Raw genomic sequence first — 144179 nt, 5'->3', positions numbered from 1 at the left:
ACTTGAAACAGGTCAACTCCTCACCATATTTCCCAAAGTGCTTATTTTTGCACTTCTCGCACCATTTTGTTTCAGGTCCTCCTCCTCCAAACTTCTTGGTACTAGACTTCTAGAATCTACTTTTCTTTTTGGATCTTGAAGATCCCTCAAACGTCCTCTCCTCTCCTACTTCAGCTCTCTCCAGACCATTCACCCTCAACTGGGTCTCAACGTTCTCAGTTGCGAAGATGGCGGCTTTCAAAGTGGTTGCTTCTTTGACCATTGGACCAAAGTTCGCTGGCAATCCATTAGCAAACTTGTTGTCCTTGGAGAGTTCAGTTGGAACCAAGTAAGGAACAAGCTTCATTTTCTCCGTAAAACTTGCACCATACTCGTTGACGCTCATTTTTCCCTTATTCAGGTTCTGGAATTCGTTATTGATCTCTAGGAGATCCTGCTCAGAGCAATATTTCATTTTTATTTGTACCAAAAAGTCTTCCCAAGACAACTTGCTAGCTTCTCCCTTGAGCATGGTATCAGCCAGTAACTTCCACCAGCTTAATACTTCTGTCTGACCGTGAGAGCGGTCTTCTGCTTGTCACTACAGTTATACTTTCAAGCACTATCTCCATCATGGAGATCCAATCCATGACTCTCACCGATGTTGGGCTTCCATAAAGACTTAGCGGCTTGGATGTCATGAAATCTTTGTACTTGCATCCACATCCGTCATCTCCTTCAATTGGCTGGTTCCTTCTAATCACACACAGCTCATCTTGACTAGCAGTCCGACTATAGTTTCCCTCCTCAGATTGTTCTTCATCCATATTAGGTTGCACAACAAGTATAGTAGGTTCATACCAATTATTACGCAAAATTTGCCTCATCTCCTCCCTTTTTTCGGCCATCATAGCCTACATCATTGCTTAGACTCTTGTCATCATAATTGGTTCTTGTGCAGACATTGCCCTTGGTGCATGCTCGACTGCATAAGGCTTAGGGTGCTGATTACCGTTTTCTAATCCACTTCGAGTTCTCATCATGTCGATCTATACACCAAAGTAGGCGTTCAGTGTACGGTGAGAGAATTAAGATAACGAAAGCTTTATTTACGACAGACGTATAAATCTTCTTATCAGTCTGAAAAGTTATATTTCAGTTCTAATATCGTAATTAAACATTTAGAACCCTGAACACATAAAATTTCCTTATCCGGTCGACAATAGACCATAGATCCGATCAAATAATTGCATCCCAAAGCATATAAGGCATCTTATAGCTATAATATAAATCATTTAGCACATAAAAGTAATTTAGGCATCTTCCCTAAATAAGCTAGTGCTCATGTCTATTCAGGCATGATTCCTAAATCTAGCAGACACTCATCTCACAATCATCACTTCGCATTCTAAGTTTAAGTCTAGAAATCCTTAAATATTCATAGTTCATTTAAATTAATGCTCTGATATCAACCGTGACATCCCCAATTTCACGGTCACAAAAGAATAATATTACAGAATTTGTTCCCAAAACATGATAATGATATTATCAAAGCATTTTCGAAGAAATATAGTTTATTTATATTTAAAACGTTTAGATGTCATCGTTAATACAGTATATAAGCATAAACGGAAATAATAACAAACATTTATCATTCTACTGGCCTATAATCCTTAAATTTCTCATCAAATCATCACAACTGTGCTTTCGTGCCATTACCTTTAATACAAGAAACTAAGTGGGTCAAGCTTGGTAGCATGGTGAGCACATAGGGTTTTTAACCCGCAATAATTAAATTCTTTTAATTATATATTTTCATTAAATCATTCAAACTGATTACCTATTCCCGGTATCCTCACTTTCTGTCTATAAGCATCTAGTTCACAGGATATATTCTAATGATCATCTTCGGGATAAAAAATAATGCATAGGGGATTCCTTAACAATATATGTCAATAAGGAAACCATGGGGGAATGGAGTATGAACACCCTAAAATTTAAGGTTGTGTCCTTAAATTAATAAAATAAATAAATGAAAAATGATTTATAGAGTTAACTTATCAAGAGATAATCATATCTTAGTTGATATGAAAATTCGAAGTTTAGAAGGGAAAATAATAACATTTTAGAAGTTAAAGGGGCAAAAGTGTCAAATTAACAAAGTAAGTTAACCAAAAGGGTTGACTTAGTTAGTGTAAAGGATTAAAAAAGTTATAATGGGGAAGTGCTTAGTATGCCAAAACTTAAGTTAAAATTATAAATAAGGAAGTTTGGTGGGTTTTGGCCAATATAAGTAAACTTGAGGGGCCAAATATGAACAAGTGAGAAATAAGATGAACACTCCCTTCTTTCTCTTCCAGTTACGTATTAAGCATGCTAGAGAGCTTCAAATGGAGATTTTATTCTCCTTTCCATCTAGGGTTCGATCAAAGTGAAGAATGAAACAATCAAACAAAGGAGAGAAGCAATCAAGGTTTGAAAGGTAAAAATCTTCTCATCCTTTAGCATAGAATTCGAATTTTTAAAGTGGGTCTAGCCCACAATGTCAAAATTAATATGATTCCTTGATTAGGGTTTGGTTTTTGAACCTCCCTTGATTTGTTTTCATGATCCCAACCTCAATCTAATCATCCCATTGATGGATTTAAGGATTTGGGTGAATACCCACATGAACCCTAGAAAACCCAAATTGAGAATATGGAAATTGATAATGAAATGGGATTACATTTTATGACCTAGATGATATTTGATAGCAACAAATCCAATTACAATGCTCAAATTCATCAACGATGGTAGAACCAAGCATAAAGATGGGTTTTAGATTGTTATGTGAGAAATTATGATGAATACAAGGAAATTCTTGGAATGTTAGCATTTGATGAGTATATGATACTCATAATCATGAGTTGATACTAAAAATATGATTTGAATGCAAGAACATGAAGGATTGAATGATTTATAGTCAAATTTATGGAGTAATTGGCCATAAGGGCATTTTGGGAAATCTATTGATAATTACATAATGATTGGCATATAAGAAGTGAATGATATTCATGAACATGAATAGACACTCAATAGATGATAGTGAAACATAAACATGAAGGAATGTTAGCAAAAATGCATCTCTAGTGATTGTTATGACCCAAGGGCAATTTTGGAACATGGAATGGAATTGTGAATTCCATAGTTAGATTGGGCATTTTCAATGAAATTTATGGGGGTTTTATGTTCTTGACAACACTTATTTGAGTGTTCAATAAGTTGGGAACAAGCATTGTGAGCTTGGAATGTTCAATTGAAAAATGGACTAGTTTATCCTTCTTCTAAACACTTGAGGATCATCATAATCTTAAGGTTTCAATGAACACATAATGGATCAAGTGGAGTGTTTTAAGATGATAAAGCACCTCCTAAACATGTGTAAGAACCTATACAAATGTTACAAAGTGATTTGGAAAAGGGTATTCAAGAACTATGCAAAGTATTTTTTTTGAGAAAAAATGAGTTTTGTGTGTACAGACAAGGAAACACGACCAGTGTTAATTCAGGCTTAATTGACACGACCCATGTAGCCCCCTAACTTGGATATTTTCTTGTTTTCTTCATAACTTTTACATACAGACTTGGATTTACACGGTTTTTGACTACATTCATACTTTTGCATGAGTACTGATTGGAAACAATAAAATTTAGTAATGGAATATATGGTGTAGGTAGTGTTTGAAGAGGATTGATCTAGGTAAAGGAACTAGAAGAGCATTATCTAACATACGTGCGACTTACGTGAGGTTGGCATTTTCCCACTTCGGGGTACATGGAAAAATGATTTTTGATAATGAAACACTAATGTTTGATATATGAAATGTTTTGAAATGAAAATGTCAAATGTTTTTGGAAAGGATATTTGGAAAGAATGCCTTGAAGGATAGAATATTTTTGAAAGAAAAGATCGTTTTGGAAGATCAAATGTTTTGAAAATGTGTTTGAAATGTTTTGAAATATAGATACTTCAATTTTGAAATGAGTTTTTGATACTAATATATGAAACGTGTAAAGTATGGAAAGTAATGACAAGAAATTGAAAGTAATGAAAAGGAATGGAAAGTAATGAAAGGAAATGTAAAGTAATGAAATGAAAACTAACCGGCCCATGATACCTCGTAAGAGGCACTTGAGGAATCTATCGGGGTGGCGCCTCCCCTTCGCAAGATATGTAACGCCCGTAGATCCAAGTGAGTCAATTTATAAACGATAAGCATCAAAACATATTTTTTTATGGAAGATTATTTAGAAGGATTAATCTTAACTAAGTTGTAGTATATGTTACAAGGATGCGTACATATAAAGAACGCCGAAATCCGAGTTATAACGAAGAAGTTATGACCTGTCGAAGTTTCGAGATAGAACCGGCACGACACAGTGCGACGTAAATAGTGAATTTACGTTAGAGCGATATTTGGCCTTAGCGATCTAAATGAAAGTCGTAGAATACGTTAAACCGAGATTGTCCATAAAAAGAACGTCTAATTCTGAATTCGTATGAGGAAGTTATGATTTTTCTAAGTTTCAGCTTAGCAGTATGCAGCCTGAAGTTCGAATATGACATCGAGTGATTTCTAGCCGAAATGATCTAAACGAGAATCGAAGATCTCATCGATAGTAGCCCAACGGTGAAAAGACGGACGGAAACGGATGTCTGATGAAGAAGATATGATTTTCTAACAGAGTTTTCCTGTCCCGGCCTGCTAAAATAATATAATAAAAGTTAAAGTCAAAATTAGCCGACGGAGTCTAAACGAGAGTCGTAGAGCATATCTCACCTACGCGTACATATAAAGAACGTCAAAAATGGAGCTCGTATGCGAGAGATATGAATTTCAGAAGTGCAGAACGCAAACTTCGAGGCTGTGTCAGAGCTCACGAGGTGAGCCCAGTGCTCACGACGCGAGCACAGTCTGGACACCCTCCAGAGCAAGTGGACGAATGACGAACGCAGTGACCTACTGAGCTCACGATGTGAGCACTAGAATCTCATGGCGTGAGCACATAAATTCAGCCCTATAAATAGAAGTTGAAGGGCAGCTGGCCATAGTTTCTAATTCATTCACACTCTTACTCCCGATACCCTATCTAGCCCTTTTGAAGCACCCCCGAAGCCCAAGTATCATCCCGAGACCCGAAGCGAGTCCCGAAGCCCTGAAGATCCCGAGAAGAAAGAGTTCCCGAGCCGAAACTCTGCCTGCGAGAAGCCCGAACTTTGAAGATATTCCAGTTTCACCGAAGAATATTACTCTTAGAGCCATAGTACTATCTGAATCATCTTCTGATCAAGTGAGTGTATAGTCTCTTTCATAAACACGATTTTAATACAAGTATTGTTTAAATGTATTAAGTATATGTTTTGTGTGAGTGTGTAGTCATTTACTTCTAACACATAATTATGAAGTATTTGCTATGAAATACATGCTATGTGTTTATATATTGTTGTTTATTGGAGATGAGTGTGGAATGGATGTTTTATATAGTTTTTAAATGAGTTAAACTGTATATGTATTTTATATCTACAAATATGTTGGGTAGAACATGGGTAGATGAGATAGTTGGTGTGTGATAAAAGAAGAGTTGGATAATGAGATAAAATGTGATATAGATCTTGAGATGAGGGTGACAAGTGAAAAATGAGTAAAACCTTTACCCAAACGATGGCCCCCTTCATTCATTAGAGTAGGGATGACAACCACAGACTATTCTAGACAGTCATGTGGAACACTAGCAAGCTCGCAACTTGTAGGTGTTGTGAATGATGTGTTCACCGGTGTACTCTAAAAACCCATTGATATGTATTGCTAGAGGAGTCTTGGAACCAATACTATCAATAAACGAGATAAACTTGTTATTAATCCGGGAGTATGGATTAAGACAAAGTTAATTGTCCCTAGTCCGGGAGTATGGATTGGGCACAATTTTAGATCCAGGGAGTATGTGTGACATCCCCAAAATCTCGGCCAGAAAAGACCGTTTTTCATTTATGCTTTTAAAATATTTTCAGAGTAAATCCTTTTGATTTGAAAGAGTTGCGGAATTTGTTCCCAAAAACAAAACATGATAAAACAATGTTTACCAAAGCATTTCATAAAAGAAATGTATTTTTCATTATATAATCAAAACTCGGGGTGTCATGTTCCGATACAGACCAATAAGCATAAACGATAGCATTACAAGTCATTCAACAAATATATACATATACAGACTTGTAAACAAAACAACTTGATGGTTCATCCATCTTATGCCCTTGCGCCACTTCCTGTAATACAAATAAAACTGAGTGGGTCAGGCTTGGGAGCCTGGTGAGCATATAGGGTTTTCAACCCACAATAAATAATTATATTTAATTTCCACCAACCAACAATAACCCAATTACCCATTCCCGTTATTCTCACTTTATGTCCCTAAAACAACTAACACAAGGGACCTAGTCTAAGAATATTTCATCGGGGCGACAACACATGCTTCGAGGGTACCTCAGCAATATAAGTCAAATAAGGCAACCATGAGGGGGATGGAGTACAGCGAATGAACACCCAAGTTCATTAACACCTACAGGTGGCGAACCTGCTAATGTTTCCACATGACTGTCTAGAAAAGTATGTGGTCGTCATCTAAACTCCGCTAGATGACTAATCAAACAACAACGAGGCCTCTCATCTGTTTATTACACACCAACTATCTACCCATGTTCTACCCAACATATTAGTAGATAAAAATATACATTTTTATACATAGATAAAAACCTGTATAGCATGCTTTGATCAACACATATTTCACATAACAGATGAGGCACACACACACACATAACACATATTTCATAGTGAATAACTCAGATCTATGAGATAGAAGAGAGTGAATATACATTCACACATAAAACAACAAAATATATACACATAGCACGTATTTTATACAAAATACTTTATAATAATGTGTTGGAAGAAGGTAACTACACACTCACTTGATCAGAAGATGATCCGACAACACTACGGCTTATAGAAGCAGCGTCTCACCGTAGATCTGGAAGATCTTCACAAAAACCAGGCTCCTCGCGGGCAGGGCTTCGGCTTGGGAATAACACTCTTCGGGATTCTCGGGGCTTCAGATCTCGCTTCGGGGCTTGGGAATAATACCGGGGCTTCGGGGTACAATCGGCATGCAAAACGAGGCAAAGGGCTAGAGAGAAGGAAGAAATTTTGAATGAGAAATGAGCTGCCTTCGGATCCCCTTTTATAGTGTTGGACCCTCGCACGTACGCGGGGCGTACGAGGCTACGCGGGGCGTACGCCTCGAGGGTCGTCAGCGCTTACGTCATCAGCCCTCATACGTCATTGCATATGACTTCGGAATACTCGAGTGCCCTTCGCTGTACGCGGCGCGTACTTCGGATAGACCGCCTAACCCTTCTTCGGATAATATCGGAGGATAAATAAAAATAAATATTAAATATTTATTAAACTTCAAAAATTCATATCTCCTTCATACGAACTCCGTTTTCGACGTTCTTTATATCCACGCAAAGGTGAGACTACGCTCTACAACTTTCGTTTAGACTCCGTCGGCTCATTTTGACTTTTATTTTTATTAGTTATTTTTAGGAGGCTCGGACAGGAAAACTTCGTTATAAAATCATAACTTCTTCGTCCGACGTCCGTTCTCACCTATCTTTTCATCGTTTCGCTACTAACAACGAGATCTTCGATTCTCATTTAGATTGTTTCGGCTAAAAACCGCTCGATCTCAAATCGAGTATTCGGGCTGCATACTGCCACGTCGAAACTTCAGAAAATCATAACTTCCTCATACGAAGTCAGATTTGGGCGTTCCTTTTATGCACGCTCTCGGTTTAACAAAATCTACGACTTTCGTTTAGATCGCTAAGGCTAAATATCGCTCTATCTTAAATTCATATTTTACGTCACTCGGCGTCGTGCCGGTTCTGTCGCGAAACTTCGACAGGTCATAACTTCTTCGTTATAACTCGGATTTTGGCATTCCTTATATCTCCGGAATCCTTGTTTCAACCACTACAACTTTATGCAAAGATATCGGGCATATCTAATACTTTAATTTTGACGCTTATTTTATTCTTAATTTATTAAATTATAATAATTAAGAACACACACATAAATCACATAATTCACATAATTCACAAATAATACATTTTTTATTATTTCAAATTGGGGTTACAACGGTTAACCTAGACTATTACATTGCTAAAAATGGCAAGCCCAGAAACACGGGCGTTACAGTATGGATCAGATGGAGATGTTAGTTTTAGATCCGGGAGTATGGATCAAGTGGAGAAGTTAGTTTAGATCCGTGAGTAAGGATCAGGTAAAGAGGAAAATTTTTGATACGAGAGTTTAGATCGTGTCATTGTGAGGATCGATGGGGTGGGATAAGAGTTGTTTTTATATGGTGAAATTGTATAAGTTTGTGAGTTCTAATATGTACATATATGATATAACATTGTGGGTTGAAAACCCTATATGCTCACCAGGCTCTTAATCCTGACCCACTCAGTTTTCTATGTATTACAGGTAATGGCACAAGAGTATAAGTTGGTGGACTTGATGAGAGATTTTGGATAATAGACCAGTAGTTATAAATAATTGTTGTAAGGTCGAATTGTACTATTTATGCTTTTGGTATGTATCGGAACATGACATCCCGAGGTTTTATTATTAATGAAAAGTACATTCTCTTTGAGAAATGTTTTGATAAAGTTTTATCATATTTTGTTTGGGAACAAATTCCGCAACTGTTTTCTTTAAAAGATTACTTTGATTTTAAAACAAAGCATAAACAAATCGGTCTTTTCTGGCCGTGAAATTTCAGGATGTCACAAGATAGATGTCCTAATGGAAATGATGTCGTGGTGGATTGATTTGTTCTTTCCACCTTGGTCTACACTTGAGAGTGGTTACTTTATTGTACGTAGACCCTAAGTATAAAAAATGGCAACGGTTTAATACCAGAATTAGCCTTAATGATAAAATAAAATGGAATATGGAAATATGTCTTTTGAAATAAAATGATAAGATATGAAATGATATTTATGATGCGTACGAAACGAGTTTTCCTTGAAAATGCTTGAAACTGATTTATGGTATAAAGCTATGTTTTGCAAAGATTAAACGGTTTTGATGAAAAAGTGATAAATGTTTTGGGTCACGAACCCACGTAGCTCACAAGACATTTTTGTCTTACGTGTCTCTTTTTAATGCCATGTATTCCAGGTTGAAATTAAGGAGAAAAATGATAAATGGAAGTTAGAAGATTAAGAGATAGAGAATGGAGTGGAACATGTTAAGTTCCTTATTTAATGTTATTGATGTAATTTGTATTTGCTGGCTATGGTTGTATGATGCTTAATTGTAACACCCAAGGTTTTAATTGTAATTATTTTTGTGGGACCGGTTTTTATGTTAAATGCGAGTTAATATGCAAATGTTTTTATAACCATAGCATTTGAAAAAGTTTTGAAAAATTTGGGGTGTTACAGAGTACACCTGGTGAACACTTAGTTCAAAAACACCTACAGGTTGTGAGGCTTCTAGTGTTCCATTGGACTGTCTAGAATAGTATGTGGTCGTCATCTATAATCTGCTAGACAATTAGATCATCTTTAAAGTCAAGGCCTTTCATCATCTGTTTCATCTTTCATCTCTCATCATATATATCATCTTTTATCTTCCTAACATATTTATAGGTATAAAAATAAATATACAATTTGAATCAAGTAAAACATGTGTAAATTGTTCATCTAGCATAGATATTAGGAACACAGATAATATGCACATATAGCATGTAATAATCTGAAATACTTCGTATTTATGTGTAAGATGAAAGTAACTATGCATTCATTTGTTAAAGTGATGACTCAAAATTCAGACAGTGTTTCGCTTCTAGCAATTGACTTTTCCTTTGATGTAACCTAGTATCATTATTAATAAGTCTTAGTCTACTATTTTATGAGACTGAAAATAGTCTAGACCTATCAATTATTCCAATGAATATTGATAACGCTATCAAATAAGGATCATTCAGGTAGGACAGTTGAAAAGCAGGACTATTTCGGCATAAAGTCTTTCTGAAATCCAACAAGCAAGCCAACGTGACCATTCTAGACACATCTCCTGTAAGTAGATCAATCAAGATTATAAATTGGAATTATTGATAGTTCTTATTTATAAATTCATAACAATGACTATGAATTTAGATATAAATCACATTGAAATAAGATAGAGTGTAATTTAACTTATAGGAATTTCTAGCGAAAAGTAGAGAACTTTACTGGTACAATTCCAACTCATGAACTTCTATTTGTTGGGTATTTGATGCCTAGAGCCTTGCTAAACACCCTTAAGGACTAGAAGGACTTGGACTCAAGAAGAAAGAAGTCTTGGAGCAAATTGATTTGCAAGATGTTAGTAAATGAGGTATTTTCGCAACTTATTTATTGGCTGCCAGGAAGGAGTATGCCCAGCATAATTTCGAGTTATGCCCAGCGTACTTTAGTGCGACGCCCAGCGTAGTGGCGTGGGCAGCAAGCATATACGTATGTAGATTTTAAATCTTCAAAAATTCATAACTTTCGCATACAAGCTCCATTTTTAACGTTCTTTATATTCACGCGTAGCTACGACAAGATCTACAACTTTCTTTTATACTTTGTCGGCTAATTATGACTTTATTTTTTAAAGTTATATTTTTAGCAGACTTGGACTATTAAAGTCCGTTAAAAATTTATAACTTTCCCGTCTGACATCCATTCTCGAATGTCTTTATACCGACGGACTCCTATTAACAAGATCTTTGATTCTCGTTTAGATTGTTTCAACTAAAAGTCGACCGATCTAAAATTCAATTTCTATTTATGAGTTATATACTATTACGCTGAATCTTAGAAGGGTGTCAGTAGGTGGAGATTGGGTGGGTTATTAGGTATTAGTTTATAATTTTCTTTTCATTTTTGGTTTTATTTTAATTATATAATAGTAAAGAAAAGAAAAAGATTAGAAAAGGATAAATTTGTCATTTAAGGAATTTTTAAAGTTTTTAAAATGCTTTTGACCAATATGGTAATTTTTCACCTGACCATATGACCATTCTTGCAACTTTGTCATTATTAAATAACTTTTCTACCCTTTTATAATATTATAGTTTTTTGTATTAAATTTTATTTAATAAAATTATCAAACTAAAAAGCCAAACAAATAAATCCTACCTAACTTTCTCCTTACAACTTCATGTTCCCTTCTCTTTGACCTCCTAACAACACAACATGATAGTCGGGCTTCCTTCCCTTTCTAATATGAACTACCACCCCATCTCTCATTCCTTTCCCAATCCATTTTTCTAATCAGAAAAGAAAGTAAGTGGTTCTAAAATTAAATATATTTATGATCAAACATGGAGATCATTAACATTGGTTTGATTGACGTCAATACACTAAATCAAAACCCGAATCACAACCTTAAATCGAATCAAAATCAAATCCAAAAAATCTAATATAAAAAGATTCTTTTAACCTCAAACCAAATTTAACAAAAGCTAGAAACTATAGGGGTTGTTTCTAAAAATTACTAGTAAAGACAAATAAAAATCTCTAGCAAACATCACTCTTCTACCCAAACCCTTACATCTTGTTCTCAAGTTTATTTAGGGATCGGAATGGAAGGGAATTTAAGGGAATTAGGTGTGAAATATGTTTTTAAGTTTCTTTTACGGATGGAAGAATATGGAATGGAAAGGGAAGGAAAAGACAAATGGCTATATTTTCATCGGCCAATAGGTAAGTGCGGGCTAAGAGAGGAAGGAGAAATGAAGCATGAATAGACCAAATTGCCATCCACCTTCTTAGAAGTTCATCGAGTCTTTTTCCAACAATACTGTAGGGGCATAATTGTTAAATTCTCTTCGATTCCTTTTCATTCCACTATAACTCAAGAACATAATTTCTTGTTATTTTCTTCCTTTCCCTTCCCTCTCCTCCCTTCCTTTCCCGTAAAATAAAATCTCAAGACCAAGGCGATGTACTTTCTCTTCTTCCCATCTCTCCGGCGTCATCTCCAACTTTGTCTACCCCAACCTTTATTACCAGCCACCACGTCTATCTCCATCACTGGTTATAACCTCTACCTCCTTCTTCTTCCTCTTTTTCTCCTATATTACCACTTAGTTGATAATCCTCTTTTCGCGGCCACACTCCATATGTAGTTCCGGAAAGACGTACTACCACTAACCATCCTAGTTTTCTCTTTCTATTTTTCTTTTTTGTGAACTAGTCATGAAAAACATCGACATTCCTCTATTTACCACAACATACATAATATTTCTCTCTCTCCCTCTCCCTCTCACTCTCCCTTCCTCCCTTTACCTGATCTCTAATGACCACCAATAGATTTTGTTTAAGTTTTGTGCTAACTGCTTTGGTTTAAATTTTGTGGATTGATTGGTCAATTTCTTAAGTTTAAGGTTTAATATTGATTTTTTTTTAATTTGTGGTAATTGCTTAGATTTTAATCTTTTTACAATTTGGAACATTTTTAGTAACTACTTTGGTCTTAATGTCATGGTGTACAATGGGAGGGAAACGTTACAGTATAATGGTTAGCTAGAGATCGGTGATAGAGGGGAACGAGAGAGTTAATAGAATGGTTGGCTAAAGATTGGTGATAAAGGGGAAACGAGAGATATAATTGAATGGTTGGATAAAGATTGGTGATAAAGGGGAACGAGAGAGATAATAGAGTGAGAGAGAGGTGGGGATAGATGTTATAAAAAATTAAATAGAAAATTAGAAAAAAAAATGAAATGGCAAAACATGAATAAGACAAAATTTGGGTAAAATGGTTATTTTATAGACATTTAATGGAGGTGGCTTAACTGTAATCGACTAAGGAACCAACGATGATGGATACCAAACCATAATGACCAACGACACTAATTAACTAAAGAGAAAATGACAAATTGAATTAATTTCGTTACCCTTTTCAAAGATTTAAGCAAGAGTTAATTGCTAGACCAAAATAATCTTGATTTTTGGATATACATCTATGAAAGTATCTTAAACGACACCTTTTGAGGATTTTTGTAGATAACATCTACAAAAATTCCAATCATCTGCGAAAAAGTAGGTCCTAAAACTAGATTGGAAAAAAAAAAGTTTATTTGCGCAAATCGATGTTCAGGTGTGAAAGTTACAAAAAAAATCATATTTTTAAAGTTTTATTTTAGAAAGAACAATTTGCTGAAATCATTCTTATGGTTTGGTTAAATTTGCGTGTTTGGTCCCTAACTTTTGTTTTGCACTCGGATCGTTCCTATTGTTTTATTTGGTTGCGTTTTTGTTCCTCACAAACATAAAAAGACTGTATTACCCTTGGTCATTTCTTTTTTGATTTATTTTCTATTTTTTTAATATTAACCTTTTAAAGATTATTATTAAAAATAGAAAATATGGGTCCCTCACCCCCATTATCTTTTCCCCCTCCCCCGTCATCACCCATCTCCCTCGGTTGCCATTCCCATCCTCTCATTTCTCACTGGAAGCCAAAACCACCAACAATGCATCACCGAGAAACCACCAAGAAATATCACTGGAAGACACCTGGAAACCACCGATCTGCATCATCAATCCATTTTCTTCATCTTTCCGCCCCCATCTACTCCATCCTCGCTCTTCCCTCTTCGCCATCTACCTGAATAGATGAAGCATTGTGTCCACCAAAATCCTCCAACCACCACCATTTTCTTCACTGAGTTTCGTTCCCATTTAACCCCATTCTTCTGGAAAACCATATTTGATTTCTAGGATTTTGTAGCACCTGGTTCCTGGTATGTACTCCTTGTGATTAATACCTTTAATTTAGTGCATTTTTGCCTTGGACTCGGCGAGTTGAAGGACCAACTCGCCGAGTAGGAACGGGATAAGGTGCAGGGTTTGAACTTTGGACTCGGCGAGTCGGTCCCTGGACTCGGCGAGTAGACCCTGTTTGGACAAAAACCCTAATTCGGGTGTTTTCACCCTATTTAAACGCTCTAACTTGGCTTCCTTTGTCCCTAACCCTTCCAGAGAGCTGTAGAAAGAAATCCTAGCCCCCATATTGTTCTTGAGAGTGATTTTGGACTTTGTGGAGAAGGTTTGGAGCTTAGAAGAAGGAGGAGGAGGTTGAAGTGTGCAAGGAGGGGAGGTAGATCCGGAATCTACACTGTGAGAAGCTTCCATTCAGGTAGAAAAGTTCTTACCTTGATCACTAGTGCATTAGATCCCCTTTTTGTCCCAAATTAGTTGTTTTCAAGCTCTAAGTTCTGAAAGGACTTCAGATTGGGATCTTATGGACATCTTAGAAGTATAAAGTCTCTGTGGTTGGAGTTATTGAGGTCCCTATTGAGTGTATGACCTCTTAAAGAGCTTGGATTTGCCTTCTTGAGCTTATAGGGCCATGCATGCACGTAAAGTTTGCAACTTTACGTGATAAGAATGCCCTAGGAGCATAGATCTATGGTTTAGAAGCGTTGCATGTCTCGGATTTGGTCTGTACGGGAAGTGGGTCGAAGGGACTCGGCGAGTCCCAAAGTGGAACTCGGCGAGTTCTATGAAGATGGTCTTAGACTCGGCGAGTTGGATGAACAACTCGGCGAGTCCTATGAAGATTGCCTGAAACTCGACGAGTTGTTCTTCAAACTCGGCGAGTCATATGAACTTTCTCTGAGTAAGAGGGGTTTAAGTGTTGAAGGTCCAACCCTTCGTATCTGCACGTGGAATTAGCAATTTAACATGTAGAAATAGTCCCAGAACCCCAAATCCTCTTAAGGGATGCTCTGGTAAGGATTTGGAAGCGAGTAGGAAATCTGCTCGTGGGACTCGGCGAGTTGTTCTTGGACTCGGCGAGTCGTATCACGAGTCGATTCTATAGTCCAGAGTAGTGAGTTAAGGGTGACTCAGTGAGTGGGAAGAGGGACTTGGCGAGTAGGACCGGGTTAGTAGGAGAAAGACTCGGCGAGTCTGTGCCACGACTCGGCGAGTCCAGTCAACTGGGAGTTGACTTTGACCAAGGAGTTGACCTTGGACCAGGGATGGGTCAGTCAATTGACCTAAGGGTATTTATGAGTGGCTAATCTATGTTTATGGATTTGTAGCCAGAGGATTACCGGTGCAGCAGCCAGACGTCTAGCAGTCAGACCTTCGGTAGCTACTTTTCGAGGTGAGTTTCCTTCTAGTAGTAACGGGTCTAAGGCACCAAGGCCGGCCCGTATAGACGATATGTTAGTGTCGGAGTGTGGGCAGAGCCCGTATCTCATGGTTGAGTTTGATTATGATATATGCCAGTATGATATAATTGTTTATACTCGTTGTCTGTGTGATACTTGTATGTTATGGTTTAGCAGCTGAGTGTGGGCGAGACCTGTATCTCTCTAATAGTGGAGTGTGGGCGAGGCCCGGATCTCCCAGATAGCAGAGTGTGGGCGAGGCCCGTATCTCTCAGATAAGGGAGTGTGGGCGAGGCCCGTATCTCCCAGATAGCGGAGTGTGGGCGAGGCCCGTATCTCCCAGCTAGCGGAGTGTAGGCGAGGCCCGTATCTTCATGAGTGTGGGCGAGGCCCGTATCTCCTAGTTGTTCATTGTATGTTTGTATGGTATGAGGTAGTATGGGGGAAATCACTAAGCTTCGTGCTTACGGTTTACAGTTTTGTTTTCAGGTACCTCTTCTTCAAGGGGGAAGGAGCTGGTGCGGTAGCGACACATCATACACGCACCTTGTTTTCCACACCATGAGTCATTCTGGGATTTTGTACTCTGATAGTTGATTGTTTCCATGTTTCGGTTTTCAGACACGATGTATGTTATGAAATGGTTTGACCAGACAGTGTTTTTAATTACAGTCGTTTTCTAAAGTATTGATTTAAAAAGAAAATTTTTGGACGTGAAATTTGGGTCGTTACAAGTTGGTATCAGTGCCCTGGTTTGAGGGATTCGGACACACCTTCGGGGGTGTCTGAACTCTAATTGAGTGATTAAAAGATTTTAAAGAAGAAAATATTTTCTAAAAAGCTAAGCAAAGAGATTTAAGAAGGAACGAAGTGTGTGATGTGCGCGACCGGCCGAGCTCAAGTAAGTATTCCCCAAAGTACCCATACAAGCTTATGTTATGTTTATCAGTTTTAGTAGAACAGCATGCTAGAATAGGACTAAGGATCTAGGAGTGATGCCTTATGTGCCTGCTTTATGTGCTTCAGTGTATGAAAAACTGCATGCTAGAATCGAGTAAACAGTAGTAGGATAGCCTGTTTAGGTTATGTCTGATAGTATGAGTTTAGCATTGTATGCTAGTTCAGCTTTCCTCTATGAGGACGGATTTGCTTGAGATTGTTCCCTTTTGTCTTAATGTTGCTTGCTTTGTGCTTCGTGGGACTCTGAGTGATGGGAGTTGGACATTAGGTGAATACGTCACGTCACATGTGATCAGAGTTGAATAATCTTAGAGTGCTGGATTTGGCCCTATTGCGCAGCTCTTGTATGAGTCTAACCGTTGTAGATCCGAGTCTGTTACTCGAAGGATTATCTGAGCCTCACCACATGTGATGGTATTCAGGTAATGACTAATTGGCATTACAATGAGGCCTTCAGCAGCTGAGGACCGGGTAGGGTGGAGTTAGAGATTTTCCTGGGGCAAGCCTAGGATGAGTATAGCAGTGATCAGCGGTAGTGAAAGGGACCTGGTGGAGTCAAGGCAGTCCTTGGAGAAAGTACGGATAGATGTGGAAGGTAGTATGGGCCCGTACTACTGAAAGCAGAGGATCCGTACCCAAACCGAGGAAGGCCAAGATAAGACCAGGGAACTTGTAGTAGGTGTGATCCCCCCCAGAGATATCAGTATTGCTAATGGTTATTATTTATGTGTTTCAGAATGGTGGTACTACGCTCGAGGCCAGCAGTTAGCAATACAGGAGAGGGATCGGGTTCAGGATCAGGTTCCGAGCCAGTAGATGAGGGGCTACGTGAGTTCATCGCGTCAGAGATCACCAGAGGCATCCTTAAGTCGACCCCCATTATCTTCAGGTCGATCAAGGAATGGATATTGGAGTTGATGGAGGATCGCCTCAGGGCATTCAGGAGCGACATAGCATCTGGCCAGTTGAGATCTCGCACACTGTCCTTCAAGGACTTCAGGGGCAGTGGTGCGCCGGATTTCCATGGGGCGAAGGACCCCATTGCTGCCAGACGATGGATTGCGGACATTGAGTCCGTACAGTTGACCAGATTCTGCCCTGAGGGGTCGAAGGTGAGATATGCAACATGGTGTTAGAGAGATCGAGCTAGGGATTGGTGGGAGTCCGTTGGTGACTCGTTGGGAGCCTCGGCTGTCGAGGCTATGACCTGGTCGGACTTCGTGACCAGGTTCAAGGTAGAGTTTGCACCAGCTGTCGAGCTGCAACAGCTGGCCAGGGAGTTCCTAGATATGATATAGACGACGGAGACTGTGGCAGAGATCATCGCCAAGTTCCGGGAGAGGGCGTTGTTGGTGCCCCGGTACGCGGGTGATGAGGATATGAGGAGGACCCGCTATCATGACATGCTACGAGCTGATATTCGGGAGCATGTCAGTTTTTCAGCTTGACCTACCCTGGACTCTATGATTGCCAGGGCGAGGGAAAGAGAGATTGATTTGGAGCACATTCGAAAGAGAACGGCAGAGACGGGTCAGGTGGTTGGGGATTCGGGGAAGAAGCCCAAGGGATCAGATGGTAGGCCGAAAGGCCAAGGAGGGCCGGGTCGCTGCGGGAAATGCGGCAGGTCGCATGAGGGAGCATGTAGATTGGCATCATCAGGCTGCTATAAGTGCGGCAAGGCGGGGCACTTTAGCAGGGATTGTACTGCCCCTGTCTCGGTTGTTCAGGCCTCTGAGTTGCTGTGTTTCCACTGCAACCAGAGGGGCCACAAGAGGGCCAATTGCCCCCAGTTGACAGCAGCATCAGCACCGGTTAAGGCGCCAACTCCAGCTACCCTGCGGATTACAGATGGCCGACAAGGCAAGGCAGAGGCTCCAGTGGTGAGGAGCCGGCGTTTCAGCTGACTACAGAGGAGGCACGCGCCGCACCCGATGTGGTGAGGGGTATGATTCTTTCCCTCTATCTTATTTTTTATGATGTTATGATATTGATATGTGCTCTGTGTATATGCGTTAGGATCGTTCCATGTGAACGGTATTCCTGTTCAGGTGTTGCTTGACTCGAGTGCCACCAGATCATTTGTGTCCCCTACGCTTAGCAAGAGGTTTACTGAGTCTTCGGGCATGTTGGATTGCCCTTTAGATGTATAGATTGTCGATGATCGATCGGTGCGAGCGTCAGCAGTATTAAGGGATTGTGTCCTAAGGTTATTTGTGGAGCGCTATTTGGTGGATTTGGTTCCCATCCCTTTGCGGGGGAACAAGGTGATTATAGGCATGGATTGGTTGAGCCCTAATGGGGCGGTGATAGATTGCGCACAACAGTTAGTGGGGATCAGGACCCCAAGTGGGGGAGAGTTGGTGATCCACGGCGAGAGGCCACAGCGTGGACCTGCAGTATGTTCAGCAGCGAGAGCTAGGCGCTACCTTCAACAGGGTTGCGTGGGATATGTCGCGTATGTTATGGATACCCGAGAGACGGGTAAGGCGACGGTGAGCGAGGTTCCAGTGGTGCGAGACTACGCTGATGTGTTCCCGAAGGAGATTCCTGGAATAACTCCGGAGCATCAGGTTGAGTTCAGGATCGACCTAGTTCCTGGTGCGGCTCCGATAGCCAAGGCACCCTATCGGTTGGCTCCTCCCGAGATGCAGGAGTTGTCTACGCAGATGAAGGACCTGCTAGACAAGGGATTTATTCGATCGAGCAGTTCACCCTGGGGAGCCCCGATCCTGTTTGTGAAGAAGAAGGACGGGTCGCATCGGATATGTATAGATTACCGGGAGCTGAATAAGGTGACGGGGAAGAACCGTTACCCACTTCCAAGGATTGATGACCACTTTGATTAGTTACAGGGAGCATCTTGGTTCTCCAAGATCGATTTGCGTTCAGGTTATCATCCGATGAGGGTCGGAGAGGAGGATGTACAGAAGACCGCGTTTCAGACGCACTATGGCCATTATGAGTTTGTGGTGATGCCGTTTGGGCTCACCAATGCCCCTGCCGCATTCATGGACCTCATGAACCGCGTGTGCAGACCGATGCTGGACCGGTCTGTAATAGTTTTCATTGATGACATCTTGGTTTATTCCAAGACGCAAGAGGAATACGAAGGGGATCTGCGAGAGGTGTTGAAGACCCTAAGGAGGTAGAGCTTATATGCTAAGTTCTCCAAGTGTGAGTTCTAGTTGCGCGAGGTGCAGTTTCTTGGGCACCTTGTCAACCAGGACGGGATTTCTGTGGATCCGGCCAAGGTGGAGGCCGTGATGAGGTGGGAGGTTCCGAAGTCTCCATCTGAGATTCGGAGTTTCCTGGGATTAGCGGGCTACTATCGAAGATTCATTCAAGACTTCTCCAAGATAGTCGTACCCCTGACACGGTTGACTAAGAAAGTCGTGGTCTTTCGATAGGGGCCTGAGCAGCAGGCAGCATTCGAGGTTCTGAGACAGAGATTGTGCGAGGCGCTAATCTTAGCCCTGCCAGAGGGCGTAGAGGATTTTGTGGTATATTGTGACGCGTCCATTTCACGGTTGGGCGCGGTACTGATGCAGAGAGGTCATGTCATTGCTTACGCTTCGAGGCAGCTGAAGCCTCACGAGGCAAACTACCCGACGCACGATTTAGAGTTGGGGGCGGTGGTCTTCGCCTTCAAGATTTGGCGACATTACCTCTATGGGGTTCGGTGTACCATTTACACGAACCACAAGAGTTTGAGGTACCTCATGGATCAGCCAAATCTGAACATGTGGCAGCGTCGGTGGCTCGATGTGGTGAAGGATTATGATTGTGAGATCCTTTACCACCCGGTGAAGGCCAATGTGGTGTCCGATGCGCTTAGCCGTAAGGCGATGCCGATCAGGGATATTTGCATGCAGATGACAGTGGTGACTCCGCTTTTGTAGCGGATTCGGGAGGCCCAGCAGGAGGCCATGAAGGAGGAACATCGGAAGAGTGAGCGCATAGTGGGACAGGTTTCCTCCTTCGACTATGATAGTAGGGGATTATTGACATTACACCGCAGGGTGTGGGTCCTGTACCTCGGAGGCGTGCGCCAGGTCTTGATGGAGGAGGCGCACAAATCTCGATTCTCCATTCATCCCGGGGCGACGAAGATGTATAGGGATCTTCGTCTGGACTACTGGTGGCCCTGCATGAAGCGGGATGTGGCGTGGTACGTCGAGCGGTGTTTGACCTGCAGGAAGATCAAGGTCGAGCATCAGAGACCGCACGGCAAGATGCAGCCATTAGATATCCCGTTGTGGAAATGGGAGGATATTACGATGGATTTTATCAAAAAGCTTCCCCGGACGGCGCGAGGAGTAGATTCGATTTGGGTCATCGTGGATCGGTTGACCAAGAGCGCCCATTTGATTCCGATTCAGGAGAGTATCTTGGCCGAAAAGTTGGCCAATATCTATATCAGGGAGGTAGTGGCGCGGCACGGGGTGCCAGTGTTAGTGATATCAGATCGAGACGTGTGGTTCACTTCCAGGTTTTGGAAGAAGTTTCATGATGAGTTGGGCACTCGTCTGCATTTTAGCACTGCTTTTCACCCGCAGACGGATGGTCAGAGCGAGCGGACCATCCAAACGTTAGAGGATATGTTGCAGGCATGTGTTCTGGATTATGGAGGTAGTTGGGATACCTACCTTCCGTTGGCGGAGTTATCATATAATAATAGCTATCATGCAAGCATCGACCGTCCTCCCTTCAAGATGTTGTATGGGAGGAGGTGCAGGATCCTGATATGTTGGGGAGAGGTTGGCCAGAGGGTCATGGGAAGCACCGAAGTGGTGCTTCAGACGACAAAGAAGATTCAGCAGGTCCGGAGTAGGCTTCAGACTGCCCAGAGTCGGCAGAAAAGTTATGCCGACAAGCGCCGTTCAGACTTGGAATTCCAAGTCGGGGATATGGTTCTCCTGAAGGTGTCACCGTGGAAAGGCGTCATCCGATTCAGGAAGCGAGACAAGTTGGGCCCAAGATTCATTGGGTCATTCAGGGTTGTAGCCCGGGTGGGTAAGGTGGCGTATAGGTTGGATCTGCCAGCCGAACTTAGCCAGATCCACAGCACTTTCCACGTCTCTCAATTACGGAAGTGTTTAGTAGACGACTCGGCAGTGGTGCCTTTGGAGGATATTCAAGTCGATGACAGCCTGAATTACATCGAGTGGCCTGTGGCCATCCTCGACAGGAAGTCGAAGGATCTAAGGAACAAGAGGGTGGAACTCGTGAAGGTGCAATGGCAGCACCGGAAGGGATCGGAGTGGACTTGGGAGCCGGTGGAAGAGATGATGGAGCACTACCCCGAGCTGTTTCAGGATCGACCAGCAGACTTCGAGGACGAAGTCTAAAATAAGAGGGGGAGATTTGTAACACCTGGTTCCTGGTACGTACTCCTTGTGATTAATATTTTAATTTAGTGCATTTTTGCCTTGGACTCGGCGAGTTGAAGGACCAACTCGCTTAGTAGGAGCGGGATAAGGCGCGGGGTTTGAACTTTGGACTCGGCGAGTAGACCCTGTTTGGACAAAAACCCTAATACGGGTGTTTGCACCCTATTTAAACGCTCTAACTTGGCTTCCTTTGTCCCTAACCCTTCCAGAGAGCTGTAGAAAGAAACCCTAGCCCCCATATTGTTCTTGAGAGTGATTTTGGACTTTGTAGAGAAGGTTTGGAGCTTAGAAGAAGGAGGAGGAGGTTGAAGTGTGCAAGGAGGGGAGGTAGATCTGGAATCTACACTGTGAGAAGCTTCCATTCAGGTAGAAAAGTTCTTACCTTGATCACTAGTTCATTAGATCCCCTTTTTGTCCCAAATTAGTGGTTTTCAAGCCCTAAAACCTCAAACTCCATGTTTTTATGCTCTAAGTTCTGAAAGGACTTCAGATTGGGATCTTATGGACATCTTAGAAGTATAAAGTCTCTGTGGTTGGAGTTATTGAGGTCCCTATTGAGTGTATAACCTCTTATAGAGCTTGGATTTGCCTTCTTGAGCTTATAGGGCCATGCATGCACGTAAAGTTTGCAAATTTACGTGATAAGCATGCCCTATGAGCATAGATCTATGGTTTAGAAGCGTTGCATGTCTCAGATTTGGTCTGAATGGGAAGTGGGTCGAAGGGACTCGGTGAGTTCTATGAAGATGGTCTTAGACTCGGCGAGTTGGATGAACAACTCGGCGAGTCCTATGAAGATTGCCTGGAACTCGACGAGTTGTTTTTCAAACTCGGCGAGTCATATGAACTTTCTCTGAGTAAGAGGGGTTTAAGTGTTGAAGGTCCAACCCTTCGTATCTGGACGTGGAATTAGCAATTTAACGTGTAGCAATAGTCCTAGAACCCCAAATCCTCTTAAGGGATGCTCTGGTAAGGATTTGGAAGCGAGTAGGAAATCTGCTCGTGGGACTCGGCGAGTTGTTCTTGGACTCGGCGAGTCAGATCACGAGTCGGTTCTATAGTCCCGAGTAATGAGTTAAGGGTGACTCAATGAGTGGGAAGAGGGACTGGCGAGTAGGACCGGGTTAGTAGGAGAAGGACTCGGCGAGTCTGTGCCACGACTCGGCTAGTCCAGTCAACTGGAAGTTGAATTTGACCAAGGAGTTGACCTTGGACCAGGGATGGGTCAGTCAATTGACCTAAGGGTATTTATGAGTGGCTAATCTATGTTTATGGATTTGTAGCCGGAGGATTACCGGTGCAGCAGTCAGACTTTCGGTAGCTACTTTTCGAGGTGAGTTTCCTTCTAGTAGTAACATGTCTAAGGCACCAAGGACGGCCCGTATAGACGATATGTTAGTGTCGGAGTGTGGGCAGAGCTCGTATCTCATGGTTAAGTTTGATTATGATATATGCCAGTATGATATAATTGTTTATACTCGTTGTCTGTGTGATACTTGTATGTTATGGTTTAGCAGCTGAGTGTGGGCGAGACCCGTATCTCTCTGATAGTGGAGTGTGGGCGAGGCCCGGATCTCCCAGATAGTAGAGTGTGGGCGAGGCCCGTATCTCTCAGATAAGGGAGTGTGGGCGAGGCCCGTATCTCCCAGATAGCGGAGTGTGGGCGAGGCCCGTATCTCCCAGCTAGCGGAGTGTGGGCGAGGCCTGTATCTTCATGAGTATGGGCGAGGCCCGTATCTCCTAGTTGTTCATTGTATGTTTGTATGGTATGAGGTATTATGGGGGAACTCACTAAGCTTCGTGCTTACAGTTTACAGTTTTGTTTTCAGGTACCTCTTCTTCAAGGGGGAAGGAGCTGGCGCGGTAGCGGCACATCATACACGCACCTTGTTTTCCGCACCATGAGTCATTCTGGGATTTTGTACTCTGATAGTTGATTGTTTCCATGTTTTGGTTTCAGACACGATGTATGTTATGAAATGGTTTGACCAGACAGTGTTTTTAATTACAATCGTTTTCTAAAGTATTGATTTAAAAAGAAAATTTTTGGACGTGAAATTTGGGTCGTTACAGATTTCATCAGTTTTTCTTTCATTGTCAATTTAAGATTAGGTTCTGTTTTGGGTTTTGATTCCATATCTAGATTTCATTTCAATTTAGGTTCTGATTTTGGGATATTGGTATTTGAATTTGGTTAGGTTTTTTATTTCAGAATTTGATCTTCTTATGGTTTTGATTTATGTGTTCAAGTTTGATTTTCATGATTTGATGTTGGGGTGTGAGTTAATGAAACTGATTATTTGATCTGTATTAGAGCTAAAATCGGTGGATGCTAGTGATGTTGGAATCGCTTGGTGGTGGTTACTGGTGGTGGATGGTGGCTTTCAATGGCTAGTGGTGGTTTTTAGTGGCCTATGGTGGTTGTCGGTGGCTTGTGGTGGTTGTGATGCAAGTGGGAGTATGAGTGGGTCCCCACATGTCCATAAATCACTTAATTATTTTTCTTTAATTAAAAAATGAAAAAAAAATACAAAGGGTAATATAGTCTTTTCAACTTGGGGGACGGACAAATATAGTGTTTTCAAGTCTGTGAGGGATGAAAAACGCAATCAAATAAAACAATAGGGACAGTCCGAGTGCAAAATAAAAGTTAGGGACAAAACACGCAAATTTAACCAAACCATAATGACGATTTCAGTAATTTGTTTTTTTAGAAAGGTTAAAAAAACCATTGTCACAATGAAAGAAAGCGTGATTATATAGTTTTGACCTATGAAACTAACCAAAAAAAAATCTCACAATTTACAATTTACAGAGATTTCTTAGATCTATGGATTTTATAGAGGTTGGAAATCCATTTTTTGTTAGTTTCATAGATGAAACAACAATATTAAACTTTTTTGTGGAAATTGTTTTTGAAAACTTCTAAAACAAAAACTTCAAAAAGATGATTTTTTTTTATTTAAAAGAATTACGTAGGTATAATCTGGATTTTCGAAAACAAAATCTAGGAATATCCTCAAACGATGTTGTTTCAGAGATTTTGTAGATAATACATGCGGAAATCATGGCATCCTATAGCTAATATTTGTTTAAATCTTGGAAATTGAATAATATAATTAACTTGATGTGTCTTTTTCCCATTTCCTTTTTAAATAAGAAAACTATAGATCAAATCTATAGATTAATGTCAACCTTGTAAACCAAAACTGCAACTTACACTAAAAGAAATTAGAGTATTTTAAACGAAAGATTGAATATCGTCAAAAATTAGAGTATTTCATGTGTGTCCAGAAAACGCAACATTTATATGTGTGTTGTAAAAAATTTCAATGTCTTTTAAAAGAAAGTATAATAATTGAAATTTTAAATGAAAGTATAATAATTAAAAATATTATATGTGTTTTTTTAACAGTAAATTTAATTTACCTCTAAACTACTCTTTAATTTTATCTATGTCAACGACAGGACTTTAACATTCGACCTCAAGAAGAGAAATCAGCATTTTATGTGTATGATGTCAACAATTTTTAACATATTAAATGTTTTTACTCAGGGGCGGACCTTAATGGAGCCTGGGGTCCCGCGCCACTGCTCCATTTCTGGTCCGTAATATAAAAAAAATGTTTTTTTTTATTAGGTGCACCGATTTAAAATACGAGTGACACCCCTACTAAAATTTTCTGCATCTGTCGCTAGTCTTACTATTTGAATCAGTTTGTCAACATGATTTCAGTCCATATTTTAATTAATCAACTAAGATATTAGTGTTGTTGGTCTATAATATATTTATTTTATACGAACTTATTAATTGACGTTCTTCTGCAACTAAATATTGTTTATTAAAAGAAGATCAATGTATGAGGACACATATATAACTTTCATGACGATAAAAATCTAAAAGAATCTCAACTTGTTTTTATATTTAATCACTGCGAAACTTCGTTTACATTACATTGTCATATTTTATTATATGCTTACATCATTAATTATGTTTTACTTTTTAAATAAAGTTGTGGTTTTTATTTTTATTAAACAATATTTCTGTTTCATTTATTAATTTTATTTTACCGTAAAATACAACATACAAAACTATGGGATTTTCGGGAGAAACTTGGGACTAGTGGTTGAGTGATCCAATGCCTGCTGGCTGCTCCATTAAAATACTAAACCTGGGAGCTGGGAAAATTGGTCAACTGCCACCTATATATGGCTGAGCCGCCCAATAACTGCGACAATAAAAATTTAATCAGGAATCGTATTTTGGCGGTAAATCTCCAAACTATTTTCCTTCTTAATTTGGATTAATTAGATATAGCAGTTATTGAGCAAGCCAATAATCTCAATAGTTAAGAGTGCCATGGAGTTAACTAACGTGGACCCTCAAGTTCTACTGAATCACATCACAGCTAGCAGGCTTAGGGATGGTCGACATTCTTCTTTTAGAGAGTCTTGAGAACCTGCATAATAGTAAAACAGTCTTATTTATTATCCACTACTTCGACACCACCACAATGACAACGTAGTTACATACTTACATATAGATTTACTTTTGAGTTATTCAGCATATTGGGACCTCTCGTACTAATATATAATCATAATTTTTTTGAACTTTAGGTAAATAAATAACAAGCCATGTCTGCTGATTCTAACATCAAAAACATTTCTCTGACCTTACACAACCTTATAGTTATCTTTTGTTTTTTTTGGGCTATATATATTAATAAAACAGTCAACAACCCCAAGTAAATGAGTATTTTCCTCACAAATACCAATGTATTGCTCATTGCTGACGTAAACTATTTTCCACGTGAATATTGATGGGTTGCCTGTTATCGACGTAAACTAAATCATGCATATTGGAATCATAGTTTCTACTCATTAAAGGATCGTAAGGGTCTATTTTCATCTATTTAAGGGTTTGGAGATCATATTTTTAGGTTTGTCTGGTTATTGCAACGTAGGTGTTGGGGTTCTTCAAATTGTAGGCCAATTATTAGATATCGTTGTATTTCAGCATGTATATCGTATAGAATCTTTCAAATATTGTAAAGATATTGTAGATTATATTGCTTAATTTGAAGGCACTTTCAAATTGTATTTATTCAGAGGATAATGAAATCAAAGGCACGATTCCAAAACCTATTCTATTATGGTATCAGAGCTCCAATCGATCTTCTCATAACCCTATTTTTTTCATTGCCGGCAACCCCTCTCTTCTGATCTCTACCATCCACGTCTTCTCTCAATGGCTCTCCACCCTGCTCTCACTATTACCAACATTCACAACTTCATTCCTATCAAACTCGAGATGGAAAACAGCTCCTACACCACCTGGTCCGAACTCTTTAAGATTCATTGTAGGGCTTTTGAAGTCATTGACTTCATCATCCCCCCTACGCCTGCTACCTCATCTTCTAAAAAAAATTAAAAAAAAATTAAAAAAAAAAAAAAAACACCGGCTGATCTTCAACTTCATTCCCGCCTCGATGCCCTAGTACCTCAGTGGATCTATAGCGCCATCTCCCACGACCTTCTTCACACCATTCTTACTACTGACTCCACTGCTGCCAAAGCCTGGGCAGCCCTTGCAAACATCTACCAAGACAACAAAAATTCTCGGGCTGTTTATTTGGAACAGAAGCTGACCACCACCTGCCTTGACAGCTTCTCTGATGTTACATCCTATTTGTCAAGCCATAAAATTACTTGCGGATCAACTTGTTAATGTGGGAGCTCCAGTCTCTAATAAACGCCTTGTCTTACAAATCATTGCATGTCTCTCTGAGCAATACGATGGGATTTCCATGTTGATTCAACAATCTAATCCTCTTCCAGATTTCTATGATGTCCGATCCAAACTTATTATAGAGGAAACCTGAAAGTCCAACCAAGCATCCCATACGGATTTAATCTCCACTACTAACCCGGGAACCCCACCTTCTCCTCAACCTCGGTTTGATAGTGGCAGGGGCCATGGCAACTTCCACAATCGGGGACGTGGACGTGGTAAAGGATGAGACAACAATAGGCGAGGTCGTGGCTCGCAACATCAATACCAACATCAAGGGTCGTTTTCTCAAACTCGTGGACCTTCTTCTCCTTGGAACAGCTGGCAGCAACAACAATATTTCCAAGACAATTCTTGGTCGGTCCCTTCCTCACAGCCACCATATAGACAGCGCCCTCAATGGGTTGTCCCACCTTGCCCTCACCCGACGATGCCACAAGCTACACCACCAAGGACATCAGCCCCTCAAGCATACGCTGGTATTCTTGGTCCTCGTCCCCCTTCTTCTTATGACAACTACAGTGTTGGTCACACTCCTACAGATATCGAGCAAGCTCTACACACCATGTCCCTCAACCCACCGGAAAACAACTGGTACATGGATACCAGTGCCACATCCCACATGACAAACAATGCAAGTACTATCTCGTCTTATTTTAACAATAATACATTAAATGATATCACGGTTGGTGACGGTTCTAGAATACCCATACACAGATCCGGCCATACCATCTTAAAACCCCTTTTTCCACCTCTTAAACTTAACAACATTCTTCACTCTCCTCGTCTCATCAAAAATTTATTATTAGTTCATCGATTCACAACCAATAACTAAGTTTCCATTAAATTTGATGCTTTTGGTTTTCTTGTGAAGGATTACTGGACGTGGACACCTATACTTCGATGTAATAGCACTGGAGATCTGTACCCGCTTCTTCCCTTTTCAATTCAAGTTGTCACTCCTTTTGCTTTTTCAGTCATCTCTCAACAAGTTTGGCACCAACGCGTAAGGCACCCGGGACCAGATTTACTTCGTCGTTTAAACAGAAATAATGTTATCACTTGTCAAACTACTTCTAAATTTCCTCGTTGTCACTCATGTATTTTTGGCAAACAAATAAAAATGCCATTTTATGATTCTATGTCATCTACTCACTTACCATTTGACATCATTCACAGTGATTTATGGACATCACTCATACCATCTAGTGGGGGACACAAATATTACATGTTATTATTAGATGATTACACTATTTTTTGTGGACTTACCCCCTAATCCACAAGTCTGATGTATACAACATCTTTACCCAATTCTCCACCTATATATCAACTCAATTTGAAAGCAAAATCAAAACTTTTCAATGTGATAATGGAACCGATACAACAACGTTCAGTTTTACAATTTTTGCAAACAAAATGGAATGATGTTTCGTGGGAAAGCGGAAAGAAAAATTCGATCTATTAACATCATTCGAACCCTTCTATCTCACTCCTTCGTCCCTCCCTCGTTTTGGCATCATGCCCTTCAAATGGCTACCTATCTTTTTAACATACTTCCCGCCAAAACCAAACAATATTTAAGTCCTACCTCCATCTTATATGGTAAACACCCACCTACGCACTTTCGGATGTCTTTGTTTCCCGCTCAACCCATCTTCATCCATTCATAAACTCAAAAATCGGTCATCCCCATGTGTTTTCCTTGGTTACCCTTCAAACCACCGGGGGTACAAATGCTACAATCTCGCTATTCATAAAATGATAATTTCTCATCACGTTGTGTTTGACGAAAATATTTTTCCTTTTAAATCATCCTCTACTCCCACCCCGTCCTACTCTTTTCTTCAAACCGACCCACACCTATTTTTATGGTCCTCCGCTGCCCCAACAGCCCCTAACACCACTCCTCCATCAGCCGAAACAGATCAGGTTGCCACCTCTCTTCCTCCCTTGCTTCATACTTACTCTCGTCGCCCAAAAATCACCACTCAAACACCTCAAACTAGTGATCAACAGCCTCTATCTCGCCTATTTCTCCCATCACTGAAACAACCCCCAACCCACCTCCGCCACCTCCTACCCGGACTATTCATACCCGTTCCATGTCCGACATTACTAAACCAATCCAGCCACTCAACCTTCACACCAACACTTATCCCAAACCCATTCCAAAAATCATGTTGCTGCCCTCTCTAGCCCGGCCTGGAACAAAGCCATGCGTGATGAATTTAATGCAATTATTGCTAATGAGACTTGGGAACTTGTACCTCGTCAACCTAATATGAATGTGATCTAATGTATGTGGGTTTTTAAGCACAAATTAACTTCCGACGGTCACCTTGAGCGGTACAAGGCCCGTCTTGTTTGTGATGGCAGGTCTCAACAGGTTGGTGTTGACTGTGGCGACACTTTTAGTCCGGTCGTTAAACTGGATACTATGCGGATTGTACTCACTTTAGCCTTGGCTCATTCTTGGTTTATCCATCAACTAGACGTCAAAAAAGCTTTTCTTCATGGCACACTTGCAGAAACTGTTTACATGCATTAACCTTATGGCTTTCGAGATCCGTCCTATCTGAATCATGTGTGTCATCTACGGAAGTCTTTATATGGTCTAAAACAATCCCCTCGGGCAATGTATCAACGTTTTACTGACTTTGTGTCTTCTATGGGTTTCAATTATAGCCAGTGTGCTCACTCATTATTTATTTACCGCAAAGGCGATGACATGGATTTTATTCTTCTATACGTTGATGACATCCTCCTCATCACATCATCTGACATTCTTCGTTCAACCTCATGCAACAACTATCTGATGAATTTGCAGTGAAAGATCTTGGTCGCTTGAGTCATTTTCTCGGCATCTCCATCACTCACACTCCAACCGACCTATTTCTCTCTCAACAAAAATACGCTTTGGATATCCTTGAACGAGTCGGCCTCTTATCATGCAAGTCAGCCCTCACTCCTATTGACGTTAATGGTAAACTAAGTGAAAACGATGGAGAACTCATGGACAACCCTACATTATATCGCAGCCTGGCGGGGGCCCTCGAACACTTAACCTTCACCAGACCATACATAACCTATGTTGTTCAACAGGTTTTCATGTTCATGCATGCACCATCTCCATTGGTCTTCACATGAAAAAACTTAGCACCATGTCTCTCATTGGCTACACGGACGCAGATTGGGCTGGTTGTCCAGACACACGAAGATCCACATCAGGCTATTATCTATACTTTGGAGATAACCTCGTATCATGGGCATCTAAAAGGCAAACCACCATATCCAGGTCTAGTGCGGAAGCCGAGTACCGGGGGGTAGCTAACATTGTCTCCGAGTTGTGTTGGGTTCGTAATCTACTTCTCGAACTCCATCACCCTCCGCTTAAAGCCTCTATTATTTACTGTGACAACGTTAGCGCTATCTATTTGTCCAGCAACCCAATTCAACACCAGCGGACCAAACATGTTGAAATTGACATACATTTTGTTCGGGAGAAAGTCCGCCAAGGACAAGTTCGACTTCTTCACGTTTCCTCTCGGTTCCAAATCGCCGATATCTTTACGAAGGGGCTGCTACGTGTTCTGTTCGAGGATTTTAGGTCCAGTCTTAACCTTCGATCTATTCCAGCTATGACTACGGGGGCGTATTAGATATCATTGTATTTCAGCATGTATATCCTATAGAATCTTTCAAATATTGTAAAGATATTGTAGATTATATTGCCTAATTTGAAGGCACTCTCAAATTGTATTTATTCAGAGGATAATGAAATCAAAGGCACGATTCCAAAACCTATTCTATTACCAATCACTCTGATCTCGATTCGATTTTTTTTTTTTGTATATGAGCACATGAGTGTTTCATTCACCTATTCGATTATCATTGTTTATGCTTCACCTGTTCACCATATTTTCCATCATTACTCCATGTGTTTAAGATATAAGAGAAAGAATTGTTTATTTATAAAGAGTTAATGGATAATTATTTTGATCAATTAGGGATATATTTATATACGAGAGGCATTTTATTCTAAGTAGATGGTATTTCAAGAGGTTTTGTATGTTGTAGGCTAGGTGATATTATGGGACGTGTTAATGAACTTTTTTTTAGGTCTTGTACTTATCATTATACCACTTATATAAGGTCTTACAGGTTGTTTGTCCGTTGATGATGTATAATTTTATACAGGTTCTTAAAGTAATCAACTTACATACTAGGAGATTATGATAAAGAAATTATTGAAGATAAAGATTGTTTTACGATATGAGATCAAAGTAGTTTTATTTCAAGTAGAAAGATACTTAATGAAGAACGTTTATGGCACCAAATTGGTTGAAACTTGTGTTATATGATGGACAAGTTGTAGACATTTTATCTATTGTTCATGGTATGATTATAGAAATTCCATAGTTCTATAGATATCTTGAGATTGGGTAGAGGTCATGATGAAACTTTTGATAAAAGTATTAGAAAAATAATTTTAGGGTTGTATCTGGAAAGTGAAACGCTACAATTTCTACCCAATATCAGTCTTGTTAATCCTTTAAACCCGATTTCTCTCTGCTATGTTATGTTTTAAAAAAGATTTTAATGGCAGAAAAAATTTGTCTTAACAATATATTTGAGTCCCCTAACACTACAAAAAACCTAGCCTTTAGCGGCGACAAATTTCAGTATCTCTATATTTGATCATCTCCACTCTATCATGGTATTCACGAGTTCAACTTAATAAGGGAGAGGAAAACAAGTGATTGAAAGTGGAAAGAAAGTAAAAGAAATTGGTGTTATCGAACAAAAAAAAATCATTTTTTTTTCTTCTTACTTTCTTTTCTTTTCTTTGTTAAGCCCACGAACTAAGTGTAAGATTTAGCATTTGAAGAAATCCTTCGATATCTAAAGAAAACAAAAGGAGATCATTGGTGAATAGAGACTCGTGTTTCAATTAAAATGTAAGAATTACTTGAATTATCAAAAGTATGTCTCTTGTAGTGAAAAGTCATTGCTAATTTCATAAAATTAGATGAAAAGTGATCTCATTCCACTAAAGATTCCTAAAGTACAAAAAACCATTTCAAATAATACCAAGGTCAAAATATAATAAAGCTTTAAAGTTTAAACATGATTAATGAGTAATAAGACACTATTAAATAAAAATGTTTTAACTTTTGTTGGATTGTCATACCAACAAATATATACGGGGACAAAAATAAAATTTAATTGTTGTGAAGTACTCCTATATCCAAAAGATATTATAGCTAGCTAAAGTAAAGATCGAATACTCAAGGACATAGATTAATTGTATGATATATTTTTGAGCTAGTAAACATTTTTGAATAAACAATAAAAATAAAGGGGAAGGGGTGTTATGTGAAAAAAAAAAAAAACAAAATAAAATAATATCATAAAATAAAGTAAAGAGTAGTATTTGGAAAAATAACTATAGAAAATAATGTCGGTTCCATGTTCTTATTCGATTATAATGTGATTGATTATCAACTAATTGTGAAATTCATTTATTATATGGGTTAATTTAAAAAAAAATAAATATAAAAGTCAAAATATTTGAGAACTTTGAGTTATAAGAAAATAAAAAATAATGAATTATTATAATGTTATCTTTTAAATTTAAACAAATAATTTAAATAAAGAAAAGAAACTAATGAACTTTAATTTTAGGAATTTTGAAATTAAAATGTAAGTTTATTAATGAAATTGATATTCATTTATTACTATATTTATTGTAATTATTACATTAAAATATTATGTGAAATTTAATAAAATAGAAATTCATAGAATGATATGTGGAAAAAAAAAACTAATTTAATATAATCACAAAATGACATTTGACAAATTAAATAAAAGATTAACAGGTGACAAAAAACTTTCATTTATTAGAAAGGATTTTGTTATGATTCAATTATAATGTGATTGATTATGAATTTTCATTTGAATAGTTGAATCTAAGTTGATACTAAGTACCATTAAGCTCTAATATTATTTTATTTGTCAAATTAGTATTTAGTTAAAGCTCTTTAACTAAACCTAACTTTACTAATTTAATCAAAACAAACTCTTAGATTTTAATTGAAAATTTACATTAAGTTTACTACAATATTCCAAAAAAAATCCAATACTTAGCATAAGCTTGGAGTGTAAACAGATATGATTTCAAGTGTACAACGAGGTTAAATCCTAAAAAAGAACTAATTTAATGTTTGTTAATAGTGTTAATTCATAAAAACAATTATAAATTCCATAAATCAAGTAATGTTACTAGAAATGACCTAATTCAAGTGGTCGTTCATGAAAAAAATAAATTTAAGCACATTAATTCAAACAAAACTTAAATAACTAATTAAAAATGATTTAAAAAATCAATCCAACAAAATATATCACACATAGTTGAACATCAAACTAAAAAGCAAAAGAATTGGTGTTTTTAGTTGTTCATGGATAAAATCGAATCAAGACTTAGTATGAATCAACAAGTGTTTTGCATGATTGAATTGCTAAAAAAATAACAAAAAGTTTCTTTTAAATGAGTTATTTGATGATCTTTTACACCAAATATGATTTATGTACGATCAAAATAGAGATGTGCATCAATAATGACATAAGGGGGTATTTATAGGCTTGGAAACTTTATATACGAAACGACTCAAGGCATAAAAATGACTTGATTGAGTGAGTGTAGAGTGTATCCTGATGGGAGAAAATTGTTCTCGACAACCGTTGCATATCAAATCATTATAACCAAAAGAAAAAAAAGACCACAACAAGCAAGATTACAACTTGAATTTGATACATAGTTAGAGTTGCATAGGTGAAGGCGGTGTAGCCATCGACAAATTTTTGTTTTCGATGGTTATGGTTAAGTTCATTTTGTCTCCGATGAACATGATGTTAGTCTTATTAGATTCTCATTATGGATCCCAACTTTGATTGAATAATGTGTTTGCCCTAGCCTCATTCGGGGCAGAACTATAATGATGAGGATGATGGTTGTAAAATTGTCAATGTCATCCCTAAGACGTTGTGTGGGTTAATTTTAAAAGTTTCCTACATCAGTCTCTAGTCGGTAATGGTCATCCATGATGGATGTGATCACAGTCTTTGCTTGGACATTAGGCATAGGGTTTTGTGTGTTTGTGTATGTGTGTGTGTGTCTATATATATATATATATATATATATATATATATATATATATATATATATATATATATATAGGAGTAGGATCAAATGAGAACACCCAAAAGGTTGAGAACGCGAGAACAGATCTGAACCATTTAAAAAACTAAATCTAAGGTTATTATTGAATGGACCATTTATGTAAAATTTTAAAAGTTACAGGTATTAAAATGTAACTTCAAATGGTGATAAGGGTATTATAGTAATTGGACCTTTACCGCCGTTATTTAATTCCTATAATTCCTCAATCACTCGCCTATTTCCTTCTATTTCCCATCTCTCTCTGTAAACCTAGGTACGCCTCCACCGTACATCATCGATCCACCAAAAAAGGGAAAAGAATGGTGAGACATATTGGAATCGATGAAGCCAAAACGGGGGAAAGGGAAATAGGATCTCTGAATTGCTTTTGATCAAAAGGAGAGGATTCATGAACGGAGAGGGGGAGGAAACGACAACAAGGGGTGTTTGGAGGGAAGCTAAGCTCATCCTCGATTGCGTTGGACCTTTTCGCCTTTACGATGAGCCCGTCGTCGCTGCCTGTGTTGAAGCGGGGTGCGATTACCTGGATATTTCAGGTGAACCGGAGTTCATGGAGAGGATGGAAGCCGTGTACCATGAGAAGGCGATGGAGAAAGGTAGTTTGGTGATCTCGGCTTGTGGGTTTGATTCGATTCCGGTAGAAATAGGGTTGATGTTCAATTAGGCAGTGGGTTTCGCCGGCAGCTCCCAATCGGGTTGAAGCCTACCTGTCCCTTGAATCGGATAAAAATATAGCAGGTAAGTTTGCGACTTTTGAGTCAGCAGTCTTTGTTAATTTCTTTTCTAGAAACTGATTTCATAGTTATGTAAAATCTTTTTTTGTTGATTTCATACACATACGATGTATTCACGTTCGATATATATACTCAAGAAGAATAACTCTCAACGCGATAAGCACCCAAAACCCAACAAAGCTAAAACACAGCCATGAATGTAGAAGAAGAAGTTGAAAAACTCAAAGTAGAGATCCAAAGACTCGGCAGTAAGCAAGACGATGGCTCTTACAAGGTAATTTTCTTTTCCCCTCACCTAATTCATGAATTATGTTTGTGAAATTTAGATTTCATTTACACAATTCCACTAATTATTGGAACAAAATGAATTTCTAATTTCAATTACACATAAATCTTATTACCCGGTGTGTAAGTTACTGAAGCTACATTAGTTTTGTCTGTTCCAACTGTGACAAATAAAAGATGAATTCTTTGATTTGAGAAATTGGGCCGGTGATGATTTTTAATGTTTGTCGAAGTTGTATCGTTGAAAAAGAAGAGTTTGCAAATGTTACATATAAAAGATGAATTATAATTACTTCTTCAAGGTATTCATGATAATGTTGAAATTGTTCTCAAACCCACTCCCACTCCCACAACAGCAGTATAAAAGATAAAATCATCATTTTATCTTTTAACTGTTCATGATTAGGACTATCTTTTTTAGATATAGAGATCAAGAGGTAAGTTTTGAGTTTCAATCATTAATGATTATAACATTTCATTAATGCTTATAACATTTGTTGTAGGTTTTGGATGCTCTGCAGAAGAGAAAAGCACCAATTTCACAAACAGACAATTTTTGAAGAAGCGGAATGTTGATTGTTAATTGTATTTATTTCTTTATTTGACGGTGTGTAGAGGAAATCGAGATGCTTCTACAAAACGGAATGTTGGAGTGTTAATATACAACCAAACAATACAAAGTGGAGAAGATCTTGACTTATTCATTTATGATTATATAATAGTAGTTAATTATTTTTATTCTAATTTTTGTTTATGTTGTATTCATATGTGATTATAGAAAAAAAAGATATGTATTACATTGTAATTTTTTGTGTTATTATTTAAGGATAGATATACAATCTATATATATATATATATATATATATATATATATATATATATATATATATATATATATATATATATATATTCGATATGTTTTATTTATTTATGATTATAGTTGTATTGTAAATTTTCTCTATAAATTGTCTTATATTCGTTTATCATTATAACTTAATTCATCTATTCATTTACGATTACAACGGATTCATATATGATTACAAATATGTTTTATTTTTGTATGATTACAAATATTCGGTTGAAATGCTTAATTCATCAATCTTTCCGAAATACTAGTAAATTTTTTTTTTAAAAAAACGTTTTTTAATCATGGTAAAATCAATCTTTTTGATATACCGGTAAAAAAATAAAAATAAAACGTTTTTTAATCATGGTAAAAAGTTTTTTTTTTGTAATCTATTTGATTAAAAATAGATTAAATTCATTTATGGTATTTGGGTAAAATATCAATCAGTTAGACAATATCTCATGATTGTTAGAATTAATTAATTATCCATATTTAATTATATTGTAAAAATCCTTTTGCGCCTCTATGAAATGATTGGTCTACAATTGTTCTTGCGTTCTCAACTTTTTAGGTGTTCTCATTTGATTCTCTCCATATATATATATATATATATATATATATATATATATATATATATATATATATATATATATATATATATAGAGAGAGAGAGAGAGAGAGAGAGAGAGAGAGAAAAGAAGAAGAAGAAGATGAAGATGATAAAGAGGAGGAGGTTTATTTATTTTTCTTTTTCTAAATTTAAATTTGTTATAAAAAATGAAAAGTAAATTTACATGGTTGTGAACCAAGTATGCAATACATTAAAACCATATGGATTATTCGGGTGAAAAGAGAAAAGTAGAAATTGAACATTTGACTTTTATAAAATACATGGATCATTTATGTAATTTACCATTTATGTGCGTCAGAGCATGTTAGATATTTGAACGTGTTAGTTAAAAGATTCACCTAACATCACTAACAAAAAAGGACAAATACAAATATTAAATGTGTTGGTTGTAAATTTTGCCGGTTTATGATATATTGAATCGGCAAATTACAACTAGGTGATGAAAGTTTTTATTGTGCTTTTTGGGTCTTTAAACAGTAAGTTTTGTTTTAACGCTATCATGACGGTTTTTTTTCCATAGCGTCAAAATGTCGTCGATGTAGACTTTTTATTTACCTTCAATTATTTTAAAACCTCAAAAAGAATTATATTTATCTAATATTATAGTGTACTCTAAAATCTGTTAAATATTTTATTCAATTCAAGAAAGGATGATCGGAGGTTTACAATCCATTTAAAAACAATCAAAGTTGATGAAGGTTTCCAACAAAATCCAAGGACAAATATTACTTTGTTCATGTCCTCCGCAACAAATATGAATTTTGATACATATTTAGAACATTGTGACTTCAATGGTAGAGTTAAATAAGACGACAAGTCTAGTTTTCATTTAATTGTTAAAACTCTACCAATGTGAGATATCATTTTTGGCATTCAATGAATTTAGAGTTCAATGACCATTGAAAATTCAATGGAAAAAAAATTCTAATTTTTAAATATAGATTATAATTTAGTGTTTTTAATGTTCTATTGAACTTTGTTCAATACATTGTGGTCTGTAGAAAAAATTGATAGAATTATATCCATTATAGAAATTAATATGTTAATTCATTAAACTCTATGGATTTCTATGCATTGTGAATAAATGTCGATAAATAGCAAACACAGAATATAGTTTTACAAATTTGGGGTAATAAAGACATTTGAATATTCTGAGAATTATGATTTTACTTTCAAATCAAAGTATTCATATGGTACTCCCTAATCTTTGATTGGATAAAAGTCAAAAGAGATTCAGAACAGAGAATGAGAAATATCAATTTCGTGAGTACCAAAAAACTGACCAAAATTCAGTTAAATACCTCATTTGTTAGAAAACTGTCACCAAACAATTTCATGTCTGGAAACAAATAAAACTATCATAAAATAGTTTTACCAACAGTCATAAAACGGGTTTTCTATAAGGATTAATGCAAAGCCAGGGGATGCCGCCCCTTGGACCCCGCTCCTAGGGGCGCTGCCCCCGAACCCCGTTCGTTCTGCGGCTTCACCTCTTACCTCTAAATGACAGTCTGCTTTTAATCTTGAATAAGCTTAAACAAATGTGCATTCCGCACCTTCTTTACTTGTTTAATATTCATCAAGATTGATTTTGATCAACAACTCAACTCATTACACTTAAATACAATTAGTGAAACAAATCACCAACATGTAGAATATAAATTAACAATCAAAGAATTAGAGCACATGTAAATTTAAAATAAGATTTATATTAACATGATTCACCATTTCAAAGGTTTCCATTGATAATCTTACAAACCAAACTATTTAACAAATACAATAATTAGATAATTAGCTTGAAATGAGCTTCCACTATTTGTTAACGTATTTGTATATGTGTTTGAATTCTAGCTAATCGACCTCGTCTCATTATATTATCATAAATCTGGTGTGTGTGTATACTAGTCGATTATCCACATTAAGCGACAGGTACAAATTATAGACCTAATTTACCTAAGAATCATTGGATTGTTACTCAAATTTTCACATATGGCTTATAAAAAGATATTTCCTGTTTCAAAATATTAGAAACATGAAAAAAAGAATATGATCTAATAAAAACATAATTTTTGAAAGATATACAATCTATGTGAAGCTGATGATCCTCATTGCTTCTGCATACAAAGTAACTTGAATATTAAAACATGCAAGCAAATAGATGCTTGCTATTTAATTAAAATATCTAATATTCAGTTATGAAAATTATAAAGTACCAAAAATATAAAAATATAGAAGAGTATTTCTATAAAATTTATAAAGAAATTAAATGCACAAAAAAATCATTATAATGATAAAAAATAAATAAATAAAATAAAATTGAAGGGTATCGATACATGTACTTTTATAGATTCTCAAGAGTAGTAATCAATCATATCATCTCCACAATCGAAGTTAATAATCTTTCATATTAAATATAATAATATGATAGATTCAATAGAGAACCATAATTATGGGTTTTTCAAGGAACTAAATCTTTTTTTTCAATTTCTAGAGTTTATTCTTTATCGAAAAAAAAAATCTAAAAATATCTAAACTCATATATTAACATTGTGAATGTGAAAAATATTTTTCGGATTCACTGTGTGAATCCGAATTCACGTTCTGAATTTTCGAAGATTCACATTGTGAATTTGACGTAAAAAAATTCGAATTTTATATCATTGGAAAAAGGATAAAAAATTATGAATTTCTGTATTTTTAGTTTTTTTTTATAAAAAAAAGTTCTAAAAGTTGAAAAAAAAAGATTGGTTTCTTGGTTCCTTGGTTAATTATGGTTCTCTATTGAACATCACCCTAATCAATCATACCATAAAAAAAGAAAATACACAAAACAAAATATTAATTAGTTTTTACAAAAGTAAAAAATCAATAAAAAAGCAAAATCAATCTCACAAAAAGTAAAAACGAAAAAAATGTCTATTTTTCCCTTTCATGTTTTTCTGATCATACTAAGTGGATGAATACATTTTATCGGATAAGGTAGATTTCGAGAAGGCATTTGATAGCCTTAGTTGGGAGTATTTAGATTCTGTGATGAAAAAAATGGAGTTTGGGACCAAATTCAGAAGATGGATTATTAAGTGCCTCTCCTCTGCAAGAGTTTCGGTGCTTATAAACGGATCTGCAGCAACAGAATTTAGCATGGAGCGAGGGGTTAGACAGGGGGACCCTCTATCACCGTTCCTATTTATTATTGCAGTAAAGGGACTGCACATGGCGATGGAAATGGCAAAAGAAAAAGGTTTGTTTCAGGGCATTAAATTACCGCAAGATGGCCCGGTTATATCACATCTCCAATACGCAGATGATGTAATTTTTATGGGTTCTTGGTCGATTGAGAATGCAAAAAAAATTAATCAGAATCCTAATTAAGATGCTTTGAACTATCATCAGGACTTAAGGTGAACATGCTGAAAAGCAAGATACTTGGTTTTGGGGTCCAAAATTGTGAATTGAATTTGGTGGCTAGAATCTTCAATTGCTCTATTGGTTCACTCCCTTTCATTTATCTAGGTCTCCCTGTGGGGCATCTATGGCAAGATCTATACATTGGAATCCAATTGTAGAAAAATTCCAGGCGAAGTTATCAAAGTGGAAGGAAAATACTTTGTCTTTTGGTGGTCGATTAACTTTGTGCAAATCTGTTTTAAGTAGTCTTGGTTCCTTTTATTTCTCTCTATTCAAAGCTCCAGTTAAAGTTATTAAGCGCTTGGAGAGAATCAGAATGCGATTCTTCCGGGGAGGAGATATGGACTCGAAGAAGAAGGTATGGATTGCATGGGACAAAACACTTACTGCTATAGACAAAGGAGTTATGGGGATCGGTAGTCTAAAGGCACAAAATTTAGCTTTGATGGGAAAGTGGTGGTGGAAATTCAAGGTTTCAAACAATGATATGTGGGTTGAGGTGATTAAATCCATTTATGGTTCGGACGGAGGCTTCCACAGGCCCTCAGTTGCAAAAAGAAGGAGCGGTTGTAGGGGTTCAATAGCTAACATCCCCAAAGAATTGGAAAAGGAAAATATGCCCTTCCTGGAACACTTCAAGGAGGTTCCCAACAATGACGGTCCAATTAGATGGGGCTGGTCTCTAGACCCATCTGGGACTTACACAGTTTCCTCTCTCAGGTGCTTTATAGATAGCTCAACCCTCCCGCAAAGTGATGTCAAATGGGTTTGGAATTCCTTAGTCCCGGGGAAAGTAAATATCTTAGCCTGGCGGATACGCCATGGGAAACTTCCAACCATGGGCAACTTATTTAAAACTGGTATCAGCTAATCTAACATGTGCAGGCTCTGTAATGACGCTATAGAAACTGAAGATCATATTTTTGTGGAATGTCCAATCTCAAAAGGTGTTTGGCAGCAGGTGAACAAATGTTGGCGGTTATTGGACTATCCTTTCAATTCGGCTGGTGAACTACTAAATTGCAAGGTGAGTATGCAAGGGCATTAGAGGCTATCCACAATCCATGAAGCTATAATGTTAGTGTATTTATGGACAATATGGAATCACCGAAACCTAATACTTATTGATCCAAGTAAAGGTCAAAAATCCCATTCGGCGCTGGCTTTCGAAGTGAAATCACTCACTCATTTATGGATAAATGCTCGGAATTGGAAGGGGACTCTTAATTGGCTGGAATGGTGTTGCGATCCAATTCTAGAATGCTATTGCAGGATTAAGTAGTCAAGTTTTCTTATTATCTATTTCTATTTCTGTTTTGTGTTATCCATAGCATACTCCCTTATGTACTTTGTACTTCTAGCCCCTGGCTAGTTTTATTTTTTGATATTTCCATCTTGTCGTTCTAAAAAAAAGTGGACGAATACATGATGTTAGGTCCCTAAATTCCATTTGTTTACTTTATCTGGTGAACTGACAGCAGAAAAATACATTATCATATAGAGATCAAAAAAACATACGAGTATTATATAATCCAGTCATCCATCATTAAATTTAACCAATGTTTTCTCATGTATTGGTACAACCAAAATAACATACTTTAGCTAGCTTACAAAATTCAGAACAACAATCCCTGATAGTTTAAATTGTAGGGTTCAAAAAAAAATTGCATCAGACCTCGCATCAAACAATAAAATAACTAAAATAATTTTTTTTACATCAGATATTATCTCATTAAGAATCCGACCAGACATGATATTTTTAAAACCTAATTTAAGACATTATGCATCATATTCAGACCTCAATTCAGAAGAGATAAGTTGACATCAGATACCTGGATCAATGACACATCCCCTTTTTCTCAACCTTGCAATGAAACTACTAATGATGAAGAGTTGATGTTGGTGTTGGAGTGAAGATGAACTTAGCATCCAAGGAATGGACTAACTACATGATTGGTTAATGATTTATAAGCAAACAACACCAAACTTGCAATTCATCATGAACTTCTAGTCAACAATAATAGAGATTTTTTACGGTTATTGATAATGAGGATGAGAAGGGTATTTATGTAATTTCCAATGCTACAATCAAACATCCTAAATCTATAATTAGGTACATGTTTTTCTTGTTAGGACATTACTATAACTTAACAAGAAAATGGACAAAAAGGTAACATGACGTGGGAAGTGGGGGATTACCTGCCAACCAACATCAAGGCCATGTCATTTGATGTCCTTCCAACCTTATTCCCTGAAAAAAGAAAACATATAAAATATTTAATGGGTTGCGAATAAGAAGGATTTCACAAACACATATGCTCATAGAAGCAATGGCAACTTACAAACTCAGAATCTTCCGAAAATTTAAGAGTAGTTGAGTTCTTTAATTTCAGCCACAACCTCCAATGGATCTTCTAGAACATCTTATAACAAAATGAATCATATAATTTTTTACCCTTTAACACAACTCACAACAATTTAGTTATATTTGACCTTTACACAATTAAGAAGCTATGATATTGTATCGCTCTTCTACACTGATGGAAACCTATAATTAATTCAAAATGCAGTCATTTGGTTGGATTTTGACAAACAGAAGGCATACGCAAAATGACAAAATCTAAAAAAAATTAAGATCCCTAATAAGATAAAACATCAACTAAACTAAGAAAGTTCATCAATAATCAATATAATTATATATACCTCTCAAAACCGTTGACAAATTCATAGCAGAATGGCAAAGGAACTTCCTCAGAGCACCTAAAAAGTGAAACATCCCACTATTTCAGGTTACACAAACAAAAGAGCCACACATTAAAATTCTTATTCTCCTTGCTCTTATACTCAAGTATAGAACATGAATAAGTGCATGAGACCATTTCTTATTCCAAGCATACACTGGCAGACAGAAGTCAAAAGGCCACTTCAATTACTTATTTTTTGTAGGATCCAGATTCTATGACTGAATTTTTATATAACTGGCCAAAGAGATGTTAGGACTAAAAGTTACAATAAATACCATTTGGTGTTATGGTCTGAAACAAAGTTTACATGTACATCATTCAATTGTGAGTGGATTCTGTGAGCTTTGGTCAAGCTACAAGTAAAAGGTGTAGCAGATAAGGTGCGGTGGTGGTGTTTTTGGTAGTGGCTGGTGGTTAGGGTTCATAGGCAGAAGGAAGAAAGCTTACAGAGAGCGGAGGGAGTGAATCATAGAGTTTGTGGGGGTTGGTTTATTGAAGGGGTGTGTGCACATGTGATGTGTGTGTCTTTCATCACACCAGCTTAATGGTAAAGGTTGCTGGTGGGTGGTTCAACCATGCAGGGGTGGAGACAATAATGATTTCACATATAGCAGGGATGGTTGCATCGACATCATCGAGAACCCAAAATAGCTCACTTGATTGATCGAACAAACAAAAAAGTTCAATTCAATCAACAAAATAGGCAATCAAAGAAACAAAGATGACAAATCAAGAAAAAAAAAGAAGAAACAAATGTAAGGAGAATAACACCTAGAGAACAAAAAACACAAAAATCGAAAAATACAAACATGATTTTACCTCCGCTATCTTTGTTCCTGAAAGCAGCAACAACAATCATTGTGGGTCGAATATGTGGAATTGAAATCCTATAAAACTTAGATTCATAGTTAATTATGTAATCAATTTCATTCATCGTAACTATGGAATCAATTTGGGATAATATTGTAGGGAATTTAAATGGGAATGTTGAGTCGATAAGGAGTGACAGAGACCTTGGTTTAGGGTTTTAACGAGGGGGAGTGTGAGTGGTGGTTGATGGCGTACTTTTGTTTGGGGAGAGAGATATTATATATAACAATCAATCAAATTGGTTTTGATCGATTCAATTGGCTGAAATTGAGGGAATGTGAGTTTAACTTTGACTAATTCACTTGTTGACCATAGATTCTGTAATGTTTTAAATGGTTGTCCATATTGCATGTACCTCTTAAAATTTGGCCTTTGACCAAATTTGTATAATAAGGAGTATATATATATATATATATATATATATATATATATATATATATATATATATATATATATATATATATATATACTAGCCGTTTACCCACGTTAAGCGACGGATGCAAATAATTTATTTCGGAAATTAGTTTCTAGAGGCAATTAGTTTTATACACAAATAGTTTTCTACATCTAAACAATTATACATAAGAGTCATGCTAGCAGAAACGAAATCAGTTAGTTTCTTTTTGGTGGACAATAATTAGTTTTAATTTAGCGATTCAGTTTCTTTACCACAAACATTGTATTATTTAATGTATTCATCGTTTTTTGTATGTTGGATACGTGTTTTCATATGTTGGATCTATTGGGTCAAACTTTAAATCTACGGTTTTTTAGGGTTTGTAGAGGGACGGGAACCTACCGACCGCCAATATTCTAAACTAAAATTGTGACTTCTTGATAAGCTTTTCAAAATGCGATGTTATAATTGGTTAGTTAAAAAGAAACTGATTCTTGATCTAATTGAAGATATTTATCAATTAATAAAATATTTATTTCCTTATGTGATAATTGATTAATTATTTTGATTAAATTGGTAAATTGTTTTGCAAGAAATCATTAAATAAATCAAATATGGATAATTATGTGATTAAATGTTAATTTAGATTATTTGTTATTTGATCCCCTAGTGTTTTGAAAGGTTTCAAAACTTGCCATCAAGTTTTGGAATTTAAATTTTGATTAAAAGTTTAATTTTGATGTATATTTAAATTCTAAACCTAAGTGTTTTGAAATGTTTCAAAACTTACCCTCAAGTTTTGGAATTTAAAAGTTGATTAAAAGTTTAATTTAGGAATGTTAAATTCTAAAACCCTAGTATTGTTTTGAAAAGTTCAAATCACACCCTTATGGTTTTATTAATTAATTAAGGTGTATAATTAAAAGAGGTTTAATAAATCCATAAAAGTTTAGGTTTACAATTTAATTGAATTAAAAGTATAATTGTTAAATTTGACCACCTAGTATTTTAAAAGTGTAAAATACACCCTATACTATATATAACATTAAAAGTCTAACATTATATATATGTATGAGTAAAAGTCAGTCTTACCGTTAGTAGGCCTCATTCACAAAGCTGGTCTATAAGGGGTGTTTAAGGAAATTGCCTATAAAATGGAGATTGAATGGAGATCCACTCTTACCCACCGCACTCTTGACTAGTGGAGGGTCGTTAGCCGAACGGGTAGGATAGGACAAAACCTTCCATTATAAGTATAATGATATACAAAAGTAACTAAATGTTTTGCAAATTCCCAATCTTAGTTACTTAGGGAAAAGTGAATTGATGCAATTCCATGAAATTACACTTTGTGCCCTTGCGAAGACGTTAGTGGAGCGTGTGTGTTTAACCGGCACACTAAATGGTTCTAAGCAAATGTAGCAAAGGGTGACTCAATGTTTGTCATAGTTCAGAGGAGCGTGTGTGGTTTACCGGCACATCGAATAGGTGACCGTAACATGTGAGGGCACCATGTCAGTTTGCATGGTTATTCACACCCGTTTTGTGATCCTCGGCATCCCATTCACAAACAAGAGGGGCATATCGAGATTTAAACATGCCATTGAAATGTTCAATGAATCTCATAGGATCTAGGAGTTTTCATAAATTTAAAACTTAAATTTCTTTTTCGTTTTTCGTGGTGGAAATTATTGAATCGTCATTCACTTGCCTTCAAATATTCTACAACTAGATTACGGCATCCCTTTTCTAGGTTGTAGCGTATTGTGTTGGGTCCTAGCCTTAGTATCTCATTTGGGTGATTTACTTAGGACTTAATCAATCAACTAACTTGAATTTGTATTCTCCCGTTTTGTAAATGTCAAAGTACGACAATTATGGTCTTCCCAAATCCCGTGGAACAAGCATTCCACATGAAGATGATATTCCACGATTCAATCGAGGAACAAGAGATCATGCTTCACTTCCTCCACCTCCTCCAATTATTCTCCCTAACCCACAAGTTCGAAGGCTTGAAAAGTTCAAGCTCACTCAAGCCCTTTTGGCAAGTAAACATAAAGAAGGAAAGTTAGTGTGTGCACACGTCCTAGGGATGAAGTCACACATTGATAGGTTAAGAATGTTGGGATCCGTTGTTTGTGAGGAGATGGCTGTTGATTGGGTTCTTCAGTCACTTCCTAACTCATATAGTGAGTTCGTAAGAGAGTACTATATGATGAACTGCGACGTGACCCTTATAGATCTCACCTATATGCTTATTGCTGCTGAATCAGCAATGGTTTGGCGCAATAGAAAAACAAAGTTGATTGGTGAATCTTCCTTCAAAACCTCTATGGATATAGGAAATGGCAACGAAAGACATGCCATGATCGAAGAGTTTGATCATAAGAGAAAGGCAATATCTGAAGTAGTTCCATGTGCTATTCCAAAAGAGTCAATTTGCTTTTATTGCCAAGAAAAGGGGCATTGGAGACGAAGCTGCCCTATTTACCTAAGAGATCTAAGAGATGGGAGAGTCAAAACGTATGGCTATGCTTTAGGTAAAATCCATTAACTAACTCTTTTAAGCTACTATTCTAGATTCTTAATACATAATGTGATAAGATTACAATTGATGTTTTATAGGATCAAAGAAAAGAGAGGAAGCTTAATGGAAGAAGTGAGCAGAATCTAACCGTGAAGGAATGGATTTCGATCGGATTACTAGATTCTCGAGCTGCTACTTAGAGTTAGAATTAGATTGCTAAGAAAGATGTATTAGCATAGTTTTTCAATGAATTGCATTGTAAGGACAAATTTTTCCGCAATAAAATAAATTTTGATTTTTATATTATTTATCCTTGCAATGGCGTATATGAAAAATTGATATTTGAATGTTTTCTATTATTAGCAATAATGGATTTGATTCTTAATTATGTTGTTTGTGGAAATGTAAAGAATTTACCAAATAGGGAGAGTTTCTCATCGCCCAAGTTTCAGTTGGACAGAAACTTGGAATCATGCAACTTGGTTGCACGATGAATGAGAAATTTCATATTTGGAAATTAGACTAATTCGTTGACAAAGTGTCAAGTGAAGGACTAAGAGATCGAGTACAGAAAGTTGTGTGTTGATCAAGTCCACCACAAGAGTAACAAAGATATTCGTCATGATTTACTAAAGGTTTAGTAAATATGATTATACTTATAAGATTAAGTGTAATTCTAAATTGATTGAAAAGGTTTAAATCAATAGAAGAGCGAATAAGAAGAATCAAGTAGGAAGAAAGATAAAAGTTTCTCCATTCTAAGAAGAAGGGAGAGTACCTTTTATGCTTTATGATAGGTCTTAATGATTAAGAACCATATCTCAATTGATCCTCTAAGTGAGTCTTAGTACAATTGTATGTCTAATAAGAGGAATCAAGAATTGAAGAAATGGTTAAATCAAGAAGTCAATCATACTTCGTTCCAAAACAAGTCTTAGAGTTAAAATTGTGACATTGAGTGAAAAGTATTAAGAAGGTTTATAACATTCATCAAATGAGGAAAGTTGTGATGTCTTGCATAAGACAAAGACCAACTAGGGCCTATTTATGAAGTGTTTTGATAAAAACTGCACTAACTCTTGAATATTTGTTTGTCAAGATATGTTTATTGACAAGAGAATCTTATATGTCAAGGAGTCAGTGGGAGTCTTAATGGTCTTGAAAGGTTTCAAGAACAAATCAAAATAGACCTTATTGATCATCACTAGCACACGAGTTGAGGTTTACAACCTATCGTGTTGACACTATATTGTTTCTGTGCCATTCAAATTTAGTTAATTATGTATGTGATCCCTATGAGTTGTCATTTGAATGCATAAAAGGCAAGGCACCTTGATCAATGAAAAGTACATTGATAGGAAAGGTGAGCTGCTTAACTACTTGGAAGACATGGTGGGCAGTTGTGCTACCATAAGGCAAGAAATTAAGATTAAGAAAGTTCGGTCCATATGAGTTTGAATTTGTCGTAAACCTTGTTTTTGACAAATTCACATGGATAGGAACACATACACCATTAAAATCTAAGTGTCATAAGATTTTTTTCCTTCATGAAAATGATTGTGAGAAAATGCTTTCACTAAGAGAGATTTTAAGAAGATAGCAATTGTAAAATTGCATTCTCAAATTTGATTATGGTTACGGTATCCCTCTCCATGATTCGAATTGTGAGATTTGGCAATTAGTCTTAATTGTTTAAGACACATATGAGCTATCTTGGATGAAGGTGTATGAGATTAAGAAGCCTTGATAAAGGATTATCAAAGCATTAGGTATTAGAAACATGAACTTAATAAATTCAATAAGTATTGCTTTTCTAGAAGTTAAGCTAGTTTCTGAATACATGTCAAAGCTAGTGGGAGCATAAGTGTTATGTTTATAATAATTATCGTGATAGTGAGAGCATAAATGTTATGATTGCATGATTATTATGGAAAGTATTGTAAGTTAGCAATATTAATTATAGAAAACAAAATTTATATTTTGCAAAGTCGCAATAGTTGAAAAGTTGTTTTGCTATAATTAAGGGAGAGAATATTATGCTTCATTTCAAATCTAAAGGCTTAGGTTGTGGAATGTTAATAATTTAGTCAAGGAAACATAGTGTGTTCGCAAATTTCGATTATGATTACGACATTCCTCTTCATAGTTCGAATTGTGAGAACGTAGCACATAAAATATTATGGCAGAAGACTGATAAAGTATCAAATCTTTATGTAAGACGTTATGCATCGTGTCCCATACGCTTCGGGTATAGGATCGATTGCAAATGCTATAATAATTGACCATTCTAAAATTTTCCAAATGTCTAGCGCATTTAGAGGGAAAAAGGACAAGAATCGGTTTTGACTAAGATAATTAAACAACTATCAAAGGACAATCCAAAGTTCGCCTAGGATTGGTCGCTTGTGAGTAGTTGGAAGTATAGTATTGGATGGAACATATCGACATTATTATAAATAGATAAGATTCTATTAAGAATGAGTTGTCATATGGAAAATATGGAAACGTGTCCATATTGGGAATTGAATATTGAAAATAAATGTCTAGATTAGAAACTTTTTTGCAAAAGGATGTTCAAAGGAATGTACTTTGAGTGAGAGACATCATATCTAAGGAATTGTATTGTAACAATCTTCGATAGAGGACTTTGTAATATCATTGGCAATAGTCTTTGTGACTTTAGTGCAGTGACATTACAAAAGGATCATTGCATAAAATGTTAGAATCTAGCATATTCATAAGTGGCAAGAATTTGATATTCTTTCACTTGTGAAAAGGATTAGGAGTTGTGAAACGAGTATGATTGGAAATGTGTTCAATTGATCTATTTCACAAAGTAAGAACCATAGGTAAACATTGTGTGCATGCTAGGAGCATGGGACAAGTGTAGTAATAATTTGAGTAAGAAGTTGATTACCCGAAACAACAAATAATGAGTAATCGATATGGTGATAAATAAAAGGTGTTTTATTTATGCTCAAAGGTTTAAGGCCATACGGGATTAGTATTATTCTTGTGTTTCACTTTGCATGTTTTGACTTCCTGAATAATTTAATTGGTTGAGAACAGTCAAATTATTCGAACGGGCCACAGTCGTTCATACATTGGAAGTAGGTATGAATAAAGACTGTCGTGAATTGGTGTGTGGATTGTCTAAAGAGTATTAGACATAAGCAAATGTTTGCTGCAACGTTCATGAGTGCTTATGAATATGATTTGAGAATTGGATTAAACCCACGCTCACTTGGATCACTCCATGAATTGTATCACAAGTGATTGGTGAGACGATAATATCTTATATGCTTGAAACCGAGATGTGTGAGTTGTATCTTACAAATCGGTTGCACATTGATAATATGTAAATGCACCAGTAACTTGGTGTCATAAAACATATTGTTGTGTGTGATTCGGTGAGTGAGTGCAAGCGAGCATTGAATCAAAGTTTATCCGTTCCTTTTATCCAAAGCAGGATATGTGACAACCCAAGTTGTTCCGTTACATTTCCCCGTTACCGTTAACGGAATATTCCAGTTTATAAAGTTCCGTTAATTAGAGGTCGTCAATTTAATAAACATTCCATTGTTGCATTTAATATGCCGTTAAGTCGTGATAAAAAGGGAATAAAAACACAAAACACATATTTCCATTAAATTGGAAAATGTTAGTTTTTATTATTACGACCACTAAAATTGGTGCGACAAAAAGCCCCGTATAACGGCAGTATTTGGTAGAATTCCACTGAGCTCCAACTCCCACCCATATATAAAGGGGAGTAAACTCCATTTGGAGCTTTTCCACCCTCTCTCTCTCTATGATCTCTCTCTAGACTCGTTTTCGCCTCGAATCCGCAACCAAACGCTTCCAAATTGTAAGTCCTCTTACCCTAGCTTATTCTAAACATTATGATTCGTGTCTATAGCCCAAAAATCAGACATAGAAGCTGTGAAAGAGGAGTTTACAGCCCAAGCTCCTCCTTAGGCCGTAAACCCCTTAAACAAGGCCAAAATGACCCAAACTTGTCCCTAATGGCTTGGAAATAAATCAAGGGATTCCTAGGAGTGTTTAAACATTAAATCACATGATTTTAGGGCATAAAAGAGAGTTTACGGCCCAAGCACTTGATTAGGCCGTAAACACCTCTAAACCTTGTCTAAATGTCCCAAAAACACTCTTAAATCACCCTAGGGCTTAACACATAAATTAGGGGCTTATCCTCTTGGGTTTAGATCACTTAAACATTAAGATTTGGAGGATTAAAAGGAGTTTACGGCCCCGACATGTGTCAAGGCCGTAAACTCCCCAAACCAAGCCAAAATGTTGGTTTTTGTCCCCCAAATGGCCTTAGACATTTACCATAAAACACTAGGATTGAAACAAGGGATTAAACTCAAAGAATGGAGGGTGTATGAGAGTTCACGGCCAAGCCATAGAGCTTACGGCCATAAACTCTCGAAGGTTGGTCATTTGGACCATAAACTCTAAAGGAGTGCCCTCTTGGAACCCCAAACACCCTTATAGCCTTGAATAATTACTAGAAGTGATATAAGGGCTTGAAACTTCACAAAACTCAAGGTATGAGAGTTTATGGCCGTAAACTCCCTTAGGAGTTGTCCCTGGGCCATAAACTCCCTAATAGAGCCCTTAAAGACCTTAAACTCATTCACACTTTATGGTTTTGGACTTAGGATAATTCCATGAGCAAGCTAGAAGCCTTAAACACACTAGAACCCCTCACCATGAGTTTATGGCCGTAAACTCATGGTGAGATATACCTGGGCCGTAAACACAACTTTGGGAGTTTACTCTCGGATAGTAAGCTCCACTCCTAAGTCATACACACCCTTAGACGCTACCCGGGACACCCAAACACTTATCTAAAGTGTTTTCCGCTCCTTTGAGTGCGTATACTTGTTTAAATAGTATTAAATATACTAATTGTATGTGAACATATGTTATCATATGTTAAATAGGTCATTGAGTGTGTTCGAGTCCTTGCGTGACACCGAACGCCCAAACGGCACCTTCATCGGACCTACTTACACCAGGTGAGTTCATACCCCTGAATGAACCTTTTAAATGTTTTTACATGTTTTATAGGGGGGGTACAAGTTAAACATGCCAGTTATCATATCAATCACATGTGATTGATAACCCGCATGCACAAGATTTTACCACATTGAATACTGTTTTACCAAGTAGGACACTATAAATGGTTTTCTAAAAGGTTTTCACTTGTTCAAAGTTCTTACTTTTACTGTTTTGTCAAAGTTTCATTTCAAACTGATTTATGAATGATTTCCAAAGAATTTCTAAAAGCTTTACATCAAACTTATTTCACAAAGGAATACCAAGTCGTGATTTTCTTAAAATATAAAGGTTTTCTAAAGTTTACGCCTATGTTTTTATACTTCTACTCGTTAACGTTTCCACTTCGAGATACACTTATACTTGATAACGTATTCACTTCGCGATACAATCATACCTGATGGACGCTTATACTTGTTCACACTCTTACTTAGAGATACGTTTCTACTTCACTTATACTTGATATCGCTCCTACTCCACTTATACTTGTAGTCGCTTATCCCTGATAGACGCTCTTACTTCACTTATGTCGTCTCTATTTCGTGATGCGCTTATACTTGTTCGACACTCCTACTTCACTTGCAACCGCTCCTACTTCACTTGTTAGACACTCCTACTTCACAAGAATCACTTTCACTTGATACACACTCAGTCGTAGTTAGATGTATGTCTTTGCTTATATAGATACATATAAGTAATGATTGAAAGACTTAGGAAGGTTCGTCCGCCTTATTTCCTTTTCTTCGTTGAGATGTGGTCTGGTGGGATCGGATGTCCGTCCGAAGGTCGTTTGGTTCATTGGTTATATACTATGTATATGAGTATGGGCATAAAGGAATGCTCTAGTCGATTCAGTTAAGAGTCTCTACCTCTAGTCTACACTTACATTAGAAACACATTACCCACTTTTTGGAAGTCTCTACCCACTATTTGGGATGCATCTTCAGGACACGACCTTCTCCGTCGTCTAGTTGGTAACCAGAGTCTCCTGTAGGGAGAGCGGACATTGTGTGTATAGATCTATACGGGATTGACAACCCCACACCCAGACTGCTAGCTACAGTCCCGGCCTACCAAGCCAACGGGTGACAAATGTCACATTATATAGACGCTTGTAGGGTTTCTGGAACTCTAGTCAGTATGGTTACGAGTATCCCGGGTTACCTTATAATTCATGGCTTTAAGGTAACGGTATTTCACCGGCAATCTACACTGTATGCTGGTAACTCATTTTCAGAGTCACACTGTTTTGACCATACAAGACGTATCTTTCATTTGATGTTGTCTGGGATCTGTATCCACTGTATTCACTGTATCCACTGTTTTCACTGTATTCACTGTTTTGACCTTACGAGACGTATCATTCATTTGATACTGTTTGGGGTTTGTATTCACTGTTTGAGACCTTACCAGCTGTACCTTTCATTTGGTACCTTCTGGGGTCTGTGCTTCCATTTGTTAGACTGAACCATGCGTGTCGTTCGTTCGATACTTTCTTGGAGTCTATGAATCCTTGCCTTAGTCAGCAGTCCTCACTGCTGAGGCATAAGTTATTCCCTGATGTCGTTCGCTTTCCTCAATAATCAAATTCAGTATTTTGATAATGATAGCAATTTAGGGAAAACTACCTTTTACCACCTAACACCGACCAGTCTTGGTAGAAGGCTGCTTTATTTAAAGAAAATATAGGATTTTCTGGAAAGAACTCTAATACACAGTAAACACTTAAACTATTACTTTATAAAGTTATTTGAATGAAATGTCACTAAATGCTTATGAACTCACCAGCATTTGTAAAAATGTTGATACTCGCTTTTCAAATAACTTGTATTCTCAGGTTAGCATTAGACAGGTACATCCCAGGAGCTGTTGATGAAGATAGCTAAGTACCACGTTGTATTTATTCTATTACTTGTATTACTTTGATGTATTAATGTAACCATGTAAAACTATTACTATTAATGCGATGTTTTGTTGTACTTTGATTACTATAATACATGTGTTGTGATATTTGACATGACGTCATCCACCCCAGAACGTTTCTGCCGTTCTGGTTTTGGGGTGTGACAAATTGGTATCAGAGCATTGTTTATAGTGAGCTAAGTATATCAATTCATAAAAGATATACAACATATAAATACAATGGGATAAAACACTCTGACCAACAAATTATACTTTAAAATATAACCATATTTTACCAAAGTATAATAACATCCAAAACCTAAACACTCGAACAAAAGTATCACAAGAAGAACAAGAATAAAAGTCTTCGGATGTTGAGCATTACCGTCAAACCTGGGCAGTTATGTAATCGTAAACTGGAATAAATGTAACCTGATCAACTATATTTATTTGAGATGCAATGAACGTGTACTTGGGAGTGATATTGGTGTTGCAACAGGTCTGAAACTTACCAACTAGGAATATTAGAGCCAAGAGTTACTTCTTTTCAGAACATCCTTCTTGCATTAAGGTTTTCTAATCTTACATAGATTGAATAACCTCCACCTATGGAGACATTTCCATAGTCCCATTTTGACTATCACTTCTGAACAAGAGTTACTTCTTTTCAGAACATGTCAATACGGTCCTTTCCGACAACTTACATCATACTTCCAACTTTCCCTAAGCAACCAATCTTTGGCGAACCTCAGATTTGTCCTCGACAATTGCTTAATCACTTTAGTCATATCCAGTTCTAGACTTTTCCCTTCTCAATGCCTTAAGCATTTGAAAAATTTAGAAAAGATGAATATTATAGCACATGCAATCGATCCTATATCTGAAGCATATGGGACACGATTCATGATGTTTGACATAAAGACATGATACTAGACCAGTCTTTTGCTACAATATTTTTTATTTGCCATGTTTTCAAAATTTAACTATGAAGAGGGATGCCGTAATCATAATCGAATTTTGAAAACGCAATATATATACAATTTCTTCAAGTTGAACCATTCCAACATAAAATTCATATATATATATATATATATATATATATATATATATATATATATATATTCTTGACTAAAGATGATTAAAATCTCAATCTAAGCTTTAGAATTGAAACGAAGTATAATTTCCTCTCCCTTAATTATAGCAAGACAACTTTTCAACCCCTGCAACTTCACGAATTGAAACTTTGTTTTCTATAAATAACATTGCTAACTTGCAACACTAAACGTAATAACCATGCTCCCACTAACATGATGATTATCAGCATAACACTTATGCTCCCACTAGCTCTGACATATTTCTAGAAATCGGCTGGACTTCTGAAATTTAGATTCATACACCCTTTCTTAGATAGCTCACATGTGTGTCTAAACAATTTTCAGAACTATGAAAAGGGATACCGTAATCATAGTCTTAATTGTTTAGACCGTTGCCATTTCTCACAAGTCCATGTTAGTGTGCCGGTGAACCACACGCGCTCCACTAACGACTTTTGAAAATCCAAATAACACAATTGACATCTACGTAAAATCTACTTAGTGAAAGCGTTTCCTCACCATCATTTTCATGAATCGGAGAGAAACCTTATGACACTTAGATTTTATAGTGTATGAGTTCCTATCCATGTGAATTTGTCAAAACCATAATCACAAGATAAGGTTAGTGACAAATTCAGCCTTACATGGATTAAACTTGTTCAGTCTTAGTTTCTTGTCACCTTGGTAGCACAAGGCCCACCAATGCTTCCAAGTTGAACTCTGATAACTCACATGCAAATTCAACTTATTTGAAGTAGGTACAGAAATAAGAATTATGTCAACACGATAGGTTGCAAACCTTAAGTCGTGTGCTAGTGATAAATTACAGGTTTTTACTCTTGATTAAATCTTGAAACTCTTTCAGGATCTTTAAGGCTCCCACTGTCCCCTTGACATATAAGTTTCCCCAATCAAGAACCATTCCTTGACAAAACAAATATTCAAGGGATAGTATGGATTCTTATCAAGACTAACGCTTTACACAATTGGTCTTAGTTGGTCTTTGTCTCACCCAAAGACATCACAACTTACCAATCTCAAATGTACAAAGGTAGAAACATTTTACACTACATTTGATAAGTGTTTTAAACCTTACTTTATGTCACTCAAGGTTACAATCTTGGAGTATGACTCTAAGAATTGTTTTGGAACGAAGTATGACTCATCTTCTCGATCTTAACCAATCCAACAATTCATGACCTCTCTTCTTAGCCATAACAATGCACTAAGACGTCCTTAGAGTATGAATTTGTGATATGGTTTCATAATCATTAAGATGATCATGAAATACGATACTAAAGTACTCTCCCATCCTTTCAGATTTGAGAAACTTTTATCTTTCTGCCTAATTCGATTCTTCTCATTTGTTTTGTCATACATTGTAACCTTTCCAATGTTACAGAATTATACTTAACCTCATAAGTATAATCATATTTACTAATCTTTAGTAAATCATGACAAATCAATCTTTGTGGTGGACCTTGACCAGCGCACACCCAGTGTACCTAATTCCTTAGTCCTTCAATTGACTCACATATACATGTGATCAATGAATTAGTCTTAATTTTCAAAGATGAAAATTCTCATTCATCATACAATACAACTTGTATGATTCCAAGTTTCTGTCCAATTGAAACTTGGGTGATGAAAAACTTTCTTCATTCGGTAAATTCAGACACTACCACAAATGAAGGAATCAAATCCACTTTCCAATATTGCTATTACTGGAAACATATAAGCAACAATTTTCCACAGATGTCATTGTAAGGATATTTTTAAAATAAATAAAATTAAAACCCTTTTTTTCTTTTATTTTAAAACTTTGCAGAAAAACTTATCCTTACAATCCACATGAAAACCTTGTTGTTATCTATTCATAAGCAATATATTATAACTCTTAAGCAACAGCTCAAAATTCTGATTACCGAACCATGCGATCGAAACCCACTTTCGCAATCAGAATCAACATATACTTACTTTAAGCTTTCTACCTTTTCTTTGATTCTTAAAAACATCAGCATGTGACCCATTCACATTATGTAATAAGAATCTCCAAATAGGAACTTAATAGAGTTAGATAGTGGACTTTACCTGAAGTAGAGTCAAACCTCTTGACTTGATCAACCTTATGACCTTTCAGGTGAATAGGGCAACTTCGTAATCAATGCCCCTTCCTTTGGCAACAAAACACATGGACCCTTTGGTAATGGCACATGGGACTATCTTAGACTTAGCCTTTCTCTTTACCATTTGGTCAACCGAGTTGACTATAGCCGATCCCTTTCCATTGGGAAGAGAAAACCTTTTCTAGATATCCAATGCTACCATTGTCAATGTCCATTTAAGACTTGGGAAGTTGTTCTTTTAATCAAATTTGCTTTACTGGTGTTCCAAATCATTGCTGATTCCACAACACCAAGCAAATAGATAACATCATGGAGCGTCATGTCATAGTCTGTCTCATAGTAGTCCCAAAGAGACTCACTATGTTACTAAGAAAGTGATTGAACATCCAACTTTCACGAGACTTTGACACCCAACTCTCCCGGCTTGTCAATATGTGACTTTATCTCCAAGATGTGAGCACACATAGACTATGCTTGCCAATAGGGATTGAGTGACTTTAAACTTTTCAAGAACTTGTGGGTGAGGGAGAATAATTGGAGGAGGTGGAGGAAGTGAAGCATGATGTTGAGGGACACCATCTTCAAGAGATTTGGGAAGATCATAGTTGTCTGAACCAGGCATCTATAATGGGAAAAAATCAAGTTAGTTGATTCAAAATCCTTAATATAACACCCAATATGAAATATTAAGGCTAGGACCCAACACAATATTTTATAATTTAGAAGAGGGATGTCGTAATCCAAGCTATAAAATATTTGAAGGTAGGCGAATGACGATTCACCAATTTCCACCATGAAAAATGAAATAATTTATTAGGTTTTAATTGGATTTGAAATTCCTAAATCTTTTGAGATTCATTGAACTTTTCAATGGCATGTTTCAATCTCGAGTGTGCCCTCTCAAATTTTGTGACTGGGATGTCGAGGATCACAAAACAAGGTGTGAATAACCATACCAATTCACTTGGTACCCTTAATATTATCACCTAATCAATGTGCCGGTTAACCACACACGCTCCATTGATCTATGAAAAACATTAAGTCACCCTTCGTGATCCTTACTAGTCCAAGTTAGTGTGTCGGTTAACCACACACGCTCCACCAACGACTTGGTAAGGTACAAAGTGTGAATTCCATGGGCTAGCACCAAATTCACATTTTTCCTAAAGTAACTAAGATTGGGAATTAAATAAAAAATATTTAGTTACTTTATAATAATCATTATACTTTTAATGAGAATTTAAAGTCATTGTCCTACCCGTTCGGCTAACGACCCTCCACCGATCAAGCAAGCGGTGGGTGAGAGTGGACACCCATTAAGTTGCCATTTTATAGGCAACAACCTTATACCCACCTTATAGACCGGCTTCGTGAATGAGGCCTACTAACGTTAAAACGACTTGTTCTTATACATATATATATATAATAATTAACCATTATTCTTATAATAGTATAAGGGTAGAATTTTAGCTTTTAAAACTTCTAGGGTATGGAATTAAAGTTTGTGTGAGACTTTACAAATTCCAAAACTTGAGGGCAAGTTTTGAACAATTCATAAACTTTTGGATATTCATAACTTATGAGTTTTAATTAAGTGTTTAAAACTTTTAATGAAGAGTCTCTTGGAAATCCATAACTTGAGGACAAGTTATGAAGTCCATAAAAGCATTTATTAGAAAACTCTTCAAAAGTGTAACTTATGACTTCTTAAAAAAAACATTTAAAAGAAAAAACTTTTTGGAATTCCATAACTTGAGGAAAAATTATGAATTCCATTAAAACACATTAAGATCAAGAATTAACTAACAAACACTTTGCAAATAATTCCTATGATTTAACAAAACTCATATGAACATGAACATCCACATCAACAATTTCAAGAATCATATGAACACATATAAACTTGAAATTTTGATTATAACTTTGAAATTAGTCCACCATCATCATTCCACATCAAAAATAGGTTTTGTAAGATCAAAACAGTTTAAGGTAATGATTCTAGACCAATTCCAGCACCAAAACTCGAAAATCTGCACTCAGGCCTGCCAACTCGTCGAGTGCATGAACTGACTCAGCGAGTTGGTTGAATCTACACATGGACTCGGCGAGTACCATGAATGGACTCGGCAAGTCTGCTGTGCAGAATGCAGTTTTTCGACATTTTTCAGCAATTTGCATCAAGTATTCAAGAAAACAAGCCTAGGCTCTGATACCACTGTTGGGTTTTAAGCAATCTAACACTTTCTAAGTGTGCATGCAACCCTAATAAACCTTGGATCTATGTTTTCTTCTAAAATACATGCAAATAATAACTTCCAAGGTTTCTTCCTAACTAGCATAGCATAAGGATTATGAATCATAAAAGTACTAGTAGAAATACATACCTTTTGATGATGGTTGATTGTTTGGAGTTTGAGAGCCAAGCACCAATAATGTGAATGCCTCAAATGGAAATCACAAATCACCACAAATACTTGGAAAACTTTGAGAGAGTAGTATACTTTCTTGTGGAATCGGCCACCACTAAGTCTCACACAACTAGTGTCACATTTCTTGCATCATATGCTTCTTTATATAATGTGCATGGTTAGGGTGAAACCCTAATAACCCATGTCTTTTCCTTGCCAAGGATCCATGGGTTAAAAGCTCCATGGATCATCCATGGACTTCCATATTAGCTTAGCCCATTAACAAATGAGTATTAGCCCACACTATATAAAATATAATAGCCCATAATTTAATGAGTCTTCTTTTTAATCTCTAAATTAATTCATAATTAATTTAAGACTAAAACTAATTAAATAACATGACTTCATATTAATATATTATAACTTATAATATATTAATAAATCGTAAGTATACAATTCTCATAAAATTATCCATAAATCGTTTGGGTGAAGTGCAACCCAAATGGACCATGTCGGGTCGGGTCAAGTATATACCAAATAAGTTATGGACTTAGACACCTTATCCAACATAATTATGATTTATTAATATATTATGTGAATAATATATTATAAGAGAAATCATATTGTTTAATTAATATTAGTCAATAATTAATTAAGAATTAATTTTGTGGCTAAAAGAGATTAATTAAACTTAAGGGACTAGAACTATCAATTGTGTGATAGTTGAATATTGGGCTAATGGAGTCCATATTAGAGGAGTGGACGAATACTATGGGGAAACCCATTATAAATCGTCTAAGGCCTCTAAGGAGGGAGTCCATGGGCTGCTTAGGGCCTAAGCAGTCAAATTAGGGTTTCCTTGTTAGATAACCCTAATAGCCTCACATATTTAAGGACCCCTAAGGCACCAAAAATGTGGCTAACTGATTCCTTAGGGTTTCTAGACATTTTTGGGCGCCTCTTCTCTTCTCCTTCTTCATCCTCTTGCTCTTGGTGTTTGTGAGCCATTAGAGGTCTGATATTTGTGACACTAAGCTTTCTAAATCCAATTACAAGGAGAAATAGATTGTTATTACTACTTAAAAATCAAAGGTGATTTCTAAACCCTTAATTCAGTTTATTGTATGCTAGATCTAGGGTTTATGGCCTTTGATGATTATTGCATGTTCATTAGACAAACTAGATCCAAAGCTTTAGGGTTTGCATGTACCGTAGGAATGATGTAGTGCTCAAAACCCATCATGCTGACCATGCTCAAAGCAAAGGCCACATCAGGGCGATTACAAGTCATAACATACATCATCGAGCCAACAGCGGAAACATATGGTAATCGACTCATCTCAGCTATCTCACCCTCTGTACTCGGACTCTGAGTCTTACACAGTTTGGGATTGTGCTAGATTCGTAATTCCCCTTTCATGGAATTCTACATGTTGAACCTTTTCCACACCTTATCCAAGTAGGTACTTTGACTAAGTCCAATTAGTCTCTTACTCCTGTCTCTCAATATCCTTATCCCTAGGATATAGGCAGCTTCTCCAAGGTCCTTCATAGAGAAACACTTCCCAAGCCAGGACTTAACCTCCTGCAACGTTGGGACGTCATTTCCTATGAGTAGTATGTCATCCACATACGGTACCAAAAAGCTAACTATACTCCCACTAGCCCTAACATATACACATGACTCATCCTCACTCCTCGAAAAGCCAAACTCTTTGACTTTCTCATCAAAACAAAGATTCCATTTGCGAGATGCTTGTTTCAATCCATAAATGGATTTCTCAAGCTCACACACTCTATTAGGGTACTTGGCATCGAAAAAACCCTCTGGCAAATTTATGTAAACATCCTCAGCCAACTTTCCATTAAGGAAAGCGGTTTTGACATCCATTTGCCATATTTCATAATCATGAAATGCAGCAATGGCTAGCATAACCCTAATAGATTTAATATTCGCTACTGGTGAGAAGGTCTCATCATAGTTAACTCATGGAGTTTGAGTAAAGCCCTTCATAACCAACGCGCCATATAAGTGTGTACCTTTCCATCCATTTTGGTCTTCTTTTTGAAGATCCATTTGCACCCGACTGTCTTACGACCCAGTACATTGTCAACCAAGTTCCAAACTTAATTGTCATACATGGACTGAATCTCACTGCCCATTGCCTCCTTCCATTTGGCAGACTCAAGGCCTGCCATGGCTTCCCTGTAGTTATTAGGTTCATCCAAATCTATCAGTGTACTATCACTGATGAATGTATCACCTTCAGCAGTGATATGATAACCATAATAAAAATTAGGTGTATTCCTAACTCTTGTGGAACGCCTCGGAGGTACAAACTCATCAGTTGGTTCAACAAGAGTTTCATCCTCAGGTTGATTGCTAGGGTTTGAGATTCCTTCACCGCTTGACTCTTGAAGCTCTTCAAGGTCAATTTGCCTCCCACTGTTTCCTTGGCTTATAAATTCTCTCTCACGAAAGACTCCTCTCCTTGCCACAAAGACCACATTTTCACTGGGTCTGTAGAAGAGGTAACCAAAGGATTTATGTGGGTAGCCGATGAAAATACATCGCTCACTTCGAGGTTCGGGCTTATCGTGAGTCTCTTGCCTCACGAAATCCTCGCAACCCCAAATCTTGATGTGGTCTAAAGTGGGAACTTTCCCAGTCCACATCTCATGAGGTATTTTGACAACATTTTTAGTTGGGACCAGATTAAGGATACGGGTGGCAGTCTCTAAGGCATACCCGCAAAATGAGATTCGTAAAGAATCTTAACTCATCATGGAACAAACCATGTCCAACAAGGTTCGATTGTGCCTCTCAGCCACACCATTCAGCTGTGGTGTCCTAGGAGGTGTCAGTTGTGAAACAATTCCACATTCCTTAAGATAGTTAAGGAACTCGATACTAAGATACTCTCCTCCCCGATCGGATCAGAGCATCTTTATCTTCATGACCAACTGATTCTCCACTTCTTTCTTAAACTCTTCGAATTTTTCAAAGGTTTCTGACTTATGCTTGATTAAGTATACATAGTCATATCTACTATAATCATCAATAAAAGTCACATAGAAGCAGTTAGCATCCCTTGTGACGGTTCTGAAGGGTCCACACACATATGTGTGTATGAGATCCAACAAACCCTCACCCCTTTCACAAGTGCCAGCGAAGGGTGACTTTGTTATTTTTTCAAACAAACAAGACTCGCAACTATCAACTGACTTTAATTTAAATGATTCCAAAACTCCAACCTTTTGGAGTTGGCCTATACGCTTCTTGTTAACATGTCCAGGACGATAATGCCACAAGGATGCTTTGTCCAAGCTAGTGGAAGAATCAATATGTAAAATATTATTTCCTAAGTTGTATACAACATTCAAAACTTCATACACACTATTACAAGGAAATGATTTAAAGTAAAAAACACCATTGCAAAAAACATTAATAGCGCCATTATCATTATCAAATGAAAAACGATATCCTTGTTTGTACAAGCCATGGAAAGAAATAATAATTCTTGCCATTTCAGACGAGTAAACACATTTATTCAAATCTAATGTAAACCCACTAATCAACAATAAAGAATAAAGTCCAATCTTGGTGACAAGTGATGCTTTCCTATTCCTCATGATTATGTTTATCTTCCCGTGTCCCACATCCTCACTTTCTTCTAGTCCATGCATATCAGAACAAATATGAATTCCACAACCTGTAGCAAGGACCCACGAATTAGTATGTGGTGATTTATTAGACAATATAGTATAAATACCTTCATGGGTGGGTTTTACTTTCCCATCGCTAACATCCTGCAAGTACTTTGGGCAGCTTCTCTTCCAGTGCCCTTTTTTATGACAATAGAAGCATTCAACTTCTTTAGGGTTGAAAGAGGGAGTAGCAGAACCAAATTTTGTTCCACTTGAAGAGGAACCATAAAGAGACTTTCCTTTGGTACCATTCGAAAGGGTCTTCCTCTTCCTCCCCTTACCTTGCCCAGTTGCCAGAACCGGGGAAGTAATAGGAGTGGTAGTAACACCTTTACCTTTGAGGTTGCTTTCAGCAGTCCTCAAAAGTCCCTGAAGCTTGCTCAAGGTGACCTCCTCTTTGCTCATATGATAATTCATTCTGAACTGGTCATAACATGGAGGAAGGGAGTGTAGAATAATATCTATTGCTAACTCCTCATCAAAGTTCACATTCAGTTTGAGCAAATGGTTCACAGATCTTTGCATTTTCTGCAGGTGGCCTGTGATGGACTCTCCATCCTTCATTTTGGTTGTTATAATGGAGGAGATGATTTCATACCTCTCTTGACGAGCACTCTGATGGTACCTTTCCATCAGATCCTGGTGCATCTCATAAGGGTAGAAATCCTCATAGGATTTTTGGAGTTCTGCTATCATGGTGGCCAACATGATGCAAGATACTTTAGTGGCATCCTTTTCATGGGTAGTGCACTCAGCAATCTCCTCTGGAGTATCTGACGACTCATCAAGTTCCTTCAGCTTCTTGTCAAAGACATACTCCTTGTCCTCATTGTTGGATTAATGTCTAAGTCCATAACTATAATTGGTAAGACTTGACCCGACCCGGCATGGTCCATTTGGGTTGCATACCATCATGCACTTGGATAGACTATAATGAGAGAAATAAGACACTTATGGTTATTAATATATTATAAGTTCTAGTATATTAATAATAAGAATAATAAGATTATTTAATTAGTATTGATCAAGAATTAATCTAGGATTAATTAAGTGATCAAAAGAAGACTAATTAAATATATGGGTTGATTGTGTAAATCATCCATACTTATATAGTGGGCTAATGCTCCATGGATAATCAAGTTGGGCTGAAACCCATAGGATGGTCCATGGGTGCTCCATGGTGTATTTGAACCCATGGATCCAAAGAAATGGAAAGCCATGACAATTAAGGATTTACCCTAATTGTAACACTATATAATGATATTATTCTTCACAAAAATCGGCCACTAGAGAGTGTAACAAAGGGCTAGCCGATTTCATGAAGTGTAGGACTCTCTCAAGTTATTCTAAGAGTTTTGATGATTGTGATTCCATTTGAGGCTTCCACACTATTGGGGCTAGGCACTCAAGCTTCATGAAGACTTTCTACATCAAAGAGGTATGTATTCTATCTTGTTATATTCATGTTTTGTATGATAGATTAGGATGATACCTTGGATATCCTTATTTGCATGTATAATAGAGAAAACATAGATCCAAGGTATTTAGGGTTGCATGTACACTTAGGAGTGTTAGAATGCTCAAAACCCAACAGTGGTATCAGAGCCTAGGCTTGTTTTCTTGTTATACCTGCAATAGAAGCTGAAAAAACGAATCTGGTGCTGTCTGGCCATCAGACTCGGCGAGTCCATCAGGAGACTCGACGAGTCCATGCCTTAAAAATGATGAATTCGATCCAACTCGCCGAGTTTGTTCATGCACTCGACGAGTTGGACCCCCAGACAGCATATTTTCGAGTTTTTTGGCTAGAAATGGACTAGGAACATTACCCTAAGTTGTTTTTGATCTTATAAACTTGTTTTTGATGTGGTAATGTTCATGCTAATCCATTTTCAAAGATAATTGTCAATAGATTCATGTTTTGTATTAGTTTAAGGTTTAGACTAATTACATGAAAAAGATTGATTTGAATTATCTTGTTCTTATGAGTTGCTTAGATTAATAGAAATGTTGAGTGAAATAGTTGTTTTCAATCCATTTTAATCTAAGAGTTGAGTATAAAATGTGTTTGTGTAACTTGTCCTCAAGTTACATGAAGAGTCACATTAAAGACTCATAAAATTCATAAGAGTTGGCAATGGTTACAAAATGAAGAGTCTTGTGTCATTGAATAATTTTTATGACTCCATAACTTGTCCTCAAGTTATGGAAATTCAAGAGTCACTTCATTAATAAATAAATAAATAAATAAAGTGTAACCTTAATTAATTCCATAAGTTATAAAAATAAAGAAAAGCTTAATTCTTTTATTAGTTTGAAGTCTTCCATAAGTTATGGAACTTGAAGAGTTTTTTGGATTAAAACTACTTTAAACACATAAGTTATGGAATTAATTAGTTTTGAATAGTTTCAAAACTTGCCCTCAAGTTTTGGAATTTGAAAAGTTTTCACTTATGAATACTTTAATTCCAAGTTAGCCCTTAGAATTTTAAAAAAAAGTTAAAATTCAACACTTATACTATTTATAACATTAATGGTTAATTATTATATATATGTATAAGAACAAGTCGTTTTACCGTTAGTAGGCCTCATTCACGAAGCCGGTCTATAAGGTGGGTATAAGGTTGTTGCCTATAAAATGGCGACTTAATGGGTGTCTACTCTCACCCACCGCTTGCTTGACTGGTGGAGGGTCGTTAGCCGAACGGGTAGGACAATGACTTTAAATTCTCCCTTCATTAAAAGTATTAATGATAAATACTAAAGTAACTAAAATCTTAATAATTCCCAATCTTAGTTACTTTAGGAAAAATGTGAATTTGGTGCTAACCCATGGAATTCACACTTTGTACCTTACCAAGTCGTTGGTGGAGCGTGTGTGGTTAACCGGCACACTAACTTGGACTAGTAAGGACCACGAAGGGTGACTTAATGTTTGTCATAGATCAATGGAGCGTGTGTGGTTAACCGGCACATTGATTAGGTGATAATATTAAGGATACCAAGTGAATTGGTATGGTTATTCACACCTTGTTTTGTGATCCTCGGCATCCCAGTCACAAAATTTGAGAGGGCACACTCGATATTGAAACATGCCATTGAAAAGTTCAATGAATCTCAAAAGATCTAGGAATTTCAAATCCAATTAAAACCTAATAAATTATTTCGTTTTTCATGGTGGAAATTGGTGAATCGTCATTCGCCTACCTTCAAATATTTTATAGCTTGGATTACGGCATCCCTCTTCTAAGTTATAAAATAGTTTGTTGGGTCCTAGCCTTAATATTTCATATTGGGTGTCATATTAAGGACTTTAAATCAACTATCTTGAATATCTCCCAAAACATGTCTGGTTTAGACATTTATGATCTTCCCAAATCTCTTGAAGATGATGTTCCTCAACATCATGCTTCACTTCCTTTATCTCCTCCAATTATTCTCCCTCACCCACAAGTTCTTGAAAAGTTTAAAGTCACTCAAGCCCTATTGGCAAGTTAAGGTCTTGGTGTGGTCACATCTTGGAGATGTAGTCACATATTGACAAGACGGGAGAGTTGGGTGTCAAAGTCTCGTGAAAGTTGGATGTTCAATCACTTTCTTAGTAACATAGCGGGTCACTTTGGGACTACTATGAGACAGACTATGACACGAGCCTTAATGATCTTATCTATTTGTTTTGTGCTGTGGAATCAGCAATGATTTGGAACACTAGTAAAGCAAATTTTGTTAGAAGATCAACTTCCCAAACCTTAAATGGACATTGGCAATGGTAGCATTGGATATCTAGAAAAGCATTTCCCTTCCCAATGGAAAGGGATCGGCCATAGTCAACTCGGTTGACCAAATTGTAAAGAGAAAGGCTAAGTCTGAAATAGTCTCATGTGCCATTATCAAAGGGTCTCCATATGTTTATATTGCCAAAGAAAGGGGCATTGGTTGCGAAGCTGCCCTATTTACCTGAAAGGTCATAAGGTTGATCAAGTCAAGAGGTTTGACTCTACTTCGGGTAAAATACACTGTATAACTCTGTTAAGTTCCTATTTGGAGATTCTTATTACATAATGTGAATGGGTCACATGCTGATGTCTTTTAAGAATAAAAGAAAAGATAGGAAGCTTAAAGTAAGTATATGCTGATTCTGATTGCGAAGATGGGTTTCGATCGCATGGTTCGGTAATCAGAATTTTGAGCTGTTGCTTAAGAGTTATAATATATTGCTTGTGAATAGATAACAACAAGGTTTTCATGTGGATTGTAAGGATAAGTTTTTCCGCAAAGTTTTAAAATAAAAGAAAAAAAGGTTTTAATTTTATTTATCCTTACAATGGTATCGGTGGAAAATTGTTGCTTATATGTTTCCAGTAATAGCAATATTGGAAAGTGGATTTGATTCTTTCATTTGTGGTAGTGTCTGAATTTACCAAATGAAGAAAGTTTTTCATCACCCAAGTTTCAATTGGACAGAAACTTGGAATCATACAAGTTGTATTGTATGATGAATGAGAATTTTCATCTTTGAAAAATTAAGACTAATTCTTTGATCACATGTATATGTGAGTCAATTGAAGGACTAAAGAATTAGGTACACTGGGTGTGCGCTGGTCAAGGTCCACCACAAAGATTGATTTGTCATGATTTACTAAAGATTAGTAAATATGATTATACTTAGAAGGTTAAGTATAATTTTGTAACATTGGAAAACGAATAAGAAGAATCAAATTAGGCAGAAAGATAAAAGTTTCTCAAATCTGAAAGGACGGGAGAGTACTTTAGTATCAGCTTTGTGATCATCTTAATGATTAAGAAACCATATCAAAATTTGTTCTCTAAGAAAGTCTTAGTGCATTCTTATGACTAAGAAGAAGGGATCTTGAAATTGTTGAAATGGTTAAATCAAGAAGATGAATCATACTTCGTTCCAATACAAGTCTTGGAGTCATACTCCAAGATTGTAATTTGAGTGACATGTCTTAAAGAAGGTTTAAAACACTTATCAAATGTAAGAGTGAAATGTTTTCTACTCTTGTACATTTGAGATTGGTAAGTTGTGATGTCTTGGATGAGACAAAGACCAACTAAGACCAATTGTGTGAAGTGTTAGTCTTGATAAGAATCCGCACTATCCCTTGAATATTTGTTTCATCAAGGAATGGTTCTTGACTAGGAAAACTTATATGTCAAGGGGACAGTGGGAGCCTTAAAGATCCTGAAAGAGTTTCAAGATTTAATCAAGAGTAAAACCTGTAATTTATCACTAGCACACGACTTAAGGTTTTCAACCTATCGTGTTGACATAATTCTTATTTCTGTACCTACTTCAAATAAGTTGAATTTGCATGTGATTTATCAGAGTTCAACTTGGAAGCATTGGTGGGCCTTGTGTTACCAAGGTGACAAGAAACTAAGATTGAATAAGTTTAATCCATGTAGGGCTGAATTTGTCACTAACCTTATCTTGTGATTATGGTTTTGACAAATTCGCATGGATAGGAACTCATACACTATAAAATCTAAGTGTCATAAGGTTTCTCTCCAATTCATGAAAATGATGGTGAGGAAACGCTTTCACTAAATAGATTTTAAGTAGATATCAATTGTGTCATTTGCATTTTCAAAAGTCATTAGTGGAGCGCGTGTGGTTAACCGGCACACTAACATGGACTTGTGAGAAATGGCAAATGCCTAAGCAATTGAGACTATGATTACGGCATCCCTTTTCATAGTTCTGAAAATTGTTTAGACACACATGTGAGCTATCTAAGAAAGGGTGTATGAATCTAAATTTCAGAAGTCCAACAGATTTCTGGAAATGTGTCAGAGCTAGTGGGAGCATAAGTGTTATGCTGATAATCATCATGTTAGTGGGAGCATGACTATTATGATTAGTATTGCAAGCTAGCAATGTTAATTATAGAAAACAAAGTTTCAATCCGTGAAGTTGCAGGGGTTGAAAAGTTGTTTTGCTATAATTAAGGGAGAGGAAATTATACTTCATGTCAATTCTAAAGCTTAGATTGAGATTTTAATCATCTTTAGTCAAGAATATATGTGAATTTTGTGTTGGAATGGTTCAACTTGAAGAAATTCTATATATATATTGCATTTTCAAAATTCGATTATGACTACGGCATCCCTCTTCATAGTTAAATTTTGAAAACATGGCAAATAAAAAATATTGTAGCAAAAGACTGGTCTAGTGTCATGTCTTTATGTCAAACATCATGAATAGTATCCCATATGCTTCGGATATAGGATCGATTTCATGTGCTATAATATTCATCCTTTCTAAATTTTCCAAATGCTTAAGGCATTTAGAAGGGAAAAGTCTAGAACTGGATATGACTAAAGTGATTAAGCAATTGTCGAGGACAATCTGAGGTTCGCCAAAGATTGGTTGCTCAGGGACATTTGGAAGTCTAGTGTTAATTTTGGTAGGACCATATCGACATTTTCTGAAAAGAGGTAACTCTTGTTCGGAAGTGATAGTCAAATAGGACTATGGAAATGTCTCCATAGGTGGAAGTGATTCAATCTATGTAAGATTAGGAAACTTAATGCAAAAAGGATGTTCCCAAGGAGCTGATCTCCTTTGGAATGCTCTGTAATGGTTGTTGTCAAGTCTTTCTGACTTTGTGCATAATCATTACAAGAGGATCAATGCATATAAGTTTAGAATCTAACAGATTTCAGTAAATGACATAAATTTGGAATTCTTGCATTTACAATAAGGATTTGGGATTGTGAAATGAGTATCATTGGAATCATGTTCAATTGATCTACATCACAATGTAAGGATCATAGACAAACATAGTGTGCATACTTGGGGTATGGCATAACTATTGTTTAGAAAAACAAAGTGTACATGCTAGGAGCATGGGACGACTGTTGTTTTTATTCAAGTCTTAAGTTGATTATTTGAAACATTGAATAATGTGTAATCGATATGGTGATAAATAAAAAGTGGTTTTATTTATATTCAAAAGGGTTCTGAGACCATATTAGATTCGATTATTATTGTATTTCACTTTGCATGTTTTGACTTCCAAAATAGCTAGGTTATTCTTTCCGGATGACTAAGTTATTTAAACACTCCACAGTCGTTCATATGTTGGAAGTAGGTATGAATCAAGACTGTCATGAATCGGGTTTGTAGATGGCTAAATGAGTTTAGTCATGGCAATGGTTGCTACAACATTCATGAGTACTCATAAGTTATGAGTATTGGAATAAACCCACGCTCACTTGTATCACTTCATGGAATTTATCTCGAGTGATCGTGAGACGATAATATCATATAAATCTTCAAACCTAGAGATATGAGTTGTTACCTATGAGTTGGTTGTGCATTGATTGCACGTAAACGCATCAGTAACTTGATGTTATAAAACGTGCCTTTGTGTACAATTCAACAAGTAGTAGAACAAGCATATGAGTCGAAGTTTATCTGTTCCTTCTAGAAATAGAAGCGATATCTGGGCCCCTCGATGATTTTGTTGTGACCTATGTACCGGCCGGTCAGAACTGAATTGATGTGTTCGATTAAGTTCTTTGTCAAACAAATCGAAAATCGGGAAACAAACTGCTGGACAATAAGTACGACGTTGTTCCATGTATTTGTCCGGCTGATATCATGAGAACAGAGGATTATATGATCCCTTATCTAAAATGGACAAGTCATTGACAAGATCAGAGTTCATCTACAAGGTCAGAGTTCGACAGAAGCTTTTGAGAGCTACGATTGTCGGTTGGTTCCTGAAGTCATACGCAATAATAGTTTTAGACTTATCCAAGTGGGAGACTGTTGGATTAATGTCTAAGTCCATAACTATAATTGGTAAGACTTGACCCGACCCGGCATGGTCCATTTGGGTTGCATACCATCATGCACTTGGATAGACTATAATGAGAGAAATAAGACACTTATGGTTATTAATATATTATAAGTTCTAGTATATTAATAATAAGAATAATAAGATTATTTAATTAGTATTGATCAAGAATTAATCTAGGATTAATTAAGTGATCAAAAGAAGACTAATTAAATATATGGGTTGATTGTGTAAATCATCCATACTTATATAGTGGGCTAATGCTCCATGGATAATCAAGTTGGGCTGAAACCCATAGGATGGTCCATGGGTGCTCCATGGTGTATTTGAACCCATGGATCCAAAGAAATGGAAAGCCATGACAATTAAGGATTTACCCTAATTGTAACACTATATAATGATATTATTCTTGACAAAAATCGGCCACTAGAGAGTGTAACAAAGGGCTAGCCGATTTCATGAAGTGTAGGACTCTCTCAAGTTATTCTAAGAGTTTTGATGATTGTGATTCCATTTGAGGCTTCCACACTATTGGGGCTAGGCACTCAAGCTTCATGAAGACTTTCTACATCAAAGAGGTATGTATTCTATCTTGTTATATTCATGTTTTGTATGATAGATTAGGATGATACCTTGGATATCCTTATTTGCATGTATAATAGAGAAAACATAGATCCAAGGTATTTAGGGTTGCATGTACACTTAGGAGTGTTAGAATGCTCAAAACCCAACACTCATAGCGTGTGACCATCCTGTTCCTAATCCAATCATTGAAATTAGTTCCATCGAAGATGACTCTGTTGGGTTTTGAGCAATCTAACACTTCCTAAGTGTGCATGCAACCCTAATAAACCTTGGATCTATGTTTTCTTCTAAAATACATGCAAATAATAATTTCCAAGGTTTCTTCCTAACAAGCATAGCATAAGGATTATGAATCATAAAACTACTAGTAGAAATACATACCTTTTGATGATGGTTGATTGCTTGGAGTTTGAGAGCCAAGCACCAATAGTGTGAATGCCTCAAATGGAATCACAAATCACCACAAACCCTTGGAAAACTTTGAGAGAGTGTATACACACATAGAAAATCGGCCACACAACAAAACCACACTAGTCACACTCGTGGCTATTTCATGCAACATAAGCATGCTTATATAGTGTACATGATTAGGGTGAAACCCTAATAACCCATGTCTTTTCCTTTCCAAGGATCCATGGGTTAAAAGCTCCATGGATCATTCATGGACTTCCATATAAGCCTAGCCCATTAACAAATGAGTGTTAGCCCACACCATATAAAACAATAGCCCACAATTTAATTAGTCTTCCTTTTAATCTCTAAATTAATTCATAATTAATTTAAGACTAAGACTAATTAAATAACTTCATATTAATATATTATAACTTACAATATATTAATAAACATATGTGTATAACTCTCATAAAATTATCCATAAATAGTTCGGGTGAAGTGCAACCCAAATGGACCATGCCGGGTCAGGTTAAGTATATACCAAATAAGTTATGGACTTAGACACCTTATCCAACAGACTCCCACTTGGATAAGTCTAATAACTATATTTGCGTATGTTACTTCAGGAACAAACCATCAATCGTAGCTCTCAAAAACTCTGTTGAACTATGAAGCGCCATTTTAGATAAGTGATCATATAATCCTCTGTTCTCATGATATCAGCTGGACAAATACATGGAACAACGTCGTACTTATTGTCCAGCAGTTTGTTTCCTGATTTTCGATTTGTTTGACAAAGAACTTAATCGAACACATCAATTTAGTTCTAACCGGCCGGTACATAGGTCACAACAAAATCATCGAGGGGCCCAAATATCGCTTCTATTTCTAGAAGGAACAGATAAACTTCGACTCATATGCGTGTTCTACTACTTGTTGAATTGTACACAAAGGCACGTTTTATAACATCAAGTTACTGATGCGTTTACGTGCAATCAATGCACAACCAAGTCATAGGTAACAACTCATATCTCTAGGTTTGAAGATTTATATGATATTACCGTCTCACGATCACTCGAGATAAATTCCATGAAGTGATACAAGTGAGGGTGGGTTTATTCCAATACTCATAACTTATGAGCACTCATGAATGTTGTAGCAACCATTGCTATGACTAAACCCATTTAGCCATCTACAAACTCGATTCATGACAGTCTTGATTCATACCTACTTCCAACATATGAACGACTGTGGAGTGTTTAAATAACTTAGTCATTCGGAAAGAATAACCTAGCTACTCTGGAAGTCAAAACATGCAAAGTGAAACACAATAATAATCGAATCCAATATGGTCTCAGAACCCTTTTGAATATAAATAGAACCACCTTTTATTTATCACCATATTGATTACACATTATTCATTGTATAATGTTTCAATCAATCAACTTAAGACTTGAATAAAAACAACAGTCGTCCCATGCTCCTAGCATGTACACTTTGTTTTTCTAAACAATAATTATGCCATACTCCAAGTATGCACACTATGTTTGTCTATGATCCTTACATTGTGATGTAGATCAATTGAACACGATTCCAGTGATACTCATTTCACAATCCCAAATCCTTATTGTAAATGTGAGAATCCCCGATTCCTATCATTTACCAAAAAATATGTTAGATTCTAAACTTTTATGCAATGTTCCTCTTGTAATGATTATGCACAAAGTCACCAAAACCTTGTCACCAGTCATTACAGAGTATTCCAAAGAAGGTCAACTTCTATGGAACGGAAGTCTCATATTCAAAGTACATTGCTTTGAACATCCTTCTTGCATTAAGGTTTTCTAATCTTACATAGATTGAATAACTTCCACCTATGGAGACATTTCCATAGTCCCATTTTGACTATCATTTCCGAACAAGAGTTACTTCTTTTCAGAATATGTCAATATGGTCCTTTCCGACAACTTACTGTTGGATTAATGTCTAAGTCCATAACTATAATTGGTAAGACTTGACCCGACCCGGCATGGTCCATTTGGGTTGCAAACCTTCATGCACTTTGATAGACTATAATGAGAGAAATAAGACACTTATGGTTATTAATATATTATAAGTTCTAGTATATTAATAATAAGAATAATAAGATTGTTTAATTAGTATTGATCAAGAATTAATCTAGGAATAATTAAGTGATCAAAAGAGGACTAATTAAATATATGGGTTGATTGTGTAAATCATCCATACTTATATAGTGGGCTAATGCTCCATGGATAATCAAGTTGGGCTAAAACCCATAGGATGGTCCATGGGTGCTCCATGGTGTATTTGAACCCATGGATCCAAGGAAATGGAAAGTCATGACAATTAAGGATTTACCCTAATTGTAACACTATATAATGATCTTATTCTTGACAAAAATCGGCCACTAGGATTATTCTAGAGAGGGCTAGCCGATTTCATGAAGTGTAGAACTCTCTCAAGTTATTCTAAGTGTTTTGATAACTGTGATTCCATTTGAGGCTTCCACACTATTGGGGCTAGGCACTCAAGCTTCATGAAGACTTTCTACATCAAAGAGGTATGTATTCTATCTTGTTATATTCATGTTTTGTATGATAGATTAGGATGATACCTTGGATATTCTTATTTGCATGTATAATAGAGAAAACATAGATCCAAGGTATTTAGGGTTGCATGTACACTTAGGAGTGTTAGAATGCTCAAAACCCAACAGTGGTATCAGAGACTAGGCTTGTTTTCTTGTTATACTTGCAAATGGAGCTGAAAAATCGAGTTGTGATGCTGTCAGCCCAGCAGACTCGCCGAGTCCATGAAGGGACTCGACGAGTCCAAGGCAAAATTCATCCAACTCGCCGAGTTATGTTCATGCACTCGACGAGTTGGACCCCAGACAGCATATTTTCGAGGTTTTTGGCTAGAAATGGACTAGGAACATTACCCTACGTTGTTTTTGAACTTATAAACTTGTTTTTTAATGTGGTAATGTTCATGCTAATCCATTTTCAAAGATAATTGTCAATAGATTCATGTTTTGTATTAGTTTAAGGTTTAGACTAATTACATGAAGAAGTTTGATATGAATTATCTTGTTCTTATGAGTTGCTTAGATTAATAGAAAAGTTAATTGAAATAGTTGTTTTCAATCCATTTTAATCTAAGAGTTGAGTACAAAATGTGTTTGTGTAACTTGTCCTCAAGTTACATGAAGAGTCACATTAAAGACTCATAAAACTCATAAAGGTTGGTAATGGTTACAAAATGAAGAGTCTTGTGTCATTTTTTTTTTTTTATGACTCCATAACTTGTCCTCAAGTTATGGAAATTCAAGAGTCACTTCATTAATAAATAAATAAATAAATAAAGTGTAACCTTAATTAATTCCATAAGTTATAAAAATAAAGAAAAGATTAATTCTTTTATTAGTTTAAAGTCTTCCATAAGTTATGGAACTTGAAGAGTTTTTTGGATTAAAACTACTTTAAACACATAAGTTATGGAATTAATTAGTTTTGAATAGTTTCAAAACTTGCCCTCAAGTTTTGGAATTTGAAAAGTTTTCACTTATGAATACTTTAATTCCAAGTTAGCCCTTAGAATTTTAAAAAAAGTTAAAATTCAACACTTATACTATTTATAACATTAATGGTTAATTATTATATATATGTATAAGAACAAGTCGTTTTACCGTTAGTAGGCCTCATTCACGAAGCCGGTCTATAAGGTGGGTATAAGGTTGTTGCCTATAAAATGGCGACTTAATGGGTGTCTACTCTCACCCACCGCTTGCTTGACTGGTGGAGGGTCGTTAGCCGAACGGGTAGGACAATGACTTTAAATTCTCCCTTCATTAAAAGTATTAATGATAAATACTAAAGTAACTAAAATCTTAATAATTCCCAATCTTAGTTACTTTAGGAAAAATGTGAATTTGGTGCTAACCCATGGAATTCACACTTTGTACCTTACCAAGTCGTTGGTGGAGCGTGTGTGGTTAACCGGCACACTAACTTGGACTAGTAAGGACCACGAAGGGTGACTTAATGTTTGTCATAGATCAATGGAGCGTGTGTGGTTAACCGGCACATTGATTAGGTGATAATATTAAGGATACCAAGTGAATTGGTATGGTTATTCACACCTTGTTTTGTGATCCTCGGCATCCCAGTCACAAAATTTGAGAGGGCACACTCGAGATTGAAACATGCCATTGAAAAGTTCAATGAATCTCAAAAGATCTAGGAATTTCAAATCCAATTAAAACCTAATAAATTATTTCGTTTTTCATGGTGGAAATTGGTGAATCGTCATTCGCCTACCTTCAAATATTTTATAGCTTGGATTACGGCATCCCTCTTCTAAGTTATAAAATAGTTTGTTGGGTCCTAGCCTTAATATTTCATATTGGGTGTCATATTAAGGACTTTAAATCAACTATCTTGAATATCTCCCAAAACATGTCTGGTTTAGACATTTATGATCTTCCCAAATCTCTTGAAGATGATGTTCCTCAACATCATGCTTCACTTCCTTTATCTCCTCCAATTATTCTCCCTCACCCACAAGTTCTTGAAAAGTTTAAAGTCACTCAAGCCCTATTGGCAAGTTAAGGTCTTGGTGTGGTCACATCTTGGAGATGTAGTCACATATTGACAAGACGGGAGAGTTGGGTGTCAAAGTCTCGTGAAAGTTGGATGTTCAATCACTTTCTTAGTAACATAGCGGGTCACTTTGGGACTACTATGAGACAGACTATGACACGAGCCTTAATGATCTTATCTATTTGTTTTGTGCTGTGGAATCAGCAATGATTTGGAACACTAGTAAAGCAAATTTTGTTAGAAGATCAACTTCCCAAACCTTAAATGGAGATTGGCAATGGTAGCATTGGATATCTAGAAAAGCATTTCTCTTCCCAATGGAAAGGGATCGGCCATAGTCAACTCGGTTGACCAAATGGTAAAGAGAAAGGCTAAGTCTGAAATAGTCTCATGTGCCATTATCAAAGGGTCTCCATATGTTTATATTGCCAAAGAAAGGGGCATTGGTTGCGAAGCCGCCCTATTTACCTGAAAGGTCATAAGGTTGATCAAGTCAAGAGGTTTGACTCTACTTCGGGTAAAATACACTGTATAACTCTGTTAAGTTCCTATTTGGAGATTCTTATTACATAATGTGAATGGGTCACATGCTGATGTCTTTTAAGAATCAAAGAAAAGATAGGAAGCTTAAAGTAAGTATATGCTGATTCTGATTGCGAAGATGGGTTTCGATCGCATGGTTCGGTAATCAGAATTTTGAGCTGTTGCTTAAGAGTTATAATATATTGCTTGTGAATAGATAACAACAAGGTTTTCATGTGGATTGTAAGGATAAGTTTTTCCGCAAAGTTTTAAAATAAAAGAAAAAAAAAGGTTTTAATTTTATTTATTTTAAAAAAATCCTTACAATGGCATCGGTGGAAAATTGTTGCTTATATGTTTCCAGTAATAGCAATATTGGAAAGTGGATTTGATTCTTTCATTTGTGGTAGTGTCTGAATTTACCAAATGAAGAAAGTTTTTCATCACCCAAGTTTCAATTGGACAGAAACTTGGAATCATACAAGTTGTATTGTATGATGAATGAGAATTTTCATCTTTGAAAAATTAAGACTAATTCTTTGATCACATGTATATGTGAGTCAATTGAAGGACTAAGGAATTAGGTACACTGGGTGTGCGCTGGTCAAGGTCCACCACAAAGATTGATTTGTCATGATTTACTAAAGATTAGTAAATATGATTATACTTAGAAGGTTAAGTATAATTTTGTAACATTGGAAAACGAATAAGAAGAATCAAATTAGGCAGAAAGATAAAAGTTTCTCAAATCTGAAAGGACGGGAGAGTACTTTAGTATCAGCTTTGTGATCATCTTAATGATTAAGAAACCACGTCAAAATTTGTTCTCTAAGAAAGTCTTAGTGCATTCTTATGACTAAGAAGAAGGGATCTTGAAATTGTTGAAATGGTTAAATCAAGAAGATGAATCATACTTCGTTCCAATACAAGTCTTGGAGTCATACTCCAAGATTGTAATTTGAGTGACATGTCTTAAAGAAGGTTTAAAACACTTATCAAATGTAAGAGTAAAATGTTTTCTACTCTTGTACATTTGAGATTGGTAAGTTGTGATGTCTTGGATGAGACAAAGACCAACTAAGACCAATTGTGTGAAGTGTTAGTCTTGATAAGAATCCGCACTATCCCTTGAATATTTGTTTTATCAAGGAATGGTTCTTGACTAGGAAAACTTATATGTCAAGGGGACAGTGGGAGCCTTAAAGATCCTGAAAGAGTTTCAAGATTTAATCAAGAGTAAAACCTGTAATTTATCACTAGCACACGACTTAAGGTTTTCAACCTATCGTGTTGACATAATTCTTATTTCTGTACCTACTTCAAATAAGTTGAATTTACATGTGAGTTATCAGAGTTCAACTTGGAAGCATTGGTGGGCCTTGTGTTACCAAGGTGACAAGAAACTAAGATTGAATAAGTTTAATCCATGTAGGGCTGAATTTGTCACTAACCTTATCTTGTGATTATGGTTTTGACAAATTCGCATGGATAGGAACTCATACACTATTAAATCTAAGTGTCATAAGGTTTCTCTCCGATTCATGAAAATGATGGTGAGGAAACGCTTTCACTAAATAGATTTTAAGTAGATATCAATTGTGTCATTTGCATTTTCAAAAGTCATTAGTGGAGCGCGTGTGGTTAACCGGCACACTAACATGGACTTGTGAGAAATGGCAAATGCCTAAGCAATTGAGACTATGATTACGGCATCCCTTTTCATAGTTCTGAAAATTGTTTAGACACACATGTGAGCTATCTAAGAAAGGGTGTATGAATCTAAATTTCAGAAGTCCAACAGATTTCTGGAAATGTGTCAGAGCTAGTGGGAGCATAAGTGTTATGCTGATAATCATCATGTTAGTGGGAGCATGACTATTATGATTAGTATTGCAAGCTAGCAATGTTAATTATAGAAAACAAAGTTTCAATCCGTGAAGTTGCAGGGGTTGAAAAGTTGTTTTGCTATAATTAAGGGAGAGGAAATTATACTTCATGTCAATTCTAAAGCTTAGATTGAGATTTTAATCATCTTTAGTCAAGAATATATGTGAATTTTGTGTTGGAATGGTTCAACTTGAAGAAATTCTATATATATATTGCATTTTCAAAATTCGATTATGACTACGGCATCCCTCTTCATAGTTAAATTTTGAAAACATGGCAAATAAAAAATATTGTAGCAAAAGACTGGTCTAGTGTCATGTCTTTATGTCAAACATCATGAATAGTATCCCATATGCTTCGGATATAGGATCGATTTCATGTGCTATAATATTCATCCTTTCTAAATTTTCCAAATGCTTAAGGCATTTAGAAGGGAAAAGTCTAGAACTGGATATGACTAAAGTGATTAAGCAATTGTCGAGGACAATCTGAGGTTCGCCAAAGATTGGTTGCTCAGGGACATTTGGAAGTCTAGTGTTAATTTTGGTAGGACCATATCGACATTTTCTGAAAAGAGGTAACTCTTGTTCGGAAGTGATAGTCAAATAGGACTATGGAAATGTCTCCATAGGTGGAAGTGATTCAATCTATGTAAGATTAGGAAACTTAATGCAAAAAGGATGTTCCCAAGGAGCTGATCTCCTTTGGAATGCTCTGTAATGGTTGTTGTCAAGTCTTTCTGACTTTGTGCATAATCATTACAAGAGGATCAATGCATATAAGTTTAGAATCTAACAGATTTCAGTAAATGACATAAATTTGGAATTCTTGCATTTACAATAAGGATTTGGGATTGTGAAATGAGTATCATTGGAATCATGTTCAATTGATCTACATCACAATGTAAGGATCATAGACAAACATAGTGTGCATACTTGGGGTATGGCATAACTATTGTTTAGAAAAACAAAGTGTACATGCTAGGAGCATGGGACGACTGTTGTTTTTATTCAAGTCTTAAGTTGATTATTTGAAACATTGAATAATGTGTAATCGATATGGTGATAAATAAAAAGTGGTTTTATTTATATTCAAAAGGGTTCTGAGACCATATTAGATTCGATTATTATTGTATTTCACTTTGCATGTTTTGACTTCCAAAATAGCTAGGTTATTCTTTCCGGATGACTAAGTTATTTAAACACTCCACAGTCGTTCATATGTTGGAAGTAGGTATGAATCAAGACTGTCATGAATCGGGTTTGTAGATGGCTAAATGAGTTTAGTCATGGCAATGGTTGCTACAACATTCATGAGTACTCATAAGTTATGAGTATTGGAATAAACCCACGCTCACTTGTATCACTTCATGGAATTTATCTCGAGTGATCGTGAGACGATAATATCATATAAATCTTCAAACCTAGAGATATGAGTTGTTACCTATGAGTTGGTTGTGCATTGATTGCACGTAAACGCATCAGTAACTTGATGTTATAAAACGTGCCTTTGTGTACAATTCAACAAGTAGTAGAACAAGCATATGAGTCGAAGTTTATCTGTTCCTTCTAGAAATAGAAGCGATATCTGGGCCCCTCGATGATTTTGTTGTGACCTATGTACCGGCCGGTCAGAACTGAATTGATGTGTTCGATTAAGTTCTTTGTCAAACAAATCGAAAATCGGGAAACAAACTGCTGGACAATAAGTACGACGTTGTTCCATGTATTTGTCCGGCTGATATCATGAGAACAGAGGATTATATGATCCCTTATCTAAAATGGACAAGTCATTGACAAGATCAGAGTTAATCTACAAGGTCAGAGTTCGACAGAAGCTTTTGAGAGCTACGATTGTCGGTTGGTTCCTGAAGTCATACGCAATAATAGTTTTAGACTTATCCAAGTGGGAGACTGTTGGATTAATGTCTAAGTCCATAACTATAATTGGTAAGACTTGACCCGACCCGGCATGGTCCATTTGGGTTGCAAACCTTCATGCACTTAGATAGACTATAATGAGAGAAATAAGACACTTATGGTTATTAATATATTATAAGTTCTAGTATATTAATAATAAGAATAATAAGATTGTTTAATTAGTATTGATCAAGAATTAATCTAGGATTAATTAAGTGATCAAAAGAGGACTAATTAAATATATGGGTTGATTGTGTAAATCATCCATACTTATATAGTGGGCTAATGCTCCATGGATAATCAAGTTGGGCTAAAACCCATAGGATGGTCCATGGGTGCTCCATGGTGTATTTGAACCCATGGATCCAAGGAAATGGAAAGTCATGACAATTAAGGATTTACCCTAATTGTAACACTATATAATGATCTTATTCTTGACAAAAATCGGCCACTAGGATTATTCTAGAGAGGGTTAGCCGATTTCATGAAGTGTAGAACTCTCTCAAGTTATTCTAAGTGTTTTGATAACTGTGATTCCATTTGAGGCTTCCACACTATTGGGGCTAGGCACTCAAGCTTCATGAAGACTTTCTACATCAAAGAGGTATGTATTCTATCTTGTTATATTCATGTTTTGTATGATAGATTAGGATGATACCTTGGATATTCTTATTTGCATGTATAATAGAGAAAACATAGATCCAAGGTATTTAGGGTTGCATGTACACTTAGGAGTGTTAGAATGCTCAAAACCCAACACTTACATCATACTTCCAACTTCCCATGAGCAACCAATCTTTGGCGAACCTCAGATTGTCCTCGACAATTGCTTAATCACTTTAGTCATATCCAGTTCTAGACTTTTCCCTTCTCAATGCCTTAAGCATTTGGAAAATTTAGAAAAGATGAATATTATAGCACATGCAATCGATCCTATACCCGAAACATATGGGACACGATTCACGATGTTTGACATAAAGACATGATACTAGACCAGTCTTTTGCTACAATTTTTTTTATTTGCCATGTTTTCAAAATTTAACTATGAAGAGGGATGCCGTAATCATAATCGAATTTTGAAAACGCAATATATATATACAATTTCTTCAAGTTGAACCATTCCAACATAAAATTCATATATATATTCTTGACTAAAGATGATTAAAATCTCAATCTAAGCTTTAGAATTGAAATGAAGTATAATTTCCTCTCCCTTAATTATAGCAAAACAACCTTTCAACCCCTGCAACTTCACGAATTGTAACTTTTGTTTTTCTATAATTAACATTGCTAGCTTGCAATAATAGTAATCACAATTATCATGCTCCCACTAACATGATGATTATTAGCATAACACTTATGCTCCCACTAGCTCTGACATTTTTCCAGAAATCTGCTGGACTTCTGAAATTTAGATTCATACACCCTTTCTTAGATAGCTCACATGTGTGTCTAAACAATTTTCAGAACTATGAAAAGGGATACCGTAATCATAGTCTTAATTGTTTAGACCGTTGCCATTTCTCACAAGTCCATGTTAGTGTGCCGGTGAACCACACGCGCTCCACTAACAACTTTTGAAAATCCAAATAACACAATTGAGATCTACGTAAAATCTACTTAGTGAAAGCGTTTCCTCACCATCATTTTCATGAATCGGAGAGAAACCTTATGACACTTAGATTTTATAGTGTATGAGTTCCTATCCATGTGAATTTGTCAAACCATAATCACAAGATAAGGTTAGTGACAAATTCAGCCTTACATGGATTAAACTTGTTCAGTCTTAGTTTCTTGTCACCTTGGTAGCACAAGGCCCACCAATGCTTCCAAGTTGAACTCTGATAACTCACATGCAAATTCAACTTATTTGAAGTAGGTACAGAAATAAGAATTATGTCAACACGATAGGTTGCAAACCTTAAGTCGTGTGCTAGTGATAAATTACAGGTTTTTACTCTTGATTAAATCTTGAAACTCTTTCAGGATCTTTAAGGCTCCCACTGTCCCCTTGACATATAAGTTTCCCCAATCAAGAACCATTCCTTGACAAAACAAATATTCAAGGGATAGTATGGATTCTTATCAAGACTAACGCTTTACACAATTGGTCTTAGTTGGTCTTTGTCTCACCCAAAGACATCACAACTTACCAATCTCAAATGTACAAAGGTAGAAACATTTTACACTACATTTGATAAGTGTTTTAAACCTTACTTTATGTCACTCAAGGTTACAATCTTGGAGTATGACTCTAAGAATTGTTTTGGAACGAAGTATGACTCATCTTCTCGATCTTAACCAATCCAACAATTCATGACCTCTCTTCTTAGCCATAACAATGCACTAAGACGTCCTTAGAGTATGAATTTGTGATATGGTTTCATAATCATTAAGATGATCATGAAATACGATACTAAAGTACTCTCCCATCCTTTCAGATTTGAGAAACTTTTATCTTTCTGCCTAATTCGATTCTTCTCATTTGTTTTGTCATACATTGTAACCTTTCCAATGTTACAGAATTATACTTAACCTCATAAGTATAATCATATTTACTAATCTTTAGTAAATCATGACAAATCAATCTTTGTGGTGGACCTTGACCAGCGCACACCCAGTGTACCTAATTCCTTAGTCCTTCAGTTGACTCACATATACATGTGATCAAAGAATTAGTCTTAATTTTCAAAGATGAAAATTCTCATTCATCATACAATACAACTTGTATGATTCCAAGTTTCTGTCCAATTGAAACTTGGGTGATGAAAAACTTTCTTCATTCGGTAAATTCAGACACTACCACAAATGAAGGAATCAAATCCACTTTCCAATATTGCTATTACTGGAAACATATAAGCAACAATTTTCCACATATGTCATTGTAAGGATATTTTTAAAATAAATAAAATTAAAACCCTTTTCTTCTTTTATTTTAAAACTTTGCAGAAAAACTTATCCTTACAATCCACATGAAAACCTTGTTGTTATCTATTCATAAGCAATATATTATAACTCTTAAGCAACAACTCAAAATTCTGATTACCGAACCATGCGATCGAAACCCACCTTCGCAATCAGAATCAACATATACTTACTTTAAGCTTCCTATTTGATTCTTAAAACATCAGCATGTGACCCATTCACATTATGTAATAAGAATCTCCAAATAGGAACTTAATAGAGTTAGACAGTGTACTTTACCCAATTAGAGTCAAACCTCTTGACTTGATCAACCTAATGACCTTTCAGGCGAATAGGGCAGCTTCGCAACCAATGCCCCTTCCTTTGGCAACAAAACACATGGACCCTTTGGTAATGGCACATGAGACTATCTCAGACTTAGCCTTTCTCTTTACCATTTGGTCAACCGAGTTGACTATGGCCGATCCCTTTCCATTGGGAAGAGAAATCTTTTTTGTACATATCCAATGCTACCATTGTCAATGTCCATTTAAGACTTGGGAAGTTGTTCTTTTAATCAAATTTGCTTTACTGGTGTTCCAAATCATTGCTGATTCCACAACACCAAGCAAATAGATAACATCATTAAGGGTCATGTCATAGTCTGTCTTATAGTAGTCCCAAAGAGACTCACTATGTTACTAAGAAATTGATTGAACATCCAACTTTCACGAGACTTTGACACCCAACTCTCCCGGCTTGTCAATATGTGACTTTATCTCCAAGATGTGAGCACATATAGACTATGCTTGCCAATAGGGATTGAGTGACTTTAAACTTTTCAAGAACTTGTGGGTGAGGGAGAATAATTGGAGGAGGTGGAGGAAGTGAAGCATGATGTTGAGGGACACCATATTCAAGAGATTTGGGAAGATCATAGTTGTCTGAACCAGACATCTATAATCGGAGAAAATCAAGTTAGTTGATTCAAAATCCTTAATATAACACCCAATATGAAATATTAAGGCTAGGACCCAACACAATATTTTATAATTTGGAAGAGGGATGCCGTAATCCAAGCTATAAAATATTTGAAGGTAGGCGAATGACGATTCACCAATTTCCACCATGAAAAATGAAATAATTTATTAGGTTTTAATTGGATTTGAAATTCCTAAATCTTTTGAGATTCATTGAACTTTTCAATGGCATGTTTCAATCTCGAGTGTGCCGTCTCAAATTTTGTGACTGGGATGCCGAGGATCACAAAACAAGGTGTGAATAACCATACCAATTCACTTGGTAACCTTAATATTATCACCTAATCAATGTGCCGGTTAACCACACACACTCCATTGATCTATGACAAACATTAAGTCACCCTTCGTGAACCTTACTAGTCCAAGTTAGTGTGTAACAGCCCGGAATCTCAGGTATTATTAAATTATGTTTTTGGGGGTGATTTAAGAGGGGACTCGGCGAGTTGGAGCCTAGACTCGCCGAGTAGGATCGCAGACTTGGTCGCGGGTTCGCGACTGGACTCGACGAGTCCAGATATGGACTCGGCGAGTCGACGCTGTTCAGTAGAAACCCTAACCGTTCGGTTTTGGATCGTATATAACGCCTCTTAGGCCGTCATTGTCCGTCTTTTGGTCGATTGAGAAGAACCCTAATTGTTGTGGACGTCTAGAGCAGGAGAGAAAGCTATTGGAACTTGGAGGAACTTGTTAGGCAAGAAGAAGAAGAATTTGGCCAAAAGAATATCAAAGAGGATCGAGTCCTGAGGTTTGGGGGACACAGAGAGTGCGTTTTCAGGTAATACTCGGACCATTTATGTTATTTTGATGTGTATACGAATCTAGGGTTTATGAAACCCACTTAGTGATTAGATGGGTTATTATGTTATTACCCAGACGTTTATACCCCAGTAATAAGATGTTTAGAAGTCCAGAAAGTCCCATGATTGTATATCTCGGGACCATACGTAATTTAGGAAGCAGTTGCTCGCCTGCATGGCATGGACTCGCCGAGTTGTTCTTCAGACTCGACGAGTAGCTTGAAGATTTACTGGGACTCGCCGAGTTGTTCTTCAGACTCGGCGAGTGGAGTCGGGGTGGCCCCGCGATTCTTCCAGGAGTAACTCGTCGGGTCGAGGAGGATACTCGACGAGTAGATAGGGAATCTCAGAGAGTTGGAGGACGTCTAGAATCGCCGAGTCGCCATGGCACTCGCCGAGTCCGGTCGAGTTGACCGTTGACCGTTGACCAGAGTTGACCTAAGTCTGACTTCTTAGGGATAGTCACACTTAGAAGATATAAGTGTTAATGAGATATGTGATGTTATAGGGAGGTTGTAGCTCGTCGGATTGTGCACGAGTCATTTCGGGATTTGCTAGCTTTTAGCTTTTACGAGGTGAGTCTTCTCACTATACTGTACCCGGAAGGGTTTGACCGTGTGACCGGAAGGTCGGATATGATATGTGATATGTATGCTATATGTGGTAAGTTATTTGTTATATGTGCTATGTATGTTATGGGCCGAAAGACGATTATATTATGGGCCGGAAGGCAATATGTTATGGTCCGGAAGGCGATATGTTGTGTGATGGACCGGAAGGTCGACGTGGGTAGGACCGGAAGGTTTACCCAGCAGGGACGGAAGTCCCCTGAGACACAGGGACCGGAAGGTCGGGGCCTGGAAAGGCGTATGTGCGTAAGTTGTATATTGGGGAACTCACTAAGCATTTATGCTTACAGTTGTTGTGCATGTATTTCAGGTACTAGCGAGGACCGTGGGAAGGCGCCGGCGTGATCGATACACACTGAAGAATGCTTTTATGATCTTGGGATTTTGATTATTTGTATTTGACAGAATACTTAAACTATTTATGCCTTGTTATGAATGGAAATAAATATATTTTTTTAAAATGAAAAATTTGTTTGAAAATTTGCATTGTTACATAGTGTGCCGGTTAACCACACACGCTCCACCAACGACTTGGTAAGGTACAAAGTGTGAATTCCATGGGCTAGCACCAAATTCACATTTTTCCTAAAGTAACTAAGATTGGGAATTAAATAAAAAAATATTTAGTTACTTTATAATAATCATTATACTTTAATTGAGAATTTAAAGTCATTGTCCTACCCGTTCGGCTAACGACCCTCCACCGATCAAGCAAGCGGTGGGTGAGAGTGGACACCCATTAAGTTGCCATTTTATAGGCAACAACTTTATACCCACCTTATAGACCGGCTTCGTGAATGAGGCCTACTAACGGTAAAACGACTTGTTCTTATACATATATATAATAATTAACCATTATTCTTATAATAGTATAAGGGTAGAATTTTAAATTTTAAAATTTCTAGGGTATGGAATTAAAGTTTGTGTGAGACTTTACAAATTCCAAAACTTGAGGGAAAGTTTTGAACAATTCATAAACTTTTGGATATTCATAACTTATGAGTTTTAATTAAGTGTTTAAAACTTTTAATGAAGAGTCTCTTGGAAATCCATAACTTGAGGACAAGTTATGAAGTCCATAAAAACATTTATTAGAAAACTCTTCAAGAAAATGTAACTTATGACTTCTTAAAAAAAACATTTAAAAAAAAAAACTTTTGGAATTCCATAACTTGAGGACAAATTTAGAATTCCATTATAACACATTAAGATCAATAATTAACTAACAAACAATTTGCAAATAATTCCTATGATCTAACAAAACTCATATGAACATGAACATCCACATCAACAATTTCAAGAATCATATGAACACATATAAACTTGAAATTTTGATTGAAACTTTGAAATTGGTCCACCATCATCATTACCACATCAAAAACAGGTTTTATGAGTCCAAAACAGTTTAACGTAATGATTCTAGACCAATTCCAGCACCAAAACTCGAAGATATGCTGTCTGGGGGTCCAACTCGTCGAGTGCATGAACCAACTCGCCGAGTTGGATGAGTTTTGCCTTGGACTCGTCGAGTCCCTTCATGGACTTTGAAAGAGTGTATACACACATAAAAAATCGGCCACACACACAAAACCACACTAGTCACATTAGTGGCTATTTCATGTAACATAAGCATGCTTATATAGTGTATATGATTAGGGTGAAACCCTAATAACCCATGTCTTTTCCTTTCCAAGGATCCATGGGTTAAAAGCTCCATGGATCATCAATGGACTTCCATATAAGCCTAGCCCATTAACAAATGAGTGTTAGCCCACACCATATAAAACAATAGCCCACAATTTAATTAGTCTTCCTTTTAATCTCTAAATTAATTCATAATTAATTTAAGACTAAGACTAATTAAATAACTTCATATTAATATATTATAACTTACAATATATTAATAAACATATGTGTATAACTCTCATAAAATTATCCATAAATAGTTCGGGTGAAGTGCAACCCAAATGGACCATGCCGGGTCGGGTCAAGTATATACGAAATAAGTTATGGACTTAGACACCTTATCCAACAGACTCTCCCACAAAGGTTCATGAGAGAGAAGGAGCGAGTAGGGTTTGAGACTGAAGCATTGTTGGAAGACATCTGAAAAGAAGAAAGGCAAAGTTTAAATTAGATAATAAAGTCCTTAATAAGACACCCAAATGTAGTATTAAGGCTAGGACCCAACAAACTATTTTATAACTTAGAAGAGGGATGTCGTGATCCAAGCTACAAAATATTTGAAGGTAGTTAAATGACGATTTACCAATTTCCACCATAAAATGAAATGGAAAATTAGGTTTTAAATGATTTGAAATTCCTAGATTCTTTTGAGATTCATTAAACTTTTCAATGGCATGTTTAAATCTCGATTGTGCCCTTCAAGTTTGTGACTGGGATGCTGAGGATCACAAAACAAGGTGTGAATAACCATGCAAATTAACTTGGTACTCTTAATTTTATCACCTAATTGATGTGTCGGTTAACCAAACACGCTCCACCGATATATGATAAACATTAAGCTACCCTTTGTCACCTTTACTACTCCATGTTAGTGTGTCGGTTAACCATACACGCTCCACTAACGACTTGGTAAGGTGCAAAGGTAATTTCATGGGTTAGCATCAAATTCACATTTTCCAAAAGTAACTAAGATTCGGAATTTATAAAAGGTTTAGTTACTTTATAATAATAATCACAATACTTAATGAAAATTAATGTCCTATCCTACCCGTTCGGCTAACGACCCTCCACCAGTAAAGGAAGTGGTGGGTGAGAGTGGACACCCATTAACCTGCCATTTTATAGGTAGTAACCTTATACCCCCCCGCCCCCCTTATAGACCAGCTTCGTGAATGAGGCCTACTAATGGTAAGACTGACTTTTCTTATACATATATATAATAATTAAACTTTTAATATTATAGTAGTATAAGGGTTGAATTTTAAACTTATAAAATTCTAAGGTTTAATTTGGAAATGTGTGAGACTTTACAAATTCCAAAACTTAAGGGCAAGTTTTGAAACTCTTCAAAACTCTTCAACTCCATAACTTACGAGTTAATGGCCAATTAAAATGAAGACTCTTCATTTCGTGTAACCTATGAGTTTTTTAATGGCTTTTTAAAAGAAATGACTTTTGGTAATCCATAACTTGAGGAAAAATTATGGACTCCATTAAAACACATAGATCATGGATTCAATTAATCATAATAATCAAATAACACATGCATGATCATATTCAAACTCATAGTGGAAGACAATTCATATCACGAAATTCAAGACATTTAGCATAATCATATTAACACTAATCTTGAAATTATGATAATTACCTTGTAATAAGATTAGGATAATCATTACCATATCATAAAAACAGTTTAAATGATTCAAAACAGTATAGGTAATGATCCTAACCCAATTCTGGCCCAAAAACTCGAACAACATGCTGTCAGGGCAGCAGAATCGCCGAGTCCATGAACTGACTTGTCGAGTCCATGCCTAAAAGCATCAACTCGTCAAGTATGTTCATGGACTCGCCGAGTTGAGCAGTCTGACAGCAAAATAGCTTTTCAAAATCACAAATAAGCAACAATATAATAGAAAACAAGCCTAGGCTCTAATACCACTGATGGGTTTTGAGCATCCTAACAACCTTAAGGTGCACATACAACCCTAGACGCTTTGGAAGTATGTTTTCTCTATTATACATGCAAAATTGATTTCCAAAGCTTTAGCTTATCTGACATGCAATCCTAGGTACTTGAATAACAAAATTCTAGATAGAATTACATACCTTTTCTTATAGTGAATTGCTTGGAGTTTGAGAGCCTAGAACCAATAATGTGCATGCCTCAAATGGTGTCACAAATCACTAAAAAAACAACTTGGAAACTTGAGAGAATAATATGAACTTGTAGAAATCGGCCCACCCTTGTAAACTCATACACTAGTGCCATTCCATGTAAACCCTAATACCCATGACCTTTCATTTACATATGATCCATGGGTTAAAAGCTCCATGGACTTCCATACACTCTTAGCCCATCCTAAATAAACCTTGGCCCATTCTATATATATATATATATATATATATATATATATATATATATATATAAGAGTCCATATTTAATTAGCCTCTTTTGATCATTAAATTAATTCCATATTAATTCTTGATCAATACTAATTAAATAATATGATTTCATATTAATATATTATAACTAATAATATATTAATAAATCATAAATATCTTATTCTCAAAAATATATCCATACAAATTTTTAGGTGAAATGCAACCCAAATGGACCATGCCGGGTCGGGTCAAGTACATATCAAATTTAGTTATGGACTTAGACACCTTATCCAACAAATATATCTATGTGGTAGAATCTGAATAGATATTTTGATTCAAAAAGGTTTTGATTTTGTATGCATAGGGTATAGAGTTTGCTTCTTCAAGAGTGAGGTGGAGCAAGTTTCATGTTAACTCTACTTTAAACCTTAACATCTCAATGTGGATGAGTGGCTACGGGTTTATGGTTGTCATGCTATATCTTTGTCACTATTCCCCATCAAGTTCTCTCTTTCTCTCTCTCTCTCTCTCTCGCTCGCTCACACTCTCTCTCTCTCTCTCTCTCTCTCTTTCTCTTTTTCTCAATGTGTTTTAAAACATTTTCACATATATTGTTTCTCTTTTTGGGCATGAAAATATTTGATTGATTTGTTTTTAGGAAACTATTTTTTTGAAGTGGAAGGATCAACAAAGGAGAATTGAAATTTTAATATTTGACATTATTGATTTTGGTCAGGCTTGTGAAAAGAAAGGTTAAAACATATGTGTCGAGTCTCCAATGGTGAGCTATTTTTTAAGTTACTATGATTTAAATAAGTTTTGGATATAATATGGCATATTTCAGTTTTTATTTGTATTAAAGATGTTGATTTGGAGGTTTTAAGTTGGAAGAGACTTCAAATTTGAAAGATTTGAGTAATTGCCCGTCTAAAACTTGGGAATAGGTAAAGCCACAATAGTTGTTCGAGATAGTAACAACGTATGAAAAGGCACCAGGATTGTTTTTTTTTTGTGAATTTGTTATCTTATCCTATGGATTCACGTTTTAGAAAATCTTGGCTACCCTTGAGTTACATTTGAAATCTCTTGCAAACCACCAGATTTTGCCACACTATCGTGACTTCAAGTTTGATTTTTTTTTACTTTTCCCCTTTCAGGTACTACCATGAGCATTTCAATAGTTCCAGAGGTGTAAAAGATGCAAGGATTAACAATCTGGCATTTGGCTTCATGGTCCTGCAGTTAAGGGGAAAGTTCAACCAATTTACACTTACGATAGGTGTGGGTAATTTACAACAAATTTCACTGCTCACTGCATCTAATGAGTGTTAAAAAAAAGGTAAAAGTGCAATCTTCAATGTTATGGTTAGTTTTGGAACGCTCATCACCCAAGTAACCAAGTTTGTGGTTTTCCCCTCTTTTCGATGTTTTTACCCCTCTCCCAAACTCCACCTGTTATGGGCGAATTTAAAATCTTTCATGGTGTCGCCCTTACTCAACAACCCTTTATAGGGGCTTCTAAAATTATACAATACTTGAAGGATTTTTTTGGTAATCCCATCAAGTACATTGCTATTTATGCAACTCCTAAGAACAAAGTAAGGCAAGGAATGTCCAAAATAAAACAATGGATGATGTTATGCATTTTGGTGTTGCTGATATGCAAATTTATTTAAATTCCAACATCTCTACAACTGTTCTTCACAGTTTCAGTCCTTTATAGTCTTTCAATGTCACCCCTGTCATGTGTAGACCTTGTAAGCTTGACTTTAATGATTGGTCCTCATCAAACATGGGTTGTTATAACCTATCAATATTAAATGTTTATGGGAGTGAAGTTTAAGTAGTAGAAGTTGTTTCGTGTAGTCAATATCTATATATTTAGTGAGAGGCTTAAGGGAATGAAACATGTGTACTAAATTCCATGTTGTTGTTGCATCTGTGGCCATTGGTTATATGAAATTAGGATTATGAAATTAGTTTATTTGTTGAAAATGAATGAATTAACATTTATATTTGGATTCAAGTTGTCACTTGCATATAGATCAAAACTTTAACCTATTTTTTTACATCCTACTGTTTAAAAAGTTGATGTTTTATCTGTTGGTAACCCATGGAATGTAGACATTTTTTTGGCCTTCGTGGTAATTTTAAATTTTAATACCTGTTTATCAAATATATTTTTTGTTTCCTTTAACTTTCATGGCATGTAATGCAGATGATCATATTTTTGTATTTTAGAGTGAATAATTTCTTTGGGCATTGAATTATTACTCATGCATTAGGATGAATTATTACTCATGCATTAGGATGGTTTTGTTATTTTAATTAATAAATTATTTTTATCAATTCTTTTTTGCTATAAGAATATTTTGTTCATATTTTGAAAAAGTTTGAAACTATAACGAATTACTTTTAAAAAATACGATTAATAAAGAAAGATAGCGAAATCACAAACCAATTGTTCGTAATAAATTACTTCGAAAAAGTTCGATACCAAATTACTATAACAATGTATTTTTAGTTTTACTCTGAAACACAATTTTTTTATCCTAACAAAACAACATACATAAAAGCGTCAAATATATTAAATAGTACATTTTCCGTCGAAAAAAAAACAATTGCAAAATTGAAAATAATTTTTACTGATACTTATCAACATATTGTGTCTTATTTTTATCATGACATGTTTCCAAAAGAAATAACCATTGAATTGAAACTATGTCAAAAATAAATGCCAAAAGCTACTATTCAAACTCGTCTTTTGGCGCGGGTAAACGGTTAGTTAAGGTGTGTGTGTGTGTGTGTCTATATATATATATATATATATATATATATATATATATATATATATATATATATATATATAATGAGAGATGTTTTCATATGATATGAAAATGAGGTTTATCCGTTGGGTTTTCTATGCAACTATTCACTATTCACTAGATTAAGGCAACGAAGGCATTCAAAATTCATCCTAAATATACATGCATCTTATGGTCTAAGTTTTAATATTACAGAATGTAGTTTTAAAATTATAAAATTAAACTATCAAAAGGGAGAGGATTACTAACATCTCAGGTATAATCATATATACTTGTGTTCCACTTGAAGATCTCAAACTTCTAACAATCATTTGGAAGGACTAGCACCCAAAGTAGAATGTATCTAATAGCTTACACCTAAAAGTCTAGAAATTTATTAAGGCTAAATGGTCTATTTAAAGTTGAGGTAACTTGTAGGCAAAACATATTTGAATCAATTAAATAAGCATATTTAATCATGATTCAAATCATTTCCTTATGTATTACCAGGATTGATTCTGATTCTGGAAGCCTCCTAGAAGCCCCAAAACCATACACCTTTTCTAGAGTTTCTAGAATGCTCATCTTGTTCAACTTTTGAACAATTAACATTCAGTCCCTACACCTTTAATTAATTCATGATTAATTCTAACTAATTCCTGATTAGTTCTAATTTGAAATACGCTATCTTGCATGTGATTGCACATTGATGAATCGATCAAAACAAAATTGTTCGAATTAATGAATTAGATTTTTGATAGAAAATTTTGTAGTTTGATTGCACATTGGTGAATCAATCAGAGCTTATTATTTATTAATTAGATTTTTAATAGAAAATTTTGTAGTTTGATACTTCATAGTATGTTGCCTTTATATGAAAATCCAGTTCTGATGCCCCATGTCTTTGATCCCAAAGACTGCAACGACAAAGGGCATGGGAAACGAAGTTACCCAAAGTATCTGGAAGCCATTAAAGATGGCAAGGTGAATCTGACTTTTGCAGGTATATACACTATGTTATGTAATAATTGATCATATTCTCATTCTTAGGTCCTTGATACAGGATGTGGATTTCACATTTGTTATGATTTGTAGGGAATAAGTAGAAGTGAGGACGTAGAGCATGGTAGAATAAACTTGATCATGAGGAATAGACGATCTTCACCGGTCACCAAGATTGGAGCTTATAGTCTAGTGCTTAGTGATGGAGTTAGTTTAGATTTATTAAATTGTTGCTACTTGTAAGTCCCTAATTTTCCTGTGTATCAATCAAATCCGTTTGATGGTGCGGAATCCCAATCAAACGGATGATGTCAGATCAAGTAGAAGAGAAGGAGTAGAAGAATAATATGAATCTTGATTGAATTGATTAGAATGAAGTTCCCTTACAAGATTCACACACAACACACACTTGTTCTTCTTTGGCCGTAAACTCTCTATTTTTCATGAATCAGTTCCTCACACCCTAACACCTATATTTATACAAGGGGACATGGGCTTGGTGAACATGGGTCGTAAATGGGTTTACGGCCGTAAACTCAACCGTAAACATGACCGTAAACTCCACAAATATTACAGAAAAATACAATTGCCCAGAAAAGCAAAGTATAAACCATATTTTGACCCAACAATCTCCCCCTTGGTTTATAGCTTTCTTTTCTTTTCTTAAATGACCCAACAAGCTCCCCCTAAAAAGTAGCTGGCTTTTCTTGTTAATCTTCATCGAGAGCTTGGCTTCAGCATTTATCTTCAATGAGTGACTTCATCTTGAGCAGTTGGGCATTTCTTCAGAGTTTGGCCTTGAACGCACGTCGGGTGAGGAGGCTTGACGTACTTATTCTTGAAAGATAATGCTTTTAGCTTGAGAATCTTCAGAGAGAACAAATCTTCTAGATCGCTTCGGCAGGTTTAAGATAGCAACAGACTGATTAACGAGGCTTCAATGCAATCCGTCACATAATCTTCAATTTCAGCTTCACCTTGCTTCTGGGGTTGAAGGATTGAATGTTGAAAGAATGATCTTCATTTCTTGCTCCTTCAAATGAGAATTCTTCGATGCTCACGGACGAAGCTTTTGGCTCAGAAATCTTCAACACAAACTCCATGAGTCTTATCTATACCTGAAATCACTTATCAAGAAAAAAAAACTAAAAGAAAACTTAGCACACAAATTAAAACAGAAACAAAAATATTTTTGGATTTTTGATTTTTCTGAACAAGAAATAAAACAGAAATAACACTATTTTTGGATTTTTAATTTTTCTGATTTTTTTTTATTTTTAATTCTCCCCTAATATTTAAATTAGAAGAAACTATGACAAATTTAACAAAATTAAAAATAATATCTAACTTTAAGAGTGATTTGGGATCAAAGTTTTTAGACAGCCTTTATCCACTTGTCGGTACCTTTCATATTCACATCTTTGTCTGGTCGATCGTCGGTATTGTTGTCCACTTAAACACGAAAAATTGTGACTGATTTAGGACATACTATTTGATACAAGAAAAGGTGAACTTAAGTTCCTAAAAATTATATCTGGTCCTAATTCCTTAGATACTATATCTTAAGGACCATTCATCTGACGACGACCAGGAATATTGTTGTCCACCTAAATCGAGCAGCGAGATCTATAGACAATCTGTATGTGTTCAATTTTAAGTGTACTAGAACGTGTTTCCCGCTTCCTGATATGCCCCAGCCATCAAGAACTTCCAGAGTACTCCTTACATCGGGTGAGCAGACAACCATTCAGAGAGAGGATAGATTCAGAATTCTATTACTTATTACTTCAGAGGGGTCGAGAAGTAGAAGGTTGCATATGTTGTGTACCAGGTCGGATTAGAAGTCGCGCAAAGGAGACAGCATATGGCTAACAGATAAGAAGTATTTCACATATATAACATGCAGAGAAATAGGGTTGCATATGTCGTGTACCAGGTCGGATTGGAAGTCACGCAAAGGAGACAACATATGGCTAACAGACGGAAAGAAAGAAAATGATATTCTACAGACCTAATTTATCGGAATTTACCAGTCGCCCCATCCAACCGGAATTAAGGACAGAATTCGCACATCAAGGAAAAGTTAAACCACAGTTCCAAGTACGGGTTCAATTAATATGATGAGTAGATTCCCATATATATCTCCCTGCTCAACCTATCCGAGCGTCATATTGTCAGGCTGAACGTATCTAACTAGGTCAAGATTTGTCAAGTCTATAAATTTCCTAAGTTCAACTCTCCCTAGTCAAGTCCATTTAAAATTATTCGTGCCTACCGACGCATCAAACTAGAGCATAGACCCTTCAACTTCGTGTACGTTACGCAGACTCAGGTTGCCTATTATCACTTGATAATATCACTTCCCAAAACATCTCCCTCAAGCACATTTCATAACCAACATAATTTTTTTGATTTTTTGATTTTCTAATGTTTTTATTTCTCCCCCTAAATTTGTGCATAGGAGAGAAATGAAGGTTAATGCGCAAATTTAAACTATCCTAAAACAAAAATTTGTCTTTAAAGCGAATCAACTTAAGAAAAACTCAGGAGTATAGAGAAGAAAACTCAAACCGTAAGTCACCGATTGAATTTGCATCCAGAAGGTCTGAGAACAGCAAGCAGAATCTCAGAATAGATCCGAAAATTCTTCATATCATTAAGCACTAACCCCATGAGTGATCCCTTCCTTTCTTCCCTTCCCGCAGAGGACACATACTCTCAAACAATGTTCTGAGTGTTGTACAGTTGAGAGATGTCCCCAATCATATGCTAGGAGTAGCCACTACCAACAAACCGAAGTCTAATGATATGCCTCCATATCTGCTCCAACACAGAGCGGGATCAGTTGGTCTTTGGAACCCAGTCCATTTTGAAATTGGGTCGACCTTTGTCATCAACGCACGATACTCTCTCCCATGACATATCCTGCTTATCACAAACAGAAGATGTAGAAATATTTGAGTCGTTAGTTGATTTGGGAGACTGAACCTTTGGAACCCATTTGTATTCGGGTTTAACCCATTTCTTGCTCGATCCGATGGGTGGCTCAGTACTTGCTTTTGATCTTGATGTCGGCCGTTGAGATGACTTTGATTTTGGCTTCACGGGAGCATCTCTTGGATTTGGCTTCTTGGCCGACATTCCCTTCTTGCCCTTGGGATTTTGATTCTTGTCCTTTGAGGTTTGATTCTTGGCCTTGTGTCACACCTCAAAACCAAGAACGGCGGACACGTTCAGGGGCGGAGGACGTCATGTACAGTATCACAACAATGTAAAGTAGTAAACAAGCAACAACATCATCCATTTCATTAATAATATAATTATTATACAAATGTGTTCTGTCAAATTTTGATAATCACTAACGCATAAATCAAAATGAAAGATGGGTCTTCAACGAGCTCCATCTTCCCAAATCCTTGCATATGTACCTGTCTATGATGACCTGAGGATACAAGTAATTTTGAAAGCGAGTATCAGCTTTAAAGCTGGTGAGATCATAAGTATTTTAGTGTCTTAATTTGTATGTAAATACTTGTATGTATTTGAAATGTAAGTATTTGTATGTATACGAATTGTAAGTATTGAAAAATGTAAATGAACTGTATATATGAAAATGTTTGTAAAACAACTGTAAACGTTTGAAAAGCCCTAGAAATCCCTATGATTCCTATTAGTAACAAAAGGATTCTTCTACCAAGACTTAACTGTTCTCAATGTAGTCTTCTACCAAGACCCAACTGCTCTGAATGTAGCCTTCCACCAAGGCTTCTTGTGTCCGTGCGTGTGTCTCTTGTAAGAGTATGTATTTTCCCAGGTATGACTATCATTAACCAAAAATATAGTTTCTACATTTTCGTGCGTCGTGTGAATGTTCACGAAGTGAATGTAAGTGGGAAAACGAAATGGTACTATGGTGTAGTGTCGAACTACCACCGTACAAATTTCCTTAAGTCTAGGGTAATCGTGTAAGTACTGTAGTATTTGATATAAATAACTACATTGGTACTCAGCTGCCTTATTTGAGGGATAAGGTATAATGTGATGTCTAGATCCCAGGCTAAACGCTCCCCTATCAAAGGGATTTTGGAACCTACCCACGACCCCTGCATATCTGCAAGCCGTGAGCATCCACATTACTATGATCATGTATACTCGATATAACTATCACAATTGCGTTGTGATTCATCAGTATAGTTAGATCCTGAACTGGGTCCATGCTATAGCATATAGTGACATAGGTTCTATGTATATGTAAGTGTACTCGTGTAAGTGTGATCATGTAATTGTACTTATGTAAGTGTGATCATGTAATAGTATAGTAGTGTACTGTAATGTTCTACGTGTGCTAGCTATAATGTGTGTTCTCTCTCTATCTAGCAAGTATAGTAATGTACTCGTTCTGGTATTTATGTTCTCTTTCTAGTATAGTTGTATATGTTCTTCTCTAGTATAGTTGTATATGTTCTCATAGTAGTAAGTATTGACTCATGAATGAACTGACTCATAGTATGATATTGTGTTCTAGTAATAGTTCTAGTATCTTCCTAAACTACCCGTATGGTAGTTTACTAGTAATCTAACTGGTACGTATGGACATGGATGTATATCCTTGCTACCCAAGGGCATGGGATGAAGTGGAAGAACCTTTATGACTATATATGTACATGTGATATATAACTAATGTTTAAACGACCTTCGGACGAACACCCGATATCCCACCAGACCACATCTCAAGCGCGAAAAGGAAATAGGGTGGGTAGTCTTCCTAAGTCTTTTAAACATTTCTTATATAACTATACATATAGAGGCATGCAATTTATAATATAAAAGCATAAAATAAGATTTGTAAAACCTTTGAACATAAATATTTTCTAAGAAAAGACCGACTTGGTGTCGATCTATAAAATGGTTTTGAAGGCATGGGTTTGATAAAGCAGTTTAGTATAAAGAAACGTTTGTTTGATACACAATTGTAAATAAGTTTGAAAAGTGATGTACGGAGTAAAATGTACAGAGAAATAAGGAGTTTTAAACGCATATAGTGTTTATGAAAGACATTTGAAGGAAACTGTTTAGTAAAACGGCTAATGAGTAGCCAATCATTTGAATGCTACTTATTAATCACATGTGATTGATATAATAACTAGCATAATTCTACTTGTACCCCCCCCCCCCCCGGTAAAACATTTAAAAACAGTTTAAAACATTGATTAAGGGGTATGAACTCACCTGTAGTGAGTGGTTCTGATGAAAATGTTGGATCAGTTGCTAAGTATCAAGTGGTGACTTGAGTACACACGCGAATCCTATTTAGCATATATTGACACATATATGAATATAATTAGTGTTATGAATAACTAATTAATGAATTGGGACCACTTTAGGGACTAGTGAACACTTATAATGAAGTGTTACAATCATATATGATTGTATGAGGGTTTATAAGGCTATACAAGAGGGTGTATGGCCAAAATACACACTATATGTGTGTGTGCGGCCAGGTGTGCGGCCCTGTGTGCGGCCATGTGTGCTGCCAGATGGTGTGTGCTGCCATGTGTGCGGCCAGATGGTGTTCTTGGTATTCTTGGTACCTTTCATGAAGATCTTCAAGGATAATGGATGATACTTGAGAGGATTTTCGAGTTCTATGCTTGAAGAAGTGAAAGAAAGTGTTCAAAAATGATTAAGTGTGGTATATATAGGTGGAGTGTACGGTTGGGAAGGGTGTGAGGCCGCAAACACATGTGTGTGGCCGCACACTCCATGTGTTGGAGTGTTTGGCCTCTTTTTGATTCCTACACTTTGAGTTAACCCATTTCCACACTCCAACCTTGATTATAAAACGTTTAGAACGCTCCAATAGACCCTAAATGGTACTACAAGATAGCAAAACGAGTCTATTATTGGTAAGAAATGAAGAATGCAAGCTAGAGATTTTCGGGTTGTCACATCATCCCCCTGTTAAAGGGAATTTCGTCCCGAAATTAGAATTTAGACAAGGAAGTAGGTACGAATGATCGAGTCATGAGGAGGAAACTTTCTAATCGATTGGATCTAGCGCTCCTAAGTGAAATCGGGTTCTCGGTTGGTATCCCAACGAACCTGCACTAATGGGCGGTGCGTTGCTTCGTTCACTTGACCTCTCGGTCGAGGGTCACTATGGTTCTACTACGAAGGCGAGGATCTCGACGAGTGGACTTACCAGAGTCCTATCGGAAAGGTAAGGTTTCACGATCGAAACGTGAAGAGTAGGATGTACGCTACTGAGTTCACGGAGTAGGTCTAGTTTGTGCGAGGCACAGGACCGATTATGATAAGAATCTCGGAGGTCCTAACTATATTGGATTTAGCTTTCCACACGATACGAAGCGTATTAAGCCATTCCCAAAGTGAGTTTCCTAAAGAACTTGGTCACTCACTTGGAATCTCCAAGGTTTCCTTTTTCTTGTTTAACTTCCCAGTCGAGGGCCACCCCTTGCTGGGTCAAATTCATAAAGGTTTCTCTGATTTGCGAGGAGTTCTGGATGAACTATGACAGTAGGTCTGTAAGGCCTAGAATTTGGCGAATTTATGTCGGTGTCTCCGGTGTCGACAAACTCTCAACGATTTCGGATAATTGCCAGAGTACTCAAGAATTTCCGCATCACTAATAGTGTGTCTTTAGGAAATTTTGTCTCTTCAATTCCAAAACTCGAGTTCATAGAGCATTGTGAAAAGTATCTCCGAAGGTAATGTTTCCAGAGGTTCATTCTTACCACGAGGGTCGATAAGTAAGTCATTACATGGAGAAATGACGAACTGGTCCAAGTAAGAAAGACGTACCCTATTCGTTTAGCTCATGAAAGCTATGGGCGTATTGGTCCTATCCGAAGGGTATCACTACGGATTCGAAGTGTCCGCATCGAGTTCGGAAGATAGTCTTCCGGACATCCTTCCCTAACACTCGAACTGGTGATATTCGGATCTCAGACCCGTTTCATCTATGCGAGGTAGAGATAACGATTTCTAATGAAAATCTTGACGGAGTCCTCGATATCCGAGGCACATACGATGCAATCCGTCGATCTCTGGAAGAATAAGACCCGAGTTCTCCAGGGTGAGAAACCTAGTCTTCTAATTCTATTTTTGTGTAGTTCGTTAAGTTTCCCGGGCTGTTGTTGTATTTCCGTAGGTGTTTAGACTATAGGGTGATCTGTTTACAAGATTCGTACTGGGTTCTAAGTTTGTTCACATGACGATGTGATTACTCTTAGACCTAGGCAGTTCTCCGTTCTGAAGTTCATATTAGAATTCATACATGTTTTCACAATCACAATCTCGTGTATACGAGTCGTATATAATTAAGATTGAAAAGGTAGTCGAATAACTGATTCTTCTTTAAGCTCACATCCCATCGGGGAAAAAGAAGTTAAAGTGGAATCATCAATTCTAAACCTGTAGAACCTTGATTATATATCACTCTTATGTATACATTCCTCAGTGATAGATCAATCGTATGAATCCTTGGATTGAACTTGACGTACTGCACGAGTGGTACTTCGGGGATTTCTTCGGAAATAAAATATCTAAGAGGTACTCCTGGCATGAGTACTTCGGTGTTTTGATATGACGGCTTCGCTGGAAAAGTGATCTAAAAGAAAGCGATGTACGTATGAAGCTGTTTTTGTGAGGATCGAATTGAATCGAGTCGTATGATAATTTCGAAATCATACTGAATCTTAAAGACATTAGATTTGCACATAAGACGTTTACAGACAAAACACAACTGTGCAACCATGAACAGAGTTACAGTACTTTAGACTTACGACAAGACTGTTGCTGCGAATATGATATACTACAAAAGACAAGTATACGCAGCACGAGCATCCTTATAAAGACAGGATCTCGCAAACGGTAAGACCCTAGTTGCACTAGTTCTGGATAGTTTATATGTCTGTTACTACGAAACGCCTTAATTACATTAACGAGGGTTCCGGAGTAGGTTCTGTGACATCCCCAATTTCACGACCAGAAAAGACCGATTTGTTTATGCTTTGTTTTATAAATTAGAGTGATCGTTTAAAGAAAACGGTTGCGGAATTTGTTCCCAAAATAAAATATGATAACCATTTATCAAAACGTTTCTCAAAGAGAATGTATTTTCATTAAATAGTAAAACCTCGGGATGTCATGTTCCGATACAGACCAAAAGCATAAACAATAATAAATAGACCTTACAACAGCTATTCATAACTACTGGCCTATAATCCAAAATCTCTCGTCAAGTCCACCAACTTATACTCTTGTGCCATTACCTGTAATGCAAAGAAAACCGAGTGGGTCAGGCTTGGGAGCCTGGTGAGCATATAGGGTTTTCAACCCACAATAATATAATTATTATATTCAACCATCAAACAATCAACTCAATTACCCATCCCTATTATCTTTCTTAGGATTTTACCCTAGGAATTCAACTACCCGCCATTCATTCATTCCTAAGGATTGACCTAAGGAATTAGCACAAACTTCCATTGCTACATAAGACGCATCTGCCAACATTATCCTTTAAGCGCCTCTGCCAGGATTACGTCATACACTATGAGGCGCGACTGCCAGGTTTATGACATTCTCTTTTAGGCGCATCTGCCGACATTATCTTATAAGCGCATCTGCCAAGATTATCCTATAAGCGCATCTGCTATTATTATGACAATCTCTATTTGGCGCATCTGCCAAGATCACGACATTCACTACTTGGTGCATCTACCGATATTATTCTCAAGCGCATCTGCTAGCATTATGGCATGCTCTTTTAGGTTCATCTATCAATACTATACTTAAGTGCATCTACTAGTATTATGTCACTCTCTCTTTGGTGCATCTACCAATACTATGCTTGAGCGTATCTGCTAGCATTATGACATTCTCTAATTGGTGCATCTGCCAATATCATTCTTAATCATCTTTCATACCTCATCATTTTATCACATACCAACTATCTCATCTACCTATGTTCTACCCAACATATTTGTAGATATAAAATACGTATACAGTTTAACTCATTTAAAAACTATATACAACATTCATTCCATACTCATCTCAAATAAACAACAATATATAAACACATAGCACGTATTTTATAACAAATACTTCATATTTATGTGTTAGAAGGAAGTAACCACCCACTCTCTCGTATAAACAGCAATATACTTAATACACTCAAACCATACTTATATTATTATCGTGTTTGTGAAAGGTAGTATACACTCACTTGATCAGAAGATGATCGGACAGCACTACGACTTGCAGAAGTAGTAATCCTCAGCAAATCTGGAAGATCTCCACAAAAATCGAACTTCTCGCGGGCAGAGCTTCGGCTCGGGAACCGCACTTCTCGGGATCTTCGGGATCTCGGGACTTGCTTCGGGGCTCATGAATAATACCGGGGCTTCGGGGTATTTCTGGCACGCAAATCGATGCAAAACGGGAGAGAGAAGAGAGAAAATGAACAAAAGAACCGGCTGCCCTCGCATCCTATTTATAAGAGGCTGGAGCCTCGGAGTACGCGGGGCGTACAGGTCCGAAATCGTCATGGCGTTCGTCATCCGATGCCACTTGCTGCGAGTGTCGACATCTCCGGTGTACGTGGGGCGTACTTCGGATCGGATCGCTGACTCCCCTTCAGATAATGCCGGATTTTAAAATTAAATACAAATTATTTAATAAACTTCGGAAATTCATATCTTCTTCATACGAACTCCGTTTTCAACGTTCTTTATATCCATGCGAAGGTGAGACTACGCTCTACAACTTTCGTTTGGACTCCGTCGGCTAATTTTGAATTTATTTTTATTATTTATTTTTAATAGGCCGCGACAGAAAAACTTCGTTATAAATTCATAACTTCTTCGTTTGACGTCCGTTCTCGCCTAACTTTTTATCGCTTCGATACCAACAACGAGACCTTCGATCCTCGTTTAGATTGCTTCGGCTAAAAACCGCTCGATCTCAAATCGAGTATTTCAAGTTGCATACCGCTAAGCCGAAACTTAGAAAAATCATAACTTCCTCATACGAAGTCAGATTTGGACGTTCTTTTTATGCACGCTCACAGTTTAACGTATTCTACGACTTTCATTTAGATTGCTAAGGCTAAATATCGCTCTAAAGTAAATTCAATTTTTACGTCGCGCTGTGTCGTGTCAGTTCTGTCGCGAAACTTTGACAGGTTATAACTTCTTCGTTATAACTCGGATTTCGGCGTTCTTTATATGTACGGAATCCTTGTAACATATACTACAACTTAGTTAAGATTATTCATTCTAAATAATCTTTCATAAAAAATTCATTTTTGACGCCTATCGTCTTTAAATTGACTAGCCCTGATCTACGGGCGTTACAATTATCTCTCCCTTAGGATGATTACGTCCCGGAATCATCAACGAAAATAGAACTTGTATAATGATTCCACACATTATGTATTCATCCTTGGTAATAACCTTAAGTTCTATGTTTCCTCGAAAGAGTATTTAACCCTATGGCTTTCTTGACCGCAGACAATGCCCAATCTTGCATCTGCTTATCGTACTATGTTGTACTTTCAATCATAACCCTCGAGTTACCAAATAAGTCGTTATTATGGACTCCTTCTTCTTCTCAGGATAAATACTTTCCTTTATCTATTGTAACAAACCGATGGTTCGTGCTCTATTGACCTCTCATCGCACGATGTGACGCTTAGACTCGGTCTTTAATAATGTTAAATTCCAGAATGGAATATACCTTCCTTCATATTCTAATGTGATATAATCACATTTCAGCATGTAGCACTTCTACCTGCAAACTTCTTTTAACAACGAGCGCGACACTATCAATCGCATTAACTTCAACCTTCTGACTTAAGTCAGATGTTACATCTAACTTGGTCCTCTAGACCACGTAACATACTCCTCGTAGTCGAACTCAAATTTAAACATGACCACTAGGGTCGGAACAAGAACCATCTTACTAGTCATTACCGAAACAATGGTAATGACATACCAGAATAAAATGGAATCAATTACTATCTTCTTGGTAACCTTGTGACTTTCCCTGATCCAAGTGCGAGTCCTGTGCTTCCGGTAGTATATGCATCTACTACCTTTCACACCTACTCATACTCGTCCCAAGTATTGTCCCGCAGTCGACCAAGTCACCATACAAGAAAATCAGACAATCATTCAACACATCAGTTAGCAAAACTAGGGTTTATATTAATTCCTTGAAACGATTACACAAAAGTTCAAGTTCACCCTATACTATGCCTCTAATAGGCTACACCACATGATTGGAAGGTAGCGGCGTCCATAGTAAAGGCGGAGGTCTCGCTGTTCGACTGATTGTTTCCGGGTGACGACATGATTCTGTAACACGAAAGATAAGGATTTCGTGAGCGATTTTGGTTGACCCATGATGTACTTAGGTTGTTCATGTAAAAGAGTACGACTATGTTCTCGAAAGTTTGACCTACATCCTTATGATGCAGTCCTAGCAATGAGTAGAAGTAAGTTCGTAGAATGGTCTCAAGACGTTTGTCGTTCAAGCCGAGGTATCGTGGGTTGGTGAATAACAAGATCCAACCACTGAAAGAGACTTGGAAATGTCTCCGGAGCTAAATTACTATAGTCCAATGTCTTGACTAAAGAATGATTCAGATAGACCCCAATGAATGTATGATAAGAGTACTTGAATGAAGAATGACACAGAAGTTAGCCGACTGTCAATATCTTTGATATTCACGATGTAAAGATTCGGGAAAATGACCTTGTGAAGGTCTTACATCATAACCACAGAGAAGGTAGTTCTTGACAGCATAAAGACCTAACTAAAGTACTTACGGTACAATTTAATTTCATAGAAAATGCCACATCGGGTATAGACAGAAAACGATTCCTGTTAACAAGGAAAAATAAAGTAAAGCGTCTACTACCGGCGACGGTCATCCCTCTGGTGAACTCTCAGTTCAGCCAGTTGGCGTCCCACATTAAGTAGGTGTCTTTCGTACACCCTCTGGCGTACTTGGAGCTCTATGACTTTGGCTCGTGATTCAGCCAGTGCTCGCTGCAGGGTTTCATGGTTTCTCTCAGATCTCTCACGAGCATCTTCTAGACGAATGGTGCGGAGGGTATGCATTCTCGCATTGGCGACAACTTCAGTGATCTGATGTAGGGTTGTCCTGCCTTGAATCTCACTTCGGGCCACTTTGCGTACCAAGATTGGCAAGATTCTATCTGTTGAGCCCTCATTGCTCAGGTCGTAAAAGCTTTGGTCGTCATTAAATGGCATGGGTTGATCTTGTCCTTGGCTCCATGTTTCTAAACATTCCACCCATTCAGGCGTTGGGCCATGAAAAGCCGGACGAGGGTTAGGAATTGGAAAGGGAGCTGCTTGGGGTAGGTTCTCAACCTCTGGTTCGGAATTAGCATCGTACGAAAGGTCTTCATCATAGTGATCATTCAAAGGGATAGGATGATAATTCTCTGGTTCTCCTCCAAACCAACCAACAATGACTTCGTTCGGAAGGTACTGGTTGCCGCGGGGATGGAGTCCAGTCATGTTATCTATGCGAGAATTGGGGTAAGAAATAATTATTAGACGAACTATTTAGATAATTATTTTAGAAAATCTTCATTAGTTATATCGCTATTTGTGAAGTGCATACCAGTTATATGTAATCGAAATAGGATAGGCCTTCGAATATGTGACCTTAGCTCCAAATTCACACAGAATCGGGGTAAAGTAAAATTTCACAGATTCTAAGTCTATAACATCCTAATTACATATATCCTTTGTGTATCCACTTAGCAACTATCAACTTAGTAATGAAGATCTCGTTTTAGTTCTCAAGTATAACGTACTTATAGTAACACCAAATACTCCTATAGTATTTTAAATTTTAATGTTATGTTCTATTGTTCTCATTGTGGTAGGGTTGGTAAGATTTTAGCATTGTTGCAACCATACAATTAAACTTAGGCACATGCTAGTCAACCCTCGGATAATATAGGTGATCAGGCTATACCTACCCAGTTTTGACCATATGTCTCTAAGCCCACCTGTGTTGCCCAACAATCGTAATTCTTTTGTACTATCCTAGTGACACTGATTTTAGTATGAATTGCAGCACGTATACTTACTTAAATATTTGATTATTTAAAGTATAAACTCTTGGTCAGAGTATTTTTAATCCCTTATGTATTTATAGTAAGTATATCTTTTATGGGTTGATATACTTAATTCACTATAAACAATGCTCTGATACCAATCTGTCACACCCCAAAACCAAGAACGGCAGAAACGTTCTGGGGCGGAGGACGTCATGTACAGTATCACAACAATGTAAAGTAGTAAACTAGCAACAACATCATCCATTGCATTAATAATATAATTATTATACAAATGTGTTCTGTCAAATTTTGATAATCACTAAAGCATAAATCAAAATGAAAGATGGGTCTTCAACGAGCTCCATCTTCCCAAATCCTTGCATCTGTACCTGTCTATGATGACCTGAGGATACAAGTAATTTTGAAAGCGAGTATCAGCTTTAAAGCTGGTGAGATCATAAGTATTTTAGTGTCTTAATTTGTATGTAAATACTTGTATGTATTTGAAATGTAAGTATTTGTATGTATACGAATTGTAAGTATTGAAAAATGTAAATGAACTGTATATATGAAAATGTTTGTAAAACAACTGTAAACGTTTGAAAAGCCCTATAAATCCCTATGATTCCTATTAGTAACAAAAGGAGTCTTCTACCCAGACTTAACTGTTCTCAATGTAGTCTTCTACCAAGACCTAACTACTCTGAATGTAGCCTTCTACCAAGGCTTCTAGTGTCCGTGCGTGTGTCTCTTGTAAGAGTATGTATTTTCCCAGGTATGACTATCATTAACCAAAAATATAGTTTCTACATTTTCGTGCGTCGTGTGAATGTTCACGAAGTGAATGTAAGTGGGAAAACGAAATGGTACTATGGTGTAGTGTCGAACTACCACCGTACCAATTTCCTTAAGTCTAGGGTAATCGTGTAAGTACTGTAGTATTTGATATAAATAACTACATCGGTACTCATCTGCCTTATTTGAGGGATAAGGTATAATGTGATGTCTAGATCCCAGGCTAAACGCTCCCCTATCAAAGGGATTTTGGAACCTACCCACGACCCCTGCATATCTACAAGCCGTGAGCATCCACATTACTATGATCATGTATACTCGATATAACTATCACAATTGCGTTGTGATTCATCAGTATAGTTAGATCCTAAACTGGGTCCATGCTATAGCATATAGTGACATAGGTTCTATGTATATGTAAGTGTACTCGTGTAAGTGTGATCATGTAATTGTACTTATGTAAGTGTGATCATGTAATAGTATAGTAGTGTACTGTAATGTTCTACGTGTGCTAGCTATAATGTGTGTTCTCTCTCTATCTAGCAAGTATAGTAATGTACTCGTTCTGGTATTTATGTTCTCTTTCTAGTATAGTTGTATATGTTCTTCTCTAGTATAGTTGTATATGTTCTCATAGTAGTAAGTATTGACTCATGAATGAACTGACTCATAGTATGATATTGTGTTCTAGTAATAGTTCTAGTATCTTCCTAAACTACCCGTATGGTAGTTTACTAGTAATCTAACTGGTACGTATGGACATGGATGTATACCCTTGCTACCCAAGGGCATGGGATGAAGTGGAAGAACCTTTATGACTATATATGTACATGTGATATATAACTAATGTTTAAACGACCTTCGGACGAACACCCGATATCCCACCAGACCACATCTCAAGCGCGAAAAGGAAATAGGGTGGGTAGTCTTCCTAAGTCTTTTAAACATTTCTTATATAACTATACATATAGAGACATGCAATTTATAATATAAAAGCATAAAATAAGATTTGTAAAACCTTTGAACATAAATATTTTCTAAGAAAAGACCGACTTGGTGTCGATCTATAAAATGGTTTTGAAGGCATGGGTTTGATAAAGCAGTTTAGTATAAAGAAACGTTTGTTTGATACACAATTGTAAATAAGTTTGAAAATTGATGTACGGAGTAAAATGTACAGAGAAATAAGGAGTTTTAAACACATATAGTGTTTATGAAATACATTTGAAGGAAACTGTTTAGTAAAACGGCTAATGAGTAGCCAATCATTTGAATGCTACTTATTAATCACATGTGATTGATATAATAACTAGCATAATTCTACTTGTATCCCCCCCCCCCCCCCCCCCCGCGTAAAACATTTAATAACAGTTTAAAACATTGATTAAGGGGTATGAACTCACCTGTAGTGAGTGGTTCTGATGAAAATGTTGGATCAGTTGCTAAGTATCAAGTGGTGACTTGAGTACACACGCGAATCCTATTTAGCATATATTGACACATATATGAATATAATTAGTGTTATGAATAACTAATTAATGAATTGGGACCACTTTAGGGACTAGTGAACACTTACAATGAAGTGTTACAATCATATATGATTGTATGAGGGTTTATAAGGCTATACAAGAAGGTGTATGGCCAAAATACACACTATATGTGTGTGTGCGGCCAGGTGTGTCACACCCCGAAAATCAAAGGCGGAAACGTTTCCGGGGTTGACTCCAAGTTGTGTATCAAATCCAATGTACATAGTAATCACAGTAAACAACCATTACATTACATATATATATATATATATATATATATATATATATATATATATATATATATATATATATATATATATATATATATATATATATATATATGAAAGTTTACATTTGGTTCAAAAGTAAATTGTGCAAAAGTTATACATATATCATATAATCAAAAGTATAGACGAGTCTTCTGAGCACTCCATCTTCACCAAAAGATAACGTCGGGTACCTGTCTAACGTGGACCTGAGAATACAAGCAGTTTGAAAATCAGCATAAAGCTGGTGAGTTCATAAGCGGTTTTGTTTTATGAAGATGTATCGATTTCCTTTAGTTTTTCCAAAAAGGTTTGTTATCCAAGAAAATCCCATATTTTCTTATGTTAAGTAGTTTCGTTATCTTTCATTACAGTTCAGTTACGCGTTTTAAGTTAACCCCAGGAAAATCCCATATTTTCCTAAATGCAAGATTGATTAAATAACACAGAGTATAGTTTAATACACAAAACTATATATTGAAAATCATAGGATTACTATCCCGAATTAGACAAGGATACTATAATATAGACGAACTGTAGATAGAAAGTATTTTGAAAACCTTGGGACTAACATCCCGAATCAGTTACTAGACAGTTTGATATATTAGAAAATATAGATTGATAATTTCATGGGACTACTAACCCGAATAAGATTGTTTGATAAAACCATGGGATCACTATCCCGAATTTGATATAAGATAATTGGATAAAGTCATGGGATTACCATCCCGTACAAGATATAGATACGAGACCATGGGATTATCATCCCGAAACAAGATATAGATTCCTAACAAAATCCTAGCTGTGAATAAATTTATATTAATACGTATTGTGAGTCGGGTAACCATGCTGATACGACAACGAGACCTCCTTGACGTTAGTCAGACGTCGGACGATATACATAATTTGTCACCCCAGGCGTGCCCGCCTAACTTTAGCTAGCAGTTAAGGTGTGGGATTGTCAGTCCCCGAATAGATCTATTCACAAATTCCTCGCTCTCCCTCCAGGAGACTCTGGTTACACTTCCGGGGAGGATTTACTGATCATCCATAAAGGGTAGTGACTATCTCACAAACTAGTACAAAATTATTCACAGGGTTCTCATACGATATCAAACATACAAAGATTATGAAACATGATACAGTGAAAATAGATACATACAATAAACTATCTGGCAATACATTCAAATGATACGGAGATAAACTGAATCAGACATAGTTTATCTAATAACTTAATACAGATATCATTACATGATATAAAGAGAAATATAGAACCCCAAATTATTCCCATAATAATTTGATTAGCTTGATTATTTTCTTAACTAAAATCCATTTAGTTGAAATTGATAAATCATTCCTTAAGCTCAGCATAATACATAAGGAGTAAAAGAGTTTATAAGTTTGCCAGATATTATTTGAAACGCGTCAATGTTATGATTCGAAAACAGTTATAGTTTGCTTGTATTCCCCCCTGAAAACATTGAAAAACACGGAAAAAGGCGTAGGGGTATGAACTCACCGGACGAGAAATGTGACGATTTGGATGCTAAGTGTTGGTCCGGGGCTTGCAAACGCACGAGGTTCCGAAGTATAATGTAAAGATACACATTTGTATCTAATTAGGACTTAGATTGATTATTTGATAGGGACAATTGCTTCTAGTCGCGAAAACACTCTGATACAAGTGTTTGGAGGGACTCGGGTGACATTTAGGGACACATATAGTTAGGATATTGAATTGGGACTTCAACGGAATACTCCTTAGGGAGTTTACGGCCATAATGACCCTCTCCCCATGAGTTTACGGTCGTAAACTCATGGTGGGGTGAGTTATGGCACAAAATGGCTTCAAACACTTAGGGAATAATTTCTAGGTTTGGTTTAAGGACTTGGAATGATTTTTAAACATCAAATAGACCCATTTAAGGGAGTTTATGGCCTAGCATATGCTCCTGGCCGTAAACTCCTAAATACCCAAGAAAAATTGTGTTTTTGGTTTCCAAACAAATCACATGTGATTGCTAAAATTATTCCAAGGCCTTATATGAGTTTTTATGTGACTTATGAGGGGTTTTTGGAGTTTACGGCCTATGAGACCCCCCTCATGGTCGTAAACTCTTCTATAGGGTGATTCAAGATGTTTTAAGGCTAAAAACTTGCATGTAAGGGCTTCTAAAATTCATCTAAAGGCTTTAGGGGTGTTTAGTTGGCATTCTAACACCATGAATTAAGGAGTTTACGGCCCAAGCACAAGCCTTGGCCGTAAACTCATATAAATCCCTCAAATAATGTGTTTAAGGTCCTTAAACTATTTTTGGTTGGTCCTATGATTTATTCCAAGGCTTTTGGTGGTGTTGGATGGCTTTCTAACACCTTGAAATTGATTTTACACCATGTTTTAAGGAGTTTACGGCCCAAGCACTTGCCTTGGCCGTAAACTCACAATAATGCCTCAAAAATTATGTTTCAAGTGTCCAAATGCTAAAACCAATATTCTATAATTCATATCTAAGCCATATTAGTGATTTGGAAGGGTTTAAGGTCAAGAAAACCCCATAAATATGAGTTTACGGCCCAAGCTTTTGCCTTGGCCGTAAACTCCTTCAAATCCATCAAAATCCATGTTTTAAATGTTATAAGTTCAATTCATGAAGCCATTAAGCCATATCTAAAGTCCAAAATTGTCTAGGAAGGGGTTTAAGGGCTCAAAACCCTTCAAACTTAGTGTTTACGGCCTAGGTAGCTTCCTGGGCCGTAAACTCATATATTGTGTCTAATTTCATGTTTAAATCTCGAATTTTGAAGCCAAATATGCTATAGATTAAGGTTAGGAAGGTACCTTAGGGATTTGAGGCCTTAAAATTAAGTTTTGGACCCTTAAACTTTGGATTTTGGAGAGAGGTTAGAGAGAGAGTAGAGAGAGGAAGAAAAAGCTTCAAATGAATGTTTAAACACGTTTATAAAGTTCCCAAACTTGGACACTGTGGAATTCTACCCGATACCGGCCTTAAACGAGGCTTTAGGTCGCACCCGATTAAGTTTCCGTCACCCGGCGGGGACGTTTCTAAAAATTATGAAATAAATATTTTTGGGCTAGATTCATGAGTTCCTAAATGATTTGGACACTCATTGGATTAAAATAAACCTATAAATTTAATTAACTAAACCCAAAAATGACATCGGAACGTTTCGATATACGGCGAGTTATATGGGTAGAATGGGTTATCGGCGATGAACAACTTCGGGTTGTTACATTATCCCCCCGTTAGAGGGAATTTCGTCTCGAAATTCAAAGAATAAGATATAGGTCATGAATTTGGAATGAGACATGAATGGATTTGTTGCCTTGGATCTTCACTTTCTCAAGTGGAATCAGGTCTCTACTGGGCGTTCTAACGAATTCTCATTATCGGGACGTGTCTTTGTTTCGTACTTTGACTCTCTCTCAATTTACGATATTAATCTGTTCTCTCATGGAAGTTCCAACCCTGGACGACTTCGGTTTCCTCAAAGGAATCACTAGGGTTTCGTCGAGTAGGTGCTTCTAAGGATTCGAGATGTGATGGACTGGATAGATGTTATCAAGCTCTAAGGGCATCCAAAATTTGAAGATTGCAGAATCGATTTCTACAGAGATCTCGAAAGGTATGATGTGGAACTAAACTAGACATTCGAAAGAAATTCCCGGGAATCCGTCGGGAAAGACATTTAGAGAAAAGAGCTGTTAACTTCCCGTTTCTCGATGATCACAGAAACGAGGGATGCGTGGTAATTCATATCGCGAAAACTTTTGAGTTCTAAGTCATAGAATGATATGAAAGTTTGATGCCGAAGATCACGAGAACAGGGTCGAGGAAAGATCTAGACGAGCGACCCTTTCGAAACCAAGGATAACAACATGAATGAAACTCGGTCATTTCATGTTAGACATAGCATCAAAGTATTTTTGTAGAAAGTTTCCTCTTTTAATCGAATGGAGCAGAATAGTCCTCCGGACTGAGGATTTAATCTATAGGTACGAAGTTAGTGTTCTCTATCTCACTGGTTAGTTATCTCGACGGTACACATTTCGATTACATACGAAGGATTGAGTTTAGAAAATGTTCGAATAGATAGATAACAGGTTTCCCTTTTTGTACCAAAATCGAAAAGAGTTGCAGGTATAAGAATTATTAAAGAGAAGTATACCTGCGGCGACAGAGGGATCAGTGGTCGTAGCTGCCTTGGGGCAATTCCTTTTGAAGTGCCCAGCTTCACCACAATTGTAACAGGCCGGACTAATTCCCGCTCCGAATGATTGGTTCATTGGCTTGGCTGGTTTTCTGCAGGTTCGAGCAAGGTGGCCCTTATTGCCACAGTTGTCGCAGATCCTTTCGCGACATGGACCAGGAATGCGGTGGTGGTAGTTGCACTTACCACACCAAGGAAGGGTACCAGTGTATCCACTGGCGGGAGTTTGGGCTGTGGAACCGACAGCCGAAACAGCAATAGGGGCAGTAGCAGCATGGACTGCTACTGTTTGCTGTTTCTTAGAAGACCCTTGCGCACTCGGGGCCTTCCGCTTATTCCAAGATTTCTTTTTGCTTCCGCCTCCACTGGTGACTAGCTCGGGGGTGGTAGCTTCCTCATCAGAGTTGTCTTCGTGATCGATCAAGATTTTCGCAAGACATTTAGCACTGTCATATGTGTCTGGCTTCGCAGCCAAGACATTCCCTTTGGTTGGCTGGGTCAACCCCCAGATGAACCTCTCAATCTTTTTACTCTCCGGGGTAACCATTCCCGGACAGAGTAACGCCAGATCATCGAATCTTGAAGTATAAGTGGCTATGTCGGAACCCTTCATCTTAAGGTTCCAGAGTTCGTGTTCTAGCTTCTGGAGTTCGCCCCGAGGGCAATATTCTGCGAGAAGAAGCTCCTTCATAGCTTCCCAACCCATAGCATTTGCTACAGGTAAAGTTAAAGATTTGACTCGGCCGTTCCACCAAGTCAGGGCTTTGTCTAGGAAGGTGCAGGCGGCAAACTTGACTCTATCAGACTCCGAACAGGCGCATATTTCAAAGATTGATTCAATTTTCTCGAACCATCTGGTTAAAGCAATGACACCCCCTGTGCCATCAAAGGATGTCGGTTTTGCGTTCATGAAGTCTTTATAGGAACCCCCTTTTTGGTGTCCCTGGCTATCTTCTGGGTTTTGGGGTTGGGGACCACCTCCTGAATTACCAGAGTTCATTTGCGACATGGCTGCTACCATTGCAGCAGTCAGAACTGTCTGAAGTGATGCAAGATCAAGTTGAGGAGGAGGTGGTGGCGGAGGAGGATTATTGTTGTTCTTTGAGCTGGGTCTCTTTCTTGGAGGCATCGTGATCTAAAAATATCAGGAAAGAGAGGATCATAAGTCCTCTGAATTGAATCAAGAGATAGGAAACAGAGGATATCCCTTCAAGACAGATATAACATCATACTAAGCGATAAAGCAGGAAGGAGTTATCAAGACATAACATTTTATCGCTAGAGGAATGATCAAGGAATAACGCGTATACGAGGATTTTTACAAAGGATCGACATCGAGAAATACTCCCATAGTATTTCACGGTTCGCTGCAGCGACGATTTGTTGTTTGGGATATTGGGTAAGTTTTAGGCATGCTGTGTACCACAGTCACTCCCAAGCACATGTTGGCCGTGTCTCGAATGAATATAGTTGGCCAGGCTATATTGATCCTAGACACAACTACATAACTGCCCAGGTTTAACCGCAGTGTACAACACCCATTTACTTATGTTTTGTTTTACTTGTAGTTACGGATTTCGACGGTTCGGTATACTTGTATACTTTTGAAAATACTTATAGTTTATAGATACTTTTAATTCAGAGCATAGAGGCCCTTTAGTGTTTATAGTTTTATACCATGTAAGGTTTGGTATACTCTGTTCACTATAAACAAGGGCTCTGATACCAATCTGTCACACCCCGAAAATCAAAGGCGGAAATGTTTCCGGGGTTGACTCCAAGTTGTGTATCAAATCCAATGTACATAGTAATCACAGTAAACAACCATTACATTACATATATATAAAAGTTTACATTTGGTTCAAAAGTAAATTGTGCAAAAGTTATACATATATCATATAATCAAAAGTAGAGACGAGTCTTCTGAGCACTCCATCTTCACCAAAAGATAACTTCGGGTACCTGTCTAACGTGGACCTGAGAATACAAGCAGTTTGAAAATCAGCATAAAGCTGGTGAGTTCATAAGCGGTTTTGTTTTATGAAGATGTATCGATTTCCTTTAGTTTTTCCAAAAAGGTTTGTTATCCAAGAAAATCCCATATTTTCTTATGTTAACTAGTTTCGTTATTTCATTACAGTTCAGTTACGCGTTTTAAGTTAACCCCAGGAAAATCCCATATTTTCCTAAATGCAAGATTGATTAAATAACACAGAGTATAGTTTAATACACAAAACTATATATTGAAAATCATAGGATTACTATCCCGAATTAGACAAGGATACTATAATATAGACGAACTGTAGATAGAAAGTATTTTGAAAACCTTGGGACTAACATCCCGAATCAGTTACTAGACAGTTTGATATATTAGAAAATATAGATTGATAATTTCATGGGACTACTAACCCGAATAAGATTGTTTGATAAAACCATGGGATCACTATCCCGAATTTGATATAAGATAATTGGATAAAGTCATGGGATTACCTTCCTGTACAAGATATAGATTTAAAACCATGGGATTACCATCCCATACAAGATATAGATACGAGACCATGGGATTATCATCCCGAAACAAGATATAGATACCTAACAAAATCCTAGCTGTGAATAAATTTATATTAATACGTATTGTGAGTCGGGTAACCATGCTGATACGACAACGAGACCTCCTTGACGTTAGTCAGACGTCGGATGATATACATAATTTGTCACCCCAGGTGTGCCCGCCTAACTGTAGCTAGCAGTTAAGGTGTGGGATTGTCAGTCCCGAATAGATCTATTCACAAATTCCTCGCTCTCCCTCCAGGAGACTCTGGTTACACTTCCGGGGAGGATTTACTGATCATCCATAAAGGGTAGTGACTATCTCACAAACTAGTACTAAATTATTCACAGGGTTCTCATACGATATCAAACATACAAAGATTATGAAACATGATACAGTGAAAATAGATACATACAATAAACTATTTGGCAATACATTCAAATGATACGGAGATAAACTGAATCAGACATAGTTTATCTAATAACTTAATACAGATATCATTACATGATATAAAGAGAAATATAGAACCCCAAATTATTCCCATCATAATTTGATTAGCTTGATTATTTTCTTAACTAAAATCCATTTAGTTGAAATTGATAAATCATTCCTTATGCTCAGCATAATACATAAGGAGTAAAAGAGTTTATAAGTTTGCCAGATATTATTTGAAATGCGGCAATGTTATGATTCGAAAACAGGTATAGTTTGCTTGTATTCCCCCCCTGAAAACATTGGAAAACACGGATAAAGGCGTAGGGGTATGAACTCACCGGACGAGAAATGTGACGATTTGGATGCTAAGTGTTGGTCCGGGGCTTGCAAACGCACGAGGTTCCTAAGTATAATGTAAAGATACACATTTGTATCTAATTAGGACTTAGATTGATTATTTGATAGGTACAACTGCTTCTAGTCGCGAAAACACTTCGATACAAGTGTTTGGAGGGACTCGGGTGACATTTAGGGACACATATAGTTAGGATATTGAATTGGGACTTCAACGGAATACTCCTTAGGGAGTTTACGGCCATAATGACCCTCTCCCCATGAGTTTACGGTCGTAAACTCATGGTGGGGTGAGTTATGGCACAAAATGGCTTCAAACACTTAGGGAATAATTTCTAGGTTTGGTTTAAGGACTTGGAATGATTTTTAAACATCAAATAGACCCATTTAAGGGATTTTATGGCCTAGCATATGCTCCTGGCCGTAAACTCCTAAATACCCAAGAAAAATTGTGTTTTTGGTTTCCAAACAAATCACATGTGATTGCTAAAATTATTCCAAGGCCTTATATGAGTTTTTATGTGACTTATGAGGGGTTTTTGGAGTTTACGGCCTATGAGACCCCCCTCATGGTCATAAACTCTTCTATAGGGTGATTCAAGATGTTTTAAGGCTAAAAACTTGCATGTAAGGGCTTCTAAAATTCATCTAAAGGCTTTAGGGGTGTTTAGTTGGCATTCTAACACCATGAATTAAGGAGTTTACGGCCCAAGCACAAGCCTTGGCCGTAAACTCATATAAATCCCTCAAATAATGTGTTTAAGGTCCTTAAACTATTTTTGGTTGGTCCTATGATTTATTCCAAGGCTTTTGGTGGTGTTGGATGGCTTTCTAACACCTTGAAATTGATTTTACACCATGTTTTAAGGAGTTTACGGCCCAAGCACTTGCCTTGGCCGTAAACTCACAATAATGCCTCAAAAATTATGTTTCAAGTGTCCAAATGCTAAAACCAATATTCTATAATTCATATCTAAGCCATATTAGTGATTTGGAAGGGTTTAAGGTCAAGAAAACCCCATAAATATGAGTTTACGGCCCAAGCTTTTGCCTTGGCCATAAACTCCTTCAAATCCATCAAAATCCATGTTTTAAATGTTATAAGTTCAATTCATGAAGCCATTAAGCCATATCTAAAGTCCAAAATTGTCTAGGAAGGGGTTTAAGGGCTCAAAACCCTTCAAACTTAGTGTTTACGGCCTAGGTAGCTTCCTAGGCCGTAAACTCATATGTTTTGTCTAATTTCATGTTTAAATCTCGAATTTTGAAGCCAAATATGCTATAGATTAAGGTTAGGAAGGTACCTTAGGGATTTAAGGCCTTAAAATTAAGTTTTGGACCCTTAAACTTTGGATTTTGGAGAGAGGTTAGAGAGAGAGTAGAGAGAGGAAGAAAAAGCTTCAAATGAATGTTTAAACACGTTTATAAAGTTCCCAAAACTTGGACACGGTGGAATTCTACCCGATACCGACCTTAAACGAGGCTTTAGGTCGCACCCGATTAAGTTTCCGTCACCCGGCGGGGACGTTTCTAAAAATTATGAAATAAATATTTTTGGGCTAGATTCATGAGTTCCTAAATGATTTGGACACTCATTAGATTAAAATAAACCTATAAATTTAATTAACTAAACCCAAAAATGACATCGGAACGTTTCGATATACGGCGAGTTATACGGGTAGAATGGGTTATCGACGATGAACAACTTCAGGTTGTTACAAGGTGTGCGGCCTAGTGTGCTGCCAGCACATGTGTGCGGCCATGTGTGCTGCCAGATGGTGTGTGCTGCCATGTGTGCGGCCAGATGGTGTTCTTGGTGTTCTTGGTACCTTTTATGAAGATCTTCAAGGAGAATGGATGATACTTGAGAGGATTTTCAAGTTCTATGCTTGAAGAAGTGAAAGAAGTGTTCAAAAATGAATAAGTGTGGTATATATAGGTGGAGTGTACGGTTGGGAAGGGTGTGAGGCCGCAAACACATGTGTGTGGCCGCACACTCAAGTGTGTGGCCGCACATTCCATGTGTTGGAGTGTTTGGCCTCTTTTTGATTCCTACACTTTGAGTTAACCCATTTCCACACTCCAACCTTGATTATAACACGTTTAGAACACTCCAATAGACCCTAAATGGTACTACAAGATAGCAAAACGAGTCTATTATTGGTAAGAAATGAAGAATGCAAGCTAGAGATTTTCGGGTTGTCACGCCTTGGGAGTTGAATTCTTGGCCTTGGGAGTTACATTCTTAGCCTTCTTGGCATTCCAGTCGTCAATGTCTGATCGTGATCTCGATGGGTATCCTTTGGAGTATCTCCCTCTTGGCGCGTTCTGCAGCCTTGTGCGTAGTAAGGAACGTATGCGTGATTTGGACAATTTCGGGCAATGTGACCAGGTGTTCCACAGTGAAAACAAGTCTTTTTCTTCACTGGGAAATTGTTTCTTCCTGCCCCTGGTGGCGTATCTTTTCCTTTTCTCTTGTTGTTCCCACATGCACACTTGCAACAAGAACTCTGTTGCGTTGGAATTGGTGGCCTGTATTTCTCAACAGCAGGTTGATCAGAAGTAGTTGAGTTCGAAGCAACAGATTCAGAGTTCAAGGAGATGTTGGTTTGTTCAATGGTGCTCTCCTTGTTCTCATCTTCTGCTAGTTTACCTGCACATGAAGTAGAAACATTAGTATTTTCAACATTAATAACTCCTCCTGACACAAATCCAGCTCGTTTTCCATATCGAAGATGTGGCTCCCTGTCAGTTTCGTCCTCTGTCATAGGGATGGATGTGTAGTTATGATTATAAGGAGGAGGTACACTATCATACCCTAGACCCTTGTTTTGAATTTCTTTGAATTCTAATTGGGTTTCATATAAGGACTCGACTGTCTGACTTGATGCAGTATAATTTTTAAAACTAACGTCTGCTTTTCCACACTTAATTTTCAAGGCATCAAGTTCTTCAGTTACAGCAGCAAGTTGTCTCTTAATATAGTTATAATTTTCACACTTGTTACTATACTCTTCTTGAAGTTTCCTAAAGTCTTTGGTTTTTGCTTCTAATTCAGCCTTCAAGGGTTTCTGTCCTTTCCTGAGTTGATATCCTTTATATCTCAGGTCCTCAACTTCCCTTTTTAATAAATCAATTTGTTCCCGAAGAAATTTAATCGTATCTTCACTAGATAGCGTACATGAAACTTCACATGATTGAGAACATGAAACTTCATTGACCGGTAGGTTTGTGGAACTCATTGTTTTTCGACAATTCAAATCGTTAAGTTCTTCAATTATATCAGCCAGACTAAGACGATTGAGATCTTTTGTCTTTTTGATGTCAGCCACGTTCATATCCCACGATTTCGGAAGTGAATTCAGTAGCTTTTTGTTTATCTCAGATTTGGACAAGAAGATCCCAGCTATATTCATCTCAGTAGTAAGTGTAGTAAATCGATGCAACTGAGTTTCGAGGGTTTCTTCAGGGATATAATCGAAAATGTTGAAATTTTGTCTTAACATATCCTGACGACTCTCTTTCATGTTTTCAACTCCCTCGTAGACCTTAAAATCAATTAAAAGCACAACTAGAAGCTAAAATAAAACTTAAAAGTCAAACCCTTTGATTATAAACCTCAAAAGTCAACCTTAAAAGTCAAATTTAAAAAGTTAAACTCAAAAGTCAAACTTAAAAGTCAAATTTAAAAAGTTAAACTTAAAAGTCAAATTTAAAAAATTAAACTCAAAAGTCAAACTTGAAAAGTCAAACTTAAAAGTCAAACCGAAAAGCTAAATTTGAAAGTTTAAAAGTCAAACGAGAAAGTCAAAGGTCAAACTTGGAAGTCAAAGTCAAAATTTAAGGTCAAAAGTTAAAAATAAATAAATAAAAGTAAAAAATTAAAATATAATTTTATTTATTAATTTTAATTTATTAATTAATTAATTTATTATTATTATTATTAATTTTTTTTTTATGAAAAAGGAATTTAAAATTAAAAAAAATAATTTTGGGCTAAAAATGACAATTGTGAGAAACTTGGAACCGAAAAGGAGTCTTTTTGAATTAATTTTCGAAGGTTTACTCCTTCTAGTAATCGAGATCAGCTGGTAAGGCGCCTGGTTTGGGAGCTGGAGGTCGCGGGTTCGATCCCCGGCACTTCCAATGCGAGTGTTATTTTTAATGCGAGGCGAGAAGCTGCTTGCGAGGACGAGGCTGCGGCTTGCGAGGCCGAGAACTCAGAAGCCGGAAACGTGCGAGACCGAGCCGCAAACTGTTGAGCCGTATACTCCGAGCCGAGGCCGCAAACTCCGAGCCGCAAACCTCGGGCCATGAACTCCTCGGAAACCCTAGCTACTGGCCGCCACCCCCTCGCAGGTTACAACCAAAAAATGTGATTTTTGCCCTTTTTTTCTCCAAAAATCGATCAAAAACCTTTTTTTATGAAAAACACGAAGAACAAACCCCCCTTATTTTTTAGAGATCTATCCAAAAACGCAAGAATATTTCGAAAATAAGATCAAATAATGCTCAAAATCTAACAAAATTGACTGATACAACTTGGCTCTGATACCAATTGTAAGTCCCTAATTTGCCTGTGTATTAATCAAATCCGTTTGATGGTGCGGAATCTCAATCAAACGGATGATGTCAGATCAAGTAGAAGAGAAGGAGTAGAAGAATAATATGAATCTTGATTGAATTGATTAGAATGAAGTTCCCTTACAAGATTCACACACAACACACACTTGTTCTTCTTTGGTCGTAAACTCTCTATTTTTCATCAATCAGTTCCTCACACCCTAACACTTATATTTATACAAGGGGACATGGGCTTGGTGAACATGGTCCGTAAATGGGTTTACGGTCGTAAGGTGTTTACGGCCGTAAACTCAACCGTAAACATGACCGTAAACTCCACAAATATTACAGAAAAATACAATTGCCCAGAAAAGCAAAGTATAAACCATATTTTGACCCAACACTACTTGTCAGAGATGACACAAAACCTTATTTCTTTTTATGAATTGTTCAAACAAGGTTTTAGATATTCTTTTAATGATGAGAATGGTTCTATTTCTGCTTATGAAAATGGAATTTTTTATTTTGAAGCTTTACCTTGTGATGTGTGTATGAAATTGTGATGTGTGTAGACAATTTAGGCAATAGTATATTTCAAATTGATTCGTCTAATGGTATAGACAAAGCATGCATATGGCATTGTCATCTTGGACACTTCAACAAGAAATGCATCGCCCAAATCCAAAAGGATGGATTGTTGCTATCATTTGACTTAAGGTCAGATGATACATGTGAATCTTTTCTTTTAGGTAAGATGACAAAATCACCTTTCACGGGATCTTGTGAAAGAGGTGAAGGTTTGATGGATCTCATACACACAGATGTGTGTGGGCCCTTTAGTTCATCCATAAGGGATGCTAATCGATTCTATGTAACTTTTAATGATTATTATAGCATATATGGTTATATCTACTTAATAAAGCATAAGTCATAAACCTTTGAAAAGTTCAAATACTTTAAAAAGAAATCGAGAATCAATTCGACAGGAAGATAAAGATGCTTAGATCCGATAGAAGCGGTGAGTATCTTAGTTTCGAGTTCCATGACTGTCACACCCCCAAACCAGAATGGCGGAAACATTCGGGGGTGGATGACTTCACGTAGTATCACAACAATTCAATATTGTAAAGAAAGTAACACAACCATCGTATATATAATAAAAACGTATCTTGTTGCGTTATACATGTTTGCAAAAGAATATTACAATATGATGATATAAATGTTTAATGATAAACGTCCTTAGCGTTCCTTCTTCAAAAGCTGGTGGTTACCTGTATTACGGATTCCCTGAGAAATACAAGTGGTTTCGAAAAAGTGTCAACAATTAAGTTGGTGAGTTCATAAGTGTTTTGCATTGAAAAGTATGTCCTTTTTGGTAGTAAATCGATGAACGAGGTTTTCAGAAAATCCAATATTTTCTATAAATGGTTTGAAAAGTTTCCAGAGTTGGAGTGCGTTAGTATGTTCCATACTTGAATAAAAATGATAAATTTTGTGCTAAAAATAAAGTGGAAAACTAAATGCATATATGAATCTCGTAAATCAAACTTGTTTTTATACTTTTATGTGAGTTTTATAACCATACTATTGACACTGACGGCCTGTAACAACATTCTTCAGGTGTTGTAGTGTTATGACATTTGTCACCCCAGACCTGCCGGTCTAACTATAGCTAGTTGTTTAGGTGCGGGGTTGTCAATCCCATATAGATCTATTCACAAGTATCACGCTCTCTCTCCAAGAGATTATGGTATATAATACAGGACTTGAAATGCATACATACGAGTAAGTTGAAGTTTGAATATCTCACATTACTTGGTATAAACAGATTTATGATGATAAAGGCTTTACTTCATTTGAAAGTATTTCATTTGTCAAGATGTATATGTAAAATGTATGAATAACTTGTTTACTATGCTCATTATAGTTTCACAAAAGTATGTTTCCATTTAGTAAGAATAACTTGGTGATATAATAGCCCTCTAAACATAAAGATGTTTGTATCAATACCCTATAAGATAGATATTATAATTATGTTTATAAAAACGATACTTTGACTTGTAATGTACTTGTATTTCCCCCCTAAAACATGAAAGAATTGAAAAGTAGGGGCATGAACTCACTCGTTTGGTTTGAAGAGAGAGAGGCTAGAGTTGAGCAGAACTTCGACCGCGGAAAGTTGCGTCTTCGGGCTCTTCGGGGATCTCTGCAGCGTAGATCTTTTGTCGGGGGCTCGAGTGCGGAAACCGAGGGCGTCAAGATGATCTCTGGGGCTTAGAAGTATGGGAGAGTGACTGAGGATTTGAGAATGTGTGCAAAAACTCGAAGCTTAACCTTTCTATTTATAGGCTAGAAACTCCTCGTACGCGGGGCGTACTTCCGGAGTACGCTGGGCGTACTCGGTACGCGGGGCGTACTTCGGTTTACGCGGGGCGTAACAATGCGTCATGGCTTACGACTCCGGTCTAGCTAAGCGTAGAGGTGCAGCCGATGGGACTCGACTCTGGGTCTAGTACGCGGGGCGTACTCCCATATTACGCGGGGCGTAATCCCGGCTCCCGTCTTCTAAATTCCGTAACTTTCGCGTACGGGCTCCGTTTTTCGCGTTCTTTATATCCACGCGTAGGTGAGATTATGCTCTACAACTTTCATTTAGACTCCGTCGGCTAGTTTTGACTTTATTTTTAATGATATATTTTTAATAGGCCGGGACTCCTAAAGTCCGTTAAAAATTCATAGTTTCTTTATTCGACGTCGGTTTTCGTTTGTCTTTTTATCAAATTGCTCCTATTGTGGAGATCTTCAGCTCTCATTTAGGTTGCGTTAGCTAATTAACACTCGATCTTCAATTCGAGTTTTTAGCCCTCTACTACTGTTACAAAACTTTGAAAATTCGTAACTTCTTCATACGAGGTCCAAATTGGGCGATCTTTTTACGTATGTTTACAGTTTAGCGGACTCTACATCTTTTGTTTAGATACTTAAGGCAAAAATGCATTTTATTGGAATTTCACTTTTTATGTTAAATAGCGTTTTAACGGCGTGTCGTAAATATACGAGTGGTTATAATTTCTTCAATATAACCCGGTTTTGAACGTTCTTTATGTTTTTGGAAACCTTGACACGTTATCTAATATTTGATGCATCCCAACTTAGATATTTGAACACTTTATTTTCAAGGTTAATTTAGTTGGTTCCAAATAGTTTTTGTTATATTTGACATTTGAGCGTTACACTGCTTTGGAAAAATATAGGGTTGTCACATCATCCCCCCGTTAAGGGAATTTCGTCCCGAAATTTAATCTAATATAGAGTTTATAGGTTAGGAAAAAGATGCGGGTATTTCTGTTTCATCTAATCCTCGCGTTCCTAGGTGTATTCAGGTCCTCGCTTGGCGTTCCAGCGGACCTTTACAATAGGTATGCGGCTTTGTTTAGTCCTTTTTATTTCCCGATCCATGATCTCTACTGGTTCCTCTACAAATTGGAGATTTTCATTTATTGCGATTTCGTCTAGAGAGATGACAAGGGTCTCATCGGACAAGCACTTCTTTAGGTTTGATACGTGAAAGGTAGGGTGTACGTTGTGGAGTTCCTGAGGTAATCTAAGTTTATAGGCCACTGGACCTATCCTGGCAAGGATCTCGAAGGGTCCGATGTATCTTGGGTTTAGTTTTCCGCGCTTCCCGAAGCATATTAACCCCTTCCAGGGCGAGACTTTTAGTAGGACTCGATCTCCGACCTGGAATTCCAAGGGTTTCCATCTTTTATCTGCGTAACTCTTTTGTCTGTCCCTTGATGCTTTTAGACGTTCCCGAATCTGAACAATCTTCTCCGTAGTTTCCCTTATGATTTCTGGTCCAGTGAGCGTGTTGCCTGTTGCTTGTCCTTTTGCTAGCTGTGTGTCCCCCACTTCAGCCCAGCACAAAGGTGACCTGCATTTGCGGCCATAGAGGGCTTCGAACGGGGCAGCCTTGATACTAGTGTGGTAGCTGTTATTATACGAGAATTCGACCAAGGGAAGATGTGTGTCCCATGACTTACCAAAATCGATTACGCAAGACCTCAGCATATCTTCTAGAGTTTGTATGGTTCTCTCGCTCTGACCGTCGGTTTGTGGGTGATAAGCGGTACTCATGTCTAGCCTTGTCCCCAAAGCTTTTTGTAGCGACTGCCAGAACCTTGAGGTGAACCTACTATCCCGGTCCGAGATAATGGATATAGGCACACCATGTAGTCCTACAATTTCTCTGAGGTATGTCCTAGTTAGCTTCTCTAATTTAACCGTCTCTTTGATCGGTAGGAAGTGCGCTGATTTAGTTAACCTGTCGACAATCACCCAGATAGTGTCGAGTCCGTTTGCCATTCTGGGTAGTTTGGTTATGAAATCCATGGTTATATGTTCCCACTTCCATTCTGGTATTTCTGGTTGTTGCAACAATCCTGAGGGCTTTTGGTATTCTACCTTGACCTTGGCGCACGTCAGACATTTACTCACGTAGGTAGCAATTTCGGCCTTCATGTTCGGCCACCAGTACAACTTCTTGAGGTCGAGATACATCTTATCGGAGCCGGGGTGTATGGAGTATCGTGTTTTATGGGCTTCGTTCATGACGACTTCTCTGAATCCGCCAATCTTCGGCGTCCAGATCCGATCCATGAAGTAGTGAACTCCATCATTCTTGACCTCAAACTTCTTATCCATTCCCCTTAAGGCTTCTCCTGCCACATTTACCAATGTCAAGGCTTCTATCTGGGCTTCTTTGATTTGTGTGGACAGGTGTGAATGGATTGTCATGGTTAAAGACTTCTCTCTGCGACCCGAGTATTCCTTCCGGCTGAGTGCATCGGCCACCAAGTTAGCCTTTCCAGGATGATATCGAATCTCGCATTCGTAATCATTTAGTAGTTCTACCCACCGTCCTTGTCTCATGTTGAGTTCTTTCTGGTTGAGAATATGTTGGAGGCTTTTGTGGTCGGTGAATATCGTACATTTCGTGCCGTAGAGATAGTGTCTCCATATCTTCAGAGCGAAGGTGATCGGGTAGCCCCCGAATCGAATAATACCATAGCAGAAATGCCGTTCACAGAGAACGACCCTATATAAAACATACAATCATAAGAAATAATCAATCAATAATAATATAGAGATGAAGGGAAGATACATACCCGTCACCACATCAGGAGTCGCTCGCGCCTCCTCTGCTGTCATCTGAAACTCCCTACTCTTCGCCACTGGCGCCTCGGCTCGGCCCTGCCGGCCATCTGTAATCCTCAAAGTAGCAGGGGCAGGTGCAGCCACCTTCCCTACTGCAGCTAAACTCGAACACTGGGACTTTTTATGTCCCCTCTGATTGCACTGAAAGCAAATCAGATCTGATGCTGCAACGGCAGTAGCAGGGGCCATACAATCCCTGCTCAAATGCCCAGTCCGACTGCACTTGAAGCAGCCGGAACTCCCTGCCTTGCACACCCCATCGTGCATCTTCCCACACCTGCCACATCGACTGTGGCTCGGCTGAATCCTGGATCTGTGATCTGAAACCTTGGGCTTTTTGCCCGAACCTCCTGAACCCGAAACCGCCTCCGGTTTCCTCTTCTTCTCCATCTCGAGATCAATCTCCCTCTCTCGAGCCCTAGCAATCATGTCGTCTAACGTTTTACAGCTAGACCGGCTCACAAACTGGCGAATATCGCTCCGCAACATCTCATGATAGCGGGCCTTCTTCATCTCCTCATCGGCTGCATACTGAGGAACAAGAAGAGCCCTCTCCCTGAACTTGGCGGTGATCTCCGCCACGGTCTCTGTAGTCTGGGTGAGGTCCTGAAACTCTCTGGCTAACTGCTGCACCTCAATAATTGGTGCAAACTCCGCCCTGAACCTGGTAGAGAAATCAGCCCAGGTCATGGCATCCAACGTTGCATCATCTCCAATGGTATGTCCGATCTCCTCCCACTAATCCCGTGCCCTATCCTTCAGAAGACAGGACGCCAGTCTGACCTTGTCCCCCTCGGGACACCTGCTAGTGCGGAACGCGTTGGCCACATCCACCAACCATCTAGTACTCGCTATGGGGTCCTGCGCCCCGTGATAGTCTGGAGCTCCACATGCCCTGAACTCCCTGAACGTAAGTGTGCGCGACCCCATCATGGCCGCCACCTCGGCACGGAAGGTGCCCAACCTCTCATCCATCAGCTCTAGGATACCCTCCTTGATCGAACCGAAGATCACAGGAGTCTGCTCTAAAATGATACGAGTAATCTCTGAAGAAAGAAACTCTCTGGTCTGGTCATCCATGCGATCGTCCCACGAGCCTGATCCTGATCCCTCCCCGGCACCTCCACTGCCGGCTGCTGTCCTCGGACGCAAAACCACCATTCTAAAACACATCATAGCAACATCAGAAAACTGAAATATCTCAAGGGATCATTGATACTACTAGCTTCCTGGTCTTGTCTCGGCCTTCCTTGATTCGAGTAAGGATCCTCTGCTTTCAGTAGTACGGGCCCATACTACCTTCCACATCTATCAGTACTTTCCTCAAGAACTGCCTTGACTCCACCAAGTCACTTCTACTACTACTGATCTCTGCTACTCTCATCCTAGGCTTGCCCTAGGGAAATCTCTGACTCCACTCAAACCAGTCCTCAACTGCTGAAGGCCTCCTTGTAATGCTAATTAGCCACCACCTGAATACCATCACACATGCAATGAGGCTCGGATAATCCTTCAAGTAAAAGACTCGTCCCTACAACGGTTGGACTCAGACAAGAGCTGCGCAATAGGGCCAAATCCAGCACTCTGAGATTATTCAACCCTACTCACATGTGATGTGACGTATTCACCTAATGGCTAACTCCCACCACTCAGAGTCCCACAAAGCACAAAGCAAGCAGCATTCAGATAAAGGAAACATACTCAGGCAAAACTAATCTCATAACGAGAAACTACACTAGCATACAATGCTAAGCTCGCGCTACCAGGCATAACCTAAACAAGCTATCCTACTGCTGTCTACTCAATACTAGCATGCAATTCTCATAAAGCTGTAACACATATAGCAGGCACATAAGGCATCCTCCTAGATCCTTAGTCCTATACTAGCATGCTGTTCTACTGAAACTGGAACAATTAATCATAATAATAAAACTTGTATTGGTAATTTGGGAGTACTTACTTGAGCTCGGCTGATCGCATGCACCACACCCTTATCTTGTTTAAAAATTCTTTTCTTTCTAAGTGCTTTTCAAAATTTCATTCGAAAACATTTTTCTTTTTGAAAATCTTTTTATCTTTCCCTTAGTTTGATTTCAGATGCACCCGGAGGTGTATCCGAATCCCTCAAACCAAGACTCTGATACCAACTTGTAACAACCCAAAAATACCACCCAAAAATTTCGATTTTTATTATAGCAAAACCCACGAGACTGAGTATCACATAATAAAACCATATGCTGCGTGTTTCAAAAACATAATAAAATACTGTGAGAAAAACTGTGTCACAACTGTATCCAAACATATCAAGAAAACTGAATCAACTCCCAAGACAAAACTGAAGTTGCGGTGTGTACGATGCCATCATCCCGAGCTCTTCCCTTTGCTTGCGGAAGTACCTGAAACCAAAACTGAAACTATAAGCACAAAGCTTAGTGAGCTCCCCCAAACTACCACATACCACACAATAACATATAAAGCACATATTGGGCCTTGCCCACTGCATCGGACCGAAGTCCGGGCTAACTGGGGCCTTGCCCCCTACATCGGACCGAAGTCCGAAGCTGACTGGGACCTCCGTCCCCTACATCGGACCGAAGTCCGAAGTTGACTGGGACCTTCGTCCCCTACATCGGACCGAAGTCCGAAGCTTACTGGGACCTCCGTCCCCTACATCGGACCGAAGTCCGAAGCTTACTGGGACCTCCGTCCCCTACATCGGACCGAAGTCCGAAGCTGATTAGGACCTCCGCCCCCTACATCGGACCGAAGTCCGATGCTGACTGGGACCTCTGTCCCCTACATCGGACCGAAGTCCGAAGCTGACTGGGACCTCTGTCCCCTACATCGGACCGAAGTCCGATGCTGACTGGGACCTCTGTCCCCTACATCGGACCGAAGTCCGAAGCTGACTGGCACCTCTGTCCCCTACATCGGACCGAAGTCCAAAGCTGACTGAACATAGCATAAACATATCAACTAGCATAAACACATAAATCCTGTCTGAGCCACGGAGGCGTCAAACATACTAGCTACTGCATTAGACCGAAGTCCAGAAACTACGGCTAACTGAACGGGCCGGCATTGTGGCCTTAGACCCGTTCCTACTGAAGGGAAACTCACCTCGTGAACTGGCTGCTGTGTGAATGGCTCTGGAAGCTAATTGCTGCTGCTCCGGTATCTCCCCGGCTACAAGTCCATAAACACACTCAATCAAATGCTAAACACTGCACTGGGGTAAAATGACTCGTTTACCCTTGGTCAAAGTCAACTCTCTCGGTCAAAGTCAACCCACAGTTGACCTGACTCGCCGAGTTGGGCCGCCAACTCGCCGAGTCTTTAGTCTCACTTCTCAACCCTACGCGTGGCTACTCGCCGAGTATGGCATCGACTCAACGAGTACCCTCTCGATCCAAGAACTCAGACAATCTGCATCCGACTCTACGAGTTGTTCTTCAGCTAAGAAGATTGCCTTGGACTCGCCGAGTTGTATGAACAACTCGTCGAGTCCCTCCATTACTGAGTCTGCCCTCCAACTCACTGAGTCCACTCTACTACTCACAGGCTTCCACTCGACATCACTCAAAAAGGGGAAAAATGGGACTCGTAACTTGACTCGCCGAGTCGTTCTTCCGACTCGCCGAGTCACTTCCATGCAGCTACTCTAAACTCGATTCTGCTTGAATCCAACGTCTAAAACTTATAGATCTGGGCTTCCTTAGCTCAATTAGCACGTAAAGATTCTATCTTTACGTGCCTATAAGCAACCAAGAAGATAATAAGGCTCAAAAAGCATAATAAAGGCTAGATCTAGGGTTCTTATGCAAAGCATCTTCAAAAAGGCAATAGATCCGGGCTCTACAACTCCTAAATGAACAGATCTAGGGATATCTCGACCTATTAAGGCATCCATACAACTATAAGGCTTGGAAAATGCATGAAACTAGCCCTAGAAGAGTTCTAATGGAGGTCTAAAGCATAAAACAGAAGGGATCCGAGAAATACCTCAATGAACTCTGATTTTGCCCTTGGATCTTTGCTCTACACCTCTTCTCTTTGCTCCTTTCTTCTTCTTCTTCTTCAAGCCTTCAAAATCCACACAAAAGCACTTAAAACAATAAGGGATGGATTAGGGTTTTCTCACAGCTCTCTGAGGGTGAAGGAGGCGAGTTTGGGGCACATAACATTGCTTAAATAGTGAGCAACCCGGGAATTTAGGGTTTCTTCCTGGCAGGCAGACTCGTCGAGTCCCGAATATGGACTCGCCGAGTCGCCGACTAACACGTGCTCGAAAACTCGATCCTACTCGACGAGTCAGGCCATAGACTCGCCGAGTCCCTCAATAAAACTTCTAAATAAATGCCACAGGAACAACATACCAGAGATGGGGCGTTACATCTTAGGCATTCCAGTAGAGTTAGGATGCCACTTGAGTTCTAGGGGTTCCATATTACTACAGATGGTGATATATTTATCAGTGCCAGTACTCTAATAAATTTGGATGAACCTTATAACTACAAGGAAGCAGTTGTAGGCCATGAGGAAGCAAAATGGCAAGAGGAAATGGACAGCAAGACCAAGTCTTTTATGAAAACCAAATTTGGAATTTGGTTGATAATGTATCAGATCGTAAGACAGTTAGGAACAAATGGATCTTCAAGAAGAAGATCGACACGGATGGAAATGTACACACTTTCAAGGCTTGACTGGTTGTGAAGGGTTTTACTCAAACCCTAAGGGTTGATTATGATGAGACCTTCTCACCAGTAGCCAAGATTAAATCTATTAGGATAATGCTCATCATAGTTGCGTTCAAGGTTGTAGAACTCGTTACTCGGCATCTGTTCGGCCGACTACCGAGTAGCGAGTACTCGGGAGTACTTGGGGAGTACTCGGATTTGGTGATTCATGTACAAATATTTTTAGGGAAATTATATATGTCAAAATCATAGGTTTATTAAAACATATAAATAAATTAGATAAATTTGAATACTCAAAAACTGAAAAACACATAATTGTTTAACTTCGTGAATAATTACTGAAAATTTAAGATATATATATATATATATATATATATATATATATATATATATATATATATATATATATATAGTAATAATCATATGTGACTGTGTTAAATAATAGATAATTAAGTATATTATACATATTAATCACCGAGTTGACCGAGTTTTACAACAGTGCTCAGTTCAGTAAGGTGTCGATCAGGGAGTACTCGAGATTTTGTAACTATCCTCGATAAGGGACCGAGTAGTGAGTACTCGGAGGAGTAATCGGCCAATTCGGGGAGTTTTACAACATTGGTTGCGTTTCATGACTACGAAATTTGGCAGATGGATGTCAAAACCGCTTTCCTTAATGGGAAGTTGGCTGAGGATGTTTACATGAGTCACTCAAAGGATTTTGCAAATGCAAAGTATCCAAATAGAGTGTGTAAGCTTGAGAGATCAATATATGGATTGAAACAAGCTTCTCGCAGATAGAATCTTTGCTTTTGCGAGAAGGCCAAGGAGTTTGGCTTCTCCAGAAGTGAAGATGAGTCTTGTGTATTTGTAAAAGCTAGTGGGAGTATAGTGACCTTCCTGGTATTGTATATTGATGACATACTTCTTATACGAAATGACATTCCAACTTTGCAAGAGGTTAAGTCTTGGCTTGGAAAGTGTTTCACTATGAAGGATCTAGGAGAGGCTCCTTATATTATGGGGATAAGGATTCTAAGAGGTAGGAGTAAAAGACTAATTGGACTTAGTCAAAGTACATACATGGAAAATGTACTAAAACGTTTTAGTATCCAAAATTCCAAGAAGGGATAACAACCCATTCATAGTAATACCAAACTGAGTAAGACTCGGAGTCCGAGTATTGATGCAGAGATAGAAGAAATGAATAGAGTTACATACGCTTCTGTCGTTGGATCTGTCGTGTATGCTATGAAATATATGATGGGTTTTGAGCACTACATCAATCCTATGGTGTACATGCAAACCCTAAAGCTTTGGATCTAGTTTGTCTAATGAACATGCAATAATCATCCAAAGCTCACAAACCCTAGATCTAGCATACAAATAATCGAATTAACATATAAACTAGGGTTTAGACCTTACCTTTCTTGTTATGTAGTAATAACAAGTCCTTCTTGAGTACTGTTAACATTTGTAAGATTAGTGCCTCAAATGTTGCACCTCTAATGGAGTCACAAACACCACTAGCAACAAGAATGAAGAAGAAGGAAGATGAGAGGCGCCAAAATTGTCCTAGGGTTTCCCTTAGAAGGTTAGGGACGTTTTTGGCTTGCCAGGGATTCCATTTATACTTAGGCTATTAGGGTTATCAACTAGGAAACCCTAATCTGACTGCTTAGGCCCTAAGAAGCCCATGGACTCCCTCCTTAGAGGCCTTAGACGAAATCTTATGAGCTTCCCCATAAATTCCGTCCACTCCAACTCTATGGAGTCCATCAGCCCATTTATGCAACCATCAATTATTTGCATAACAATCCCCTTTATTTAATCAGTCTCCTTTGATCACTAAATTAATTCCAAATTAATTTCTGATCAATACTAATTAAATAGTATGATTTCTCTTTTATTATATTATTCTTATAATATATTAATAAATCATAATTAATCATTTTTCTTCATAATTCAACCTACAAGTTGCTATGGTGAAGGCAACCCAAAAGGACCATGCTCATAAACGGCTCAAGTATATACCAAAATAGTTATGGGCTTAGACACCTAATCCAACAATCTCCCACTTGGATAAGTCTAATAACTATTTTTCAGGTATAACTTCAGAACCTGATCAACAATCATAGCTTTCAAAAGCTGTTGTCAACTCTGATCTTATCAGATACGCATCCTTTAGATAAGGGATCATATATTCATCCATTCTCAAGATATCATATGAATTGAGACATGGATTTCAATCATTCTCTCTGCTCATGTGTTGTTTTCTAGATCTTTGATTTATGACGACTGACAACAAACTACAATTGAACACATCAACTTAGTCCCAGCTTGGCCAAGCGCTTTAGGGTTTCATCACTAAATCATCGAGGGGCCCACATATATCGCTTTTATCCCCTTAGGGTAAAAGGGACGGATAAACGTCGAGTCATATTCTTGCTCTATTCACTCATCAAATCACACACAACAATACGTTTTATAACATAAAGTTATTGATGCATTTACGTATTATCAATGTGCAACCGATTCGCAAACTGCAACACATATCTCTTTGTTTCAAGAATATAATATATTATCATCTCATAATCACTCGTGATAAAATCCATGAAGTGATTCACGTGAGCGTGGGTTTAATCCAATACTCTAATCTTATTACATGAGCACTCATGAATTATGCAGCAAACTTGTGCTATGTCTAAACACCTTAGACAATCTACAGACAGATTCATGACAATGTTGCTTCATACCTACTTCCAACGTATAAACGACTGTGGAGGTTTGAATAACCTAGTTATTCTGGAAGTCAAAACATGTAAAGTGAAACACAAGAATAATCAAATCCATTATGGTCTCAAACTTGTGAGTATAAATAAAACACTTATTATTTAATCACCATAACGATTACACATTATTCATTGTATACTGTTTCGAGTAATTAACTTACTACTTGAATTAAAACACTAGTTATCCCAGGCTCCAAGCATGTACACTATGTTTACCTATGGTCCTTTCATTGTGAAATAAATCAATTGAAAACATTACCAATGATGTTCATTTCACAATTCATCATCATTATCTCGAGTGTAAGAACGCCAAATTCTTGCCACTATCAGAATATGTTAGATTCCAACATTTTATGCAATGATCCTTTCGTAATGTCACAGCACAAAAGTCACCAAGACTCTGCCAATGAAATTACAAAGTACTCTATTGGAGATTGCTACAAGACAATTCCATAGATATGAAGTCTCACATTCAAAGTACATTCCTTTGAACATCCTTCTTGCATAAAAGTTTCTAATCTACATAGATTCTTAATATCCAACTCCAAATATATAAACATTTCCATATTTGCCATATTACAACTCATTCTTAATAGAATCCTATCTATTCATAATGATATCAATATAGTCCATTCATTACTATACTTCCAACTGCCCACACATGACCAATCCTTAGCGAACCTTAGATCGCCCTTGATAGTTGTTTAACCACTTTAGTCAAATCCAGTTCTAGTCATTTTTCCCTCTTAATTCCCTAGGCATTTGGAAAATTCATAACGGATTGTCCTTTATAGCACATATAATCGACCCTATATCCGAAACATATGGGACACGATTCATGATGTCTCTGTTGGAATAGTGTCTAAGGCTGCAACTATATTAGGCAAGTATTTGACACGGCTGTGCATGGTCCTTTTGGTTTGCCCTCACCATAGCAACTTGATAGGATGATTTATTAAGAAAGAGTAAATATTATTAATATATTATGAGAATAATAAAAAGAATAATATATTGTTATTTGATTAATATAAGTCATAGAATTAATTGGAATTAATTTGGTGACTTAAAGAGATTAATTAAATAAGAGGGTATAAACTGTCAATTGTTTGATAGTTAAACTTTAGACTGTAAATCCATATAGATATGGATTGGACGGATTCTAGAAGCTAAAGGATAGCTCAAATCGTCCATTACTTATCAATGGAAAGGATTTGGATAGCCTTAAGAGAAGATTATCCAATTAGGGTTTAGGTTGTAACCATTAAGGAGTCTACAAGTATAAATAAACCCTATGGCATAAGGAATTCGGTACTTCACCTAAAGTATAGAGAACTTGGCCGAATTCCTCCCTTCTCCTCTCTCCCAAATCATCCTCCTTGCTATTTGGTGTTTGTAAGCCATTAGAGGAGTGACAATTGTGACTCTAGAAGCTCCAAGACAACAAGGTCAACAAGGAATTCAAAGGTATGATTCTAGATCTGTTTCAATATTGTTATTACACCTAAATAGTCATTAGAAGTCTTGGATTCAAAGCATGTTTAATTAGAAATCCTAGATCCGAGCATTAGGGTTTTGCATGCGCACATAGGAAAGTTCTTATGGCTAAAACCCATCAGTGGTATTAGAGCCTAGCTTGTTTTTCATTAAATTGTTGCTTAATTGTATGAAACATAACTGCAAAATTTGATTTTTGTGTTTCTGATTCATGGACTTGGCGAGTTCCAAAGTGGAGTCGGCGAGTTGAGCTGACTCGGCGAGTCCCTTTGTGCACTCGGTGAGTCCAAGCGTCAGGAATGGCCAGATTCGGGATTTCTTCATGCTTATCTTATGGAAACTTACCTTAATCATATTAGATCAACCCTAATCCGATTTTTTGATATATATGACTATAATCTTGATCTAATTAAAGATATTTATCAACTAATAAAATATTTAATTTCCTTATATGATAATTAATTAATTATTTTGATTATTTTGGTAATTATGTTATAAAGAAATCCTGAATAAAATCAAATATAGATAATTAGGATATTAATTGTAAATTGGAATTACTTGTTATTTGATCCTTCATGTTTTAAATGTTTAAAACTTGCCCTCAAGTTTTGAAATTTATATTTTGTGATTAAAAGTTTTAATTTAGACAATTTAAATTTCAAACACTAGATTTTAAAAGGTTTAAAATACAACCCTATACTAATATAATATTACAAGAATAATATATATATATATATATATATATATATATATATATATATATATATATGTATAACTTAAATGCTAGTCTTACCGTTACTAGGCCTCATTCACAAAGCCGATCTATAAGGTGGGTATAAGGTTGCGGCCTATAAAATGGCGCTTAATGGGTGTACACTCACACCCACCGCTTGCTTGATCAGTGGAGGGTCGTTAGCCGAACGGGTAGGATAGGGCAACCTCATCCTCTCACTAAAAGTATAATAAGTAATAAAAAGTAACTACACATTTTTTTTAAAATTTTTTTCCCAAACTTAGTTACTTTAGAAAAAGTGAATTGATGCAATCCCATGAAATTACACTTTGCACCATTGCTAAGAAGTTAGTGGAGCGTGTGTGGTTTACCGGCACACTAATTGGTTCTAAGCAAAGGTGGCAAAGGGTGATTCATTGTTTATCATAGTTCGATGGAGCGTGTGTGGTTTACCGGCACATCGAATAGGTGATCGTTACAATGAAGGCACCATGTGAATTTGCATGGTAATTCACACCCGCTTTGTGATCATCGGTATCCCAGTCACAAACAAGAGGGGCATATCGAGATTTAAACATGCCATTGAATAGTTTCAGTGAATCTCATCCGAACCTAGGAATTCTCAAAACATTTAGGACTAATAGTTAGGTTTTGTGGTGGAAAATTAGTGAATCGTCATTCACTTACCTTTAATTTATTTGCATGTTAGATTACGGCATCCCTTTTCTAGTATGTAAATGTTATTGTTGGATCCTAGCCTTAATTTTTACTATTGGGTGATAATTAGGGATTCTTATTCTAATCAATCTGTGTCCTCTCTATTTGTAGTTGTCGAACGCTAACAACACTGTTGCTAGTTCTTTCACGTTGATGAGCCTTTGCCAAAAGGTCACCTTCGATAGAACAAACTTTAGCGAATGGATAAGATACATTCGCACCATTGCTCGCTATGAGGATAAGGAGTATGTTCTCGATGAGAAGCTCGAGAAGATCAACCCTGAAATCGCTACTCCGGCTGAAATCACCGCTTTTGAAACTCATGAGCGAGATGCAACGAAGGTACATTGCATCATGATTGCCACCATGAACTCCGAATTCCAGAAGTCCTACGAGGACATGTACCCGTACGAGATGCATCAAGACTTATTGGAGAGATACCACCAAAACGCGAGACAAGAGCGTTATGAGATTTTCACTAACATGATTTCCGCTAAGATGGGTCATGGAGAATCTCTTACCGTGCACTTGCAAAAGATGCAAAGGTATGTCGAACGCCTTCACAAGTTAAATGTTGACTTTGGGGAAGACTTGGTGATCGACATGGTGCTTCACTCTTTGCCTCCGATGTACAATCAATTTAGGATGACCTACCACATGAACAAAGAGGAGGTCACCCTAAGTAAACTCCAAGGTCTCTTGAGGGTCGCTGAGAGCAACTTCAAAGACAAGTCTGTTGCACCAACTCCCAATCCACCTGCTGCTTCTGTCCTGGCTATTGGTCAAGGAAAGGGAAAGAAGAGGAAGGCTTTGTCTAAGAACTATGGCAAGGTTAAAGCCCGAGATGGTGCCTCTTCTAGTGGGACCAAAGTTGATCCCGCTAAGCCCTGCCCTAACCCGAAGGAAGCAGAGTGCCACCACTGCCACAAGATAGGACATTGGAAGAGAAGCTGCCCAGAGTACCTGCAAGCCATCAAGGAAGGAAAGATCAAGCCATCTTTCACAGGTATATACACAATTAAATCTAACGATTCTAATCATGCTATTTCTTGGGTTCTTGATACCGGTTGTGGTTACCACATTTGTTCTAATGTGCAGGGACTAAGAAGAAGTAGGGATGTGGAGCAAGGAAGAATCAATCTAATCATGGGGAATAGAAGATCGTCGCCTGTGACCAAGATTGGAGTGTATTCTTTAGTGCTTAGGAATAATTTATGTTTAGATTTGAACAATTGTTGCTATTCGCCAGAAATGGCTAGAAACATCATTTCATTTCATGGTTTATTTAGACAAGGTTTTAGATTTTCTTTTAATAATGAGAATGGTTCTATTTTGGCTTATCTAAATGGTGTCTTTTACTTTGAAGCTATACCATGTAATGGAATTTATGAAACTGTTATGATTGTTGATAACTTAGGAAATGATGTTTCGAACATAGATTCTTCCACGAGTATGGATAAAGCATCCTTGTGGCATTGTCGTCTTGGACATGTCAACAAGAAACGCATAGCCCAACTCCAAAAGGATGGAGTGTTGGAGTCATTCGACCTTAGGGAAGATGACACGTGCGAGTCTTGTTTACTTGGAAAGATGACTAAGTCACCCTTCACAAGTACGTGTGAAAGGGGTGAGGGTCTATTGGACCTAATACATACCGATGTATGTGGACCGTTTAGATCAACCACGAAGGATGGGAACCGCTTCTACGTGACTTTTACCGACGATTATAGTAGATATCGGTATATCTATTTAATCAAGCAATAGTCAGAAACTTTTGAAAAGTTCAAAGAGTTCAAGAATGAAGTGGAGAATCAATTGGGCAGGAAAATCAAGATGCTTCGATCCGATCGAGGAGGAGAGTACCTAAGTCTTGAATTCCACGATTATCTCAAGGAGTGTGGAATAGTTTCGCAATTGATGCCTCCTAGGACACCGCAGTTGAATGGTGTGGCAGAAAGGCGTAATCGAACCTTATTGGATATGGTTCGCTCTATGATGAGTCGTGCTTCACTACCTATCTATTTTTGCGGGTATGCCTTAGAGACTGCTGCCCATATCCTTAACCGAGTCCCTACTAAGAAGGTTGCCAAAACACCTCACGAGATGTGGACAGCGAAAGCTCCCTCGTTGGCACATATCAAGGTTTGGGGTTGCGAGGCTTTCGTAAGACGAGATACTCACGACAAGCTCGAACCTCGAAGTGAGCGATGTATTTTCATCAGCTACCCGCAGACATCCTTTGGATATCTCTTCTATAAACCGAAGTACAATGTTGTCTTTGTTGCGAGGAGAGGAGTTTTCCGAGAGCGAGAACTCATAGGCCAAGGAGACAGTGGGAGGCAAATCGAGCTTGAAGAGATTCAAGACTCGATAGATGAAGGAACCTCTACCGTGGCACTCAACCCGAGGAGGAAATTCCGGTTGAACCGATTGACGATTCACTACCTCTTAGACGTTCTGATAGAGTTAGAGTTCATCCCCAGTTTTATGGTTTTCATATTACTACCGAAGGGGACACGTATATTAGTGATGGTACACTAATAAATCTTGATGAACCTAAAAGCTATAAGGAAGCCATGGCAGGCCCGGAGTCTGCAAAATGGAAAGAGGCAATGGATAGCGAGATCCAATCCATGTATGATAACCAAGTTTGGAATTTGGTTGATTATGTGCCCGGACGTAAGACCGTTGGGTGCAAATGGATCTTCAAGAAGAAGACCGACGTGGATGGAAAAGTACACACGTATAAAGCGCGATTGGTTGCGAAGGGATTTACTCAAACTCCCGGAGTTGACTATGATGAGACCTTCTCACCGGTTGCGAAGATAAAATATATTAGAGTGATGCTAGCTATTGCCGCATTTCATGATTATGAGATTTGGAAAATGGATGTCAAGACCGCTTTCCTTAACGGAAAGTTGGCTGAGGATGTTTACATGGCTCAGCCAGAGGGGTTTGTGGATCCGAAGCATCCAAATAGAGTGTGTAAGCTTGAGAAGTCCATTTATGGACTTAAGCAAGCATCTCGCAGATGGAATCTTTGCTTCGATGAGAAAGTCAAAGAGTTTGGATTTGTACAAAGCGAAGACGAATCATATGTATATGTCAAAGCCAGTGGGAGTATAGTAAGCTTCCTCGTTCTATATGTTGATGACATATTACTCATAGGAAACGACATCCCAACTCTGCAGGAGGTTAAGTCCTGGCTCGGGAAGTGCTTCGCTATGAAGGACCTCGGAGAGGCTTCTTACATTTTGGGAATAAGGATAGTAAGAGAAAGAAGTAAGAAACTAATTGGACTTAGTCAGAATACTGACTTAGAGAAAGTACTAAAACATTTTAGTATGGAAAACTCGAAGAAGGGAGAATTACCGATACAAAGTAATGCCAAGTTGAGTAAGACTCAAAGTCCGAGTACCGAAGCTGAGATAGCATAAATGAGCCGAGTACCATACGCTTCCGCACTTGGCTCAATCATGTACGCTATGACTTGTACTCGCCCTGATGTAGCCTTCACTTTGAGCATGGTTAGCAGATATCAAGGGAATCCTGGCAGAGCACATTGGATTGCGGTGAAGAATATCCTTAAGTACCTTCGGAGGACGAAGGAATGGTTCTTAGTCCTCGGAGGGAGTGATGACTTGAAGGTAAGAGGGTATAGTGACGCCAGTTTTCAGACTGACAGGGACAACTACCGTTCGCAGTCGGACTTTGAGCGGAGCATCGAAGGAGGCAATATGGCTGAAGAACTTCATCGGTGATCTTGGAGTTGTACCTGCCATAAAGGATCCCATGGAGATTTTCTGTGATAACGAAGGAGCGGTAGCCTTGACCAAGGAACCGAGGGATCATGGTAGATCACGACATATCAATAGAAAATATCACTTCATTAGACATCGTGTAGAAGAAGGACAACTCGTAGTGAAGAGGATATCATCAGAAGATAACCCAGCAGATCCGCTTATGAAGGGACTGAGTAGAGTTAAGCACTTGCAGCATGCTAGGAGTATTGGGCTGAAGGATGATATTAGCATAGATTAGATAGTATTAGAAACGTGTAATAGATAAATGTAATTAACATTTGATGATTAAATAAAGGAGTTTTATTTATGAGTAATGTTACTGTCTTGTGTTAATTGTTTAACTATTGTTTCACTTTGCATGTTTTGACTTCCAGAATAATTGAGTTTATTAGGAATAATCGAATTCTTCAAATTGTCCACAATCGTTCATATGTTAGAAGTAGATATGAATGAAGATTGTCATGAATTGGTGTGTAGATTGTCTAAATGGTGTTAGACATAGCAAAGGGTTGCTGCAACGTTCATGAGTGCTTATGAACTAGTTTTGAGCATTGTAACAAACCCGTGCTTGTTGGAATCACCTTATGGAATATGATATAAAAGGGTGATCGCAAGACGATAATATCATATAGTCTTAAAACCTAGATATATATGGTTTGTTATTTGTTAATTGATTGTACATTGATAATGCGAAAACGCATCAGTAACTTGGTGTTATAAAACGCATTGTTGTGTATAGTTGGTTAATGAATAAGTAAATACATATAAGTCGAAGTTTATCTGTAACTTTTATCTAAGAAGGTAAAAGCGATATCCCGGTCGCTCGATGATTTGATTTGACTTATGTGTCGGGCCCGGTCAGAACTGAATTGATGTGTTCGATTAAGTTCTATGTCAAATAAATCAGAGATCGAGAAACCTAAATGCTTGACTAACCATTCCATAGGATTGTCAGCATGATATCTAACAGAGGACTGTACAATCCCTTATCTAAAAGACAAGATTGATTAGATCAGAGTTTGACAGCGTCTTTGAGAGCTACGATTGCAAACCGAATTGTACTTGTGCATATAGTTACTAGACTTATCCAAGTGGGAGACTGTTGGAATAGTGTCTAAGGCTGCAACTATATTAGACAAGTATTTGACCCGGCTGTGCATGGTCCTTTTGGGTTGCCTTCACCATAGCAACTTGATAGGATGATTTATTAAGAGAGAGTAAATATTATTAATATATTATGAGAATAATATAAAGAATAATATATTGTTATTTGATTAATATAAGTCATAGAATTAATTGGAATTAATTTGGTGACTTAAAGAGATTAATTAAACAAGAGGGTATAAACTGTCAATTGTTTGATAGTTAAACTTTAGACTGTAAATCCATATAGATATGGATTGGACGGATTCTATATGCTAAAGGATAGCTCAAATCGTCCATTACTTATCTATGGAAAGGATTTGGATAGCCTTAAGAGAAGATTATCCAATTAGGGTTTAGGTTGTAACCCTTAAGGAGTCTACAAGTATAAATAAACCCTATGGCATAAGGAATTCGGTACTTCACCTAAAGTATAGAGACCCTGGCCGAATTCCTCCCCTCTCCTCTCTCCCAAATCATCCTCCTTGCTATTTGGTGTTTGTAAGCCATTAGAGGAGTGACAATTGTGACTCTAGAAGCTCCAAGACAACAAGGTCAACAAGGAATTCAAAGGTATGATTCTAGATCTGTTTCAATATTGTTATTACACCAAAATAGTCATTAGAAGTCTTGGATTCAAAGCATGTTTAATTCGAAAACCTAGATCCGAGCATTAGGGTTTCGCATGCGCACATAGGAAAGTTCTTATGGCTAAAACCCATCAGTCTCACATAAGGACATGATACTAGACCAATCCTCTACTATAATGTCTCTATTTTCCATGGTTTCACAATTCAGATTATGAAGAGGGATGTCGTAATCATAATTGAATTTGAGAATGCAATTAACATTTCCATATATAGAATTTCCCTTATATTGAACCATTCAAACATAACATTCATATATATTTGACTAAATATGATTAAAATTCCTCGATCTACGCTTTTAGATTTGAAATGAAGTATAATATTTTCTCCCTTAATTATAGCAAAACTACTTTTCAACCCTTGCAACTTTGCAAATTGAAACTTTTGTTTTCTATAATTAACATTGCTAAATCGTAAATCATAATAATCATTCTTCCACCAACATGATAATTATATCCATACTAGCATAACACTTATGCTCCCACTAGCTTTGACATGTATTCAGAAATCAGGTGAACTTCTAGATATCAATACTTGTTGACTTCCAAAAATTCATATTTCTAATACTAGATACTTCGATAAGACTTTATCTAGGCTTCTAAAACTCGTACACCTTTCCTTAGATAGCTCATATGTGTGTCTAAACAATTCATGAACTTATATCAATAAGTCTCAAATGGTCAAACTAATTG

This window comes from Lactuca sativa, chromosome 3, assembly GCF_002870075.4.
Source record: "Lactuca sativa cultivar Salinas chromosome 3, Lsat_Salinas_v11, whole genome shotgun sequence".
Classification (NCBI taxonomy): Eukaryota; Viridiplantae; Streptophyta; class Magnoliopsida; order Asterales; family Asteraceae; genus Lactuca; species Lactuca sativa.
Note: the sequence above shows the minus strand (reverse complement) of the source record.